The 144,179-nt window shown below is 41.9% G+C and overlaps 1 protein-coding gene across 1 annotated transcript; it reads left to right on the top strand.

Moving 5' to 3' along the window:
* Positions 1–40,545: 40,545 nt before the first annotated feature.
* On the top strand, positions 40,546–105,600 carry PTCHD1 (patched domain containing 1). The gene is made up of 3 exons (XM_061407846.1): positions 40,546–40,977; positions 79,707–80,367; positions 92,275–105,600. Exons 1-3 carry the CDS (start codon positions 40,627–40,629, stop codon positions 93,927–93,929), a joined length of 2,667 nt encoding a protein of 888 aa, XP_061263830.1. The 5' UTR covers positions 40,546–40,626; the 3' UTR covers positions 93,930–105,600.
* The last annotated feature ends 38,579 nt before the right edge of the window (positions 105,601–144,179 follow it).

The raw sequence follows: 144,179 nt of genomic DNA, 5'->3' as shown, positions 1-144,179 counted from the left end.
TGCTTTTAAACTTTTTTTTTAATTTAGCTTAGTTCAAAAGTCTTGTGTTGAGTCCAGTTGATTTTGCTACTTGGATTTTAAAGTTATGGCAGCTAAAAAAGAAGAGAGAAAGAGAAAGATTCAAAAGAGATACACAGATCCAAAGGGAAGAAATAAGAGTAACTGTATAATAAAACTTGATAATACATGCTGTAAAAATCTAATAACTTTATAATTAAATATGTATAATAATAATACATTTAGAAAACAGATAATATCTGTAAATCCCTTAACAAGGTACATATAAATGTCAGTAAGTGACAACTCCTGAAAAAACACACATGAATCATGGGACCACTCTCAACTCCTCTTTCCTTTCAGGACATATGACAAGTGACCAAGTAACATATAGGCAGAGTGTGGGCATCTATGTCCATTTAGATATTAAATACTAGTAGAGTTGTCATATTTTGACTATAAAATTGTCAGGTGCCTAGCTAAAGTTGAATTTCAGATAAGCAACACAACTATTTTACCCCATTGGGACTTGTTTATACGAAAGAATTATTGTTTGTCTGAAATTAAAATTTAACTGAGCATCCTATTTTATCTGGTAACCCTGTGTGTGTGTGTGTGTGTGTGTGTGCACGCGCGTGCGTGCACATCGCATGCATGTTAGTTGCTCAGTTGTGCCCAACTCTTTGCAATCTCATGGACTATAGCCCACCAGGCTCCTCTGTCCATGGAATTCTCGAGGCAAGAATACTGGAGTGGATAGCCATTCCTTTCTCCAGGAGATCTTCCCGACCCAGGGATCAAACTCAGGTCTCCTGCATTGCAGTTGGATTCTTTACCATCAGAGCCACTGAGGAAGCCCATCTGGAAACCCTAAATACTAGGAAAGCTTAATTTGTTTCTTCTTTTTTTTTTCTTTTTTACCAGAAGTAAATAGAAATAGGAGTTCTAGCAATGGAGATCACTTCTAAGAAGCAATACCACCAGAACAAACCAGTTACCTTCCTCAAATAGCTAATACAGCCAAGTGCTAATAAGAAAAACATACCCTCCTTTCATTTAAGTTTCTAAAACTACTCCTTTCTCAATCCCTTCACTATATTTTAATAAAATCCCAGGTCAGTGGTATCACAGAAGCTTGAGCCACATGTGAGGGTACATGTGTCCTCCCTGATCCCTGACCTACATCTGGTTTACAAGAGTAGCAGCAGGCACACTCTGTCCTCTCCACCCCCACCACTGACATCCAAGATGTTATCAACATTGATAGAGATCACTCTAGGAATGCAGTGATTATGGCCTGGAAAGTTAAATAGAACACATGGTTGGACAATGTGTCTTTGTGCCCTTGTACTATAAAATTCTGAAAAGTAAATTTGACATGAGTGACTTATTCACTTTCCTGCATAGTTTGAATAAGTCTGTTCAGCATCAACAAATATGGTACACAACATCTGACAGAGTCACTGGAAGCCAATATTTATGGCAGCATGACAGCTGATGCAGCATCATGGGTAAGGAAATAGCCAGCATTAAGGAAAGGGTTCTAGGGAGGGAACTACAGGCCAATAAGATCTAAGTTGTTCCAGTATAAACAGGTTCCAAAGAGTCATGGCACTCAGAGTCTCTCTTTCTCGTGAAGGGAGGAGGAGGATGGGAAGGTGATATTATCCAGACATGGTGTATCTGACAATAAAACACACTAATAGATGGTACCTAGACCTGAGCAAGTGGAGATTATAGCTGGACATGAAAAAGAATCTTCATGCGTATTGATTTGACAATAAGCAAATATGTATATACTCCATTTCTACTAATTATCCTAGGTCTTCACCAATAAACTGCTATAGCTCACATGGGCCTATGAATTTTTTAAAGGCTTTACTCTTTTTAAAATTTTTTACTTATTTATTTATGGCTGCACTGGGTCTTTGTTGGCACACGCAAGCTTTCTCTAGTTGTGGCGAGCAGGGTCTACTCTTTAGTTGCAGTGAACAGGCTTCTCATTGCTGTGCATTCTCTTGTTGAGGAGCACGGGCTCTACAGTGCTCAGTAGTTGTGGTGCACGGACTTAGCTGCCTCACAGCACGTGGAATCTTCCCAAACCAGGGATTGAACCTGAGTCCCCTGCATTGGCAGGTAGATTCTCACCGGCTGGACCACCAGGGAAGTCTGGGTCTGTGAATTTTTATAATACATTTTACACTGAATCACTTACATAAATAGAGGTCCCCCACAAAATATCTGTCAGGGCCCCACACACTTTATGGGGGACCCTAGTGCCAGGTAGTCTCGAAATTCTCCTGTGTTGCTCCACTGTGTAACCTGGAAATGGCACACAGCCTCAGGACATTCTCATGGGCACACAGCCTCAGGACATTCTCATCTTCCACATTCTAAGGGTTAATACTTATTGAGTGCCAACTTTGTGCCTGGATTTGGGCTCGGGGCTATGCATACGTTAACTCATTTTATAATCTCATTAAATCATGGGAAAGAATAAGTTGCTTTCTTTTAAGCTACTACATCTCAGAATAGTGTTAAGCAAGCAATATATCATTGAAATAGGTTAATTTGAGTTTTTTGTTTGATTCATCTACCCCAACTGCCATGGAGCAGGCAGATCTCAGACCTTTTCATCTCCCTTTTACAACTGCAATAAGTGAGTCCTAAGAAGGAACAGGCAGAGAAGGCAATGGCACCCCACTCCAGTACTCTTGCCTGGAAAATTCCATGGACAGAGGAGCCTGGTAGACTGCAGTCCATGGGGTCGCTAGGAGTCGGACACGACTGAGCGACTTCACTTTCACTTTTCACTTTCATGCATTGGAGAAGGAAATGGCAACCCACTCCAGTGTTCTTGCCTGGAGAATCCCAGGGACAGGGGAGCCTGGTGGGCTGCCGTCTATGGGGTCACACAGAGTCGGACATGACTGAAGTGACTTAGCAGTAGCAGCAGCAGCAGCAGCTATAAGCAAACCTGCCAATGTATTTTAGCCAGAATGTGAATTCTCATAATAAGACTAAGCTTTTTTTAACCAACTTAAAAGAATGGCAATTAGCCATATGGCTCAGGAAAGAAGGAGGGTAAGGTGGAAGGAGTGTTCCAGTCTACTAAATGGGCACTTTCTGTTTAAATAAGGTGATTCATAGATCAGTAGCACAACTGTGGAGCCCCTGGTACCTATGGGAGCCTATGGTTAAAGCTTTATAGGACAGTGCCTCCAAGAGCAAGGTCACCTTCTCCCCATCACTTGGATCAATGCCCCACCCAGTTCCTATTTTGTCTTTCATCACGTCACTGACTCTGAATTTTTAAGGAACCCTAAAGTTCCCCATCCAACACTTGAATCCCCCATCAACATTCCAAAAAGATTTCCATCCAGGAGTTCACACTAAAAACCTAGGAGTAATATGGATTCCTCTTTCTCTAATAACACCCAACCTCCAAAAAGCATTCACAAAACATCATTTCTTTTCCTCCTGGTATATAGCTGGATTACCATTAGGAGGGACTGGATCATTAAGTTCTTGATAATGAAATGATAGTGAAATGTTGTGGTTAGTCTATACCACAAGACAGAAGGGAACTAGATCCCTGAACGACTGAGTGGAGAACAGTCACCAACACTCCTTACCTGAGTTGGAATGTGACATGAGTGAGAAATAAACTCTCACAGTAAGCCACTGAGATTTTCTAAATGGTTTGTTTTGACACTTATCCTATCTTGATTTATACCGAGAATAAAATAAAGACCTTGTGATACTAATACTGTTAAATTTTCAAAGACAGACAATTCAACTTTCGGCAATCTCAGCCATTTTGGGCTGTTACAAATTATGTAGTTTTAACATCAGTGGGTGACAAGCAAAAAGCTAGCGGCTTCTTAGATGACATAAACATACTGTATTTGCTTTTCAAGTGCTGGAAATGTTTCTAACTAAAACATGAAAGAAATTTCTTAACAGGCTGACTTGGGGAAAATGTTCAACATGAAGAGACCAAAATGTTTTCTAAAAAGGGAAACAACTCAATATGGTCCCAAAGCCCTGCTCGGGCTTTAATAGAGGGGCATCCAAAGTAAAGTAAAATAGCTGAAACTTAAGGGAAATTTTCTCATGAGGGTAGGATGTTATTATCATTTAATTTAATATTTATTTTTCTAAAGTGATTTTTTTTTTAAATTAAGGGAACTCTCCAAAGTCTCTATCGTGACCTCCTGGGGATTCATAGGATGAAACTGAATCACTCTTCTACACCACCACCCTTCAGCTATTTCTTGCTAACACTGTGTATTCAGGCCATTACATCTTCCTAATAATCAGGAGACATTTTTTTCTGTGTAATTTTAGTTTTTCCTATCTTGGATTCCTCTCTATATATTAAGAAAAATAGTAATTAACAGTAATACTAATGGCATCTGCAGTGGACATTATACTTGACAGAAAGCTTTCACCTCCATTATCAACTTATAATACTTGGTAATTCTCAAAATAATCCATTTCTTTTTATAGTCTACATGTGGCATTTATAAAATTGTAATTTCCCGCTTCCTAATGTTCCCTGAACTACCACAGTCCTACCAATTATATACAGTAGTTAGAGGCATTATAATGTATTTTATTTGTAAAATATGGATATGTTTTACCAGAAAAACAAAAGGATCAATTATCTCTAACAAAACTGAACTTGGACTATTTTCTAAACACACTCATCACAATCCTACAGATCCATTTCTTTAAATCTTTTGTTTCTCTTATCATTTTCATTATGCCCCATTCTCTCATGCAATAGTCTCAAGTTTCCAGCTTCATGGATTTCTGGTTTGAAATCCATGGCCTGTAAATGTTTTAACTAAAGCAGAACTATAGAAAAATATACTAAATGGATACAGATGAGAAGATTGTCTTTGGGTAGTGTGATGGCTTTCTGATAAGTTTTCATCTGGGCTTTCTAAGTTTTTGGCATGGAGCATATAATTCATTTTGTAATTAGAGAAAAAGTGAAAAATTAACAGACATAAAGTATTTCTTTCAGTCACTTAGTTTTTGATACATAATTATATATAAAAATGGGTTTTGGTTCATAGTGGTTTTAGGAGTCTCTTGTCCTCAACTTCATATTGAAAACAGTGATACAGCAAAATGCACTATATCAAGTGGAATTCTTCCCCTCTAAAGAAGACTGTTTAGAAATGAACATCTTTTTGAGGCACCTGTTCCCTTTCAACGGGGATGACAGATAAAGTTTGATAGAGAGAAATGCCAATTGTGTTATGAGGCAGATGGATTAACTTTCTAATGTTTCTTTCCTGACAGTAAATCTCCAGTTTTACTCCTATGCTTAGCAAAATATTTTTAGAAATATCATTTGTTCAATAGAGATGATGCATTTTACTACTTCTTAGAGCAAATCATTGATCCCTATCACCATGGCATTAGGTGGGCCTCACAAATCACCCAAGCATCTGCTCTTAGCCTCAAATAAATCACTGACAGAGCAGTAAAGAAAAAGGAAATGCTAGTCAGAACTAGGTCCGAGTCAAGAGGAAAAGATTTTATGCTATCTCTATTTATGACATTTCCTTTCTCTTAAAGACTTCGCTTATTCTAATTTTTTTTTTTTTTTGCAATTTCCTCTTGAGGATCTCCCTCATGAAGTGTATTTTAGCCTAGGACAAATTTTCCTAGCAGGTATTTTTGAGTTCTTGAAAAATTCTATGTTGAATATCATCCAAGGTGACTTTGAAATTAATAGGTCAAGCAATGATAAAATGTATACAATTTACCCACATACACACACACACACACACACACACACATATATATATATATACCTACACTGGTGGGCTTCCCTGGTGGCTCAGAGGTTAAAGCATTTGCCTGCAAGGCGGGAGACACGGGTTCAGTCCCTGGGTCGGGAAGTTCCCCTGGAGAAGGAAATGGCAACCCACTCCAGTATTCTTGCCTGGAGAATCCCATGGACAGAGGAGCCTGATGGGCTACAGTCCATGGGGTCCCAAACAGTCGGACATGACTGAGCAATTTCACTTTCACTTTCACTTTCATACCTACACACCTCTCAGCATGTAATGATTCAATTTTAAAGTTCCTATTTTGAAAAACTATCAATTCTCCAACCTAAAAATTCTCATCTACTTTGTTTACATTCATTTTATTATCAAGAAGAAGAGATCCAGCTGAAGTTGCAATCTTTCTCACCTCCCACCAGTACCTTGCTGTTGAGACTTCCTTACTAAGCTGGCGGCCCTCTTGGAGGATACCAACAAGAAAGTTTATGTTCTAGCCATCTTCTGTGGTACCCACTCAGGCACAGGGAAAGGCCCACACTCTTGTCATGCCAAAGGGTGGGAATGCTGGCTGCACTTGACACTCTGCCTGTCAGTTCCGACTTTTCACCCTTGCCATTACTGTGTGCCCAGAAACAGCAGCCCAGCACATCATGCACCCTGCTGGGTGGCTCAGCAATCTTGGTACAGCAGATAATCTTATAGTCAGATTTGATGGCAGTTCTGCTACCTTCAATCTTGTAGAAGGAATAGATAAGTTAAATGCCCCACAGGAAGAGGAGGAGGAGGGGATGGTTGTCACTCCATGAATCTCTAATCCTCCCCCACAAGATGGCTTCACATTCTATAGTCACACTGTACTTGAAGGAGGGGGAGGCAAGTACATGGGGAGGAATGGTGGTGCCTGTTATGCTGAAATGGTACCTCTCCGCAGGCAGGCTCAGGAGGGATATGACTGAGCCTACAGATTGGCAATTCTCTGAACTTGAAACGCAGCGGACTTGGCGACTTTTGTTCTCAGATGTGAGTTCTAGTCAAAATTTCATGGAAAGCCTACTTTGCACTTCACACCATGACTCTAAAATTATTTCTTTGTCAACTGAAGCTTTGACATTTTGGAGCATTTTAACTTGATTTCTGGCTGCCTAATCGGTGGGGTATCTCTGAAAGAAAGATAACATTACCTTATCAAAAACACTAACTATTCTGGACATATCATTTCTACTGTCCCATCCAGGAAAATCACAGCAAAAAACAAAATTTAGAGCATTTTTACTCTTGAAGTCTTATCTGGGATAAACGTAGAAACTGCTATGTATTTTCCATGTGCTTAGCACGTGCTCAGAAAATGATATGAAAGAATAGCATTAAAACATGTATATTACCATATGTAAAATAGATGACCAGTGCAAGTTTGATGCATGAAGCAGGGCACTCAAAGCTGGTGCTCTGGGACAACCCAGAGGGATGGGGTGGGGAGGGAGGTGGGAGAGGGGTTCAGGATGGGGGGACACCTGTATACTCGTGGCTGATTCATGTTGATGGTGAAAACCACCACAACACTGTAAAGTAATTAGCCCACAATTAAAGTAAATACATTTTTAAAAAAAGAATGAGTCTCATTTTATAGATAAAGAAAATGCTTAAGGAAATTTATTTGTTTAAGTTTACACAGCAAGTAAATGTAACAATCTGTTTTAAAACTTAAAAAAAAGAAAATGTCATTGAATTGAGCTAAATTATTTTGAAGAAATGAGGCTTTTAATTGCTCTATATAATTTTACTATCAACTCTCCCCGCCGCCAGTCCTTTGGGAAGATACTTGCTTTAAAAATGTGTTAATACTTTGCTCCAAAACAGGGTCTAGAAAACCCCAAGTGGGGTCCAAAATCTGAGGTTCTAATCAGAATTTCTTTGGGAAATGCCCATTTTATAGAATAACATGGAATGGAACAGATAAACACATCCCTCCCACATAGACACACAATATATTGGGTTGTCCAAAAAGTTCATATGTATTTTTCTGTACAATGTTACAGAAAAATCTGAATGAACTTTTTGGCCAAACTAATACATGCATTTATATATTAACAATAGTTCTCTGAGTAGTAGAATTCTGTTATTTTAAGCTTTCTTTATGGCATTTCATATCTTATGAATTTCTATAATTAATATATATTAATAATGAGATAAACATTGGTAACATTTATTAAATTCTTATATTTGTCCATCACTGTGATGCACTTTTTACATATATCTTGTTTAAACCTCAAAACAGGACAAAAAGTAGAAAAAAAGATTCATCTTACTTTACTGATGGGAAAGCTACAACTTGGAGGTTTTTCACTGCACATCTGAAAAGATGGAACAACTAAGAGGGGGAAAAGTCTGTATACGAATCCATGTCTATCTGAATCTACACATGCATTCCTGCCACTACACCATGTGATATAACTGATATGGGAGAACCTTCACTGGACCACACATCAGAAGTGCCTCACTGTGATCAACATGTCCATGCTGATTTTCATGAGTTGGGATGTAAAATGTTGCCCTCCATCTGAAGGCAGAGCAGCAGATAGGCAGAAGGCGTGTTTCGCCTAGCAAGCATATAAAGCAATGTGGAGTGAAGGGAGAGAGATGAATTCAGTACACATTCAAGACTATACGAACGCAGTTATGAATGGGAGGCCAACAATTCAAGAAAACCTCAACCCAGAGGTCCAGCTTGCAGCAGCCTCAACCAGCTGTAACCAAGGAGACCCCAAAATTAAAGGACATTTGGGTTTCACTGATACCTCAAAGAGCTATGAAGGCAATAATATCAGAAATATGTACAGATACTACTGGTCTCATCCAGATAAGCATATGTGTGAAAACAACAACGGACTAACTAGATACAGACCACACTGAGAGCTAAAGAAAGTCTACCAGTGGCAAGGAATAAGAGATTAGCACAGAGGCAGAACAAGCAAGAGTGTCCAAGCAGAGCAGTTGGGTGAAGGTGGACATTTGGTAGAGGGACCATCTGAGTCCTCCAAGCTTCAATAGCCCCTAAAGATACTGCAATATTAGGTAAGAAAGGACACTGGAGGTTATTGACAGTCACCTTAGGACATCCCCCCTCCCCATTATTTGACAATGGAGTTGATAAAGTGACAAAACTACTGCTGCTAAAAATTATAATCTAAGATCATTAGGAAGAAATAAGGATCATGTCAAAATACTATGTATAAGAAGGCTATGGGAGACTTCCTTGGTGGCCCAGTGGCTAAGACTCCCCATTCCCAATGCAGGGGGCCCAAGTTTGATCCCTGGTCAGGAAATTGGATCCTGAGTGCTGCAACAAAGACACAATAAAGCCAAATAAATACGTTTAAAAAAAAAAATTTAAAGAAGGCTACAAAAAGTATAAATAGATGTAATGCCATTTACCGATTCAGTTCAGTTCAGTTCAGTCACTCAGTCGTGTCCGACTCTGTGACCCCATGAACCACAGCATGCCAGGCCTCCCTGTCCATCAACAACTCCCAGAGTTTACCCAAACTCATGTTCATTGAGCCGGTGATGCCATCTCATCTTCTGCTGTCCCCTTCTCCTCCTGCCCTCAATCTTTCCCAGCATCAGGGTCTTTTCAAATGAGTCAGTTCTTCGCATCAGGTGGCCAAAGTACTGGAGTTTCAGCTTCAGCATCAGTCCTTCCAATGAATATTCAGGGCTGATTTCCTTTAGGATGGACTGGTTGGATCTCCTTGAAGTCCAAGGGACTCTCAAGAGTCTTCTCCAACACCACAGTTCAGAAGCATCAGTTCTTCGGCACTCAGCTTCTTCACAGTCCAACTCTCACATCCATACATGACCACTGGAAAAACCATAGCCTTGACTAGACGGACCTTTGTTGGCAAAGTAATGTCTCTGCTTTTTAATATGCTGTCTAGTTTGGTCATAACTTTCCTTCCAAGGAGTAAGCGTCTTTTAATTTCATGGCTGCAATCACCACCTGCAGTGATTTTGGAGCCCAGAAAAATAAAGTCAGCCACTGTTTCCACTGTTTCCCCATCTATTTGCCATGAAGTAATGGAACCAGATGCCATGATCTTAGTTTTCTTTTTTTTTAATTTTATTTTATTTTTAAACTTTACAATATTGTGTTAGTTTTGCCAAATATCGAAATGAATCCGCCACAGGTATACATGTGTTCCCCATCCTGAACCCTCCTCCCTCCTCCCTCCCCATACCATCCCTCTGGGTCGTCCCAGTGCACCAGCCCCAAGCATCCAGCATCATGCATCGAACCTGGACTGGCGACTCGTTTCACACATGATATTATACATGCTTCAATGCCATTCTCCCAAATCTTCCCATCCTCTCCCTCTCCCACAGAGTCCAAAAGACTGTTCTATACATCAGTGTCTCTTTTGCTGTCTCGTATACAGGGTTATTTGTTACCATCTTTCTAAATTCCATATATATGCGTTAGTATACTGTATTGGTGTTTTCCTTTCTGGTTTACTTCACTCTGTATAATAGGCTCCAGTTTCATCCACCTCATTAGAACTGATTCAAATGTATTCTTTTTAATGGCTGAGTAATACTCCATTGTGTATATGTACCACCGCTTTCTTATCCATTCATCTGCTGATGGACATCTAGGTTGCTTCCATGTCCTGGCTATTATAAACAGTGCTGCGATGAACATTGGGGTACACGTGTCTCTTTCCCTTCTGGTTTCCTCAGTGTGTATGCCCAGCAGTGGGATTGCTGGATCATAAGGTAGTTTTATTTCCAGTTTTTTAAGGAATCTCCACACTGTTCTCCATAGTGGCTGTACTAGTTTGCATTCCCACCAGCAATGTAAGAGGGTTCCCTTTTCTCCACACCCTCTCCAGCATTTATTGCTTGTAGACTTTTGGATTTCAGCCATTCTGACTGGTGTGAAATGGTACCTCATAGTGGTTTTGATTTGCATTTCTCTGATAATGAGTGATGTTGAGCATCTTTTCATGTGTTTGTTAGCCATCTGTATGTCTTCTTTGGAGAAATGTCTATTTAGTTCTTTGGCCCATTTTTTGATTGGGTCATTTATTTTTCTGGAGTTGAGCTGTAGGAGTTGCTTGTATATTTTTGAGATTAGTTGTTTGTCAGTTGCTTCATTTGCTATTATTTTCTCCCATTCTGAAGGCTGCCTTTTCACCTTGCTAATAGTTTGAATGTTGAGCTTTAAGCCAAATTTTTCACTCTCCTCTTTCACTTTCATCAAGAGGCTCTTTAGTTCTTTTATTTTCAAAAAATGTTCTTTTGTGAAATATCTTATTCTCTGATGAGGTCAGATATATTTGTCATTATGATAAAACCTAGTAATAATATTAGTGGAGGACATTCAGTTTTTCTTGGTTTACTATCTCTTTTCATACCCTCCCTATGAAATTGTCAAGATAAGTATTTGGTACAATTATCCTCACTTTACACATTTGTCTCAGTGAAGCCATTTAAGGTTGGCAAAGCCACTATTAAAACCTGGAACCTCCTAATTTACAGTTCTGGGCACTTTCTTCCATTTTTCATTGCCTGCAAGCTTCTGAGGAGATATGCTAGAAAAAATAAATATCTAAGAACAGGTGGCTATGTAATATCATTTATATACTTATTTTTTCAACAAATCAATTAGCCATTACCATAAAAATACTAGAAAAAACACCCCAAGCTAAGTGGCTTTAAACCACAGTCATTATACTGTCACAAATTTATGTGCTGGTTTAGGGATAGATAATTTAGGACAGGTTCTGCTGGGCAGTTCTGCTGGTTTCGGGTATGGACTAACTGACCCAGCCAGGGCTTGGCTGTGGTAGTGGTTGATACAGCTCTCCTCCATAATTTTCATCCTCCTTTTGGGGCTGGAGAGCAACCCCAGGCACATATCTCTCATGGCAACAGTAGAGGTACAGGAAGATAAGCCTCATTTCCAAGTTCTTTCCAAGCCTTTGGTCTGCCCTCCAAGCCTTTGACCCACAAATATTCCATTGACCAAAGTAAGTCACATAACCAAAGTCAAAGCTAAGAGGCAGAAAAAAAGTATTCTTTGTCTTTAATGGTACACACTGCAAAGTCAGATGGAAAAGGATATGGATATGGGAGGGAAGAACTGAGCCCATGAATGTCATAGGTAAGTTTACAGTCAACCTGCTCAGTCCAGGCACTGTGCTAGGCACTGGGAAAACAGTGCTGATCATGATGGGAAACTGGCCTCCTGAAGCTTACAGTCAAAAATTCACAATTAAACATCCATCCACAGACTTCACTGAAGTCTGCTACAACTATAATCAAAATTTAACAGGGAAGGTAAATCTGTTACCCTTGTCATATCTTACACTTTCAGGAGGATTAAGTGCTTGAAGAGATTATCCATTATCCTGAAATCCTTTCACCATTGCTCCCCTTCTACTGTCATGCATATATTATATGATATATTCTTTCAAGAAAATCATTGAATTGATTTAGAGAACCAATGGAATAGCCTTTCTATGCTCTTCTAGCTATGGATCTGTATGAGAATTTGTAGGTAGGATGAAAAACTCTCAGTTTAAGAAGCTGAGAGGAGACTTCCCTGGTGATCCAGTGGCCAAGACTCTGCACTCCCAGTCAGAGTGTCTGAGTTCAGTCCCTGGTCAGAGAACTAGATCCCACATGCTGCAACTAAGAAAGATCCTGCATGCCACAATGAAGATAAAAGATCCCGCATGCTGCAACTAAGACTTTGTGTAGCCAAATAAATAAATACTTTAAAAAAAACAAAAGAAGTTGAAGACCTGCATTCTTGGGCTTCATCCCTTACAAGCATCGTATTGAAATCACAAAGTTGTGACTTAATTCCAAAACATTTACTGAGAGCCATCTATGTACCAGGCTCAGTGATCAGGGTTGTTCCATTTAATGACTCATCTAATCCTCAAGATAATGCTGTGAGTAAAACTAGTAGAAAATGCTCCCTATATTCAACAAATGGTTATTAAAGCACCAATTATATGCCAGGCACCCAGCCTGCCACATGAGAAACACATATATTTCTGGCCTTCGGAGAGACAGACGTGTAAATAATACAATTAAAATATAACAAGGTAAGAGCCTTTACAGGAGACAATGCACTTTAAAACATTATGCAAATATACTGTATTATAATTAAGCATAGCTGTAGGTCTCAAAGACCGCATCCCATTTTCAGAAGTGCCTAATTTATAAACAGGGAAATCTGTGGCACTGAGATGATATGAAGTGAATGGAGGAATATCCTGACCCCATGTGCCACCACTGTTTCCATCATCCTGAGAAAATCCAATTAAAAGAGGGGGAAAAGCATGATGTTTGCCAGCCCAGCAGTAAAGTAACAATCTTTGCAGATTCAAAAGAATACTGAAGAAATATATGTGCCCAGGACAGGAGTAAACACTTCAAAATTCATATAGATAGAGGGAACTCAGGGCATAAACGTAAACACTGAGAGTGTGGAGTGATCTTATTTAGGCATTGGTTCCAACTGCCTTGATATGAAATCAATGTCCATGAGTTCCAGACACAAAAAGAGTTTATCAGCTTCAGTACTTCACAAAAACTTGTTTAAGCAGATAATTAACCTAAATATGTATCCATCTCCCTATAAACTTTTTCTCTACTTCCTTCCTTCCCCAAATATTTTCTAAAGTGGAAGGGAAAGTAGCTCAGTCATGTAGCTCTTTGCAGTCCATGGAATTCTCCAGGCCAGAATACTGGAGAGAGTAGCCTTTCCCTTCTCCAGGGAATCTTCCCAACCCAGGGATCGAACCCAGGTCTCCCACATTGCAGTCGGATTCTTTACTAGCTTAGCTACCAGGGAAGCCCATTTCCTAAAGTAAAGCATGCTAAGTTCTGGAAGGCACATGATGACATCAGCCACTGAGTTGGCTTATCTTACCAAAACTTTCACTGACAAATAGAAAATATTTTTCATAAAACATGCACCCTCAGACATAAAAGGAGTTATTTATCACAAATTTAAAAGCCCCATAAAGCCCAATCACTGATGACTAGAAATGTTATTGTACTTAGAATATCAGGACCTCGATCTCAATACTGCTTTCATTAAATGCTTTTGCCAAAGTTATGAAACCTTCATAATTCCATGAAAAATGGGTGTCTCTAACAATACCATATATAATTAAGTATATATTGCTGTGCAGTTGGAAAATTCCATTGTCACCTGCATCAGCCTCAAAGACCAATTTGCATACACAGATCAAAGGGACCCTTACAGCTTGCTGGTTCATTTAAAAGTGAACCAGGACAATTTTAAGACCTTATTAAATCCCTCAAATTAATCAGAATAAGAATGCTTTGACGTGTAAACAGCAAAGTACTTTATGAGGGATTATGAAGGAGTGTACTCATCTATTGCTTGAGTTGAACTTTTCTGATGTGTTCATTTTCATTCCTGGTCTCTCTCAAGCCTCAGTATTCTTGAATCTTCTTTCACATTCATGATGTATTTTAAAGTCAAATCAAATTTGTATTATTCTATTCAATTAAACATCCAAAGCTTGGGCTGGTCCTCCAGCAATGCAGGAGTGGAAAAAATATTGTTGACATAAAGTAGAAACCGAAGCCCATCACATCTTCATGTTGCACAACATCCTTCCATGGGGACCAAGCAAGGGACAAGCCAGGCTGGGGAGTTCTTCATGGCCAGGATAGAGGGAGGGAATGGAAAGCAGAGACCAGGGTCAAGGACAAGGGCCCACTTCTATGGATGATAGAGGGACACTGGGACTGTCCTCTACCTATTGTTCCTGAGCTCTAAGATCACCTTTCTGTGAACCTGGAGCTCTGAAAACCACAGTTTCCCAGATCCCTTGCTAGCTGGCTTCCTGTCCAGTTCTGCCAGTGGGAGATGACGGGACAGGAACTTCTGGAGAAATATAGAACGTGGGAGGAGGAGAAAGGGGACTTCCTACTTCTTCTCCAGTGTCTATCAGCATCACTCCAACAGCAGCCTCACCCTGCACCTTCAGAGGTGGCAGGAGCGGCTGGAGGATCAGTCGTCTGTGCTTTGTCACCCCCTGGGCCATGCTACTCTAGGCTATCAGAACACCCAGAGGACCATCCCCTGCCTGGCCAAGTACCAGAAGCAGTGGGGCACCTGCTCCACAGAGGTCCAGGCACCAGTCCCGACCTGTTTCCTTTTCCATGCCCCTGGCTCTAAGCCACCCCTTCCCCCTCTTGACCTCCCACCCGGGAACTGCTCTTGAAGCTGTTCATCTCAAGCCTTCCAGGCTTCTTCTTTCGCTTAGTAGCCTTCCAAACCCCACGTAACCAATTCCTGTATCAAATCCCTTCCAGTTAAATTCCTAGTGAAGTTTCTCTTTTCTTGCTGCTGCTGCTAAGTCGCTTCAGTCGTGTCCGACTCCGTGCGACCCCATAGACGGCAGCCCACCAGGCTCCCCTGTCCCTGGGATTCTCCAGGCAAGAACAGTGGAGTGGGTTGCCATTTCCTTCTCCAATGCATGCATGCATGCTAAGTCACTTCAGTCGTGTCCAACTCTGTGTGACCCCATGGACAGCAGCCCATCAGGCTCCCCTGTCGACAGGATTCTCCAGGCAAGAATACTGGAGTGGGTGGCCATTTCCTTCTCCATCTCTTTTTTTGACTAGATCCTAATTGATATTCTCACCAAGGCAGCAACTGTCAATGAAGAAAGAAAGTGGATTTTTCCATCGCTGGCGAGGGATTGGGGAAAGGATCGATATGTTATTTTTAGAAGTTGTAGAGGTGATTCTGATAATATCACCATTTCCCACCATTATTCTTCCTGCCTTTCCTCCTCTTTTAACTGTAATGTGATTTCTGAGCCATCTTACAAGGGCATACTGTGTACATCTAAAGGCAGTTGAAGTGGAAGAGATCTATGGGAGTCTTCATGGAGTCTCTTTATCTATTAACCCCATCAGTAAATCCACCTACCACACAGGTGTCAACAGTGATGATTTGTAATGATGCTAGACCATGTACCACCATACTTCTATCACGATTCCTTTCAAAGGCTGCCCTTCATAGCCAGACATGGGAGGGGCACACAAGTCACCAACCTTCACAAGAATTATAGGTCACATATGTAATTGTGTCTGTGCTCCAGGACGAGGACACAGTCAACCCCACAGAAGAGTCAAGTAAACAGAACCTCAGCCCAGGGCTTAGAAAAAGGTTCCCAACCCTTGACATTGAACAACCTCACCAGTGACAGCGTTTTCAAAACCAGACTAAACATCTTCCAGAAATAAATTTAAGCTAAAAAAAATCATTTTGAAAACTGGAAACTCTTTAGCATTGGCTTTTACACATGAATGCTATAATTATGTTCTTATATCTGTAGGGTATCTTTATTTCTCTAATGTTTTGGTTGCATTCTATTTTGATTAAATATTAACCAACAAATATTTCAACAAATGGAAGAGGATGATTCCCTAAATAAATAACTTTGGTTTTCAAAAAGATCACTTCTAGAAATTAATGCAATGAATCAAGGTGCGTGCTTTAAAACCGAGTTCAGGCAGATGTTGACTGCAGCATTCAGCTTCCCTTTCTGAGCATCACTGAGCTCCTCATGCCCAGAGCTAATATGACCTCAAGAAAATGAAACCAGTCTTTGGCTGAGTGATTTAGAAGCAGTGGGGGGAGTTGGGAATAACTGCTAATGGTTTTCAGTCAAACCCAAAGCAAAATACAAGCCAGCCAAAGTAAAATTTTTTTTTCTTATGCTGTCAGCTGACATTGTGTGGCAGGATAAGGCCTTACCCTGATAAATAATTTTTTGAGTTAACAGCCCCTGCTTCAGTTTACCTGTCACTGGGGGAAAAACACAGGAAATCATTGGAAGCAAACAGGATAAGATGGGTGTTTCACAACAGTTCTACTTTATTTACCAAACTCTTAGGCTAGCTGCTAGCTCATCTTAAATTTTGGTCTTTACCTCCACCTAATCTCCACCACACAGGACACACAGCTCCTTCACAAATCAGTATTTTCTCCATTATTTACTAGTATTCTTCCCAATACGTCTTCATTATATGCCTCTTAAGTAGGGCTGGTATCATAAACCCTTGTGTACATTCAGTGTAACAGCTCTTAAACTTGTGTCAAACAGCAGAGAAAAATATTTTTGATAAGTCTATCAGTTTAAATCCACTCATCTTTTCCCCATTCATTGCTGGGAAGTTGTGGGTAAAATATGTCAAGATAAGGATGCACATTCTTCTGACAACTGTTTTGTAATGTCTTTGGTATTTCTTAAATTTGCTCCCTGCCCCCAAATCCCACAAGTTTATCTAAGTGGCAAAATATACCAGTTTGCATTCAGAGTACACTCCTTCTTAATGTATCTAGTTTAATGTTTGTAGTTGCTGAAGATATGCCTATGCCCTGAACATTTACTACATATGATATATCCCTTATATCTGCCTTCCCTGATAGCTCAGTTGGTAAAGAATCCGCCTGCAATGCAGGAGACCCCACTTCGATCCCTGGGTTGGGAAGATCCCCTGGAGAAGGGAAAGGCTACCCACTCCAGTATTCTAGCCTGCAGAATTCCATGGACTGTATAGTCCATGGGGTCACAAAGAGTTGGACATGACTTGCTGAGCAACTTTCCCTTTTACTTTATATCTGCCTGAATTATCATCAATTGGAACCTATGAGCCTTCAGCAAAACATTACTTTCTTTTTGCCACTCCTAGCAACATGGCATAGCAGATATGGCAGAAGCTGGCTGGCACCCTGCCCACATCCTCTTGCCATCCATTATTCTTTGCTTTCAACACAAACCCCTGCTGCCCGCTGCCTGAAAGGCCCCTCTAACCAGGAAGCAGGCTCTGTCCATGCGTGGGGAAGGCCTGAAGGTCCAGGAGTTAACACCACCCCCAGTGGCTGTTGATCAATGAAGGATGAGAGTGGACGGATTCACACCCCAGCTTCCTTGTCTCTCTAGTGGAATGACTCTGAGGCATGTTGCACACAATCTTGCAGAACTGACAGTCAGTCACCTACAACACTAAGGCTCTTGTGAGCTCGTCTCTTTATTGACTTCCTTCCCTTCCCTGTCTCACTTTGCCCCTTTTCTATCAGAGCTTTCTGGGATGGCTCCCAAATAAACTACTTGTATCCATATCTTGTCCTAAGGTCTGCTTAAGAGGCACCCCATGTTAAAACAACTCAGCAGACGTTTTCAGTGATATGTATGGGTCTTTCTGCCCCCAAAACTTGAAAAATCAAAGGTCTCATATTTGGGAATGGAGGAATAAAAATGACTTTAGAGCTTTTTTTCTAAATACAATACTCATTCCCCCGTAGGAGGTATGGACAGACACCAAAATCATACTGTATATTACTCTCAGTATCATCTTGCTTGTGACCTATAGGCTAGTGAAGCCTTTACTAATGAAACACCTTGACTAAATCAGGGCCTGTGCCGGTAGAATTGAGCCAAGACTCTGGTAATACTGGTGGACAAATGGTTCCTGCTCCTCAGCCCATGGATCAATTTACAGCCAGGAATTAACACAGAAGCAGAGGAGTCTCTTGGAAAGAACAATGTAAGATTCCAACCCATTATGTGTGGGTTTCAACGTTATTAAAGCCACTTTATGACCCTGACCAATGGCAACCCACTCCAGTGTTCCTGCCTGGATAATCCCAGGGATGGGGGAGCCTGGTGGGCTGCCGTCTATGAGGTCGCACAGAGTCGGACACAACTGAAGCAACTTAGCAGCAGCAGCATGACCCTGACCATGACCAGATAACAGAAAAGTGTAATGAGGCCATGAGGGTGGCTGAGAGTGACAACTTGACTGGAGTTAGCAGCTAGGACTCATGATTGAAGTTGATGGTCCCTTAGAGTCCTCTCAGAGGCTGGCACTGAAATTTAACTCCACCCATAGTCCACTCCTGCTTGAGTCTAACCCGGGGGAAGACACATTCACCATTGCATCAACAACTACTCTCGTGCTTGGCAAGGCACTGGAGATTCAAAGGCGAGCAAAAGAGACATGTCCCTACCTTTGTAGAGTTTATAGTAGAGAGCAGAAGACAGATATTCAGTGAGCAGGAAAACAGGCAGACACCTACAGAAAGTGTATTTTAACAATATCAGAATTTCAGGGTGAAGGGAGCAGGCTGGAGGAAATAGCATATGTCAAGGTCCTGAGGCAGCAGAGAAGGTGGGACTTTTAAGGAACAGAAAGAATGTCAATGCAGCTAAGGTGAGGGAGAGATAGGGGTAGAGGGAGAGAGAGAGGAATGGAGAGAGAGGAACAGAAAGGGAATTTGGTGAAGGGCAAGGAAGCCTGGCATGCTGCAGTTCATGGGATCGCAAAGAATCAGACACAACTTAATGACTGAACAACCAATTTAACTGGGGATCTCAAACCTAGCTGCTCATAAATAATGATCCTTTTACATCCTCCAATCAATCAAATCAAAATGCTTAGGAGGTATAATGTGAGCCTGAGTATGTTTTAAAGCTCCCCAGTTGCTTTTCTGTGTGGCCAGCTTGAAGAACTAGGCCAACATTTCAATGTGATTTAGTTTATTGCTAAACAGCTAGCCAGTCTGTCCCCAGCCCAAATGGGTTACAAGAGAGTTAGACTGAACTTGAAGTTGGGATGGGTTTGCAGAAAGCCTGCTTTGATATGGGCATTTTTCATACATTGTGCTATTCAGTATCAAAAACTTTAAAAAAAAATTTTAAGGGAATTCCCTGGCAGTCCAGTGGTTAGAACTGTACTCTTTCACCACCAGTATGTATGTATGTGTATGTGTTAGTCGTTCAGTCGTGACTGACTCTGAGACCCCATGGACTGTAGCCTGCCAGGTTCCTTTGTCCATGGGATTCTCCAGGCAAGAGTACTGGAGTGGGTTGCCATTCCACCACCAGGGTCTGGGTTAAATCCCTGGTCAGGGAACTAAAATCCTGTAAGCTATACGGTGTGGCAAAAAAAAAAAAAAAAAAACAACTTTTTTCAAATTCAATGAGATGACTCTTTTCATCCCATTTCATAGAAGAAAAAGAACTGATACTCAGAGAAGCAAGTTGCCCAGGTCACACAACACATAAATGGGGAGGGGGGGAGCTTCAGGATTCAAGCTCCAGCCCCTTCATGTTCCAAACCCTACCATCTGTCTACTACCCCTACCTGCTTTCCAAGACAGAGGTGGATGATTGCAGCCCTTGAGAAGCCAAAAAGGAGTCCAAGGAGGGGGTGGCATTAGAAGGGTCACAGACGGAAGAAGCAGAGGCCACAAGACAGACTTCCCATAAGTCACTCTTTTTCCCAAAGGACTGCAGAGAGTGAAAAGTGGGAGAAGGTTTGAAGAAGACAGAAGGCTCCTACCCTGTTTTGGGGAATGTAAATTGGTAATAGCCAGGATAAAGGACACTATGGAGGTTTATCAAAATACTTTTAAATTGGGCTACCCTGAGACCTGGCAGTCCTCTCAGCAGTCTCCGCTCTCTCAGAAACTTCTCCCCGGGTTACTGAGGAGTCATCCCTGAAGCCACACTTTCTCTCACACCCTCAACTAACTCATCAGTTCAGTCCTACTAGCTACACGTTTAAAAGAGCTCCAGGAATCCATCCATTTCTCACTCTCCATACCGCTACAACCCTGGACACAGTGGGCATGACTAGGAGCCCCTGTGAGCTATGGTCAGAAAGAGAAAGGAAAGCAGAGTGTGCTGATCAAGCAGGTGGCTCCCCTTCAAACCCTCCAGGGCCTTCCTATTTCCACCAGACCACAATCCTGACTCCTCACCGAGATCTGGGGGCCCTCCAAGCTCTGGGCCTGCCTATGTCATTTCTGGATCCACCTCCTGCAGGGCCCCCTGGCCCTCGCCCCAGCCTCCCACCTGTCCCGCAAGGATTGCTGCCCCTTGAGCAGCCCTACACACCATTTCTTCCCTCTGAGAGGCTTCTGCAGGGCTGCCTGCTTCTCCTTGTCTGGCTCTTCAGAGAAGCCTCATCTGGCCACCGGAGCAAAGGAGGGCTCGATCCACCCCCACCTTGCTGCTCACAGGCCAGGAGTTCAACAACCACTAGCTCACTGGCGTCCATGCTTTCAAAAGTGTAACTAACTGTGTCCAGGGCCAGAGGGATTGCAATTCTTTCTGGTCAGAAATTCCATTCATCACACTCTGTCTGACGAGCTTGTCAGCCTTGAACTCATAGCCTGATCTCGTTCTCTATTTGCAAAATGAGAATAATGGTGAATGTGAGTCTTGAGGCGACCTTCTGACTGAGGATTCAACGTGTGTCAGCAATTAGATTCCCAGTGCTGTGTTCCAAAAAGAGGGACAACCCACAGCCAATCCTTATCGCCTACTTCCCTTTGTGGCTGATGTTGGCTTTTCGTTTGCATTTAGCACATTCAGGGAGGAGGCAAATAAACTTTCCACTGGCTGACACTGTGTGAACACACAGCACATTCAGTCATGGCCGGAAGGCTGGGTGCAAACCGTCCCCAGAAACCCTCATGGACTTGGACCAGACTCTAAATCCATTAATCTCCTGCAAGATAACCAAGTCCACTGCCAATAAAGAATTAACAGCACCATTTCCTGGACTTGGTGTTATCTAAGAGTCCACACAGACCCAGAAAATGGAGTGTGGCTTCTACTCCAGGCCGTTCACGAAAGGATGGATAGTGCCTGGAACAGGAACAAAGCTGGCCCCATGATGAGTGTCTGGGCCCCTGCTTACTCTCCCATCAACCTGCTTTTCTCCTTTTTGTGGTCAGAAGTTCTAAACCTGTGGGCCCCCATGAGGTATATGGGTAGATTTCAGGGGGTCCATGATTTGAATGGGGATATTTTTATCTTTTTGTTTTCAACCTCTTAACTGTCATGTTACATTTTGGTTGTAGAAGAGCTCGAAATACTGCGAGCGTTCATCACTACTTCAAAATTACAGCAGTTATTAGACCTAACACTAGATCTTGTTATTTCCCACATTAAGAAGCACATGTACTACTCTAGCAAAATTCTGGGGTTATTTTTAGTATTTTGATAGCAGTATTTCAATATAATTGATTTCCTTTGTTATCCTATATATTTCACGTATTTAAAAATATTTTCTGAGAGGAAGGTTACAAGCTTCACCAGTCTTCCAAAGCCTAGCTCCCACCTTAGATCCTATATTAAAGTAGCCAAATCCTTGCACTGATCCTTAGAGAAGTTTTTGCCTGAGGCAACTCTGCAATGTAGATAAGTTTGTCTTCCTTGTCTCCACAATACGCCGTACTCTACCCCGTGTCACTGTCCCTAGCAGTGTTTCTTAGCTTCTGTGGGCCGTGCCACCTTTTCATAAACATTCATGCCCACCTTTAATGCCCTCTGAAGTGCAGGACAAATTAAACACTGTGATTAGAAACCACTCAGTGGGCAAAGTGCTGCTTTGTTTTAAATCATCACATCTATTTCGCCAGAAATCCAGATTTCTCAATCACAACAACTGTTTAAGAGGATACCCTTGTGAGCGGACACACACTGAGAAGGCACCCTCATCCTTGGCTACCCTCTCCAAGGTATTTGCCTCACTAAGCATCCTTCCCCTACCAGAATCATAGGCTCAGACAGGTTGGCTTCTCCCACTCCGGGCCCAGAACATTATGAACAGGATCTCATTGGTATGATGTGGGCAACTCCTGTTTTCCTTTTGTTTTGAGATGATAACGGTAGGGTTTCTGGAAATGTTTACTAAGACACTAAAGGGAAGGGCAGAAACCATGTAGAAAATGCAGAAGTTCAGAATCGAACTTGTCTTCAGAGAACAGATTTCTTATCCCAGGGTGACTGCAGTCTGGCTTCACACTGACTGGCCTGGCATCGACCATTGGGCACTCAAGCCCCTGTTATTTTCCTCCTTTCTATCTGGCTGGGATGTGAGACTTGGCAACTCTGAACCCTACTCAGAGGGAGCTCATGGTTGGCACAGCTACCAGGCCTGGCAGGAGTCAGGCCTTGCCAATGTCAGCTTCCTGACTTGTCGCCAGGTATGGGCAGAGTGAGAAAAGAAGGGGGCCAATGACAGAATAGAAAAGAAAGCCAACATTTGAGGGACAGGGCGGGGATCTGGATTCAGGGGAGCAGTATAGAAGCAACAATGGTGGAGAGGAGCCACCCCAAACAGTCAAGAAATGAGCAGTGTGGGGCCCAGCAAAGTGTCCTTCTCTTTGGTTCCCCCTTGAGGCTATTACTGGTTCTGCACCTAGTCCTGCACCAGGGCACAGAAAGCTCTGCACAGACCAGCAGGCATGCGCTTGCACACACACACACACACACACACACACACACAGAAACCCTAGTTCCTGCTTGGTCTTCCCAACACATATTTCCTATATCCTCCATTTTCTGACAGACTTAAAACCCTAATCACTTTCCCAACCTCTCTTGATTTTAGGAATAGTCATGTGCTACAGGTCTGACCATTCAGACATAAGGGGAAATTTGCTGGGGTGCTTCTGGAGAAAACATTACCTTCTTTATTAAAGGAACAGACATAACTTTGCCCCTTTTTCCTGTCCAAAATGCATATCTCATATCCAGAATTGGAATAGTCGCATTTCAACCCTAAGGCAACAAATACAAAGGGCAAGCCAAGAGAAGGGCAGAGATGCCATCGCTAATGTTCTTGAACCACTGAACCAACACCCAGCAGCTGCTTCCAGATTTTGGATTATGCAGACAAAATCAGTCCTTTTGTGTGAAAGCCATTTTTAGTTGTTTTTTTTTTACTTGTAAACAAAAGCATTCCTAACTCATAAGGCAGAATAGCCTCCTCCTTTCAATATCTACCCATCAGCTCAAAGTAACAGCCCTGCTCCATTCTCCAACTCATCTGTTATAAGGCCTACTCCTCCCTGGCAAGCCCTGAGACTACTCAAATACTTATGCCACAGATGAGAACCCTTGGATAATACTAACTGGGTTCAGATTCAAGGCCAAATCCTTCTCTTCCGGTTAATCATATCTAGCTCCTACTTAAACTAGATCTCGGGCTTGTCTTATCGCCCAATGCCCTATGCATAGCTGCAGACAGGCGAGGCATGCGCGGTTCTTGACATCAACTTTCGCTTAAACCCCACTCCTTCATGAAGTCCTTCCTCCTCACCCCAGCATGAGTAGCCTCCCCATCTTTGAATGCCACTTACACTCGCATCACTCATTTTGTGCTAAACAGTTATAACACTGTTATGCATTGGTCTTAATCATCTTCCACATCCAGGAAGCCTCCCTAACCCTCTCAGTCTGAGTTAGTCACCTCTAATACCAACTCTTGCAATGGCCTATGAATTCCTTTATTAAAGTCCTCACCAGGCTTTTGTCACCTTCTCTACATCCTCCAGTACACTATGACCTTCTTTAGAAAGGGGTGGTATCTTACTCACAACATTTATTAGTTCTCCAGGTGGACAGAGGACATATTAGGTGCTTAACAAATTGATACTGAATAAATGAAGCATCACATCTCCCCACCAAGATACCAAGTTCACTGAATCTGGATTTGTGCCTCCTTCCATCCCCCTAGTAATACACATGGTGGACTTATAATAGATATTTGTGTAGAGAGACACAAATTGTGTCTATTGTGTCCAAATAGATATTTGGACTTATAATAGATATTTGTGTAGAGAGACAACCATGTTTTACTTCAATAACTTCTACTTGACAACCAAGGAACATGATTTTGTTTGTATATGTACATATATTAACATGTAATTATGAACATGCATCTACACAAATATGCACAAGAGGTATATAGCTAAGAGGTGTTTAGTGAAAGCTTGACCTGACAACTTTTTTCTACCAAATTGGCTTAAATCAACCCTTCAAATGGTCCTCTATCATGTATACATTGCCTCTATTATTTTCTTACTAAAAGCTTTGCAACAAAAACAATCACCAATTAAAAGGAGCTGTTTTGTCTGTAAATGCGGTTGGTTATTGTTCTTTTACCACACTGACTGGATTGACAGGTGGGTTTTGGCATCATAAGGCATAGCCCAGACTCTTTTATGAGTACCAGGAGACCAAGCCAGAGGTTCTCAAATGAAGAGGTTCTCAAAAGAAGCAGAGCAAGAAAAAAGAGTTTATCATAGCTAAGAGCAAACTCTGGGAAATGGTGAGGGACAGGGAGGCCTGGCATGCTGTAGTGCATGGGGTCATAAAGAGCCAGGCACAACTGGACTACTGAACAACAAGAGCAAGTTGCCCTCTAAGGCCAGTTTTACATTGATACAAATATCCTGTGACATTACTTAGAAAAAGTCTACCAGAGCACTGCTAGCGATGTTCTCAGGGAAGAAATAACCTTACAAAGCATAATCCAACACTCACATCAAGGGCTTTCCACTTGATGGTTCTAACCTAGGCATTTCAGATATTTAAAAGGATGACCTCCAACTCCTTTCTTCCAGATGGGAAATGATAGCCAAGTGATTCCCACAAATCCAAACAGAAAGCCACCCAAGGGAGAGGAAGGGGTAGATGATGGCCATGGTGCTGCATGAGGAATGGGGACATTGGCAGGTAAACAGGCAACTAAGGCACATGTTGTCAAGTAAAGTAGAAGGGAAGACTCTGAAAGCATATTTGTTAAAGATATGAAAATTCATGGGGGGAATGCCTCTTGTGGGAAAGATAATTTTATAAAAATAAAAAAAGAAAATATTCATGAGTCATCTGACACAAAACTTCAAGTTGGACTGGAAAATATATAAAATATACAAAGTAGGAATTTTCTTGTGTTATAATTTTGAAGTCAAGGGGAGACCTAAAGCACTTCCAAAAAACATGGGAGAGTCACCAAAGTTTCTCTTGGACTCCAAATATTACAGTAACTTTTAGTCCAGTTCTCTCACATGTGGAGAGGAGGCATCAAGAGGGCAAGAAATGCAAAATGAGTATTTTATGTCCTTAGTGTCTAGTTGACAGCAAATTTCTACTTTGCCCTGATCTTCACCCTGAACCATCCTATCAAAGAGCTCACAGAGACATCTGGGCCTCTGTGGAAGTGGTATTAATCTCTATACCCAAAAAGTAATCTATACCACATGTGACAGGCTGACCAGTCCACCTCCCTCCATATATTAAAGGCCTAACCCCTCAGTACCTTATTTGGAAATAGGGTCACAGCAGATGTCATTAGTTAAGATAAAGGCATACAGAATAGGGCAGGCCTCAAATTCAACATAACTGCTGTCCTTATAAAAAGGGTGGAATCTAGAGACACACACAGCCAGTGGGATGACACTCCCCTCAGGGGTGCCAAAGGTCGCTGTCACGCCACCAGAAGGAAAAGAGCATGGAATAGATTCTGCCGCACAGCTCTCAAAAGGAACCAAACCCTGCCCGAGACACCTTGACCTCAGACTGGCAGCCTCCAGAACTCTGAGAGAGTAAATCTCTGTTGTTACCAGGTCCCCACCTCTGGGATCTAATGCCTGATGAGCTGAGATGGAGCTTATGTAATAATAATAGAAATAATGTGTGCAATCAGTGTACTGTGCTTGAATCATCCTGAAACCATGGTCCTTCTCCCTGGTCTGTGGAACAATCATCTTTCATGAAACTGCTCCCTGCTGCCAAAAAAGTTGGGGACCATGGGTTTAAGTCATGCAGTTTTGGGTGTTTTGTTACAGCGACCCCAGGAATTTAACACAACAGATTCATCACTGCAGGCTCCAATGGGTGAGCTCCCAAGGGTCAGCTCCTCCACATACTATCTTAACCACCGCTAAAGAACTAACACCACCACAGTTTTCAGTTATCTTTAAGTTGCCTTCTGTCTCTGGTCCCTTCTTATATATTTACTTCCTTATCATGGTTAGAAAAATCTGTGTTTACTAATTTCTAAGATGGGACTGATGCAAAGCCATCTGTTAAACGAGAAAAATTTCTGTATATATGAGATAATCAACAAATACGGTTCCAATTAATGATTTTTAAATTACCATTTAAATATTGACTTGGACTGTGCCCATATGATATCAAAATAACTGATTTGCATGTGAATATTTCACTCAAACAATTAACTGTTTCGTCTGTATAATGCCAAGTAAATGTGGTTGGTTGTTGTTCTATTACAATATTGACTGGTGGGTTTTGGCATCATAAAGCAGAGCCCAGATTCTTTTATGAGTACCTAGAGACCAAGCCAGAGATATAAAAAGGTATTTCTTTCCTTTAAACTTCCAAGGACTATTAATAATGAAATATTACAGTGGAGGGAATTTTCACCAAGAAAGCATCACTTATTAACATGAGTTAATAGTCCTTCCTGTGGGATTCTGTCATCACCTTATTTCACCTTTATTGTTCCATAGGGGAGTTCATTACCATGACTTAGGTAATACAACTGCTTTATGGAAACCAAAGTGTTATTGCTTCAGGTGAGGCAAATTAAACAGAATGCCCACCGGGCTGATAATAAATAGGGAGGTGCAGAAGTAGAGGAAGGGTCATGAACACATATGTTCATATTATTCTCTTTTTCACACTCCTTAATTTTCCTCACCACCCACAGGCCAGATTGATGGGGACTGGATGGATAAATGTAGGGTAGAACTGGAAGGAGTAAATTGGGGTAAGTAGTTTCAACTGGAGAAAGGGCAAGAAGTGAATTTGACAAGTTTCCAAGTAGATTCAAACCAGATCCACTATGGTACCTCAGGCACTAACGCCTCTGGCTACCTTCAGAGCTATAAAGGATAGTTGGCACATTAGGTCTTTATGATCTTCCCACAGCTCTCTCTGAGTTTTTTATCTTCTTTTGGTCTCCCCCTCCTTTCTTTCCCCTTCTGATTGTAAAATGAGAGAGCAAAGATAGTGGCCCCAATGGCCCCAACTGCCATCTTTGCTGTTCCATGACTTAAAGGAATGCCCTCAGATTGGGGATTCTGTGGAGGTTTGGGCATCCCTGGTAAGATGTGGCCTGCACAATCTGAAATTCAAAATCCCCAAACAATGAGCTTCCACATGTATCTAAGTAATACAGTAATCCAAGCTAGTGTATTTTCTAGACAATCTCATTATTTGAATTTTTCTTATGATATCATGGGGATTTTCAAGTAACATTTTGAGATGTATAAAAAAAAAAAAAAAAAAAACAACTCTTTCACCAAAAAGGGAGAATTTAAAAGACAGGCAAATCCAGAAAGAAATTGCAAAGGTTTTGTGAAACTACCATCTAATAATGGTCTTCCCTTGTGGCTCAGACGGTAAAGCGTCTGCCTACAGCACAGGAGACCTGGTTTCAATCCCTGGGTCGGCAAGATACCCTGGAGAAGGAAATGGCAACCCACTCCAGTACTCTTGCCTGGAAAATACCATGGACAGAGGAGCCTGGTAGGCTATAGTCCATAGGGTCACAAAGAGTTGGACACGACTGAGCAACTTCACTCACATTCATTCACCATCTAATAAGTAGAGAAAAAACTAGCATAAATAATGATTAAAACAAACAAGCAAAGAAACAAAAAAACATTGCTGGTGCTAATGTAAAATGGTTCAAGCCCTTTGGGAAACAATTCAGTAGTCCCTCAAAGTGTTAAGCATGGAGTTACTACATGACCCAGCTATTACATTTCTATATGTAACCAAAAGAAGAAAGAACACACATCCATACAAAAACTTGTACACAAATGTTGATAGAAGCATAACTCATAATAGGATTAAAAATATTTCATTAATATTTATAGTGCCCCCATACAGACATCAGTAAAAGAATGAAGGTCTAATACTATAAAATATCGGTGTCTATTCTCTTCAATGTGATTGCTAATTGTATAAATTAAAGTACCCACATGTTGCCTACATGTGCATTTCCTAACAAAAATATAAGTTTCCACCAAGGAATGGGGCCTTATATTTAGGGTATGGTCTTTGGTCACCTTCAGGAATGGGTTCTAAAAGGTTTTCAGAGGGGAAATCCTCAGGGGTGCACTACAAAGAAGAGAACTTAGATGAAACAAAGAGGGAGGTTTCTGGGAAATTTCACTCATGAAAGCCATATATTTCACTTTCCTCCCCACCCCCAGCACCTCCTCCTTATTTATCTCCTTTTCCTTCTCCCTGCAATGAAGTTGTCTCATTTAAGCAAACTGGCCTTAGGATACAATTCAATCCACATGAATCACCATATTATGGATTTGACCTAATTGACTTTAGCCTCCACATTGTTGTCTCCTCCAGGTTACTGACCTCTCTTGTTCAACTCTTATGTCCAAACCATTACATTCAATCCCTACTTGGTGTAGCTTAGAGTTTAGCACAGTCCATTTTTCCCTTCTTCCCTTACCCTGGCAAGAAGCTCTGTTCTCCAAAAGAATTTGGCAAAACAAACTAAAAGTTCTAAGGTTGGATATAGTTTAGACTAGCTCTTTGGAATGAAACTGTCTTCAAAACTCATGATGCAGTGACTTAGCTCCATTCTGCAATCACATCAGTCCTATAAATTCTATCTCCCTAAAAACATATCACTCCTTCTCTTACTCTCCATCCCACTAACCTCCACCTTACTTCAGGCATTAATCTCTTCTTGTCCTAATTATTATCATGACCTCCAATCTTGCTGTCCCTTTATCCACCTTCCATGTGGCCACTGGTATAACTTCATAAAGCATGTCGATGCTAAGTCACTTCAGTCATGTCCGACTTTGTGTGACCCCATAGATGGCAGCCCACCAGGCTCCCCCATCCCTGGGATTCTCCTGGCAAGAACTCTGGAGTGGGTTGCCATTTCCTTCTCCAATGCATGAAAGTGAAAAGTGAAAGTGAAGTCGCTCAGTCATGTCCGACTCTTCGGGACCCCTTGGACTGCAGCCTACCAGGCTCCTCCATCCATGAGATTTTCCAGGCAAGAGTACTGGAGTGGGTTGCCATTGCCTTCTCCATAAACCTAGCCATAAACTTTCCTGTTTAAAGCCCTGAAATGACTCCCCAAGACCTTCAGAATCAACACAAAGCTCTTCATCTAGGCTTATAAGTCCTTTTTTAACCCAGCTCCTCTCTACTGTTGCAAACTACTGCCCATCCATCTTGAACTATCTGTAGTTCCCACAACAGGCTATGCTTCAAGGTGAAGGAGACATAAAAACTTTCTTAGACCAAAAAAATGACAATTCACTGCCTGCAGAAGCTAAACTCTCAATGGCCATCCTTATCATTGCAAATGTTATTCTCTCTGCAAGAAATATTCTTTCCCTCCATAGTAGCTTGGCCAATTCCTTTTTTTTTTTTTTCCAAACAGATTTACTAAAGTATAATTTACATACCATAAAATTCACTAGGCTTGACTAACTGCTAACCTTTGAGATTCCATTTGGATGTCATCTCCTGTTCTCAGATGGGTTCCCTCAAAGACAGATCCTGAAACCAAGATGTGGGGGTGGGTGGTTTATTTTGGATGGGATTTTCAGAAAACAGAGTGAGGGAGTGGAAAAGGGAGATAGAGAAGAGAGAAAAGTCAGTAAAGGGTGTGTTCACAATTGGGTTCTTACTGTGGGCAACTGAGGGAGGGGGTCAGTTCACTGCAGTATCTTTGAGAGCCTGTGTGAAACACCTCTCTGAGTTGTCCTACAGAGCCAAAGCCATTGGGGTATTTTTTTTTCCTGTCCCTCATTAACTGAGGGTCACTCCTAGAGGTGTTGGCTCTCTGGTGCTTCCAGTGTGCCTGCCATGGTCAGACAATATCTCAGCCAGAGAGAGGAAGCCATCAGCATATATAGGAACTACCTAGAGTGAACTTCTAGAGCAGGCCGAGAGGGTAAGGATGGAGCACCAGATAGCAGCTCTACACACACTCTTTGTGGCCTTTCCAAATCCTACCTCTGCCTTTCAGATTGGGTTAGAGGAACCTTCTCACTGGTCCCATAGCACCAATATCCTTGCCACACTACACAATTTTCTTGTTTCACTAGTTGGCCTCTGGCCACTGTAATGTAGACATCTCAAAAGCAAGGTCTTTATATGTCTTCATTCTCCATATTTAGCAAGATACCTTGGACTTATCAAGCTCAATAATGGGTATGGTTGTTTCAAAGCATTTCATATTCATTATCATGTTTTATACCCCAAAATCTCCCTGCTCTGGAGACATCATCATCTTTATTATTCTGATTTTTATGTATAGAAATCTGAAATCCAGTGATGAGACAGAGCTAGATGGAAGACCATATTTGCTGATGGCTAGGCCAGTAGCCAAACAACTTCAGTTTCTGCTGAAGGTGGACCACAGGAGGTAATGGCATTCACCCGAGGCTAAACCTTTCAACTTATGGTAGAAAAGGCTTTTCACATCTAGAATAGTCCCCTTTACAATATTCAGAAGATGCCTGAAGGTGGAAACAAAGCAGCCCTAGAAATGCCAAGTCGTGTGCTTTGTCTGAAAAAGGATTCTTTGATTTTTTTTCTTCTCTCATTTACACTCTCCTAGGAGCTGCCTCCTGATGTAACTTTTCTACAATTCTAATATTTGTGAATATGTAAATCAGATTTTACTATTAATTAATTCACCAGCATCATGCCATTCACCAGAAGGAAGTGATCAGCCATGGGGAACAGAATGCCTTGTAGCTCTGTATTTTTAAAAGTCAAAGCAAGAAGTACACAGTTTTAATAACAGAAGGGATGAAGTGCTTTGTTCTTAGGTTATGCTCTGGAGTCCAATTTTTAAAGGGATTAAGTATATAAACATCAAAGAAAGACTGCCCTGAAGCTAAGAACTGTATCAGGAAACCCCCTGCTTTCTTATGTCCCCTATGCTCATACATAAGACAATACATCTGGTGATTATAATGGTCTCTGTTCACTTTATACAGCAAAGCAAAGGAAGAGAATTAAAGAATCTTTCCCTTTGCAGTCTAATGACTAGTGGTGAACCACTAAAAAATGGAAGAATTTCAACAGGCATAAGGTCAGAGTCTTTTTGGTTGCTTTTTCTGCTATGTATTTTGGAAACCACTTGACAGTTTTCCGTTTTAATATTCGAGGGATTTTCCTTGGTAGAATCTAGACAAGGACTGCAGAAGTTTTGCCATCTGCAAAAAGAGTGGGTTGCAAACACTTTGGGTTCCATAACAATATTTTTGTTGGTCCACAGAACTCCACTAAGGAGTACCAACATCAGAAATGAATACAAACACTGAAAAACTGATTAATGGATCAGCCATTGATATTGCCACTTTACAACACTATTAAATGAATGGCAAATACAGAAAGAGCATCAAATTATTTATAATATTCAGGGCACATTATATTATCTGATTACAACATTTCTGACTGACAGTATGATATCAAGTCAAGGTATTTTAGAAAAGGAATGAAGTGATTTTCTGCTTAAAAGAATGATTCAACAGAAAAACATGAATTTTTATATCAGATAGGCCTGAAAAGTGAAGTCACTCAGTCGTGTCTGACTCTTTGCGACCCCATGGACTGTAGCCTACCAGACTCCTCTCTCCATGGGATTCTCCAGGCAAGAGTACTGGGGTGGGGTGCCATTTCCTTCTCCAGGGGATCTTCCCAACCCAGGGATCGAACCTGGGTTTCCCACATTCCAGGCAGACACTTTAACCTCTGAGCCACCAGGAAAGCATTCAGACAGGCCTGGGTTCTATTTATACTTCCATTACAGTACAACACTGCACAAGAGAGTTAATCTCCTTAATCCTCAATTTGCTCTCTTTAAAATGGGTTTGACAATACTTAATAGCTCACAGAGTGATTTTTGCAAATTACATAGGCTAAGATAGGGGAAAGTGCCTAGGGTTAAACTGCACATAAAACACAGGAAAATATTCTTTTCCCAATTTTCTATCATTCCTGTGAGTTTTCAGAATAATCACTCCTAAACTTCAAAAGATTGTATTTTAGAATTAGTTCTAATGTTTTCCTTTAAATGTTGCCCCCGGTACAAACATATCACAAATGAATATATTATTAGGCACAATTTTAAATATGATCATATTGAATTTAGCTGTCTGTTTAAATTTATTTCCATTTTAATTAACCTGGTTTAGAAAAAGTTATCAATTTCCTGATTATGTTAGTTCAAAGAAACTCCTTAGCTCTATAATTTCCTTAAAACCAATATGGAACTGATAGAGTCTTGAAAAGGGAGGAGTAACTCGGTTTGAATGGATCTGTCCGTGGTGCTGAAAATGAATAAAGTACCTAAACTCTCATTTAGATACAGTGGAAGGAAAGCTAGTTTAACTTAAAGAAAAACCTGAGTTGCACTGAGATTTCAACAAAGTGGCATTACTCAGGAATTCCCAGAATGAGAAGTGGTCATCTTCTTTGACCAAGCTCAAAACTTTAGGACCATTCCAAGGGAAGAGAGAAAGGGACGTCTATCAGCCTAGCCCAGCAATCAAAAGCCTATCAAAAACTGACATAATATTTACATCTCATCAACATGTAGATATCTATAACACTAGATAACAAAGAAGCTCAAAACAGCAAGATGTTAACTCTGCTGCTGCTGCTGCTGCTGCTAAGTCGCTTCAGTCGTGTCCGACTCTGTTCGACCCCATAGACGGCAGCCCACCAGGCTCCCCCATCCCTGGGATTCTCCAGGCAAGAACACTGGAGTGGGTTGCCATTTCCTTCTCCAATGCATGAAAGTGAAAAGTGAAAGTGAAGTCGCTCAGTCGTGTCCGACTCTTAGCGACCCCATGGACTGCAGCCTACCAGGCTCCTCCGTCCATGGGATTTTCCAGGCAAGAGTACTGGAGTGGGGTGCCATTGCCTTCTCCATGTTAACTCTAGGCTAAAAGTATTCTAAGACTGGAGACCAACTAGATATCATCTATGTATTTTTGGTTGTGACCTCTCCTCTAAACATTTCCCTTACTCTGGTTCCTATTTTAACACTCAGTATATTTACTCAACCCATTAGACTAAAAATTTCATAACAGCAGGGAATCCCTTGCTCAGTTTCTCCTAGCTGTTGACCACAGTAGAAACTTTCTCACTGAAATAATTCAAATAAAATTGTTCAATTGAGTTAAATTAATCAACATTGTTTTGGCAGTCAGAAAAAGCTTATTAGATATACAAGCTAGGATTTTAAGAGAACCATGAAGGACAGAAGAATTTTGAAAGATAGAGAAAAATGTTAAGGCCATGCTTTCAGCTTTTTAGGAGGAAAAAAAAAGCGAAGCAAAGATCTGGAACCTACTGACGACATAGTGAGCCCAGACACCCAAAGAGTGTCTTCCAAAATGTTTCTTCCTGAATCAGTGCATGAAATATCATTCATTTCCTTAGCCCTGAGTCCTATGTTTATTCAAAAAAATAATTTTGCATGACTTTTTTCTTTCATCATGATTGATCATTTTTCTAAAAGACTCATGATAGGAGAGACTACTGAGTTGGCAGGATATCCTGAAAGACTCAAATATTCAATCAGCACACTTTTGAGAGGGGATCATCTACACACAGCAATGTACCTCTTTATCTTAAGCAACCTATTAGGACATGCCACACACAGGTTTTCTCTTCAGCTGCAAGTTTAAACTCTCTTTAGAAGCCCCCTTTGTGTAAACTTTCTGTGAATACAGTGTTGCTTTACATAAAATTGTTTTTTGGTCAAAACAGGGCTGAGTGCCAGTAGATATTTTATACAGGCATCCTCACACATACACCCACAAAACAACAACAACAACAAAAAAAAACCTGATGTTTGCCAGGGGACCTTCCCCACTCTGAAAAAAAAAGTTACACTTTTTCCTTCCCTGCATGTGTTCCCATTCCCCAGAAATCTTACCTGGATGGCATCTTTTAGGATGGCAGAAGCACCCAACACTTAGAAATCTATCAGGGTTATTGAGATTAGGATAGCATAAAGTGATGATAAACAAACTATGCTAAGAACCACCCTAAATTGCAGCCACCCAAATATCATTTGCATGACCCTGCTATGCACAATGATTTCATGGGTGACAGATATCAGTTTAGGTTTAAGATATATAAATACATGAAAATATTTTGTTGTTTCTCAGGCAGAAAATGGTGGTGTGATTATTGAAAGCTGCTGCTGCTGCTAAGTCACTTCACTCGTGTCCGACTCTGTGCGACCCCATAGACGGCAGCCCACCAGGCTTCCCCATCCCTGGGATTCTCCAGGCAAGAACACTGGAGTGGGTTGCCATTTCCTTCTCCAGTGCATGAAAGTGAAAAGTGAAAGTGAAGTCTCTCAGTCGTGTTCTACCCTCAGCGACCCCATGGACTGCAGCCTTCCAGGCTCCTCCGCCCATGGGATTTTCCAGGCAAGAGTACTGGAGTGGGGTGCCATTGCCTTCTCTGACTGAAAGCTAGTGCTTGACATACTTGTTTCTAACCTTTTCAAACCAAAAAAACTTTTGTTTTGGGTCCACATTCCCTCCACACCATGATCAATCCCTCTAGCATCTCTGAGCAATAGTGAGCCAAGAGACTGATTTCAGAATCTGTAACAGATGACAGAAATTCCCAACCTTGCCCTCCAAGCAGGAATTCTTCGCTTATTTGAGCAAGGAATTTAGCTTCCCAGGTGGTTCATGGTAAAGAATCCACCTGCAAAGAAGGAGACTCGGGTTCGATCCCTGGGTCAAGAAGATTCCCTGAAGCAGGAAATGGCAACCCACTCCAGTATTCTTGCCTGGGAAATCCCATGGACAGAGAAGTCTGGCAGGCTACAGTCCATGGGGTCACAAAGAGTCAGACACAACTTAGCGACTAAACAACACGGTGTTTCCAGTAGTCATGTATGGATGTGAGAGTTGGACCATAAAGAAGGATGAGCACCGAAGAACTGATGCTTTCAAACTGTGATGTTGGAGAACACTCTTGAAAGTCACTTGGACTGCAAGGAGATCAAACCAGTCAATCCTAAAGGAAATAAATCCTGAATATTCATTGGAATGACTGATGCTGAAGTTGAAGCTCCAATACCCTGGCTACCTGATGTGAAGAGCCGACTTATTAGAAAAGACTCTGATGCTGGGAAAGATTGAAGACAGGAGGAGAAGGGGATGACAGAGGACGAGGTGGTTGGATGGCATCACTGACTCAATGGATATGAGTTTGAGCAAGCTCCAGGAGATGACGAAGGACAGGGAAGCCTGGCATGCTGCAGTCCATGGGGTTGCAAAGAGTCAAACACGACTGAGTGACCAAACAACAACAAACATTGCATATGCCTTGGCAAATCTCTCCTGCCAAAGACCACCAGGATCATGCCAGTAATTGCACAAGTTGGTTTCATTTTTCTTTGCAGCCATGGAGAACTTGCACCATGGAGAACTGAACGGCATCTCAAGAAGTAGTTGTTAGAAAGGACTTATTAGCAGATTTGAGCTCATGTTAAAGATTTGGGATAAAGTTTAAGGCAGTGGGGCTTGTTCTGGTTTCAGTGCTCTTGGGAAATTGCATAGTTTTATCACTGGGTATCTTACTGAATCTTTATCTGGAGGGACAGAAGACTAGAGCAAGGCTAAAGCTATAATGTGTTTTTCAACATGCCACAGTAGTCTCTCATATTAGCCAGGGTAGAAACATGTTTGATCATTTCTGTGGCTTGGATAAAGTTCCTGTTTTGTCCATGTTCAGACATGATTATGGAGTGTTTCTAACTTTGCCTAGATCTATCACAGTTACAAAATGACCTTATCTGCCATTAGTGTTTGCAGGAATTGATATTGCTCCACAGAACACCAAAGCTTAGCTGTGAGTATCAGGACAGGTCCTAGTAACCCCAAGTCCCAACAGATTATACCAGGCCAACTTGTGGATGGCAGGGACTGATTTTCTTTTTCCCACACGCACATATTCAGTCAGAAAAGACTAGAATGTAACAAATATCATTTACTGTTTGTGATACTCCAGCACAGTGTTAAGTGCCCTACATCTTTAATCTATTTAATCTTCACAGTGACTCTATCGAGTAAGTACAACCAATATTCCCATTTTCCAGAAGTGAAAAGTGTGGCATAAAGAGGTTAAGTTATTACCCAACATAAGCAATAGAGCAAGAATTCAACTTAGCAGCTATAGACCAACAGCTTTAACCTCTCTACCCATTGTAGAGGTTATTGTCTATGTGTACAATAAATTCTGAGCAGAGATTACCTTTTAAAGATGATGGGAGTACAGGGATACAGGTGCCTTTTTCTCTTCTCTTTCTTGTCCTTATTTTCTATATTATCTACAATTAATATGTATTCATTTTCAATCAGAAAAAGGAATAATTTACGAATGTACTTATGGAAGCTCTGTACCCAAGCCAAGGTCACCGTCCTAATGCAAACCCAAGTCTTGGGTGCTGTCAAAGCTCCCCTGAATGTCTGAATCAAAAGAGAAGACATCAAATGGGGAGGAGGCAACGCCCTCTCTGCACACGCGCTTTCTCTCTCTCTCTTACTCCAACTCAATTACTCCAACTCAATTTAGATCATATTAACTGGATTTCCCGCATTAAAAAGTGGCAGGAAGACCCACTCTGGGGCCATTCCGTGTCTCTGAATTAAAGCCGGGAGAGTGGAAGTCCTCCAACATGCCCCATATACAGAAGAACAATTAGGAATTGAATTGGGAGGACTAGAACCAAATACCTTGGTCTCCAAGGAAAGACCCTTTCTTGGTGGGAGAACAACACTCCCACTCGTCAGGTGAGCTCTGCTGAGTTTGTCCCGCTCTAGGACGCAGCCCAGGCACTGAGAGCGGGACGCCAGCACTGCAGCCTGCGTGAGGGCTTACATGAAAGGGCTGAAAATTCTAGGGAGGGCAGTGAACCGAGGTTAGGCGGGAACCATTGGGAGGGACAAAGACTTCACAATGAAAAGAGCTCTGTGGAAATGTTAAAGGCTCCCGATCAGACCTGTCGGCTGCTTTCCCTTCTCTCACTGCGCTGGCGGCAGAGCACACGAAACATCTTTGTTTGCTCCCCGCGCAGAGACCGACTTTAGGCCTCCTGAGAGGTGCCCACCCACCAGCTGCCGCTGGCTCGGCCGCAAAGAACTGGGCTCGCAGTCATTCCCGCTGCCATCGCACCCCCACCCCCCACCCCACTCCCCCGGCCCTTTCCTTCTTTCCGTCTGCCCCGGCCGAGAGCCACGAGAGGCAGCCTCCCTGCCATTTAGCACCTCGGCTGCGCAGTGGTGGGTGGTTTCCCAAAACGTGTGCCCTCGCAGCCGCTCGCGCTCGAGTCGCCGCTTGCAGGGGCACAAGTCAATGAGGCTTTTCCCTCCGCGATCATCGTGAATCAGCAAAGCGCTGCAGAGCCGCGGCGTCTCCGCGGGCAGAAATTAAGATGATGGGGGAAGGGCACAAGTGGAGTGTTGCAGGGGAATTTCTAGCCCCTCCCGGGAATGGCAGTTCGGGGTTGAAGGGTGCGTGGCGGGGGGAGGGGGGGGCGATGTCAGCTGGAAGCTGCCAGAGGGAACCTTTGGAAATCGAGAGCGGTGAACCGGAGGGAGCCTTTGGAAACAGAGAGCGGTGTGGGGAAGAGTGAGGCTAAGCTGAGAAAGTGGACGGGAGTCTGGCTAGGCAGGAGGACCCCGGGAGCGCAGGCTGAGCTGAGCCGGTGCGCCCCGGGGTAGGCAGCCCTGCCGCTGCAGGTGTTGCTGAGGGAATATAGATTGGAGGGTCTGGAGTGGGGGAAGGGAGGAGAGGAACCAAAAAAAGGAGGATTTCCCGGCCCACGACTTCCTGTTTCTAACGTGCAAGTTCCCAAGTTCAGTTGGAGAAGTGGAGGGCCGCTAGGCATTGGGAAATCTGCGATGGGAACGTTAGGGAAATACCTCCCTCAGTCGCGTTCTCCCATCCGTTCCCCTGTCCCTCTTTTCTTTCTCCTCTCTCTCTCCGGCTTCTTCCTCTTCCTCGTCCTCCTCTCCCTATCCCGTCTTCCTTCAGCTTTGATTAATATGCATGTCCATGCTCAATAGTGCGGGCCACACTCCAGGGACCGCGCCTCCTGTCACCGCCGCCTTTCGCTAGACCCTTGGCACCAAGAGGCCAAGCGGGAAAGACTGGAGGCGTGGGATGAGAAGACCGAGCGCTCAGAGCGCGAAGCCCGGGGACCCCTCTCCGCGCCCCGGTCCCCACCCCCCTAGCTGGACAGAGCGCCTCAGTGGCCCAGACACGCTCGGTCTGCGTGGCAATGGATGGATCCCGCGGCTTGGAGCGCGCAACAAACCGCGCTAAATTGTACCTGTGCGTGGCCGTTCCCGCCGCCGCCGCAGGTCTATCCCGGGCCCGAAGCCGGCGCCCGCCTTCTCGGGGAATTCTCTGGAGGGGGTGTGCGAGGGGAACCACCGTGGCCGCCTGCTAGCTCACGCCTGGCGCGCACAAGCACACGCCCAACTTTGCCGAGCTGTCGGCGGCCCCCCCGCCCCGGGTTCCCCCGCGCCCCCTGCGGCTCAGCACTCTCGGAGACCAGAGCTCTCCATGTCTGAGATAAGGTGTCCCCCACTCCCACACTCTCGCATTTGAGGAGGAGAGGGCAGGGTGGAGGAGAGAAGGGAAGTAACGCTACTGACTCCCTGACCAGCTGTTCACAAACACTCTACGCCCGCAGGGGCGCCCGCTCCAGCCCCGCCAGTTCCCCCAGACCCGCCAGTGACGACAAAGAGAGGAGGAGGAAGCAGTGCGGAGAGGCGGGAGTCCGGTAGCACCAGAGCCCTGGCGACCGGCGGCTCCACGGACTGAACACCATTATCAGCCACTTTTATTACTGGGGTCGGGGTGGGGAGGTTGAGGGGCGCACAGCAGAACTGTCTAACCCACTCTGGAGAGACCCTCATGGAAAACGAGTAGACTCTCTACAGGCGCCTTCGGAGTGGACGTGTCCCAGACGCACAAGCGGACTCTGGTCCCGCGGAAGCTGCAGTGTTGGGGATATTTTAAATGGCTCTTACTTGAGAGGAGGCGTGATTTCCACGTTCGAGCGTCTTCGCTCCCCACCCCCTCTCCGCACCAGCCAGTGCGCGCCACCACCTGAGCCTGGCGAGAGCCGGGGCGCACGCAGTCTTCAGCCTCCTCCTTTCCGCCTCTGGGGGGGATTCGGCTCTGAGCCCGTCCGCCCGACGCCCCCCGGGACAACTCTTTACTTTTTGTTTGGAAAATCAGGGCCATTTCTTTATTCGTCTCTGGGTCTCCCCGGAGGAGGACAGGGGAGGGGAGGGCGCGCGCGGCGGGCCGGGCCAGGGGAGGGGAGTGCTGGGAGGGGAGGGGACTGGGTGTAGCCTGGAATTCTCCGTCCTCGTGTTCCTAGGCTGGCGCGCAGAGTCTCCCCGCGATAGCGCCGCCGCCGCTCCCCGCGCCACCCCGTCGTTGGCTTCGGGGGTCGGGTGAGTGGGGTCATGACGCGCCGCGGGGGCCGCCCCGGGCCCCTCCCGCGCTGAGCCGGGACGCTGCCCCGCCGCGCGGAGCCCCTCGGGCGGGGAGGCGGCGGGGGGTGGGGAGGGCGCACGGGGTAGGGCGGGGTGGGGGCGGCGCGGAGGCCGCCAAGCTGGGGGGCTCTCCGGGCGGGCGCGGCCGCGGGCAGGAGGGCGTGTCTCCGGCCCGAGGGGACCCTCCCGAGGCGCGGCGCGGGACTCCCCGATGGTGGTGCCGCGGCTCCGGGAGAGCACCGGGTCTCGCCTCCGCCGCCGCCGCCGCCGCCGCCGTCGCCGCCGCGGGCGCCACCACCGCCGCCGCCGCCGCCGCCGCCGCCCGAGCCCGCGCCGAGCGTGCGCCTCGCCCTCCTCCCGCGCCCGCTCTGCTCTAGGATGCTGCGGCAGGTTCTACACAGGGGCTTGAGGACGTGTTTCTCCCGGCTCGGCCACTTCATTGCCAGTCACCCTGTCTTCTTCGCCTCGGCGCCGGTGCTCATCTCCATCCTGCTCGGCGCCAGCTTCAGCCGCTACCAGGTCGAGGAGAGCGTGGAGCACCTGCTGGCGCCCCAGCACAGCCTCGCCAAGATCGAGCGCAACCTCGTCAACAGCCTCTTCCCGGTCAACCGCTCCAAGCACCGGCTGTACTCGGACCTGCAGACCCCTGGGCGCTACGGCCGGGTCATCGTCACCTCCTTCCAGAAAGCCAACATGCTGGACCAGCATCACACCGACCTGATCTTAAAGGTGAGAGGGGGCCGGGCGCGGGCAGCCTCTGCCGGCGCCGCTGCCGCGGTGGGGCTGGCTGTGCGCAGGGGTCCGGGCTGAGAGCGCCGCCTCTCCCATCCCAGGCGACTGCCGCAGGGGCTCTGCTGCACCTCGCGCCCCTCGAAGGCCGCCCGGAGCCTCCCAGCCTCCCGGACGGGTAGTGTCCGGGCCCGGCCCGGCCCTGGCCGCCGTCGCCGCCACCCCAGCAGTCGCTGCAACAGTTGGGGCGGCGGCGGCCACCGTGCTGTGATCGGTGCGCTTGTTTTGGATGCAGTGGTCCTGGGGGCGGGGAGGCTGTGGGGTAACTGGGCCAGAAGGAGCCCAACTAGAGAAGACATTCTAGAAAGTCCTGCTACTTGAAAACAAAATACTCTCTGGGAGGGGGGCGGGGGGCGGATTCAGAGAGCCTGCTCCCCTGTCCTCGTTTCTTCTTCCTTGCTCCAGTCGGGGAGTGGAGTGTCTTGGAAAAGGCTGCTCCGAGGGGCTGTGAGTGGGCCGAGGAATGTGAAGCGGGATGGTAAAGAAGAAGTGTGTTCCCAGAAAGCAGGGGCTGCCCTCTTCCCCTCTTCCCCGGGCGAGGTGGCCATCTGTTTTCCCGAGTGGGAAATGATGTTTGTAATTCGCAGTCGGTTCATATTTCACAGTAGCTCCCCTCCTTCAAGATGCAAAAAGTTCTCTGGGAAAGGGGGTAGGTGGTTCACTGGTTCACTTGCATGTGGGTGCGTTTGGGGGTGAGGGTGAGGGTCAGAGCAAAAGAGTAAGGACAGAAGCCAGGGCTGCGTGGCCATGACAAGAGCACAGTAAGCCGAGCAGCTGCTTAAAGGGTGACACTGGAAGAAACAGGTTGTGCCACAGCCCTAGGTGAGAATTTGGTGTAAAAAGTGAGGTCAGTGGTGATAACTTTCAGGAAGTTCCCAAGAAAAGCAGAAGAGTGAGGACTAGAGATGGAAAAGTGAAGACCTTAGGAAAGAAAAGCCAAGATAGGTTAGAATGTTCCATCCCAGTCCTGGTGGGGATTCTGGGTCTTGTTTACTGAAGGTCCTCCTCTGGGGAGGGCACACAGGAACCAGTCCAGCTGGAGCCCTGGGGTGGAGGGGTGGAAGGTGCTGGTCTTGTGTGGGTCCAGATCTAGGATTGGAGGCTGGGTAGATTTCTAATCTACTTCTCCCACCAGGAGTCAGCCAGTGACCCCAGGGAACTCTTTCCTTTCTTCTCTTTCCCTCTGCAGGTAACCCCCTAGAGACAAGCTCTTTTTCCTCTATAGTTTTCCACCGTCTTTTGTTGACATCAATCAGTAATTAGTAGTGAGGGGAATCTGAGTAGAGACTCAAGGGAATTAGGACCTTCCCACATTGGGTGGCTTGTGATATTTTTAACGACACACACATCATCACACACACTCATCACAGAACCTTAGTAGCATCAATCCTGAGTTGTTTGCTTTTCTGATGATTACACTCCCAACATCAAAGTGTTCCCCCCCACCATGCTTCAGTTAATGTATTTTGACACACACATAAATACTGCTACAAATGCTTTTCCCAGAAAATATGTAATAATTTCACCATAGGCTTAAGGAAACTATACTTTAGCCAGTCCTGACAGTTAGAAAACTGCTCCATTTTTTGATATATGATCTATTTAAATGATGTTTCTCTTCGTTTTTATTTTTTGAGGTGATGGTTCCACTGGCTCTTTATTTCCCCTAACAATCCGTCACGCAACTGTGATGGGCAGTCACCAGTTACGTTCACTCTCAAGGTTAATGAGACATCAACAGGCACGTCAGATCTCTTTTCAACTGGATTGTTTCTCTCGGATTTGATTTTGATCTGTTCAGGACAGAAAACCGTATTAGACGAGAAAGTTGGGAGTGGAGAGACAGGGAGGCTGGCTTTGCTTCATACCTAAAGGGCAACTTTAAAGGACTGCGGTCTTGTGAGTGAATTGTTTTAAGAAATTGGGTGTTTTTTCATGCTGTAGGTTTCTGGGGAAGATCAATCCAAGTAGACTAGTGGTGAGAACTCATTTCTAGCTGATGGCTCTCTGGTGAAAGTGAATTCACAGAGCTTATGAAAACCCAGACTCGGGCAACTGAGGGAATTGCCTTCAATTTTATATATCCATTGTTTTCTTCTTATATCCAACCTCTCTGTGTGGTAGGTGTGGAGCCGGGGGCCAGAAAAATGGACCCTTGGTAGTCATGGTAATGTAAAGTGTAGGAACAAGCACTGACTTTCTTCCTCTCTTTTTCTATGAGAGACATGAAAGATTAGTCCTTTACAAAAGGTGTTAGGAGTGAGAGTCACGGTTTTCTACCCTTTCTGGTGTTTCTCTGATACTTTGTTGCTGCCATCAAGGAGACCTGACACTTAACATTGTACACACCACCAGCTGGCCCCTGCCTGTTTTATCACATCACAGGGGAAGTAAAGTGGACAAAGCAGAACCAGGCCTTGAGGCTTTCCCAGGCCCCATGACAAAACTGAAGAAGTAGCTCCCAGGGTTATGTCACGTACTCCTCCTCAGGCTCTGGGCGTGTACCTATGCAATGAAGGCGAGCCTGCTTGGAATATTAGTCCAGCTACTTTCTGATCCAAAACAGACTGAGGAAGGGATGATGACAAACAGTGAACACCCAATTTGATGTTTTTTAAAATATTGGGCTGGCCCAAAAGTTCATTTGGGTTTTCAGCATGCTACTACAAGAAAACCCAAATGAACTTTTTGGCCAACCCAATATAATTGGGAGTATCACAGAAAAAAAAAAATAATCCACATTTGCAAACTCAGCTCATCTGCCTTGGAGGAGCTTTCTCAAATTCGTGCAAGTGACATGACTGCCATACACTGACCACTGACCTCTGCAGTGTAGAATCTGATCACAAACTACAAGAAGAGGGATTCTCCCTAGCAATGGTTTCCTCTGAAGGCTACAAAGCAAGGATGTAATTTGGGGTGAAAGTAGGTGGGGCCTGATAATGCTGGTAAGAGGCCAGCCATTAATTTTTGAACCCTTTTAAATACATGTTGATCTTCAAAAGTCTTCATTTTTGCTAGAAGATTAAATTTAGCTCATTATTATATCTTAACAGAAAATCCAGGATGTTCATCTCAGAGCAAATTTCAGAGTAGTGCCTCACAGGCTTATATGGACATGCTTCTTTCTGATCACCTAAAGTGAAGTGTGAGCAAGACCTAGTTGATAACTGATCTGGCTGTGACTACGACAGTACTTGATTTCTTCCAGGATCATCTGTGTAAAGAACCAGTTCAGCTTACTCCTTCTAATAATGATATCACCTTTATAACAGCTTAGTTATAAACCTGTAATACATTTAAATACAGCAAACACCAAAGGGTAGGCAGGCAGAAAAAATGGTGTGGTTCCATTATACAGTTGAGAAAACTGCTCCTTAGAAATTAACTGACATACTATAGAAAAAATAAAAAACTAAGGACAGAACCAGGACTGTGACCCAGGGTTTTGACTCCCAGCCCACTGCTTTTCTCACTATCATATACTAAACTCCTTGAGTGATTTAAAATGTACATTTCTGGTATCCAAATATATTTGATCAAAATCTCATCCCCATCTAACAGCAACAGTAGAATCATAAGGACATTCTCTTGACTGACACTGCCCCGTGTCAATGGAAATCCACTAATACAAAGTCCACGTGCCCAAAGTAATACATTTATCATTAGCAATATACAAAGAGAATATTTTAGGGGAAAAATCTCTGGATGATTGAACAGCGATTTCCTGTTTGAGTGCTGTCCACAGGCCAGGTCAGGGTGGATTGAACCCCAGTGCTCACTAACACAGTCCCCAGCACATGACAGACCTTCAGTAACTGTCTAAGGGATCTGCCCCCATCTGCTCAGATGTTTACGTGATGGGCAAAGAAAACGCCACCAGAACTACTCTGAAAGGTATTTTCAAAATGACATTTTTATGTTTACAACTTTATAGGCAGCTTCTAAGGCTTTTCTTCTTCCTAGATACCATCCTTCCTTTCTCTTTTTCCAAGATCACCTGTGTAGTCATATCAAAAACCATCTCAATTTTGAGATTGGGTAGGGGCATCTCCTTCACATCTTGTCCTCTTCTTCAGAAGAACCTCATAGGCTGTTTGACTCCAAACCAAGGGGAGGTCACGTACTCACTCTGCAGACATTCTTTCTGTTACAGGGGAATCTCATTTTGTTCAAATATCGAGTGTCTATGTTATGTAAACTTTTTATGTTTAAATATACTAAGGAGAAAAAAAGTTGTGAAATGAGATTAATAGAATTTAACTTGGAACTCTTTAACTCAAGCTTTCCATGAAGGGCAGCACAACTGCTAGCTCAGGGTCACAGAGACCTGGTAGCTGGATCAAGATCTCAGTTTTTCCAAATACTGTCTCAGCACTTTCAATCATTACAGGAAGCGCCATCATTTCTTTCTCTCCAGTCTAAGGATCGGCAAATGCCAGCCTTTTTTTGAGCTTAGGCATTTTTACATTTTTAAAAAATTGTAACAAAAACAAAGAATAATATGAGACAGAGATAGCCCATGTCTCTCAAAGCCTAAAATATTTACTTATAATATTTACATAAAGAAGTTCCTCTACTGTATTCCAAACCTTCTATACTGTATTCCAAATCTCCCTGACTGGAACAATTTCAGAAGTTAATGCTGTTAAATCATCTCTAAGGCAGTGGTTCTGAACCAGGGGGGACTGTGCCCTGCAGGGGACATTTAGCAATGGTTGGAGACATTTTAGCTCACATCTAGGGGTGACTTGCTCCTGGTGTTTAGTGGGTGGAGGTCATGGATGCTGTTAAACATCCTCTGAGTGCAGAATAGCCCCCCACCACTTCCCACAGCAAAGAATGATTTGGTCCCAAGTCCTGCCTGAAAGGGTTCATTTGTATATTTCTTTTGTTCTGTCAGGATTTTTTCATCTGCATTGATTATGTAAAATGAAAAAATGCCAAAGAGACGTTCACATCCAAAAATTTTATAGAAGTTTGACTGGGGACAAATAGTACAACCTCTGAGGACATGCTCGTATGGGTGGTGAGGCAAAGACCAGATTTGCCAACGTTAACATTCCCCAAGAGACAGCTCTCTTGCCATCGTACAGCTCTGTCCTTTATGGTCCAAATTCCACTCCAGAGGAACCCAGGAAACTGAATACAGTCTAACTGCCTGAATGGTAAAGCTGGCCTTGAGACTGGTCAGAGTGTCTATTACTGGCAGGCCTGGCCCCCAGTCCTGGCCATCACCCACTAGGCCCGGCTTCTCCTGATGGTACGTAAGCTCCCACTGTGAGCAGTGACCTGCCGAGGAGGCAGAAGGCGGCACTTTATTGCCTGGCCTAGCTGCTTTGCTTTGCTGAACATTAAGTGACAAAGGAAGGGCTTGTATCCAGAGGACAGAGATGGAAGACCCTTGGGTTTGGAAGGCACCTTAAAGGTCATCTCCATTGACACTGGAATGTGCTCTTAGAATCTCGGGGTGCTTTGTCTGGTGACAGGTACTATGATGCTTTGGGTAGCCCAAGTCCCTTCAATGAGTGACCCAAGTGGCAGGTACTCTTAGAGAAGACTGAGGCCAGGCCTGAAAGAGTGGTGTGTGTGTGTGTCGGCTGCACCAGGAGCAAAGTAAGGGGAGGGTGAGATCTCGTTTCATTCTCTTTGCATTTCATAGAAGGTGCATCCGAAAAATCCAAGTTCAGTGTCATTCTAGGGTTGTCTGATTTCTAAGCACATGTCATGTGTGTGAATAGCATCCTCCAGTGCCCACGCTGTTTGTCTCATTTAGATTTGAGGTGCCATCTTTTACTCTCCTGTGTAGATAAGCACTGGGGCCAAACTTTGGGTAAACTGCTAATTTAAACTGGAATTTAAATATAAAGCTGTCATGTGAGAGGAAGCCCACCTTTTTAATGGCTCAGAGTATCTTGACAGATGCCACATTAGAGTTAGAGAAGGAGGCTTTTTTTTTTTTTTTTTTAACGAACACAAAGACTGAACCTCTCAGGATTCACCAGACTTACAACCCTACTATAGCAGCTGAGCATTTAGCCGGTGACTTCCTGTGATAATAACTAAGAGAAGGAGAAGAAAGCTAACAGAAGTTATTTGCTTCCTGCCTGAGAGGTTGCAGCATCCCTGGCACACGAGCTCGGGGATCTAATCAGCTGTGACTCTGTGGTATACGCCATCTGGTACCTGACTTTGGGGCTCAGTGTGAGCCCCAAGTGATACCTGAGATAGGCTTGAAGCAGACCTTTGAAGTCACCTGCTTGCTAGCACATCACAGCAAGCAGGCCTGTCTGCAGCCCTGCCTGTGCTGCCGCCACATGCCCGGAAGGCCACAGAACTTCCGAGGAATCCTGCCAGACTGATTTAATGACCAGCAGGGGAGGTGAGTAATCTCTAACCTTTAAAAGACAAAAAAAAAAAAAAAAAGGAAATCAACACCAGTTGTTATTTCATATGGGAAGCCCTGAATAATATGTCATACCTTCGACTCCAGAAGTCATATTTTGAACAAAAGAAGGCAGTGAGGGAACAGGGAAGCTATTTTTATCTTCGTGCTCTCTAAGAAGTCCTCCTGAGAATATTGTTTTGGGTATTTTGAATGAGCCTCTTTGTTAGGTCTTCTACTTTAGGTTTACCCTGTGGGCTTCAGATATGGTCAAGGTGAGGACTGGAGTGCTGCCTTGGGATGTGATATCCCAAAACATTGGCAAAGAAGTGAGGACATGAAGTAGAGAGTAGCGGGAAGCCAGTCCAAGGGAGTGTTCTCAAACAAGCATCCACTGTGAGCACCTGGTGCCCAGCCTCACTGGGGAACTCTGGGAGATGCTGGATAACTTCTGTACAACTTATCCCAGCTATGGGTAAAGGACCCGGCTGTTCACCACTGCCCACCCCCCCCCCCATCCCCAGCCACGTCTCCAGCCACCATTAGTTGATCTGGGACATGAAATAGTCTCTAGCGATCCCAGATGCCACATGTGTCCCTGTAATCAGAATTGTTTTTGTGGTTGCTCTTTTATGAAAGTGAAAAGAAAGTGAAAGTGAAGTCGCTCAGTCATGTCTGACTCTTTGTGACCCTGTGGGCTGTAGCCCACCAGGCTCCTCTGTCCATGGGATTCTCCAGGCAAGAATACTGGAGTGGGTTGCCATTTCCTTCCCCAGGGGATCTTCCTGACCCAGGGGTCGAACCCAGATCTCCCGCATTGCAGGCAGACGCTTTAACCAAGGCACAGGCAAAGAGCTGCGGGTGTTCCCGGTGAGTGGCCTTGACCTGTAGAGGTGAGTGAGAGGAGAGAATGTGGGTGGGACTCCGAGAGCACCTCCACCCATCTAGAGACAGACAGCCAGGAGTGTAGGGCCTGCATTGCTAAGGGGTGTTCCTCGCTTCTGGGCAAGAATCATCTAGCATAGCTGTTCACTTATTCCTGAATTTTGATAGGTAACTGCCGTTTTCAGTTTTGCCACTGGATGGTGGTAAAGAGGATTCCAGGCTGGACCTGGACACTACCTGGATGTGTGGTTTTATAAGGCAGGCCCCCACACTTGAGTGGCCGGTGTCCAGCCCCTCTTTCCCTCCCACAGTCCCCTTCTTCACACATGTACCTACCTTGTTCTCTCCCCTAGAAATGCATTCACTCCTTATCATGAGGTCAGACTTACATGCCTACTTTATGAGGCCTTCCCAAATTCAGGGCTCCCTCCCTCCCTTAAATCCATCTGTCTTTCAGTTATATCCACATTCTTTAATGCTTAATTAGATAGTATTATATAATTTGTTTCCCTGATAACTCAGTTGGTAAAGAATCTGTCTGCAATGCAGGAGACCCTGGTTCAATTCCTAGGTCAGGAAGATCCCCTGGAGAAGGGACAGGCTACCCATTCCAGTATTCTTGGGCTTCCCTTGTGGCTCACCTGGTAAAGAATCTGCCTGCAGTGTGGGAGACCTGGGTTCGATCCCTGGGTTGGGAAGATCCCCTAGACAAGGGAAAGGCTACCCACTCCAGTATTCTGGCCTGGAGAATTCCATGGACTGTATAGTCCATGGGGTCACAAAGAGCCAGACATGACTGAGTGACTTTCACTTTCTTTCATATAATTTGCTGTAATGTCATGTGATACTTTCTCTTAAGCAACATCATAAAGCTCTTCAAGGGTACCACCATGTCTTATACACCCAAATCTCTCCTAGAAACCAGTATAACATGGAGTGTGCAGCAGGTGCTTAATAAATTGTTGCTGCTTGACGGCTCAAAGGATATAGAATGTGATATGCCTTCCCTATTCATTTATTTTGCTCAAATATAATTTTGCCAGATAGCATGGCCATGTGATTTTTTCAGATCTGTCTTTATTTCTCATCCTTGATAAATTTTGGTTTCAAACTTGATGATAAGCAATAAGCATACATTCTGCCTCAGGATCTGCGACACTTACTTTATATGAGGAGAAACTCATATAAAGAAAAACCAAGCCCAAATCCTGAACACCTCTTTTGCTTCAAGTAGTTTGGCAAGGTGTAAACTTGACCTTGGTCTCCAGGGGTCCATTCCCATTTGGGAGAGCAGAGCACTCTGCAGTTCCCAACAAACACCCTCAAAGTCAGCTGTCCACTACACACATCCTTACTTGCATAAAGTGAAGTCTCAAAAACCACTGGCCAAACCCATACTGAAATGTAAACATGAAACACATTTTTTTTTAAATCAAGGACAAGTGGTTTTCACAGCTATTAGCATCAGAGTTCAAGAGATCACTGTTGTGATGTCATTCAGCCTTTCATTTTTCAAGAGGGAGCCCAGGGTAAGAGAAAGACTTGTTCTTAGAGATAAACTTAAAAAATGATGCTGGTACAAAATCAGTGTATCTCTGGTGAGTTTAACAGACACACTTGTTGTTCAGTTGCTAAGGCACGTCTGACTCTGCGACACCATGGACTGCAGCACACCAGGCTTCCCTGTCCTTCACTATCTCCCGGAGTTTGCTCAAATTCACATCCATTGAGTCAGTGATACTATCCAACCATCTCACTAGAACTGTTCATTTCTCAGCATTCGAGATTCCTTTGCCCATTCTTCCATGGGCTCCACAAATTTGTTAAATACCATGGCTTTGTCAGTTTCTTATAACTGTCTCAATAAAAAATGCATCTCTACTAAACAGCTAGCATAAATGCTCAAAAATTTTTTTCAGATGCTCAGTACCTTAACTTTTGGGTTCTGCATTGTTGTCTCCTGTTTTTATTCTAGTTGTGGTACAGCATGTAGGCAAGTAGTCATATTGAGTAAAGACTGGCTGCTCTTAGATGCTTTATGCCCACACAGCACCTGGGCATCTCGTGAAAATACAGATTCTGATTCAGCCTGGGGTAGGAGCTGCAGTTCAGCATTTCTGACAAGCTCTCTGATGATGCTGCTGGTCAGTGGAGCACAACATTGAGGAGCAGGGCTCAGATCTGGCTGTTGTGAACAGAGCACTGGAGCTGGAAAGCCAAGCTCAAATCCCATTTCTCCTAAAGATTGTGACTTTGCGGAAGTAGCCTAACATCCGTGAGAAGCAGGTTCCTATCTGCAGTGAGTGTAACAGCATCCTGCACACCCGCTCAAGGTGAAGGGTGTGGCGCAATAACGTATGTGAAGGCACTGCATAACCATTTCCTTCTGTAAGTGTGTTACCATCATTTGTATTTACTTTGAAAATGGCTGTTATTTCTGCATATATGCCAGCTCTTTCAGAGCCATTATTGCCTGTTGAGTAAATTCACATAGGCATTTTTTTCCTTTGATCCAAGAGGCAATAATGGGTGCTCAATCTACATTCTCAATACTCACACTGGCAATTTGTTGGTCTTTAACGACTCCATCTGAGTCATTACACATGATTGGATTCATCGTATGCTGAGCATACAGCTCCTAAGTTCGCTGGTGGGCAGAGCCTGTCAGTGGAGATGGGCAGATTGCATCTCAGCTCATTGAGGTGGTTTCTCAGGGCTCAGAACCTCTTCTTCACGCTTGCCAGGGCTTTGCACAAAAAGGAAGCATTCACTTCCTGTCCAGAAGTACCTTTGGAATGAAAACCTCTGGGAGGCTGAGGGGTCCTGTGTCAAGGTTCTCTTCACTATTTTTCACAGGCCGCATGCTAGAAAGGGATTGTCCCGAAACATAGGTGAGAGAGTCAGTAACTCTCCCCTCTCACTTAATTTACATGACTACAGTGCTTCCCTGGGATCTTGCTCACATAAGTAGATCTGCAAGCACTTCAAAGGGAGGAGTGTGTCAGAATGGCCAGAGACCAGGAGAACCAGGCAAAGTGATAATTCTGAAGCCCTTTGAAACTGTGAAATGGAAAATTTTGCTGACTACGGGTTTTAGCCATTTAGGTCAGTGCATTTCCCCATCTTCCCTTTTCTACAATTTCTTTTCAAAGGGTTAGGAAAGAAATCTACAATTATTTAGGATCAAAATCGAATCCACCAAAGAAAACGTCTCAGCCTTCCTGATTCTCTACACCTAAACTCTTCACATGAAACTAACCTCAGGTTAAGAGAAGATGAGCAATTCTTCTCAAATTTGAATATGCTTTCAAATTTCCTGGGAATTTTATTAATGTTCATATTCTGATTCAATAGGTCTGAGACAATAGGCCTGAGCTCCTGCATTTTGAACACACTCCCAGCTCTGCTGCTGCTGCTGGTCTGAGAGCCATGCTGACTAGATCAGTGAATTGGTGGACCTGAAGAAGAGCCTTTGTGTATCCTGACTAACTAGTACCATTTAACTGCCTCCATACTCTGAAGCAGTGGTTCCTCACCTTGAGTGGACATCCCATGGAGGGCTTGTCCAAACAGATTTCAGATCTCACCCCAGAGTTTCCAATTCTTTGGGTCTGGAGTGGGGCCTGAGAACATGCATTTCAAACAGGTTCACAAGGTGATGCTGTACCTGCTGGTCCAAGGACCACAGTTTGAGAACCACTGATATAAAGCATCCTAGTAATTAGCTGCCAGGACTAAACCTAAAAATGCCATTTCTCTCTCAGTTGAAACCTGGACAACATATACAGCAGGGTGAAAGAGTTATTTGTTCAGCCGTTAATTCTGGGTGATGTTGTCATAGCTAGTATGCAAAGGATACTGTTTAAGCCTGAACCTTGAAGCTGGCAGTTTAACGCATGCGTATTGAACAGAGGGACCTGTCCCTGCTGTCTGTCTCCAGGAGCTGGAGTTTAGGAGAAAGGGGCTGAGTAGAAGAAAAGATGCTCAGAGATGAGGGAGAGAGAGAGCCCCCACTTCACACATATACAGTGTGGATGGTGTTGCTACCATCACTGTATGATTCCCAAAGCTTCCTTCCTTCCAGAAGCTTCCCACACAGGGCCACCTGCCATTTGCTGTTGCAGAAACATAATTTACATCAGACCAGAAGGCAGAGCAGGTACAAATAGGAGCTACATGCTGTGTTTCTGAGACAAGGGCCCAGCTCTGTGGTTGCCAGAGGTGAAGGGTCCATGGGGAGGGCCCTGGAAGCTACTGTTCAGTTTCGACTACTGACTGATGTCAGGTGCAGTTAGAGGTGAAGTCGAGCTGGAGCGAAGGTTAGTGAGTACTGATTTTGGAACGGTGGAATCAGCATTGTTTCAGAGCCCTGAAGTTCTGTGTTTGACGCTATGAACCATCAAAGTGTCCATGATAAAGTCATTTATCCTCTCTGGGGTCTTAATTTCCTCACCCATAAAACTGGATCGGCAATATCATCATCATGGTGTTGGAAGAGAGAAGGAGACACAATGTGTGTAAACAAATTGTAAAGTGCAGCATGCCTAAAGCCACACAAATCTCCCGGCAGCTGCACTGAATGCACACGTGTTTGTCTGGGGCAAGAATACAAGCTCCTGGGGATTCCTAGGGGAGACGACTAACCACCTTAGTCACTCAGCTGACACATTCCACATTACCATCTCCTTTTATAAAAAGTGCCTTTACCATCAGTGACTGCCTTTTACTAACCAGAAGCTTTGTTGACATGGCCTCATGCTCCCAGATGATGTAATATTACATTAGTCTGTGTTGTTACTTTGAATTACCCAAGGAGAATTTTAAAATAGCATATCTGATCATCCATCATCTACACTTCTAAAGCCTTAGACCTACACTGTCCAATTCAGAAGCCACTAGCGATGTGGCGCTATCTGATTTAAATTTAAATTAGCTAAGATGAGAAATTCATTTCCTCACTTGCACTAGCCACTTTTCAAATGCTCAATAGCCCCATGTTTCTGTAATAGAGAGAACAGGTAACATTTTCATCACCAGAGAAGTTCTACTCAACAGTGCTGCTTTTCACCAATGAAAAACTGATACATCACATAATCTAACAAACAAGCAGAGGAGTCCAGCAGACTTCGAAAGAATCATTAAAAAATAACTACCCCAGACTGCCCCCATGAAATAGAGAAACAGACAAGTAAGGCATGGCTCCTTGTGTTGGATGGCCTTGAAATAACATTTCAGTTAGTAGCAGAGTAAGCTGAAGCTTTCAGTTTCAACATGTAAAGAGCTTGGAAGTTGTCATCCCCATCCTTACAAAAGGAAAACTCTAGACAAACTGAAAATAAATGATTTTTCTTGAGCACACCGGAGAACTGAGGTCATGGGGCAAACTGACATCCCAAAATCTGCAGAGGCAGTCACGTCCATAGATACAAAGAAACGATCTGCTTACCTGGAACAGATGTCACTGGTAGAAACACTTAATTGGTAATTTTGACCAAGTGCACGAACCTTAGGGTGGAGTAACAGGAGAGTGGGTTACAGTCTCTGAGGGATGAGGGAGCTTATACTTTCTTAAGCTTCCCCTCCAGAAACCCCACCAGATACCCAAGGAAAAGATCTGGCAAGAAGTGGAAGAGAAGTCATCCTCCTGAAATTCACCCGTCTTCTCCATAACGAAGGGCTACACTCTAGGGAAGAGGACTTTGTCAGAGCACAATTCTAAAACTATCCTAAGTTTCTCCTTCCCACAGAAGCCCCTATAGCTTTTCTGTCTCAGATAAGTTGAAGATGGGGAGTTCACAGGTGTCAGGAATTTAAGGAAATAGATGCTGCAGCCAGGAAAAGGAGTAGAAGGCAAGGGAAGAAAACTATACCACTGGAGAAATATCTGTGAAGGCCATAGCCCCAGGGCAAGGCCCACTTAAAGACCGAGATTTCTTCAAAAGATTACAAAGCATTTCCCTTCCCAACACCCTACCACCACAGCAACAGGACTCCAGTATAATACAGTGAGTTACAGGTGAAGAGCTGCAAGACACAGATTCTCTCTGAGAAGGAGTACTTAGGGAAGACAGAGTTAAGAAAAGAGACAAAAAGAATAACAATAGAGAAATTTGAAGCTCCTGGCACTTAGAGCCACAAGAAACATTAAATACATCCAACCTCATAGATTAGCATAAGTCTTTACTATAAAACTCCATATAACTCTATTTACCTCAGTTCCCACAGACTGATACAACATGTCCAGCTTTGGGAAAAAATTACAAGACATGCAAAAGAGAAAAAAATATAGTCTGAAGAGACGAAGCATCAGAACTATACTCAGATATAATACAGATGTTAGCATTATCAGACAAGAAATTTAACTACAATATATCATGAACTTTAATGGAAAAAGGAGACAGCATCAAGAACAGATAGATGCTGTAAGCAGAGAGATGGAAACTCTCCAAATGAATCAAAAGGAAATGCTAGAAATCAAAAGTGTAACAAAAATGAAGAATGGCTTTGATTGGCTATCATCAGTACACTCAATACAGCCCAAAAAAGAATCATTCTATTTTCATCATATATTAAAACCAGAGAAGGCAAAAAAGTAAAGGGGAAAAAATAATGAACAAATGCAACAAATAGAGAATAGTTACAACTATGGTAGGTATTAATCCAACCATATCAATAATTATTTTAAACATGAATGGTATAAATATACCAATTAAAAGGCAGTGATTATCAGAGTGGATCAAGAGAAAACAAGACCCAATTCAGTGTTGTCTACAAGGAACCTACTTTAAATATAAAGACTCAGGTTAAAAATGAAGGGATAGAGAAATTTGTATGTATCTTGCTAACACTAATCAAAAGAAAGCTAGAGTAGCTGTATTAATTTCAGGTACAGCTGACTTCAGAACAAGGAAAATTATCAGGAATAAAGAGGGGCATTACATAATGATAAAGAGGTTAATTCTCCAAGAAGACATTAACAATTCTAAACACATATACACTTAAAAAACAGTATTAAAGTACATGAGGGAAGAACTAAAAGGAGAAACAGACAAACCCACTGTTATAGCTAGAGACTTCAACATTCCTCTGTTAGTAATTGACAGAGCAAGCAGGCAGAAAATCAGTAAGGATATGGATGACTGTGACAGAAGTAAGGGCCAGGATGTCTAATACTCTGGGGAGAGTCATGACCCAAATTTTATAAGGATAGTTCTTACAGAAGTATAGGGGTTAAGTTGGAGAGGCAAGATGTTAGAGAGGGGGCGATCTGCTCCTCCACCCATGAGAGTTAATGTAAGTTTGTAAGTAAGAGGCTTTGAGTAGAATAACTGCAGAAGGAGAAAAATGGGGCGAGATTAGACCATCATTTTCCAAAATGTGTTTAGTAAAATCTTCTGTGATACTGCAAAAAAAAATTGGGTTCTGTGACCAAATAACTCTGGGAGACAATGCATGTAGTAGCCTATATCAGATGGCCATATTGAATGCATATTAGCATATCAAAAGCTTTTAAAAGTTCCTTTGTAAAGAAATCTATTTAACTCTACCCAGTTCAGCATTTCTGAAATTTGTTTTGATCATGGATACTTTTTGCATTTTTGGTGACCCTTATTAATATCCCAAGGAACTAATGTGCTTCTGAATATAGACTGAAAATACCATCCCAAAAATAGGGAGATGGAATCAATAGGATTTGACATTCACTGGATCTGTGTATTGTTGTTGTTCAGTTGCTAAGTTGTGTCCAGCTCTTTGCACCCCATGGACTGTAGCATGCCAGGCTTCCCTGTCCTTCACTATCTCCTGGAGTCTGCTCAAACTCATGTCCATTGAGTTAATGATGCCATCCAACCATCTCATCCTCTGTTACCCCCTTCTCCTCCTGCCCTCAATCTTTCCCAGCATCAGGGTGTATAAAAAAGGGAAAAGGATAATGTCGGCTTAGAAGTTTCATAACTGGCTAAGGAGAAAGAGGAGAAGGATGTTAACCATAACAGGAAACAGATGAAAAAATTTGCAGGAAAAGATTCAGCTGTTGTATATATGCCAGTTGAAATATTGCCGTAATATGTATTTGCAAATCTTTAGAAGGCAGATGGAAATTCAGATTAGGAGTTTGGAAGAGAGGGGAAGTATTGATGTGAACTAAGGATTGGTCAGCATAAAGATGACAAGCCAAACTGTGAGATGGAACTCACTGCCCAAGAAGAGTTTATGAAGGTGACAAGGATCAGAAGTGCTAGAGATAGAATCTTGAGTAATATTAAATTTACAAAGTATATCTTCAGTTAGGTAGATACTGGAAAGCCAGGTTGAGAGGTAGGAGGAAAGGATACAGTTGTACCATGGAACTCATCATAGGAGAGAGGGAGGGTTTTGGTCAAACCACACATATTGAGCACCTTTGTCTGCCAGATACATAGTCAAGGATATAGCAGTGAGGAAACCAAGCCCATGCCTTAATGGGGCCTACTGGATTCACATGAAAACCTCAAAATGCTTAACCATCTTAAGTATGTTGAAAATACTATTTAGACTCTGCATGATTGACTTCACTGTGTATATCTGCTGAGAGTTTAGGAAAATGAGGACTGAAAAGTTGTCATTGGATTTACCTGCTTTGAAGTCATCGTGGACTTTGGTAGAGTGCTGGGACAGAGTCCAGAATGGAGTGGTTTGAGAAGTGAGTGGGAGGTGAGGAAATGAAGTTAGCGAGCATGAATCACTCTTTCAAGTGCAGTAAGAGACAGCAAGTGTAAAGAGCTTCTTAAAGGAGAGCTATGGCAAGAGTTGGAAGGGGAGTGGGGTCAATGAGGCTTTTTTAATATGGGAAAAGACATAAGCACATTTCAAAGCTCACGGGAAAGAACTAGTAGAAAAAGCTTGAGGACACAGGAGAAGAAGAGATGAGCAATACTAGGAAGAAGGAAAGGAAAGCCAGAACCCAATGTAAGCAACTGCTCTTAGAGGGAGGGTCATGGCCTTGATTTTCACATGAGAGGAGAGAAACGGATGGATGTGGGTATTTTTAGAGACAGTGGCAGCCAGTTGTGGATAATTTCCATTTGATGGCTTGGGATTTTCTCTGCAAGATACTCAAGGTCAGCAGCTGAAAGTCTTGTCAAATGCTGAAGAAAGTGAGCCTCTGCCAATGATAACTATGGGCTTGGAGGCCAGTCGACAAGGGAATGCAGAGACCAAGTGGTAAACTGGAGGCAGTCTGTCTGGAATTTGGGTATGAAAGTAAAGGGACTATCTCTTCCTCCCTTTTTCTTGAGATGGGCAAAAAGTATTGGGTTGGTGAAAAAGTTTGTTCAAGTTTTTCTGTAACATCTCATGGAAAAACTCACACGAAATTTTTGGGCAGGCCAATATAAAGAAGAAATTAAAGTGCAAGTGAGAGGCAAGTTGAAAGAGCGCACACTGTTGGTGGTATTAGTCGCTTAGCCATGTCAGACTCTGTGACCCCATGGACTGTAGCCCGCCAGGCTCCTCAGTCCATGGGATTTCCCAAGCAACAATACTGGACTGGGTAGCCATTCCCTTCTCCAGGGGATCTTCCTGACCCAGGGATGGAACCTGCATCTCCTGCATTGCAGGCAGCTTCTTTACTGTTTGAGCCGCCAGGTAGGTTAGAATTCACACTGAGTACATTTAAATTTCAGAAGAATATGAATCATATAAAAGCAAAGATTTCTTAACTCCAAGAGTTGTCTGGCATTTGAATGGCTCATCAGAGGAGATTGAAATGACCCTGAATGGTTCAAACAGAGATTGGGATGGTGTGATCTCCAAGGGTGATATGGCCTTAGAATTCCATCACATATCTCAGTGGTTTTCAGCACTGACTACATGGTAGAATCCTGGAGGAATTCACACATACCATGCCTAGGTCTCACACCCAGGGACTCTCATTCCACTGGTCTGAAAACAGGGTGGCCTACTCGAAACGTGGTCTACATACTGACAGCAACAGCAGCAGCATCTGGGACTTTGTTAGGTCTGCCAACGCCACCAAGGTTCCACCCAACCTACAAGACCTGAATCTGTTGTTACAAGACCCCAGCTGAGTTATGTACATATTAAACTCTGAGAAACGCTGGATTGAAGCATGGTATAGAGCAGGGCCAGTCATGGGTCCTTTTTAAATTCCCCTAGGAATTTCTAATGTCCAACCAGACTTGAGCACCACTGCTACATACAAAATGAGATTCTTTTGCCACTGTCTTAATTAAGCTCACATGATAAAATGGCATAGTATTATACACACACACACACACACACACACACACACACACACAGAGTATATGTAAAAACTGGTGAAATCCAAACATCTGTAGTTAACAGGCTTGTACCAAATCTGTTTCATGCCTTTTATCGTATACTCTGGTTATGTAAGATGTTTTCATTAGGGGGAAGCTGAGTGATGAATACATAGGAACTCTGAACTGTAACTACAACTTCTTGTGAGTCTTAAATGACTTTAATATAAAAAGTTAAAGAGAAAGCATTTTAAGCTAAGAGAAAGCCTGCCTAGGATAAGAAGCAGCTGTTCTCCATCATCATCTAAGAAATAAACAGGCTCCATCATTCACTCGGAGCGGAGCCATTAGAGGATTTAAAGCGGAGGGATGACAGGTTGGGATTTGTGTTCTAGAAAAATAAATCTGGTGGCAGTTTGGAGGATTGACTAAAAGCAAAAAAGATGAGTTAGGAACCTGTTTCTGTCATTCAGATAGGTGATAAGGGCTAGAACCAAATCAGGAGCAATGGAAATAGAGCACGCGAGGATGGACTGGAGAGACCGGGAGGGAAGATCAGCAGGATTTGATGAATGGTTCTAGGACTGTCAACCTTGGCTACGTTGTACCCGCCCTGGGAAGCTTTTTCAGATAGAGATACCCAAGCCTTTGCCAAGGGGTGCTGATGGAAAGGTGTGAGGGGAGCCCAGGCATGTGAGTTTGTGGACTCCACAGGTGGTTCAGATGGGCAGGGCTGAGAGCAGCTGGCTCCGACTGAGGAGGCGGGAAGTGCAGGGTAAACCTCACAGGTTTTCAATCCAGTCGTGCTGGAACCAACAGAGGATGAGGAGGAGGCAGCAGAGAGACAGCCAGGATAAATTAGGGAGGTAGTCCGTCCTCTCCCGTTTGTTTTGAGTAAAATTTGTAAAACGCTTGAGTTAAAATGTGTAAAGCCATTATCCTTGCAACCTAGCTGTCTTCCCATGGCATATCTAAGCATATGCTTTTAAATGAAAATAAAACCTTAGTTCAGTCGTTTCTGCCATCCAAACATAACTTCGGCTTATTTAAAAACGACAACAGCAGAAATTAACATAGTGTTGTACATCAATTATACTTCGGTTAAAAAGAAAAACCAACGACAACAGCAACATTCTCTGAAGGATTTATACAAACAAATCTTCAGGAAGCTAGGCTCAATGCTTTGAGAACAAGGTGAGAGTCCTTGTCTTGACTGCTAGTGGCCTGTCTACATATTCTGGAATGCCCCTCCCCACCTTTCTCCCAAATCTTTGCAGATACCGCTCTCATTTTCTTCTGAACGAGTCTCTCCTTTGGGGTTGGTGTTTGGGGTTGGTGCGGCTGTTTTTTGGAATTCACCCAAACACTCACTCCTCCTCCCCCCCAATCTCCTGGGCCAACAGGGCAGCAGGTGCATTGAAGCCTCTGCAGTCAGCACTCACTGCTAATAAACCCCAGATTCCAGGTACGGGCTTCAAGAGACACTCACTGTGCCCTCAGAGCTTTGAGTCAGAAGCAGCCAATGGCTAATGGTTTATCTTTTTCAGGGTGACCCCCCCAAAGCCACCAGTCCCCACCTCACATAAACAATCTGGGGTTTCCCCACTGAGAGTCCCTTGCTCCCTACTGGGAGCTCTCTGTCTTCATAAACTTGTGTGAAAAACACCATGAATACGTTTCCATCTCAAAACAGTCTTTTTTTTTTTGTTTTAGCATTTCTACTTTCCCCATTAAGATATTTCTGCCCCTTTTTTTTAACTTAAAAAGTTACAAAGCTCACTACTATCCAAAGCTCACTATTATTCTATAATAATGCAGAAGCACTTCATAACATATAAGACGCACACTGTGGAGTATAACAGTTATTTAAATGGTTAATGTGAGATAGAAAACACTAAGGTGGCATTTACAGGGCTACTACTGTGTTTATGTCTCAGCTTTCTACTAACTATGTTATTTACAAGGTAACAGAGTAATGCCTAAGTTTATGCATTTTTTAAATGAACCCAAACTTAGTTTGAGATCTGAAGGCTATTTTATATTGATTCTGATGCAGCCACTTCAGCTTGAAAAAGGAGAGAGGAAATGATAGACTGAGAATTTAAAATCTCTTTATTCCTAATTCCAATATCCTATTCTTTCTAGAACTGCCTTTATTAATAACTGCCTGGGTATTCCCTTGAGAGCTGGGCTGGCAAGGCATTACAGTGCTGTTTTGTGTTTAAATTGTCACAGCATCTTTTCTTTTAGACATAAAAGTACATATACTCATTGTAACAGTCATCATCTCTCCCCACATGTTCTGGTTCCTCTTGCTGTGTGTTTGCCTTTCTGTTTGTTTTCTTTTTTCCCGCTGAGTATTTGAGAACTAGGTAGTTCTTCTGCTTGATCACTTCTCAATATTTAACTAGGTTTCAGGCCATGCAAATAGAAGCTGTTTAATGCATGCTAGTGATGCCAAGGCGATTGGACACAGTGTGTTGGCTTGTCCGGAACATCTCTGTCTTGAGTACTGTGTGCCTGCACTGTGTGGGGCATGGGGCTGCAACAAAGAATAAAACTCAAAGAGCAGAAAGAAGACAGATGTGTCCACACGCAGGGGGACCAGAGAGGACCTCATCTCATTTCCAAGGCAGGCTTCTTGGAAGAGGTGATGCAGGAGCTAAGCCCATCACCCCTCTGAGAAGGGAGGACTGGGGACCACGACCAGGCTGCTTGCTCACTCTGCAGCCCTTTCCAAATCAGCCTCACTTGCTTATTTATTATTCCTGCTCCGCAGCAACTTCTCCCCCTAAACAGAGTATTGCTCTAAAAAGTGCCCTGCAGATGCTTCCCACCTCACATCAAATTAAAGCACTGTAGAATATTATGTTTAGTAAACCTTGCCATCGTGCCTCCCACAAAAAGAGAAATGCTATTTCTCACGAAGAATTAAACCCTACATCAAGAGACAGGTGGTAGCTCCATGACAGGAACACTACTAGACAGCCAGGAAGAACATGGGATTTCTAGGCATTAAAACCATCACATGCCTCATGAATAGAAGCTCACAGGTTAAGATGCCAGATTCACGTTCTGATTGAGATGTGTTGGACTCTTAGGGGTTCCAACACTAAGAACCTGTGATGTGTATCTCTGCCAGGCACTCTGTCTTCATTGTCCCATTCAGAAATCAACAACACTCTAGATAGTAAGCCCATTTTGATGATGTTGAAACTGAGGCTCAATAAGGAGATATGCTCAGCATTGTCAAGTGGTCACCAATTTGGCTGGATATGAACACATGTCTGTATGACCCCAATGTCAGGCTCTTTTTAGCATGCCAGGCTGCCCCTGGAGCACTTCTTTTTGGCTTTCTTTACAGCTAGCCCCACTTGTCTTGAACTTAGATATTCTCTTACAAATCAATAAAGATACAACAACCCAATAACCAAAGGGACAAACAGCTTGAAGGGACACTTTGGGAAAGCGTATAGCCACATGGCTAGTGAGCATATGCAGAGGTGCTTGGCTTCAGACATCATGGAAACGTACCTTAAACCAAAGTGAGATACCACTACACATACCCACCAGAATGATACAACTTTTAAAGACTGGGAATCCAAGTGTTACTGAGGATATAGGGCAACTGGAACCTATATACATTGATGGTGTGAATGTAAAATCGTACAGTCACTTTGGAAGACTTCAACTAAATATATGCCTACTCTCCCATTCTGAACTTCCACTCCTGGGTCTCTATACCCAGTGGTATGCTCAGGCTGGCTCATAAAAGCTAACTGAGCACTTCTCTTCCTACATCCTACATCCCCCTGACATTGACCATGGTGGGGGTTGTTTACTAATGGTACAAGTCAGAGCTATTTTTGTTAGAGAACTTACTTTTTCACATCTACTAACATGCCACTGTGTATACCTGAGAGAAATGAGTGCAGATGTCCACAAAAGGACTTTACAAGAATGGCCATTACAGTTGTATTGATAACAACCCTAAAGGTCCACTAATGAGAGAATGAAACAAATGCATTTTTTAAATGCAATAAAATACTCTGCAGTAAAAATTAAACTGTAAGCTATAAACACAATATGGATGAATCTTAGGCCACGGTCTGAGTCAAAGAAGGCAGACACAAAAGAGTACAGTTGACCTTTGAACAACACAGGGATTAGGGACACCGACCCTCGGCATGATTGAAAATCCATATATAACTTTACAGTTTGACCTCCCAAAGTCATGGTTCTGCATCCACAGATTCAGCCAACCACAGGTCATGCAGTACTATAGAATGTATTGATATTTCCTGGAAAAAAAAGCCTGAATGTATGTGGATCCATGCAGTTCAAACCTATGTTATTCAGGGGTCAGCTGTACATAATGCCTGATTCCATTTATTGGAAACTCAAGAATAAGCAAAGGTAATCAATGTTGATAGAAGTCAGAATAACTTTCCTCCGGGGGTTTGTGCAGGTACTGACCAGAAGGGGCACAAGGGGGTCTTCTGGGTGCTGTGGATGTTCAGTGTCTTGATCCAAGCAATGTTTATATAGGTAGGCACATATAAAATTCATTGAGCTGTCCACTTAGGATTTGTGCCCATCCCTGTATACAGGTTATGCCTCAATAATGAACAGTGAACACACATACACATTTTATTCAGTGACCCTGTTAATTAAGGCAGACGTGACCACCCTCCCAGCAGTGCGGAGTGTTCCCCAGTGGTGAGGACCGACATGAAGGAAAGCTGTCTGAATCTTGGCAGACCAATCAGCTCAGTTTTACTGACATCCAACATGCCGCCATCATGGAGGCTTTCAACACCTGTCCTGGCAGCGTTGCCGATGCATGAAGAATTTGCCTCCACCAGCACATCCTCCCCAGGCACATCACTGCCTGGGAAGGAATCCAGTGAACACATCAGCTGTCTCTCCCACACACCTACCTCCGTGAGAGCAGAAATCCAGAAATGTAAAGATAGGGACTCTCATCCAACTTGGGCAATATTCCAGCACTTGCTGTCAACAGAGAACACTGAAGCCCAAGACCTTACCTGCTAAGATGTTCTAGAAGGATGCAAAGAGGCTGTTAACTGTGTCTCTGAGTGGTCTTTTTTTTTTTTTCCAAATAAATGCCTGCTTCCTTTATCATCAGCAAGAAGAAAGATGAGAGAGCATGTCATCTCATAGCTCTCCATTCCTGGCAGGATGCAGGCCTTGTCCTTTCTTGAGGAGTTATGGGGCATTCTTGTCATCAATATACCTTGGACTCAACCTTAATGAAAAGACTGGACTATGCCCCAGACAAGGGAGAAGTGCTGTTGGCAGCATCCAGACATTAACATTTATGAACACAGCAGAGCACCTTGAGAAATGTTTGCTGCATACCTACTGCATGCAAGTTGCCAACATCAAAGAAATGTTTCCACCATCAAAAGACAATATGAAAAGAAGCTCAAAAGATCGTAATTTACTCCCTAAGGGTTGAGTTCTGACATAACCAATTCTTGAATACACAAGAAACTGGGGATTGGGTGGTTTTAGAATGGTGCAGTGTTTTGAGGATATTCAGTTCAGTTCAGTCGCTCAGTCGTGTCCGACTCTTTGCGACCCCATGAATCGCAGCACGCCAGGCCTCCCTGTCCATCACCAACTCCCAGAGTTCACTCAGACTCATGGCCATCGAGTCAGTGATGCCATCCAGCCATCTCATCCTCTGTCGTCCCCTTCTCCTCCTGCCCCCAATCCCTCCCAGTAGCAGAGTCTTTTCCAATGAGTCAACTCTTCCCATGAAGTGGCCAAAGTACTGGAGTTTCAGCTTTAGCATCATTCCTTCCAAAGAAATCCCAGGGCTGATCTCCTTCAGAATGGACTGGTTGCATCTCTTTGCAGTCCAAGGGACTCTCAAAAGTCTTCGCCAACACCACAGTTCAAAAGCATCAATTCTTCGGCACTCAGCCTTCTTCACAGTCCAACTCTCACATCCATACATGACCACTTAGAAAAACCATAGCCTTGACTAGACAGACCTTTGTTGGCAAAGTAATGTCTCTGCTTTTGAATATGCTATCTAGGTTGGTCATAACTTTCCTTCCAAGGAGTAAGCATCTTTTAATTTCATGGCTGCAGTCACCATCTGCAGTGATTTTGGAGCCCAAAAAATAAAGTCTGACACTGTTTCCACTGTGTCTCCATCTATTTCCCATGAAGTGATGGGACCGGATGCCATGATCTTTGTTTTCTCAATGTTGAGCTTTAAGCCAACTTTTTCACTCTCCTCTTTCACTTTCATCAAGATGCTTTTTAGTTCCTCTTCACTTTCTGCCATAAGGGTGGTATCATCTGCATATCTGAGGTTTTTGATATTTCTCCCGGCAATCTTGATTCCAGCTTGTGCTTCTTCCAGTCCAGCATTTCTCATGATGTACTCTGCACATAAGTTAAATGAGCAGGGTGACAATATACAGCCTTGACGTACTCCTTTTCCTATTTGGAACCAGTCTGTTGTTCCATGTCCAGTTCTAACTGTTGCTTCCTGACCTGCATATAGGTTTCTCAAGAGGCAGGTCAGGTAGTCTGGTATTCCCATCTCTTTCAGAATTCTCCACAGTTTATTGTGATCCACACAGTCAAAGGCTTTGGCACAGTCAATAAAGCAGAAATAGATGTTTTTCTGGAACTCTCTTGCTTTTTCCATGATCCAGCAGATGTTGGCAATTTGATCTCTGGTTCCTCTGCCTTTTCTAAAACCAGCTTGAACATCTGGAAGTTCACAGTTCACGTATTGCTGAAGCCTGGCTTGAAGAATTTTGAGCATTACTTTACTAGCGTGTGAGATGAGTGCAATTGTGCGGTAGTTTGAGCATTCTTTGGCATTGCCTTTCTTTGGGATTGGAATGAAAACTGACCTTTTCCAGTCCTGTGGCCACTGCTGAGTTTTCCAAATTTGCTGGCATATTGAGTGCAGCACTTTCACAGCATCATCTTTCAGGATTTGAAAGAGCTCAACTGGAATTCCATCATCTCCACTAGCTTTGTTCGTAGTGATGCTTTCTAAGGCCCACTTGACTTCACATTCCAGGATGTCTGGCTCTAGGTCAGTGATCATATCATCATGATTATCTGGGTCGTGAAGATTTTTTTGTACAGTTCTTCTGTGTATTCTTGCCACCTCTTCTTAATATCTTCTGCTTCTGTTAGGTCCATACCATTTCTGTCCTTTATCGAGTCCATCTTTGCATTAAATGTTCCCTTGGTATCTCTAATTTTCTTGAAGAGATCTCTAGTCTTTCCCATTCTGTTGTTTTCCTCTATTTCTTTGCATTGATCGCTGAAGAAGGCTTTCTTATCTCTTCTTGCTATTCTTTGGAACTCTGCATTCAGATGCTTATATCTTTCCTTTTCTCCTTTGCTTTTCACTTCTCTTCTTTTCACAGCTATTTGTAAGGCCTCCCCAGACAGCCATTTTGCTTTTTTGCATTTCTTTTCCATGGGGATGGTCTTGATCCCCGTCTCCTGTACAATGTCATGAACCTCATTCCATAGTTCATCAGGCACTCTATCTATCAGATCTAGCCCCTTAAATCTATTTCTCACTTCCACTGTATAATCATAAGGGATTCGATTTAGGTCATACCTGAATGGTCTAGTGGTTTTCCCTACTTTCTTCAATTTAAGTCTGAATTTGGTATATTAGAAAACATTAATTCCAAAGGCTTTGAGCATTATTAGGATTGCTCTGTCTTCTTGAAGGATTTTGTTTTGTTTTTTGGCAGTGCAATGTGGCATCTGGGACTCCCTCCCCCCAACCAGGGATCGAACCCATACCCCCTACATTGGAAGTGTAGAATTTTAACCACTTGACCACCAGCTAAGTCACTTTGAGCATTATTAGATGTCTTGGTTTGGGGTCCCCCAGAAGCAGACCTTAAAATAAATCAAGTTGTTTTTGTTGTTGTTCTTGTTCAGTCACTCAGTTGTGTCCAGCTTTTTGTGACCCCATGGACTGTAGCACGCCAAGCTTCCCTGTCCTTCACTATCTCCTGGAGTTTGCTCAAACTCATGTCCATTGAGTTGGTGATGCTATCTAACCATCTCATCCTCTTTCATCCCCTTCTCCTCCTGCCTTCAATCTTTCCCAGAATCAGAGTCTTTTCCAGTGAGTCAGATCTTCACATTAGGTGGTCAAAGTATTGGAAATCAAGTAATCAAGTAAAGGTAGTTTATTTGGGAGTTACAGGGCAACCAGAAGGGATGCAGGGTAGTGAGACAAAGGGGAAGGAGATTCAAAGGGCATGTGATCCAGAAGATCATGGCAGGTTCTTTACCACTGAGCCACCTGGGAGAGGTGCCCTTCCCTTAATATCCAGTATTTCCCACATCCTAGAACTCCATGCAGATTTTGTTATTGCCTCACTGCTTGTCTGTATCTCCCATAGGGCGGATGTTCTATGAGGGGAAAGCCATATCTATCTGGTGTCAGCAAGGTTCGTGTAGGTTGTTGTTGTTATTTAGTCACTCAGTCGTGTCTGACTCTTTTTAACCCCATGGACTGTAGCTCACCAAGCTCCTCTGTCCATGGGGATTCTCCAGGCAAGAATACTGGAGTAGGTTGCCATTTCTTTCTCCAAGGTATCTTCCCAACCCAGGGATTGAACCCATGTCTCTTGTGTCTCCTGCATTGGCAGGCATGGATGAAGCCATATCTATCTTGTTCACATAGCTTGATGTAAGATTTACTAACAGTGACTAAAACATATGCATTAAATGGTTGAATGGGAAGATCCTTCATCATCTGGCCCATCTCCTCTCCATATTTGTATTTCATTGACCACCCCCCCACCATGGCTACACACAAACAAATACACACACCCCAACATGTTAGACTCCCTGTACCCCTGTTACATCCTTTGGCTACTCCTATCACAGAATTTTAACACTTCATTCTCCTAACCAATTCTGAGAATCTATCTATAAAGTCCTTCCACTAGACTCTAAGTTTATTGAGGGTAAAACTACATCATAATATTCTTTACCTCCCCAGGGCTTATATTAATGTCCAGCATAGTGTGGAGACTTAGTACCTGTTGAGTAGATGGCCCACTGCTCTAATTGGTGATCAAATGCCTAAGACTTTCTCTCTATGACCTCTAACTCCCAAAAAGCAAAAATTCTCTGGCCTCCCACCTGCCACCTGCCTGAGAGTCATCACAGACTTCACATCTGGGAGCCTTTAAAACTTTATCAGCCAAGTCTGTGAGCCACTGTTGGCATATTACATCAAGATAGAATCACCCAGAGTGACACCTTTGGATGTAAAAGCAACCTCTACTCCTGGCTGGATGAAGCCACATGTCACTGAGACAACCAAGGGGAAGCACTCTGTGGATTCCAGCAAGGTCAGTGTGCTCAGGGCAGGTGGATGGAATGTTCTAAGGGTGCTGTGGATGCACTCTGCCTCTGCAGTAGTGAAAAGAGCTGGGCTACATGAGAGCTGAATCTTGTAAAACATCAGAGCCTTGATGTGCATGGAAGGAAGTTGCAACGCTGGGAAGGGAGGTGTTATTGGAAGTAGTTAAGAGACAGAAGGAGTTTCTCCAGATTCCCAGAGGCCTGTCTGATGACAGGATGGCATCACATGCAACAGTCCAGGTTCCATCAGCAGTGATGGGTCTGCAAACCAAAGGACTGCCATCTCAGTACTTCCCTTGAGGTCCAGTGGTTAAGAATCTGCTTTCCAATGCAGGGAAAATGGGTTCGATCCCTTATCAGGGAACTAAAATCCCACATGCTGCAGGGCAACTCTACCTGCATGCTACACCTCCTGAACCCACGCACTCTAGAGCCTGTGCTCTGCAACAAGAGAAGCCACTGCAATGAGAAGCCTACGTGCTTCAATGAAGGGCTCATGCACCACAATGAAGACCCAACAGAGCCAAAACAAAAAACCAAAGGACTGCCGTTTTACAGCCACTGTGAGGCATAAATAGATGAGGTAACATCAATGCTCACATCCTCTGAGACTGCACAAGTAGGGAGAACATTCTGCTTTGCTTACGATGATCCCACTCTGTGCCTGGTGTTGCTATGAAATTACTGCCCCTGTCTTGCACTCTCAAAAGTGTTCCAGTTTGCATGATAAATTATATGGTCACCCTACCCATGGACAGCATTAACAGCAGGCAGAATCTTCGAACAGATATGACACTAGATATAGGTACATGGGAGTTTTTTATATTAGTCTCTAAACTTTTCTGTGTTTTAAAAAAACTTTTCCCTCCCCAAAAAAAGAAATCCAACAAACAAAAACACTAGAAAAACTTCAAACTACTCTATAATTTAAGCATAACACATAATTATTTCAGAACCCAATCTCTCCTACCTAAATTGTTTCTCTGCGTTTGTATTTTGTAGATTATAGTCTAACCATATCCATTTGTCTAATGAGGTCAGCCATTTGTCTGCAGTGTGTAAGTGACAGGATTAAATTCAATGTCATCTGTTTATTTAAGATGGAAATGATATGCATGTAGCACAGTAGCCTTTGGGTACAAATGAAGTATCATTCAATGTCACCAGAGAAAATATAAATCATCAAGAAGGAACAAACATTGAAGGCTCAGGTGGCATGGCTTTGCTTGGCTTCCTCTATGTGCCAGGGAGACAGGATGGAGAGAAACAGAGTCCCTGCCCTCACGGAGCATTTATATTCTGATGTTAAACTGCCTTTGGGGAGGGATGATACCCAAATCCTGTAGGAACCCCCAGCTGCAACCTGATGTTTTGCAATAAATCCCCAAATTGCCAGCTCTTTCCACAAATATGTCCTGTAATACATTTTTTTTTCTTTTTCCTGTGTGTGTGTGTGTGTGTGTGTGTGTATGGGGTAGGGGTGGGGTCACACAGAAAACATACAGGATGCAAAGGATGCTATCTGGACTGATGAGATGCTTGTTTCATCATACACCTGTGGTGCTCATCTCCAGCTCGGGGCAATGTGCCTGTAACTGGGACCAAGAATGTGGCTTCCCTCTGAGGTCTCTGTCACAGATACCTGGCATTCGCTGGGCCTCACTGGTCAGTAAACATTGGTATCCTGGTGCTCAGTCATGTTTGACCCCTTGACTTTGTTACATCATCACCACTTTTAATTCATAGCTGCTGCTAACCATGTCATCCTGTGGCTTGACTGTGCTTAGGCCTAATACCACCAAACAGGTTTATCAATATTCAAATGGTCAAAGCAGAGATATGAGGGGCAAAGTCTTGACACTGTCAAAAGAACTCCCATGAGGGGACAATCTTCTGAGCCCAGGATTTCAATCTGGGCTGATCCTCTTACTAAATGTGTGCATGTGTGCTCAATCATGTCCAACTCTTTGTGACTCCTGGACTATAGCCTGCCAATCCATGGGTCCTCTGTCCATGGCATTTTCCAGGCAACAATACTGGAGTGGGTTGCCATTCCCTTCACCAGAGGATCTTCCCGATCCTGTGTCTCCTGCATTGGCAGGCGGATTCTTTACCACTAAACCACCTAGGAAGCCTTACTAAATGTGTGACTGTGAGCAAGTTACATAAGTTCCTTGAGGCTCAGTTTCCTCACCTGTAAATGCAGTATAACAGTGACCTCTTACAAAGCCCAACCCTTTGCAGGCAATTAACACCTTTTAGGTTCCTTCTTTTGCCCACCCGCCATAGAGCCTAGTCGGATGCTTATGGTAATCTAACTGGGAGCTAACATGGAAAAGGTTGAGTGGTTTTAGGCTGGGAGCTTATCTGGAATTAGGGAGTGCTAACTTATAAACATGTACCATCCAGGTCTTCTCTTAAGATATTTGTACTGATGTACTATTAACCCTGTGTACTCTTTAGTCTCTCAGTACAGATGTAAGCAAAAATCTGTCACCTATACATTTCATTGACTATATTGGGTTGGCCAAAAAGTTCCTTTGGTTTTAAATAAAAATAAAAGACATTTTTTTGTGTTCACCAAGAACTTAATTGAACAATATATTCAGTAACTGAATGAACGTTTTGGCCAACTTTTCAAGAACAACTGAGAAAGTTCTATGCGTTAAAGAAAAATATTAAGGGAGACAAGTCAAACCAGAGGATAGAAAAGGGGTTTTTCGCTGGCTCATTTTCATTTTTGCTAACAAACCTCTACTGGGTACCACTTGTGTGTCAGAGACCAAATTGAGTAGTTTATATTCAGTTTCTCACTTATCCTCTAGCAACCATAAGGAGATGGGTCCTGTGACTGACCCCATTTTACTGATGAGGAAGCTGAGGCACAGAAAGAGCTACTAACAGCTTAGTGTTCAGGATCCCACATCTAGTAAGAGTCACGGCTGGCAATTGCACCCACACTAGGCCACCAACATTCACACCTCCCAGAAAGGTCAAAGCCCTGGCAAGCTGAATCATAGAAACTGTCATGGCATCAACCATTTGCTCTGTAGGACCTCTTTTCAGATCCCAAAAAGGAAGGTAGCAGCTGAAACACCCCTGTGACTTTTAAGGTCAGTAGCTTTGTAAGGTCAGCAGATTGGAAGGCAGAGAAAAAACATTTCAAGAAGAAAAACTGCTATCAAGTAGCACACTCTTTTATGAACTAAATCAAGTACTCACTCCAGTCCACCATTCAGGAGTGCCATCACCATGTCATAGGTGGAACTTCTTCCTTGCTCCGTGCCCCTTAGAAACAGTGAATCCTTTGAAGGAGAAAAACAATTGTCAAAGATCTCATCTGATGGAGACACTTGCTCATCATTTTGTAGATTTAATGTTGTTATTAATTATCTGCAGTTTCAAATATTTCAAGGGTGTGGGTTATGTGGCATTTTTTCTCTTAAGAAAAATCTGCTAAAAGCATGCATTGCACTTGCATGCAGGGACTCATGGCCACAATATCTGCAAGCATCACTCCCTTGTAAAAGGGAATGAGTTGATATTCTACCCAGAACTGTTGTCTTTTTCCTAAAAGCCTGTCCGCGACCACCAAACTAGCCCTTGGAAACCAAATATAAATCTGTTCCCCCTACCCAACAGGGAGCTCTGGTTCTGACAGGACTTTTGGAAAGGAGGAGGGGCTAGAACAGGGAAAGAACAGACCCTCACTGAAGGTTAGTGAGCCACATAAAATTGCCAACACTGACCCACTCTTTTACCTACAGAAGTGGCAACTTCATATGGTTTAACCCAATATTGAATGCTAGATCAGACACCTTTTATATGTTATCACATTTGATCTTCACAATGATCCTATAAGATCAGGTTTATCCCCCCTTTACAGATAATGAAACTGAATTAAATGCCTGAAGCTTAGTTTGGGTTATCCCTGAAGTTGTCGCAGAGTCAAGAAATTGATGTGAGTAGTATCTTGGAATACAACTTTGTGAAGCTCTGGTCAGAGAATGGCCACGTAAGACAGGGAAGGGAAGAAGTGAGTTATGGGGACACTGTCCAGCTGGTGGCTCTGTGGGCAACTGGAGCCCAATCCCACTGGGAAACTCCAGGAGCCAATGAGGAACATATGCCACAGAGTCAACCCACCTTGGGGACAAGGGAGCTGGGCTATTTATACACAAACTGTTTTTAGTCATCAATCTAGGCCTCTTGGGATTGGGACAGTATGTTAATACCTCATTATTTCCACATCAGGCTGGAAAGAGGGCTGGTGTGCACTGAAGTGGTAAGGAGACAGGGCAGCTATCTGTGTTGGCTATGGTCTCATAGCTAGAACAATAGACAGGGTTTGAACTGGTGGTTTTCTGACCTCATGTCCTTCCCACTAAAGCACAAGATGTCAAATCACAGGAAATATCACAAGCTCCAGGAAAACTGGGAATCAATTTTAGGGTTGTATCTGGACAGCTAGAAGACACTCACCACTCCATGCTTCCCTGCTGAAGAATAACTACATGTGTGTGGCCCTCCAGAGTTTACAGAATGCATGCAGATCTATCACCTCATGGACCCTCATCATGACCATGAGACAGACTAAAATCTACTCACTCACAAGATTATTATAGTCACGTGTATACTATATAACTATTGAGTATACGTTCCAGGAACTATCCTACATAATAGAAAGGTAGAAGTGCACCAAAGAGATAAACACTCCAGCATGGTAAAACACCGATTCTAGTGGGGAGAGCAGAAAAAAGAAACAAAGAGGTGCATCATGGAATGCCATATCATAACAGGTGTCATGAAAAACTTAAGCCAAGATAGTGATGGCCAGGGACATTTTTTTTTTTTAATTCAGGCTGAGGTCAGAGAAGATGATTAAATTTGAGGAGGGAAGTAAAAGAAAGATGTTCCAGGCAGAGTTATGACAAAGGCCATATAACTAGGGCACCATGAGATACGAATCCGGAGAAATCACCCAGGGCAATGCCTCATCTTGCTGGCTACAGTCGGGACTTGGATTTTTGCTCTCAGCATGATGAGGAATCACTGGAGAATTGAGGGCAGCAAAGTGGCACGGTATATGTTTTCAAAAGTTCATTTTTTATTTATCTCTAACTCATGGTCCCCAACCCAGAACGGGGACGAACCCAAATGGAATTCTTCTGATTCCCAATCCAGTGGTTTTTCCACTTAGGTTCACAGTTGTTCTCCATACCTAGACGTCCTTGGTGTTCTTTTTGTTTTCCTGTCCCTTGCATAGTTATTTGTGATCTCCTGACCAAATCCTAATACTGTTGTTGCCAGTTCCCCAGGCATTTGGCTCTTTGGGACTTCTCTTTGCCTCTTAGCCAATCAGCGTTAACATTCTCCGATTTCTGAGAGCGCCCTGTTCTCTTAGAGTTACCTAGCAAAACTCATGACCCACAAACTTGCTCAAGCAGAGTTTAAGCTTGACCATGAAAGTCAAGTAAGAACAGCAGGATTCAAAAATAACCACTCTAATCAGAAAGTTTAACTTTAGAGATTTCCAGGATTCTTCCTATCAAGGAATTTTAATAGTCAAGAACAAATCAAATTTCTTCCCAGGCTATGGGGAAAAAAGAGAGTATTGAACCTGTGGTTCATCATATTCTTTCTCATCCAGAGCAACGTGGAGCCAGGCAAAAGTCACAATGAGATATTGCAGTTGTCTTTTCCTTCATCATGACTATATTTTGTTTTGAAAATCTCAGATTTATTTGCTTCAAATCCAGAGCTACAGTGTCTTTCCAGTCAGAGCTGCAAAGACAAAACAACCTGTTCAGGGAATTATAATGTGGGGCTTTTAAAAGTGTCAGTACCCACAGTACAGTGTTTACCCCCTGGTAAAACAAGGAGAAAAACAGAAACATTCCACTCTTTCAGACCTGCACTGGCTCTGCAGTACTGACAAAGGTGACCATTTGTCTCCTGTCACTGGAGCAGGTCAGCATGACAGCGGGCACACATGGATAGAGGAAGCGTGTGGATAGACAGTCATTTGTTTAGCTATATCCACAGCTTAAATTCGGTATCCTCTGAACATGTTATGTTTCAAAGGCAGAATGATATTTCTGTTCACTTATTAAGGGATGACTAACTTGCTTTTGGCTGCACTACAAATGAATCACAGTAACAATCCCCAACTTGCAACTGATGTTCTGATGTAATGCATTTCTATTAAAAGAAGAGGAAAGAGAGTGGGTGAGAGTGAGATCATGCAGCTACAGAACAGAACACCGAGGGAACTAGCGTAATTGATGAACTGCAGCGACCAGACCCATCCACTTCAAGGTGTTTTCTTGTGTCCTGGGGGAGAACACCTTGCCAGTCTGTTCCTACCCCCTCAACAGGGGCAGAATATCAACCCTGATCAAGGCATGGAATCTGGAGGGGTTCAGTGAATAAAACGCTTCACTTAGGGGTGAAATCCTGATATTCTTTGAAAGCATTCTGAAGCAGTTTTGATCTCGTGTCACTTCGAAGGAAGTATTTGGGGGCAAATAATGTAGGTTAGGTTAGACAAGCAAACCAACAATTTCCCCTTTTCAACTGTTTTCCCGTGAGCAGCTTATTTGGGAGTAGCAAAAGGAGGGAGCGGCAAGGTAAGATAGGGAAAGGAAGGCAGCCCATAAAGGTGGTGTCACCAGACTGATACCCCTGGGGACCTGCACCCTCCTCACAGCCTCAATGCAGCTGAGCTTTCTGGGGGATAGCAGAGGGTGTTAATTGCCCTGCCTGGCAGGATGGCCTTCCACCTTTATCTGTCCCCCCTTTTCAACATGAAACAAATACAAAAAAAGCTGGAAGGTGTTGGAAGAGCTCTTCTGAACCCACAGGTATTTTTCCTATGTTAATTACCACTCAGGAGCAGACACTTCCTCCTGGATCCCTCTGTACTCTCCTCGACAAGGTGCCCCTGCTGTCTTCTGAGGAAGATCTGCCTGTGCCAAGGAGAGGCAGAGAGGAAATGAGACTCTGGCCTGTCGTGCCCAGCAGCCCACACTGGCTTTGTCCCAGGCTCTGGCAGAAGGGGATTATAAGAGTGAGTGCCTCCCCAGCCCGGGAAATCACTCAGAGGAGGGAATCTTTTTGTTTTTTTTCTCTCCAGTAAACCTATTTTTCCCTACCATGTGGTTTTCTTTCTGGGTTTCATCTACTATCAGATCTGTCATTGACCTAAAAAGTACTTCAGTGTGTTGAAAAAGCATACTTCAAGCAGCTGTAATAAATCTCAAATTGATATTTATGGAGTTAACTTTCTCTTGCTGAGGATCTGATTGTATACTTTGTGGATGTCACTCATCTTAGAATTATGTCATGTTAGAACCAAATGGTCTGTCCTCAGAGATTAGTGGGACCAACCTCCGTTTTTTACTGAAAAATCTGAGATATGAAGTAGAGTGACATTCCTAGGGTCTCTGACATTCCTATCTCAGCAGCAAAAGCCAGATTTCAACTCAAAACTTATTACTGAATTCCATTATGCCCCACAGTCTCTTTGCTTGGTAAGTGTGTTTTAAAAGTTTTCTTTGGCAACTGAAGAGGCTGGATGGAGAATAAGCAAAGTCAGTAAGTTCAAACCCATCCTTCGTTACTTGTTCACATCAGCATGTTCCGTTGCTGCCTAAACATGAAGTTGGCTCTTTGGATTATTTCTGGTCTCTCTCAATGGACCCCATAAACCCAGGTGCAGCTGCCCCACAGCTCAGTCACATCAAGGCTGGTCACGTAAACCAGGTGGGCAGACAATTCTTCATTCTTCTCCATATCCTCTTCATCCTTACTGAAGTTCTAAAGCTGTCCTGGTCTAGATTCTCTAGGCCTCAGTTGTTCCAATTATAACATGGAAATAATGATTTAACCATTTCCATAGGGTCTTGTATTGAATAAAATTGAAAACTGTATAGAGAGTACTAAGCAGACTAGTTACTATTACTATCATCATTCTTAACCTGAAGGGTAATGAGAGCAAAGAATATAACAATTTAAACAGAGCCTTAGAATGAATCTCAATTTAACATTCAGTCTGGCCTCTTTGAGGGGCTTCCCAGGTGGCTCAGTGCTAAAGAATCCGCCTGCAAATGCAGTATATATGGGTTTGACCCTGGGTTGGGAAGATCCCCTGAAGAAGAAAATGGCAACCCACTCCACTATTCTTCCCTGGGAAATCCCATGGACAGAGGAGCCCAGTGGGCTACAGTTCATAGGATCACAAGAGTCAGATGCAACTGAGCACACACATGTACAAACACTGGCCTCTTTGGCAGCAAATACAATAAACATATTGTGATCAAGACTGACACTGGATTATGCTTTGCTAGAGTGCTCAGCATTGTCTACTGTTAGGATCATTCCCTTGTTTTGGACACCAGATCTTTTATGTGATTTTCCATATGTAAGTGTGAGCACCCTAAATTCATGGAATTTATCCTATTATTGACAATACAGTAGATTTGATGAGTACTTATTGAATGTGTGTTGAGTGAATAATCTAAAAATCTATAGAGTTATAGAAACATGGATTCTATGTTGAGCCACATGACAGATCCAGACTATATTAAGGGTCAGGACTATTACTTCACGATGTTTCCCTCTCCTTTTCTTTTCCAAGGGTCTGTAACTAATAATAAGCTTGCAGCAATTGAGACTGTCCATTCTGTAGACTGAGGTGTGTTGGTAACCATTTCACTATCACACTTTGATGTTTTCCTATCTTTCTTTCCCCCTTCTGCCCCTAAGAGCAAAAATTTATTTAAAGGCTAAGATGAAGTCACTGTAAACTAACTTGTCATCATTTTCATCTTGCTTTTCTTTTCCAATACAGAAATTTAAAGTAAGTATAGACCAATGACGACAACACATAGCTGTGATCTCTGGTTTCCATTTTCCCCTGTAAATGGACTAAGATCATCTACTAATGTGTCTGCTGTCCTGAGTGGGGCTCCTTTAGGAAAGTAAATCTGGGCATTCTAAAACGCTATACAGGAAGAAGTCCAAGTAGCATGTGCAGTGTGTCTGCCCATGGCTCCCTGAAGAGCCACACCCACTCCAGAAGTCCCAGGAGGGAATCTCCACTCTCCTTTCCCAAGCCACTCACTATCCACTCCCCTTTTACCCCCAGAAGAATCATGCAGACTCCCCCTGCCAGGTGGGTGGCTTCAGCAAATACCCCATCTCTGGCTGCTTTGTCACCCAGCATCTCCCTGCCACTGAGAAGCGAGAGTGACACATGTTCTACCCACCTGACCTTCAGAAATTCAAAGCAGGTGAATCCCGCAGTAGCTCTGGTACTGAGAGTTAAGAAACCTCCCCTCTCTAACTTCACTGAGGTTCTCACTTTCCAAGCCTCCCTCCTATGTGCTGGTGGTACAGGGGTTAACAGCATGTCTGCTTTCTTTGGTCTGTGGTCTCAAGGGTCCCAGCAGTAGATCTACAGGGCTGCCAGATCACTAAATGGTTTACAACTCCCCACCCAGCGTGGCATGGTCGCATCAGAGAATGGATGGAAAATATCCCCTTGCTATAATTGGGTTCAGCCCTGTGGCTTAACACCATCTTATTTGGCAATCTTTTTCTCTTGACATATTTAGTAATCACTCCAAGGGAGATTTATTAGACCGTTCATGGGAACAAACAATGCACTAAATATTACACATATGCATGCTTTCAATACCACTCCTTTTCTAGCCTATTCTGAATCTTTCCCCCAAAGTCTTTCTTTTAACTCTCTCTTGTCACTAAACTCCTCTTGGTTCTTCCCTCCTCCACAGTAACCTTTCATATTTTGGAATTTTCTTTTTTAGTTAGGAGTTCTTTTAATCAAAACTCACTGGACCAAGCTTAGAACACACTCTTGGTGTGTCTAAACACACTCAATGTTTAAAACCATTCGAGTCATTCTGCTCCTCATCAATCCCAAAGCATCAAAACAAAAATTTAGCATATGGTTAGAGTTTGGTGAAAACAGTCTCCTAGGTATCTCTGGGACATCAACTCTGCATGTGTGTGTGAGTGTGTGTGTGTGTAGGAAAGGACTCAGAATATTTCAGCCAAATGTAATACAGTGAAGGGTTTCCTGAACCTCAGGGTTGTGGCCTATGAGGAGATGTGAGGGAGGAGCCACTGAGAATTAGGATTAACAACTCATGCTCTGCACAAACTAAAGGACTTTGACAGCTGGTGCCCCTCAGACATTTTCTAAAACCATAATCAATATCCCATTCATCCTGGCACAGGCATGCACAGCAAAATGTCTTAGCAAATAAACCAGCTACAGCAGATTTCAAAGCAAATCTATCGGGGTCATGGAGACACTCAGAAGGTTATGAATCACAATGGTGCAGCACCAGTATGGCAAGTCTGGGTGTGAGACTTTCATTCCCTTTCTGTGGGGAGTGTTCTCCACTCACCAAGTGTGGAACAGTGGCCAGCTCTACTCAGGAGAGTGCTCTATGCTCTGTACGGTCCTAGGTGTGCTCATGTAATTCATATGGCCACCACTGGCCTCATTTTGGAAACTGGCCTCATTTCACAGGGAGAAGGCCTTACTTTCTCACCTTAGACCACAGAATACACATGTTCTTACATATCTGAACTTGATGGAGCACTTGTAATTTCTTAGGGGTGGGGTGGTGAAAGCCCCAAATCAGGATTTATCCAGCTGTTGGCATTGCCAACCTGGAGGTGTCTGGCGAGGAGCTAGGAGGACAAGTGCTGGAGCCAGACTGCCTGGGACAGCCCAGCTCTGTGTGACTTTGGGCAGGTGACTTGGCCTGTCTGTGCCTTAGTTTCCTCATTTGTAACACAAGGTGGGTACTTGTACCTACTGTAGTTTCTTGTAAGGATTAAATGACATAATCTGTATGAAGGGCATGGAACTGTGTCGGGTATGTAGTAGGTGATGTTACATGAGTGTCTGTATTCCCATGGGCACCTGGATCACAGGCATACAGAACCAGGGCATGGCAAATTTGACTTAGGGCAAGCTTCAGAGAATAAATCCTCCTGCACTTCCTTAGCACAACTGCCCTGTACCCCAGCCAACCTCTGCAGCTACAGCCCCCTTCCTGTAGAAGCAGGACTAAGGATCCTCAAGGTGAACTGCTTGTCTTATATGCCTGAGTGATTGCACCGAATGGGGAAATCACTTCACTGCCCTCCAAATCAGCCACAAGGGATGGGCCTACATAGGACCTCTGTGCTTGGACTTGTGCTTTAGTTCACTTTTGCCATTATATTTTGAAGGAGGAGACTGAATGGTAGACCTGTTGAGATTCTCAGATAGTTACAGACCCAACTGAATCACACTTAAAGAACACAACATCCAACTTTAGCTGTATCGGCCTCCCTTGGAGGGTTTGTGAAAACCCAGATTCCTAGGCCCCACCCCAGAGAGTGTGACTTACCAGGTCTGAGATGGGGCCTGGGAATTTTCATTTCTGACAAGTCCCCAGGTGGTGCTGATGCTGCTGGTCCAGGGACCACGCTAGGAGGCCCTCGAGTCAGATGGGTGTCCTACATCCTTACTACTCAGTTCTGATGTAAGGTCCTAACATTTCATTTGAACTCTTTAGCTTGGAGATGGCATGAGTGACTCCCTTTCCCTTCCCCTACAAAAAAATAGAGACCTTTGGATCCACAGAGCTGTCAGTTAGGAATGTCTTATTTTTGGTCATCAACACTGACTTTCATTTTTTTCCCCATAGTTGCATGCTGCTGTAACCAGGATCCAGGTTCCAAGGCCTGGATTTAATTACACATTTGCTCACATCTGTATCCTGAATAACGATAAGACTTGCATTGTGGACGACATCGTGCATGTCCTAGAGGAGCTAAAGAATGCTCGGGCCACCAACCGGACCAATTTTGCTATCACGTACCCGATCACTCACTTAAAAGATGGGAGGGCAGTTTATAATGGGCACCAGCTGGGAGGCGTCACTGTGCACAGCAAGGATCGAGTGAAATCCGCAGAGGCCGTCCAGCTCACCTACTACCTGCAGTCCATCAACAGTCTCAATGACATGGTGGCGGAGAGGTGGGAGTCCAGCTTCTGTGACACGGTCCGACTGTTCCAGAAATCTAACAGCAAAGTCAAAATGTACCCTTACACATCCTCCTCGCTGAGGGAAGACTTCCAGAAGACCAGCCGTGTATCGGAACGTTACCTGGTCACCAGCCTGATCCTGGTGGTCACCATGGCCATCCTCTGCTGCTCCATGCAAGACTGCGTCCGCAGCAAACCCTGGCTGGGCCTGCTTGGGCTGGTGACCATAAGCCTCGCCACCCTTACCGCGGCTGGGATCATCAATCTGACTGGTGGGAAATACAATTCCACCTTCCTGGGAGTCCCTTTCGTCATGCTAGGTAATTACTGTCCTTTTTTTTCCCTTCTATTTCCTTCTTCTTATGGTGGTGACGGGGTTCCTGAAAGGCCAAGAGCAGCTGTCTAACAATTTTGTTTCATTTATAGCATCTTCTTTTAGTCCAGAAGCCCTGAGACCAATTCTGTAAGGTGGTGCTGGGTCTCAAGAAGTAACCGTATCTGGTTGATATGCTGGAAGCCCAAAGCCCTGACTTCTAGCCCTGGCCCTCCATGAAGTAGCTGTAGATATTAATTTAAATTCAGCAGATATTAATCTCTGTGCACCAGTGTTTTAGGTCGGGCTTCCCCAGGAGCAGACCCTGAGACAAGGATCTGGATACAAATAGTTTATTGGGGAGGTTAGCCTGGGAGACCACAACCTGGAAGGAGGGACATGAGACAGGGAAGGAAGACAATCCGGGGTTATGTTAATCAGCAGGTTACCACTGTGGGCATCTGTGGTTCAGTCTCACCGGGGACCTTCGAGAGACCTCAGAGGTGTCCTTGAGGGGTGATGACTCTTTAAGCTGCAGTATGGACCCAGAAACCCTCTGTATGATTCACTGAGGGTTCTCCCCTGGGTCATTAACTCCCCAGCACTTCCCGGGGAAGACTGATCACATTCATGAAGCTGGAGAAATCTCTCAGGTTACCAGTGTTTGGAGTAAGAAGGCTTCTGTGAGCTCAAGAATGAGGGCTTGGAGGGCCACGAGTGGGGCACCAACAGTGTCCACCAGCCCATGGTTTCCCTATCCAGTGGGCAGGGTGGACGCGAACATCACACGGAAGGATATGGTCAGTAGACAAGAACTCTGAAGGCAACAAGTGAGACATAAATAGGAAGGTAACTTTTTCTTGTCTTTGCTATGAACTCAGGAGAATATTTTAAAATGAATCCTATTATGTAGTCTCTTGGGGGCTGCAGAAATTTCCTCATGGAGATTCTGGTATATGTAAAGCCATAGTGCTCATAATATAACGTCAGTTGCTCTGTCCATCTGATATTGATGATGGCAGAGGTCCAGCAAGCCTGGTACCGAGTTTCTCATGAGCCAAGGACCCAAACACTTAGCTTCTCCCTCTTCTTTGGCAACTTCTCATCAATTCCTTTAGCAAAATTAAAATGTCATTTGGAATCAGATACTGACATGACAAATGAAGTGGCATTTCTCACTGGCTGAGAAATAACTGTGATTGAGTTCATTAGTATGCCTGATGCCCTGTTTAGAGGTAGTAGGAAAAAAAGGAATTTACTCAGGCCATCTTAGCTGCATGATGGTTAAATGATAATATGCAGGGGCTGGTGGGGCCACAGAATTATGTGCTGCCCTCCATGCTCTTCTCTGGTAGCTCAACTGGTAAAGAATTCGCCTGCAATGCAGGAGACCTTGGTTCAATCCCTGGGTCGGGAAGATCTCCTGGAGAAGGGATAGGCTACCCACTCCAGTATTCTTGGGCTTCCCTGGTGGCTCAGCCAGTAAAGAATCAGCCTGCAATGCAGGAAACCTGGGTTTGATCCCTGGGTTGGGAAGATTCCCTCAAGAAGGGAATGGCTACCCATTCCAATATTCTGGCCTGGAGAATTCCATGGATGGAGAAGCCTGGCAGGCTACAGTCCATGGGGTCACAAAGAGTTGGACACAACAAAGAGCGACTTTCACTTTCACTTTTACTCCATGCTCTGCAGGAACTGCAGAGAAGGCAATGGCAACCCACTCCAGTACTCTTGCCTGGAAAATCCCATGGATGGAGGAGCCTGGTAGGCTGCAGTCCATGGGGTCACTAAGAGTCTGACACAACTGAGCGACTCCATTTTCACTTTTCATTTTCATGCATTGGAGAAGGAAATGGCAACCTACTTCAGTGTTCTTTGCCCGGAGAATCCCAAGGATGGCGGAGCCTGGTGGGCTGCCATCTATGGGGTCGCACAGAGTCGGACACGACTGAAGTGACTTAGCAGCAGCAGCAGCAGCTGCAGGATCTGAGACCCAAGCAATAAACATATACTAGTAGCTTTTGTGGAAAAGTGGGGCACTGTGTGGAGACTGAGAGAGCTGTGAATTTACCAGATCGGTTTACTCATCTCTGCTGAACACAGCAGAGGAGGAGGCTGCTATACTTCCTCCTGAACTCAGTCTGCTAAGATGGCAGCATAACTTGCCTCTTTAAAATAACCTCAAGATGATGTGGGTCAATGGTGGAATACAGGGCAGTTCCTTGCAGCCTGAGTAAGGAGTTGCTGTGAGGAGCCTCCACGGAGGGTTGAGTCAAGATTTAAATTAAGATGTTTTGCTCATGATTAGTCACATGCTTGGGGTGTTTTGGTTTTTTTTATTTAGCTTTTCATTTTAAAAATACAATGTTTTTTTGCTGTGATTGTTTCTGTGGGAGGAAGATAAACAGGGATAAGGGTTCACAGGAAACTGAAGGGAGACAGGTTCTTAAGTGAGGAAAAAAGATGTTAGGGCTAGAAAAAGAAATATCATTCCTGGTTTTTGACACTCTTAAGTAATTATCATGAGCTCAAAGAAGGGTACAATATTTAAAACTTCCTAAAAACTAATTGCATTCAGTAAAACTACAATATTTAGAGCTTCTTAAAATTAAATTTTTTTAATTTTATTTTATTTTTAAACTTTACATAATTGTATTAGTTTTGCCAAATATCAAAATGAATCCGCCACAGGCATACTTGTGTTCCCCATCCTGAACCCTCCTCCCTCCTTCCTCCCCACACCATCCCTCTGGGTCGTCCCAGTGCACCACCTTAAAATTAATTTTTAAGCAAAACACAACAGTAACATTCAAAACTTCTTCCCATTAATTTCACTAAAAATATTTCATTGTAAGTAAAAATGAAATTAAATATTCAAAACATCTTGAATTTTATTAAGTAAAAGAAATCACAGTATTTCAAATCTCTTAAAATTGATTTTTGTCCTTTTTAAAGAAGTTTTAAATATTGTAAGCAAAACTCAATGCAAAAAGGAATACACCAGACAGTACTGGTATGGAGAGGGATAGAAGAGATGGAAAGATGCTGTTAGCCAGGGAGCATTTTTAAAAGACAAATTCATAAAGAGTAGTGCCACAACTCCACCAAGACCTAGTATCAGTGAATTTCACATGAATTCAACTCAGAAAAACCTAGCATCTGTAGCGAAAGAGACCAAGCGCTGCAGTGCCCAAAAAACCCTTGTTTGTAATTTGTGAGGAATGTCACATGCATTGATTTGATGGCAGTTTTCCCTGCTGACAGTCAGTAGACAACCTTTCTGTACATTTTCAGCTCAAAGAGATCTCAAATTACTTAGTCACAACATGAAAGGAAGCGACGTGTTTTAGTAGCTGAGGCCCATTTGCAATAAATACTTTGCACCACGTAATGGATGCTTAATACGCTCGTAAAGCCAGCAGCACCTGGATTTAGGATGGCTGCCCTTCTGTATTTCTCAGATAAACTCATCGTTCTCAGATTTGATTGTAAAATGAAATCTAAGCAAGAGCACGTTCATAAATGTTGTGTTCAGGACCAATGTTTAATTCTGTTTTTTTGATAACCAGTCCTAAAATGCCAATAAATATTTCAAATGACCAAGAAGAAATGCAGTGCTAAGGGTTTTGCAGTGTGTGACTCACTAAACTTGTCCAGTTTCTAAATTTGCCCGTCTATAGCATCAAATGGTTATGCTTAAACTAAGAAGATTTAAGCAAAACTTCTTGATTTTCTGTGGTATTAATATGCAGTCAAATAAAACTAAAAAATATATGGCTTCTTTTAGAAGGAAAGGTGTCTTAGAAAAAAATCTCTTAGTCCTTTCCAGATGAAATTTCCTTGGCCGACAATAGGTCTATAATGTGATACACAATTATAGATTTAAAATTCAACAAACTAAACATTCTCAGTGTGATGCCGGTCACTTAAGGCCAGACCCAGCCAAATGCCAAAATGGCAGCAGATTTAGAATGGAAAATTTTAAGACCACGTGTGTCAAACCGTATTAACCTGACAAAATTCCAGAATAGGAAAGGATTTGGATAAACTCTGAGAGTTCACCATAATGGGATGTGACTGTGTGTTTGTAGCCAAGACGATACGTGACATCTCTGGCAATAAGAATATATCCTACACAGATGAATCATTTGGGCAATGATGTAAGCATAGATACATCAGGATTTAGAATGTTTTTAATCAGTGTCAGGCATATTAGACAGCCCTACTTCTGCCAAAACCCCTGTTCATGAGTCAGATCAGTTTATTTAGAGCTGAAATTCTTAAAGGTCTACAGTATCATAAATGCTCATTGACATTTTTTAGTTATTATACTTTGGAGAGGAGCTTATTTCATCCACACCCTTTGTGTGTAAAGTAATATCCTTTCTTTCCAAACCATATTAACACCAGGCATCGAGGTACTTGAACTGCCATTTGTAAACATTTGACACTCATCATGTTAATCCATTATGGAATTTCCTTTAAAGGATGAGGATTTACAACATTGCCCGGCAGTTGGGTATGATTTAAGAAATTGGCACAGGTTTTGTACATGCCAGCTCTCCTTACAGGCTTAATATTTCCACAGCTTTGCTGATCAGACACAAATCAGCAAAGGAATGGAATGTTGGGGAATATAGAAGGGAACAGAAGGAAGGTTTCTTCCTTCTTCATCTGGTAGGTTTGGTGTTTCATGTACATTCTGTACAGCTAAAAGGGGAAAATTGAAGTCGTGGTGAAAGGTATTTTGAATATTAGTTTATATGTGGCAATCTAATTTATAAGGGTAGCTTTGCATTTATTAAGATATAAGAGCTTCAAAGATCAGATGAGATGAAAAATATTCTTCAAGAAAAATGTTCTTCAAGTCCTTTAAAATGTTTGGGATTTTGAGAAGGTCTAATGTCAGATCCAAGGTTCCCTCTTCCTTCTAAATTATCCAGCCAGGCCATTCAAATTCAAGGATAGGAAAGAAGCAAGGATGTGATTAAATGCTAGGAAGAGACCAATAGCAAGGACGTTTGGCTTCCTTCAGGTATACATCCTAAGATTATCTGTATTTAACAGAAACCAGAAGATAAGGTTCAGTTCTCTGAGAAATTGTTTTTATTTGCTGCCAACTGGAATGTGATGAAGTATACGGAGCTCAGGCTTACAAAGAGGTAAAAGGTCCAGTGCAAGAAATTTAGTTCCAAGAAACTGGAACTCTTAATTATCTTGGCTCTAAATTTAAGCAAACTTGCAAAGTTGTGCTTGCCTGATGACTAAAGTCATGAGAAATGTGGGGGAATAAATCAGCCAGATAATAATAAAGTTCAAAGCAAATACAAAATTGTCAATATTCAACCAGTCTTCACCTACGAAATTGGTGCCAATATGTGGCTATTTTTGATCTCCAAAAGCAGTCATTTCTTATGATTCAACCTCCTACATTATGGTATACGTTCATTACTTGCAACAATATGACAGTCTACATGAGGAGTAAAAGTATGTTAAGAATGCTGTGGAAATACTCTGCTTAGGTATAAATTACTAACAGGCTCCACGGTGTCTAGAAAAAAAAAACTGATTTATAGGTGTTTTGTTGTTCCCATTGTTGCTTACATCTGATTTGAAATAAGAGAGTAATTCCATATACTATTTTCAAAGTGTTTTTGTCCCTGAATATCCTTTTTGTAATGCTCTATGATCACTGTGGGACTAATTTAAAAGGATACTGTGTTATTTTGTGTCTAGTTCTCATCTTTTTATTCTTATCTTCCACCAGTCATACTACAATGCAAGGTGGATTGGGAGAAATAGGTCTGAGGGGATGGATCAGACATGTTTTATTGGTCTATCCTTAACCACAAAGGATGGCAAGAATGGGACTAGGGGCACAGGTCCAGGGAGGCAGAGAACAATCAGGCAGAGGAATGCAAAGGTATTCGTCTCTGACCCAGGTCTCCTGGGAATCCTCTGGATGGTTTTGCCAGCTAGTCTAGGGAATAAGGGGTGGCCAATTCCATGAAGGTATGGCAGCTGAAATCAAGGACACTGAGCTGGTTTAAAAAAAAAACAAACAAACAGAAGGAGGGACACCTAGTTGGTTGTTGCATTTGGATTAACATCTCCGAAAGTCATTGCTGGGGCCAGGTAGTGTTGACCAGATGGATTTGCAGTAGTTCATGATGCAAGCAGATTCATAGTCATTGTCAAGGAAACCCTGCATTTCACCAAGACTATTTCACCAGCCATGAATCAAAATGTAGATGGAACCTAAGGGAGGGATTCTAGCCCCTTCTCTGCACTGACTGGTGCAACAACACTAACATTTCTCTTCCTCACCAGTAAAATAAATTGCACATCAACCTACTAGTCATTTTGTGTATATATCTGTGTATGTGTGTGTGTGTGTGTGTGTATAATCTGGGTGTATAATATATATTATATATCACATTACCTATATTATATGTAATGTGATATATTATGTAATAAGTTCATGTTGTATATATATATTTTATGTGTTTATAACATATTATGTATACATATTGTTTGAATGTTTGAAGAGAAATACAGTACATTTCTCTCTGTATTATACAGTATATATTCACACATTTTATATATAAATATATAAAATGTATTTGAATAAGATATGCCACATATATAAATACTACATATGTCTTCTGTATGAAGAGATATCACACAATGACCGTAGCATATATTATGAGCTTCAGTTGTGCACACTGATTTTATATAGTGCGTGTGTGTGCACGCACACATACACACAGAGTATGTAAATACTTTATCTTTAAACACAAAACAGCTATTCATTTCTTGGACTTTTATTTGCAGCTCTTGAGCGAAGGAAATCATTTCTCAGATTAAAACACAATGCTGTGATTAGAATTACCAAAATGTGACAAGCCTCTAGTAGAAGGAGTTTAGCTGTATGTATTCGCCCTGATGTGAGCATCTGTCTTAGCTTAAGCAAAGTACACCTTTACTCTCACTCTTAACTGTGAGACAAAACAGGCTGTGATAAACCAAACAACTCAGCACAGAAAGTAAATGTTTATAACAGGAAAAGTGTAAATGTAACCCAATTAATGAACTTCTCTCTAAAAACAAATGTTACTCAAGCCAGACACATACACACTTTAAATTTCTTTTCAAAAAAAAACCATGAATTTATGTGGATGTCATGGAAGGAAAAGCTTTTTATAAACATGAGCTACTTAGTGGAGCTTGTCTAAGAATAAAATATGTTTTAAGCAGATTTTGCTCATGCATTCATTATACTCTATGGATTTTCTAGAAGAATGTAGTAATTTTATTTTCATATAGGAAATCTGGCACTGCCCAGGCATGCTATAAATGGCTTTATTATCTCCTGATATTAAATGTTTTCACATTGAAACTCAAAGCCATCCCATTTCCCCTCCCCATCTTCGCAGTTATTCCTTACTTGTAGGAACTCAGGATGAGGAAATCCTGCTAGGATTAAAGGATTAAAATACGAGGAGAGCCCAAAGGCATTAGCCTCTGTGCTGTGGCTCTGTGTGCTGGAGAAGGCAGGAGGTTCTGGGCCTCAAGAAAAATCTGCCTTACAAAATCCCAGTGTACCAAGTAGATTGATTTGCCTATGATATTCATTGACAAAAAATAAAAATAAACAAATCACCCAGATTGCCTCTGATAGCAAAACCATTAAATACATTAAAAATATCATTGACTTTATGAATAACTTTCCAGATGTGTATCTACTGGGTAAAGTTAGGTTAACTCTACACTATTCATTTGTCAATTCCTTGGTCAGTGGATTGTAAACAATCCTGAAGGCTTCAGTCAGGTCCCAGAAAAGAGTCTGGGTAAGAGTGAGATTTTATTTAATTTGTGAATATTCCTGAAACTCACTCTAAATGATTGGAGGATTTTCCACCATTAGTATTATTTATCATCTGTGCTGTCTTTTCATTGCCTCCAAAATCTGAAAGGTAACTGCACAAAAAGATAGAAAATTCTTTGGAAAAGAAGAAAACTGATTAGCCTAAACCCTTTAGTATTTGATTTTACTAGATGAAAATCCCAAAGTCTACTGCTAATAAAATTTAAATTGCATTCATAGTACAAACTGTGTCTGAACACCAGTGAAGAGCTCTACTGTCCTTATCCCAGGGCCTGGCTAAAAGCCTGTGCTGCCAGAAAGCAGTCACTCATGAATAATTAGAACTTAGACTGGTATGTTTATGTCTTGACGCACACTGATAGACATGTGTTCATATGCATTTAACTCTACAGACATGCACTGAACGAAAACAGAAACAAACATCTTGAATGTGCCTTTCAAAGACTAACTGAATGCTTTCAAGTCTTCTTTACCTTCAGAATTTGATAGCATCAGTATGTGTGGTTTAACAGTTCCCTCTGGCAACAATTCAGCTTTAAGTAGTGACCAAAAGAGAGGAGGGTCCCTGGGTGCTGGGAGGCAGCTGCTGAGAGAAGAAAGTGGAGAGGAACAGAATCTCCTCAAATCTTTCCTCCCTGCCTTTCCTTGGTTTTCACTGGCCCAGTTTCTGACATGGATATAAAAATGAAGCCCAGGGCTGGCTGCAGGAAACACTGTGAAGGAGTTAAGTCTCTGTGAGATCCTCTTACCTGGATGTCTCTGCCCTCCCTCCCCATCTCCCTTCTTTGTCCCACTCCCCGGAGTGAAGGGAAGTGGCTTCAATCGACAACTATTGCACAGGAGGTTGCATTTAAAAGAATCCCGTGAAGGTCAAACCAAAGGGAATTCAGCTGTGGTGACAGACAGAGCAGGCCTTCTTGGGGAACAGGGCATTCTTCAAGTCCTACAGCTTATGGAACATGTCTCCCTGGAGTCCAGGCCAGAGAACGGGAGCCCCACAGTTGAGCTTTCCATTACAGTAACAGGCTAACCTCTTCAACATAAGTGCCCCAGCTGTGAATCAGGTCTGGTGCTAGCTAGGCACTCCAAGCTATTCTTCCCTGGGAGGCACTGGCAGCCATGTTGGTATGCCCTCCCCCCTTGACTGACTGAGCTTCAGTGAGGAGGCCCAGATAAAGTATTACCAGTTGTCCCTGAAATCCAAAGAGTTCTCTAAAGACAATGCACAACTGGAATTTGGAGTTGAGGGTATAGGCATCTGCTAGTGGGAAGGTGTGCTTGAGAAACAAGAGTCTGGCCTATCAGAAGTAATGGTGCGGGCCTCGGCACGGGGCCAACAACAACTACCAACAAAGGCTGAATGATCAGGTAAAACAGATTCTTTCTCAGGGCCTCCTCTTCTGGCCTCTATAAGTCATGCAGGCACAGCCCTGAGAGGAATGAAGGAGAAGCAGAGTTTCCAAAAGCCCCTATGAGTAAAATCTGAATCTTCTGGAACTGCCCCCAGAACCAAGAACGTGTCATGTGCAATGAAAGGGATCAAACTCAGAAGGACAAGGCATTTAAGATGCAGCAGCCATGTGGCTGAGTCCCCTTGCCGTTCACCTGAAACTATCACAACACTGTTAATCAGTTACACTCCAATATGAAACAAAAAGGTAAAAAAAATAAAGTCAACTGATTAGGAGATTTCCCGATATAAACATCTTTGATATGGTATGATATTCTTTTAATATTGTATTGAATTTTTTGCTATAATATTAAAATTTTGTAGCAATATTCAAAAAAATGCAGCAACAGAACTCAAGAGACACTCTAACAGCCTACTTCCACATTCCTTGAGTTTGATTATTTTCACTCAGGACCCTCAGAGGTCTTACTCTTTTTACCTAATAGCTCTGTTAATTCAAAATCCTTTTCTCAATTAGCTTCTAAGATTATTCAATACCAAGGTAATAAAGGAATTCTTATTGTATTTTCCAACAAGAGTCAGGGTCAGATAATGTCATTATAAAATACACCCATTGTAAAAAGGGCTGCAAAACTGATTTAATTTAAATCCTACCATACCAGTAATTCTAATCCTGCTTTATGCATCTTTATTTTCTTACCATATTTGATGACTCAGCACCAAAGCCTTGTTTTAAAAATTCTTTTTCTTTCTAGAAAGAAAACACTTATACGATTCCATTTGCCTTTTCAGTGAAACTCTAAAGTGTGTTTGCCTATCAGAATTTATTCTCCCTGGCCCCAGATGAAATGGTCAGTACTGTTTCCCCAGGGGGCAGGTGCCTCAGAGGTACTTTCTTTACCCTCATTTCAAGGGATCAGTTATTTTAATCAAAGGTTGGCTGATCCTTCCAGAGAACCCAGTGGAAACAAACTTAATAAATAGTTTTCCCTCTTAAGACTAGATGTTAACTATCTAAAACATAATTAAAAACAGTATGCCAGTCAATGAGTGGACTTTTTACTTCTTGTCAAGGGAGTTTAGGTGTCTTCACTTTAATAGGGGTCATGGTGCCAGTTATCAAATTGACAGTCTTGACCTGACCTCTAAAAGTGGCTGTAAAATGATGCCCAGTAAATTAAGATAAATGCCAAATTCCTCTGAGGAAACAGGCTTATATCACGACTGTGAAATGGGTGTGCGGGTTTGAAGCCAAGACTTCACAATAAGTATATAAATACCAGCCTGGGCACGAGGGCAGACGAGCGCTCAGTTATTGTACACACAAGAGCACAGTGACTCACTTCACTCAGCATTACGCTTGGCTGGAGATTTTAAATTCCTTTTTAAAAACAAGACGATTGTACCACAGGGTAAAGATTTTATTATCCTCAATAATGGGATTGAATATGCCAAGGCAGAGAAGCAGAAAATGAGATCTGCAGATCCCAGTGCCAAGACAGGGCTGAGAGAAAGCCACAACAGGTCACATTGGCGGGGGGGGGGGGCGGTTTCAATGTTACAGTGGCCTAGAAACCCAGGGAAGCCCCTCTGGGAAATGTCTGGCTCCCACCAAGAGAGATTAGAGAAGTTAAACTAGATCCAGTTGCAGGCAGTAAAGTCAAACAGGAGCACTTACTGTAAGTCTGCTGTTGCAGGGTTACTGGAATACTAACCAAGGAGGAAGGGCATTAAGTAGTTCGGGAGAGAGGTTACTGATCCGGCCCTGGCCCTCAGAGGCCGTTGCCAAGTAGTGTAAAAAAGCCAGCAGTCACCACTAGCTTGAGACATCATCCAACCCAAATGGGGCAGACAGGTCCCTGAAGACCAGAGACAAGCCGTAAACCTTCAACCTGAATTCATTTTTATCCACTGCAGGGAGAGTTCCTGTGAATCTCGTTCCTTCTTCCATCCTTCCTATTCACACAAACTTGTCCCTACTTATTTTGTTCCCCTCTGTTTCTCAGATTTATTGCATCCTGCATTGATTCTTGGAGAAGAAGGAAAAAAAAAGAGGCTGTGATTTAGTTCCTGTCAAGGCTCAGATTAAATACAGCACTTCTTTCTCCCTAAAGCTTTCCACTTGGCCAAACTTAAATGAGGTGATGAGACACTAACTCAGACCCCTCTGCCCACTGCCTTCCACTGTGCTAACCTCCAGCCTTGTGGGGATGACAAGCCAAATGCTGAGTGGCCAGGCATCCTCTCTGGAGTGTTCCACCAACGAAATACTCTGAAAACTGCAACCACAGTCCTAAACCATCAGTGTGCATAAGCCCCAAGAGACACAGGTGCAAGTCTACTCAGATCTCTTAGGCTAAAGTCCACCCAGCTTTCTTCAGCCAGAAGGAAGCATGAAGATCTTAGCTCCTCTCTCTGCCCTCTCTCCCTTAACATGTCTGACTCACCAAAACACAAGTCTGGTCTCCACAGGAGAAATCACTGACATTGACCTGTCACCGCTAGGATGGTTTACATTTCCTTTGACCCAGTTGTTCCCCAGAACCAAGTCGGTTCCCCTCTTTAGAGACCTTAGTATTTTAAACTTTTGATCTGGTCTTTTTCTGCCCCCTCAGGTCATGGATTATATGGGACTTTTGAAATGTTATCCTCCTGGAGGAAAACTAGAGAAGACCAACATGTTAAAGAGAGAACTGCAGCAGTCTATGCAGACTCCATGCTCTCCTTTTCTCTCACCACTGCCATGTACCTGGTCACCTTCGGCATAGGGGCCAGCCCTTTCACGAACATTGAGGCAGCCAGGATTTTCTGCTGCAATTCTTGTATCGCAATTTTCTTCAACTACCTCTATGTACTCTCGTTTTATGGTTCCAGCCTGGTATTCACTGGCTACATAGAAAACAATTACCAGCATAGTATCTTCTGTAGGAAAGTCCCAAAGCCGGAGGCATTGCAGGAGAAGCCGGCATGGTACAGGTTTCTCCTGACGGCCAGATTCAGCGAGGACACTGCGGATGGTGAGGAAGCGAACACTTACGAGAGTCACCTATTGGTATGTTTCCTCAAACGCTATTACTGTGACTGGATAACCAACACCTATGTCAAGCCTTTTGTAGTTCTCTTTTACCTTATTTATATTTCCTTTGCCTTAATGGGCTATCTGCAGGTCAGTGAAGGGTCAGACCTTAGTAACATCGTAGCGACGGCGACACAAACCATTGAGTACACTACTGCCCAGCAAAAGTACTTTAGCAACTACAGTCCGGTGATTGGATTTTACATATACGAGTCTATAGAATACTGGAACACTAGTGTCCAAGAAGACGTGCTAGAATACACCAAGGGGTTTGTGCGAATATCCTGGTTTGAGAGCTACTTAAATTACCTTCGGAAACTCAATGTGTCCACTGGCTTGCCTAAGAAAAACTTCACAGACATGTTGAGAAATTCCTTCCTGAAAGCCCCCCAATTTTCCCATTTTCAAGAGGACATAATCTTCTCTAAAAAGTATAATGATGAGGTTGATGTAGTGGCCTCCAGAATGTTCTTGGTGGCCAAGACCATGGAAACGAACAGAGAAGAACTCTATGATCTCCTGGAGACCCTGAGGAGACTTTCCGTCACCTCCAAGGTGAAGTTCATTGTCTTCAACCCGTCCTTCGTGTACATGGATCGATACGCCTCCTCCCTGGGAGCACCCCTGCACAACTCCTGCATCAGTGCTTTGTTCCTGCTCTTCTTCTCGGCATTCCTGGTGGCAGACTCTCTGATTAACGTCTGGCTCACTCTAACGGTTGTGTCCGTGGAGTTTGGAGTTATAGGTTTCATGACATTATGGAAAGTGCAACTGGACTGCATTTCCGTGCTATGCTTAATATATGGAATTAACTACACAATTGACAACTGTGCTCCACTCTTATCCACCTTTGTTCTGGGCAAGGATTTCACAAGAACGAAGTGGGTAAAAAATGCCCTGGAAGTGCATGGGGTAGCGATTTTACAGAGTTACCTATGCTATCTTGTTGGTCTGATTCCTCTTGCAGCTGTGCCTTCAAATCTGACCTGTACACTGTTCAGGTGCTTGTTTTTAATAGCGTTGGTCACCTTCTTTCACTGCTTTGCCATTTTACCTGTGATACTGACTTTCCTGCCACCCTCTAAGAAAAAAAGGAAAGAGAAGAAAAATCCTGAAAATCGAGAGGAAATTGAGTGTGTCGAAATGGTGGATATCGATAGCACCCGAGTGGTTGACCAGATTACAACAGTGTGAGGGCATCTGCTTGTTACAGTTCCACCCTAGGTCTTATCAGGAGCAAAGGGATGATGTTCATGGCAACACATTTAAAGTTGTTTTTTGGTTTTTAAGGATAAGAAACAGACATTGCCAAAAACAGTAAAGGACCAGGGGAAATGGGGAAATTGTCAACCTTTAAAACAAAAGGTTGTCATCAGAGAGAATTTACTTACACACACACACACACACACACCCTAGGAGACTCATAGTCTCTTAAACTAAGATCGAATAAGAGAAAGCTTATTAGCAAGCAGAATCCTATTTTATTCACACTGCAGATGTTGCTGGTATGGTGACAAAACCCTTCTGATTGAAAGGTCAGCTGCCAAGGCAGAAATAGCTTTGAGCACTGTTCAAACAATAAGGCTTCCAGAACTTTTGCAAAGCAGTAGCTCCAAGCAGGGTCTATGGTTTAGGGTCTTCACCATCTCATCTAGCTCCCCAACACCCCAAGGAGATGCTTGTGAAAGTTCTGGCCAGCAAAAGCAGCCAGAACCTCAGAAACTGACACGCAGTGGAATGGCCATCACCCATGGGCTGAAACTGAGTCAACTCTAAAGTCACCCGGGTGAGGCAGTTTTCTTGTCGAGAGTTAATTTATCATACCCCCCCATGCACCCACCATCAATACACTTTTAATGTTTGTATGATTTGGTCAATATACCTTTAAACCAGTGACAGCTTCAGTAATGCAAAGTTAAGGCCAGTCTATTTTGGAATATTTTGTCACTTGTCACCAAATGGATCTGCAATAGTAATTGCAGCTTTTGGCAGGAGGCTCTGAGTACCCGGAACCACAGAGCCAAACCCAAATACCTGGCATGATGGAGAAAAAGCAGGTGTCTAAATGAACCCAGAGACAGTGTTTCCATTTTAACAACAAAAAATGGCCAGCTGGTACAGCTGTTTGTGGTTTGGCCCTACATGCATTTTTTGCATGGATGCCCAGAAACAACATCTGCCCACGCATAGCTGAGGAAGGAAAAGTTATTGGCCACAGCTTGCCACTTGTAGTGCCAGTCCACCTTTGCTCAGGAGACCTGCCTGCTCAGAGACACAGAGAAGAAAAGTCCTGAAACTTTGTAAGTCCTGAAACTGAGAACTTCAGGCAAAGACACAAAGGGCTGAAAATGACATAAATGGAACTGATGGGAAGATGTAATCACCAATATAAATCTATCAATGATGACAGTCAAGCTTTCCTGCTCACCCGGCTGCACTTTAATCCTCCTGGCCCCCCTACACCTTCGTTGGTGCCCCCTCTCCTTCCGTGCACGGCCTTTCTGTACATTATCAAGCCTAGATGTTTATACTGTGGGCTTGCAGTATCTACAGGATCTAAACAGAAATGGTTTGATCTGAAGAGGCTGTGTATGTCACCCCAGATCCCTGCATTTCTTTCAGTCTATAAAAATGAAGCTAAAACCTGGTCAAACTTGAGGCAAATGTCTACAGTATTTTTCCCTTTTAGAGATGTAGCTTATTTAGACATCTGTAGTGATAAGCATTTCCCCAAAGCACCTTGCCTTTCTGGACCTTAGCGGACGTACTGTGCAACTTCCCCATCCCTGCAGAGGAGGAAACTGAGACCTAGGAGAATAAAGCAACTCACCCAGGGTCACACCACTGGAGGGTTTCCATCATTTCAGCATGCCTAAGACAGGGCAGGCCAATTTTAGATCTTCTCATAAGAGGGCTATTACTCCCTTCAAAGTACATTTCCAAGGAAGAAACATAGGACTTATTGGCCACAAGGCAGACTTTTTTTTTTTTAATGTCTGGGTAATGTTTGGGATTTAGGTTTACCATTGTCTTTCCAGACAGCAAAAATGCCCAAATGATTCAGATGTAACTACACCAAGTGCAAACCTGTGCTTTCTATTTCATGTACTGTTGTTCACACAGTTCTAAATATATGTGCAGGGGATCATAGCTAGTGCATTACACACTTGTTCAATCTCTCCTGCAAACACACTAAGTGATCATACCAACGTGTTATGCACTCAACTAGAAGATAATGAGCTTTAATCTAAGGACAAATGCAATCCTCGAAAAAGGGCAAGTTCTCATAATAGATCTGCGATCAATTCTCTCTCCAAGGGGCCTGCAACTAGGTGGTTACTGATAAAACACAGCTGAAGAGGGGATTGGTTTTATTCCTAAATCATATGTTGCTAAATCACTTTCTGAAAAATGTGTTTTAAATCAGCCATTGATTTAGTGTTGGCCACATGGAGTACCTTGGGTTACAGTGACTCCATAAAATTGATACAACACACACACCAATTAAGTGTATTTTGTTGAGAATTTAAGCATTCAATTGGGTCAACCAGAATGACTTACTGTGGAACTTTATTTTATGACAGATAGTAGTTTTCCAACTTGACTGGGTCTCTGTATACCTTGGGATATTGTATTTTTAAATGAAGGGCATTTTAAAACTTGTCAACTTCTCTTTTCAGTGCTTGAAATCAAAGCTTATGGAATTCTGATTGTGGAAAGAATGAATTATTTTTACTGGGGGACTCTGCATGCCAAGATTTACTACTTATTATTTATTGTGAGATCATTATTATTTATTTGTTAATATTGATTATTAATAATTGCTCTAATAACATTGGTTTAGCCCCACCATGGATAAGACATTTTAGAAATAGCTCAGAATCACATCTCCTGCAAATTTAAGTCCTTACTTCATGAAGTTTTACTTTTATAATTGCTATCAAGAGGGAGGGAACAGTCCTAGCAAACACTTGCAAAAGTTTTCTTTTTCAATTAATTCCAACCAAGACATTAATGTTCACTTTACCAAAGAAACTGATTTGGTTGGTTTTGAGTTGCTATTTATTGTTTGTTTACCAAAGAAAACATTCCATCCATCAGAAATATTTCTCCTGCTCAACTAAAAGAAAAAAACTGTGATACTTGGGCTTTCTTGGCCATTCATAAGGAAAAAAAGAAAAATCAGGGTAAGGGTGATATTCTTTCAATGAGTGAAACAGCAGAAGGTGTAAATTCACAAGAAACTTGGGGTTTGCAAGAAAGAAAATGATACTTGAAATAGGGTGTTATTGTTAGTCCTATAGCAATGGCCCAGCAAACAGCATGAGGGCTCCTCAGGCTAAAAAGAGTATGTCTGTTCCACAGGAAAAAAAATAAGATAAATGCCAATGAAACTCCTTCTCCACTGTTCCAGCTCATAAGTTTTGTTCTGGGTTTGGGGGTTTGGGGATTTTAAGATTTGGGGGGGTTGTTTTGCTTTGGCTGTGATGTTTGTGTTAGCTTGTTTTCCTCCTGCCTGTCCTACCATTTTTATTCCCTCAATTTTCAGGCAGAAGTGAGATAATCCCATCTGATGCCATCCTCCATGGCTACAGTTACTTATGCAATATGCTGCTCTGAACAAGGCCCTTGATAACTCTTTTATTTTAACTAACCACCACCCAATTGTTCTAAGTGGCATTCTGGGACCATGACATCACTTTCCTCCAGCCCCAGCAATGAAGCGTGGCTGTGTCTATCTCAAGAACGGGTGGACTGGGCAGCCGCCCTGGGGGGTCTGGTGTGAGGCAGAACCTCTTGGACACAAATGATATCCTCCTCCAAATGGCTTTTTATTCCTTCGGATCCTATTAAAGCAGCCCTGCAGCTTATAGTAGTGTTTGATTTCTGTGAATCTGTTTTCTCATTTGTAAAATGGCGATAATACAGTAACTATCTTTCAATGCGTCAAATACTTACAGAGTGCCTAATATCACCCAGGTACTGTTCTGGAGACTGTGGACAGCAGTGAACTAATGAGACTGTTAAAAAATCTGCCCTCGAGAGTGTACATTTGAGTGATGTTGCGGACTTGCTGAAAGGATTAAATAAGAAGGTGTTCGGAAAGCACTTGTGGCAAGGCCTGGTGTAAAGAAAGAACTCAAGATATTATTATTTGTAATTTGTCCATTCCACACAGTAGCACTTGAGCTCAGGATGTAAAGCTACAGAGATGTGGATTTCTGTAGGCTGGAGCCCAGGATTCAGGCTATATAAAAATGCAATGAATTGTCCTGGTCATTTTAAGACATTCAAAATTTGGCTAGATCATCACTTAGTGGGGCGAGTAGGAAGGGGGCACAGGCTCTAGATGGTGGAGGTGGATGGTAATCCTTGAAAGAAAGAGGCACAGGCAGTCCGGGATGGAGTTGCGGGGGGGCACATATTTCATTACTGTGCCTGGCTTGTCTGAAGACACTCCTTTACGGTAATTTGCTTTTGAGTCTTAGCTACATAAAAAGCATCAGGTATTTGAAGACAAAGTTCCCATTTTCCACACGGAAGGAAAACATTAAATTAGTACTACTGGATTCTCTGGCAAAGAACTGAGAATTGCTTCAGCCAACACATTGCAGAGTTCCTCCCCGTGGTGGTTACAACTGTTTATTTCTGTTTCATGCCAGTCCAGGAGAAAGCAAAGAGGAAAGTGAATGAGCTAAAATCCATTCACCTGAATAGGCAGTGTCAGGATGTCCTCCCCAGCCTGTTTCTCACCTGCCCCACTGCTGCCCAGGTGATGTGTTTGAAGTCCTCTTTGATATCTGTGAGGGCACCATGCAAGGAAGACGAAGTGAGGGAGCAGAGCGCTCCGGCCTGTGTATTGATTTTCAGGTTAGATTAAAATTAGCGTGGCAAAGGTTTGGAGAAGTTGATCTGGAGAAAGAAGGCTTCTTTTCAAAGTACAAAAAAAGCAATATGTACGAAGGAGGCAACCAATGAAGGGTCCTTGGTGGATGGAATGCTGTTGCTGTAGGATGCACCAGCCTCTCCTCCCTCCAAAATGTTGACATGAGATAAACCTTTGAAGAGAATCAAGCTTACTCTCCTGTTTCTCACTTAAGAAAATGGAAAGCTGGAGAACTGAAATGACATGCACAGAGCTAGTTAGAAGCAGATACAGGGCTATGACTGCAGTCTCCTAGTTCCTAGCCTCACTCCTTTCTCTACTCTGCCCCTTTACTGCCAAATTCTGTATGTCTATATCATGGGGTCTTCACCTGGGGGCATAGATGAGTTGGTGGGAGGGTGGACTCTGCACTCCCTAAAATTAAATTATATGCAAAAATGTGTGTATATGTTCCCTATGTGCATTTTCCTAAAGAGTTCATAGTTGTCATCATATTTCAAAAGAGGTCTACGACCCAAAAAGAGTGAAGAACCACTGTCCTAAATTAATAAAGACCTCATTGGGGGTGTCATCCTGGTATCCTCATTTTGGCTAATGGGCAATCAAGAATTTCTCAACCATCTTTTCTCCAAGGAGCCAAAACTGCTTCTAGATATTGGTCTCTTCATGCCCAGTGAAGTGCCTATCACTACTCCTTTTTTCCTCATTCATTCATTCATTTAATCTGCATACATTTTCATTGTCCAATTCATGTTCCAGCACCAGTTAAACACACTCCAGGGCAAGACAGGTAAAGGACCCCTCTGCATCATGCTCTCATTGGCAGAAAGAATACACGTGGATGTGGGAGAAGAAAGAGCTGAGCAACCTATTTCCGAGCTTTCTAGGTCTACGCTTGTGGCAGCAGCATGCCACAGCCTTGAAGGGCTGCTCCCAAGTGATTCTGGTTCAAGATAGGGAGAGAATGTGTCTCATTCATCTTGGAGATATTTGCAGTGAACAAACAGGAAATCATGGCCATGGGCATATGGTTCCACTTAAGGACAGGTGTATGTGCAAATTGAAGCTCAGTTCTCTTGACTGTCAACCATAAGTTAGATGTAGTGGCCATTGATGGAGCAAGCTGAAGAATAAATGACTCTACTCGTACTGTTTGTTGTGCTTCTTCTGGAATGATTTTAGGCACAGCAGAATGCAGCTGGGTTGTCCAAAGGGCCAGGCTGGGGGAACACTGCTTGGCCCTCCCTGAAGCAGAGAGGTGGCACTGGTGACATTTACACAGTCCTCTGTCCAGCCATGACAAGGGAAGTCTTCTGATGAGGGGGAAGAATATGAGCCCCACTTTGTAGCATGTGATTTGAATCCTGAAGGCTTTGCTCACTGAGATCTATAAAATGCTTTGTTTGATTCTTACAAAATGGCAAAGATTCAGCCCATTTCCATTACCTATTCCAGGTTCATCCTGGGGAAAACCCATAGGATTCTCTTTGGCAAAACAATGTATTTAATTTCCAGGGTGAAACTTCAACATGTTTGGCTCAGACTTTGATATCTTTATTCTTCAAATTAACATTCTGCCAAAATTGCCTTTTCCCCCTTATAGAATCACCAAAGCAGATTCCTCCTGCCTCCCAGGACCACAGGTGACTGGCCAAAACTAGTAATGACCCATCAGCGCTGCTACACACACACATACACACACACACAGTGCATGTACATTAGCAGGCCCAGTGCTGTGGTTCTGTGGGATCTGGCAAGCCAAAGGCTTCAGCTATTTTAGGAAACCATAAAAAAATATTATCTTCACCTTTTATATGTTTCCTGTACATGAGCATGTCTGAGACCAGCCAGATAATACAGCTTAAAAAAAAAAAAAAGAAAGAAACCCAAGGAAGTGAATGTTTCTTGGAATTTACAGAGTGCTAACTAACAACTTTCTAGTGGAAAACTGCATTTGATGGAAGTTTTCTAAGTCACAGGTGAGAATAGCAGTAACCCAAAACCATAGAGATCTCTCCCAAAGCCTGGAATTGTGGAACTCTATCTAGAATTTCTCCTTTGCAATTCAGATAAAGACAAAAGGAGTGGAGAGGAAGGGAGAAGGACATATGGGGTGGTCAATCTGTTTTGGCAACTCGTAGTTTTAAGGAGGCATGGGCATTTCCCATTTATCTATAGTATTAGTTTAATGGGAATATCAGTGCCTTTCATCCACCTCAAGGAAAGCAGGTGTCACCCAGGAAAACCTAGTGATAAGAAACCTCAGTTGGGAGAAAAGTCATACAAGTAACAAACTATCCAAGACCAGAAACGTTTAGACCCCCCCCAGCCCCCACAAACACAAACACAGGGAGTGGACATTAACAGAAGTTGGGGAGAGGAGCCCTAGCACAGTTCCTAAGATTTGGACAGAGTGTGGCAGGAAAAACAGGTAATTATTATGAAAGAGAAATGAATCAAATCTGTGTGCAGTGAATAAAATTATGAGCTGAGAATAATGGAGCTGTTCAGGAACCTCTATAACATAAATATATGGAGCCTGAATCTATGCTTTTTAAATAAAAGGACCCCACATTTTCTTTTGAATTCTCGACTTATAATTTCTCCTTAGTAACTTGATGAGAACACACTCAGGTTCTATTTCTATTGTCTATGATTCCATAATTCAACCACCCATGGCTACATATTCACACTCCAGCTTAGCTGCTCTGAGCAGAGTTGTTGAATGCTAGGCCCAAACAAGGAAGATTTCAGCTTCGGTTTAATAATTCCTTGGCCAAATTTATCTCATTCCTCTAAACGCACAAATGTTTCAAAGCTATAAAAAGTGTGTCTAGATAGCCAATGCATTTCACTTTTTTAACATCAAAGATAACTCCTGCCAACAATTATTAACAATGAAATAGTCATAACAGCTGAATGTTCCGTTAGCAGTCCAATTTCAGTGTGTGACAAGAGGGAAGAGTCTGTATCAAACATTAGTGATGCTGGAAAAGATCCTCACCCTAGACATACTATAGTGTAGACAGCAGAAGATGGTCCCTCTCTTATTGTCATCACTAATGAAAGAAGTTCCTGAAACTGCATATATTAGTCTGTAAAGTTTTGGGCTAAATCACAATGACTTTTAAAGTTGGATCCATGGCAACTGATCAAAAGATGACATCTTGTCAGTCAGATTAATCATTCAATGCAGCATTCAGAAGTCCTGTCTATTTCTCCAAGAGACCCCAGTGTTATACTGTTTCCCACTCTTTTAGCTGAGTTTCTTCACAATAGGAAAGTAGGTGATTCTGGAGGTAATAAAATTTTTTAAACTAAAAAGGAATGTTCAAATCCTAAAGCACATAATTAGTTTATATTGGTCAGATCTGAGACAGATAAGCATCAGACCCTACAGAGAAAACTACTACAGTTGCACCCTGCACTTGACAGGGTGTGAGTCACACCACTTTGACCTATGACGGGCAACACCTGCTCAGAATGAATTGAAAACTTGCCCAGAAAAATTTCCCACAAAGAGTTAAAACACTTGTCTACTGAGATTTAATCAACTACACTGTTTACCTAAAGTCAAGACATTTCAAAGATGTTTAAAGAAAATCAGGAATAAAAAATGACTAGCTCCTTCAGGAAAAAAAAATGATGTCCTATATTCTGTACCACTTGAGTTTCTCTGACACCTAAAATATGTATTGATGTCATCCCACACCTACACAAAAACAAAATCAGCAGGGCAAACCATCCCACTGATGATTGGCAACCCCACAGTTCCTCTCCATCTGACCAGCTTTCACCAGAGGGCAATACTTCAGGCTTCCACATGGAATTTCTAGGCTGCAGCAGCCCTGGGAACACTTAGCACACTAGCCCTGGGAAATGCCTCATGCCAAATACTTTGAGTCCTGAGTTGACTGCCCTTTCATATTGAAACCCCATCTTCCCATAAAGCATCCTTCTTTCAATCCTGTTATCAGATTCCCAGACTTCAAACTTCTTGCTTTCACTCAGATTTCTAATCCTCTCACAGACACACCCCAAAGAGTGAAATGGCAATGAACCAGAGATATGTCTTCAGTTTTACTTTTTTTTTTTTTTTTGCCTTTCTTTTCTTAATTTGGATATTTCTGAGCTTTTTAACAGCAGTTAGTATGCATTCTTTTTTGTTATTTTGTTTTTTCCAGATGAGCAATCAAAAAAGTTTCTATGACTTAATGTCTTATAGATACAGGTTTGGGTTTTTTGTTTAGCAGCAGATTTTTTAGAAAACCTTGCATATGGTGCCTTCTTTGGCTTTAATGGTCACCATGTTACATTTCTGTCTCTGGAGAAAGAAAAGAAAAACCCATTTGCTGGCTTCAGTTTAATATATAAATATATATAAAGAGAGGAATAAAATTGTTGCAGGAAGATTCCTATGCACCTACATGTCTGGGCATAAAAGAACTCAATAGAGGCCAAAGCAAACTACAGTTTTGGCTTCTTAATTGCATAGAATCTTGATCTTCCATGGGCATTTAGAGTGGAGGAGGAAATGCTCTCTATGTTAGTTATAGGTAAATAACCTGTATGGAGAGGGAGTAGAAGAGCTTGAGAGGGGAGTGACAAAGCAGTATATAAGCATGCAATGTCCAGTCAATTGTTGGAGGAAGTAAGGGGGCTTTTAGTATATTTCACAGGGCTAACAATGGATGCATGATTTCACTGTCACAAAGAAAGTTTGAATCCAAAATTATATATCACAGGTACCAAATTACAATACTGACCTTGTAAAAAATGTAACGGATTTGGTTGATTTCAAATTTTCTCTCAGTAGTTCTGAGCTGGGAATAGCGAAGAAGTTGCACTCATACTCCTGTCTGTTAAAGTCCTTATTTAGCCCATTTCCATGGAAACTGAAATCAGTTCTCTCTCACTGCCCCTCACCCTCTCTTTCCCTTCCTTCCTCCCTCCCTCTCTCTCTCTCTCTCACACACACACACACACACACACACACACGGGAAAAGCTACCTAGAGTTTGGTGGGTATCGTGTGTGTGTGTGTGTGTGTGTGTGTGTAAGTAAACATTCATAGGCTAATATCTGTGTGGACACTCTCTTATCTGTCTCTCGTCTGTGTTAACTTTCCAACCAATGGAATAAAGGCCAGAATGGCTTCCTTCTTTAGAAGCCAACCTGCGCAGATAAAAATCTTGAGGTTCAGAAAACTAAGCATATCACATCGGGCCTTCACTAGCAAATCCTTGAAGAATTCCATTTCACAACTGCATGTTCAATTAATTTAGTTAAGTAACTTGGAAATATTTTGTGCTAGGAAGACATACATAAGAACTAAATTTAATCCCTTGGATTTCTGCCCACTTTGCTTTTACTCTCAAGTATCGACATTTCCCTAAAATAGCCCAGAAAGTAAGGACCAAGAGAAAAGAGAAAATGAATGAGCTCATTTTAATATTTCAACATATACTCAGTTAAGTTTCCACCCTAATGCAAATAATGTGTGCACATTCCAGGCTTATGGAGATATTTAGTAAACGATTCTTAGTCCAAATCTCCCTTGAAAACAGGCCAACACTCAAGCTGCTGCCTATAAAAGGGCACTGCTGAAACCTACAGAAAGGTTGGAAGAAGAACGAATACTGGCCCTCTCCATACTCCTGCAACGATGTCATCAGGCAAACTGGGTGCCTTCTATACATGGACAATTGTCTGATAGGGGGAGATATTTTACTTTCCATATCTGTCTTTTTCTCCATAGGAAAATATAAAATGGGTTTTATTTTTAAAGAATTTCCCTTAAACATGAGATTTTTGCTTTCAACCTCACTCACCATATTCTCCTTTGTGCTTTATGCTTGAATGAGTAGTCTGAAATAGGGCTGAGGGTGCTGACCATCTGTAATCAAAACCCTGAGGGGAGTGGGCAATGATTTTAAAATGGAAAAGTCATTTTTGTAGGATAAAAAGATACTCAGGAGTAAGGGGTGGAAAACTATAATTTCTTGTCACCAAGGCATGACTCAAGATGCCAGCCCCTCCCCCGGCTTGGGAACCACTGTTATCTTCCCCAGGCTATTATGTAGAGATGATATTTCATCATCTACATGAAAATCTTCATTTCTGCAGAGAGCATCACTGATTCACAAGAATATAAAAACACAAATTCCCTTGAGTCATAGCACTTCAGTCGCCAAAATCAAGAGCATCCAATGAGAGGGAGCCCTAAGAGAATGTGTAATAAATTATTTATCACAACAGCTTGAACAGGATACAAGTGTGGAATAGGTAAGAATGTTGAGTCCCATGAACTGGAGGTCATCAAATGAAAGATCCCAGACTGTAATATTGTCTGCATTTCTGAAAATTAAGAAATGTCAAGTGTTGGCAAATGGGCCCACTTATTCTTTCACTTCAGTTGACCTTGTATTGTAGAAAAATGACCAGAAGAAGAAGAAACCCTGGAAGTAGTGCTGAATGTTCTTAACAGGCCTTGCCAATTGACCTCCCATGGTTAAAATGCAAATTTTAGAGGGAATCAGTACTCTTGAATAATTTTTATAAATATACATACTGAATCCAATGCTTAAACTTGAAATAACTGTAGTGTTGTAGTCTGAGATTTGTACCCCTGCATGCCTCTCATGAATGCAAAAAGAAAATTCTCCCCATTCCTCACTCTTTTACTGTTTTAGATGTTCCAGAAATAGCCCTAGACTTGAGCCAGTGTGGCTCGAATACTCCCCCAACAAACTTTTGCAAGTGTAAGCACTCAGGGGTTCCACTAAAGCTTCTGGATGAATCGTATCCTAAAAGTTATAGAATTATGCATCAACAGCTAAAGGACACAATTATAAGCTGAAATATTGTGACACACTGTGTAATGCCACACGATCAATGCAATGTTCAGTAAATGTATATCTTTTTGTCATTTTGTATTTATTTATACAGAATTAAAAATAAAGCACAGGACTAAAACCAAGGATGTGTGTGCGCCTTTTCCTTTATTTTGATGATAGCAAAGGAAAAACAACAAGCAACACTGCAAAAAGGTTTGGTCCTCACACAGTATTTAAAATAAGGATATGTCAAGCTGAACCATTATTAATATGTGATGTGCCATCCAAGAGTCTTCTTATTCAGGTATGATAACTCAATAACTTTTCAGAATATGGAGCAAAAGTTCCTTCCATTCTGTTGGTGGCATAAAAATGAGGGAGATGAGTGTCTTAGGTTGGTTCTTCCCCAGAATCAGACACAGGGACAAGGATGTGGGTACAAGTGTTTTATTTAGGAGGTGATCCCAGGAGCAACAGCAGGAGGGGGGGTGGAGGGAAAGTGATGCAGAAAACGAAGGTGATGGGGATATGCAGACAAACCACTCACCACTATATGCAACAGGGATCAGTCCCCTGGAGACTTCTGGGATATGGTTGTGGGAAATGTACCAGACTTGTTGCACTGGAGGAATGAGGAAGCTGAAGTATTTAACTGACAACTGCCATCAAACACTGGACTGCAGGTGTTCTGCAGATGCTGTTGGCATATACTAAACTAGTGCATATCACAGGATATGAACAGAGCACCAGCAACATCTGCTATGAGAAGGAATATTCTTCAAGATATACACAGATAATGAACAGAATCTTGTCTAATTCTCTGAGACATCATGGGTGTTAGGGCTTTACAGCCATAAGCCAGGACTCTAGGCAAAATGAGGCCTAGTTAAGGTCTCCAGCAGTTACACCATCAAGGGCAAAATAAAAACTGGTGAAGGATATGGAAGAACAAAGGCCATAGGGATGGTCAATGCAGATAAAGATCATGGCCCAGCAGGTGCCATGGAAGCTGGGTCATCCTGAAGTATGAATAAAGTTAAGAAACTGGATGACTTCAGAGAAACCAGGTCTTCAGTGTTAGGACCAAGAAGAGCCCCAATTCTACCTTTATCTTTGTATACATAAGATGCCTCATATCCAGTAGCATGCTGAGAAATTTTAACAACTGGCTTTCTGGGGAAATGTATGTGGATGATGGTGGAGCAGGCATAGCCAATTTCAAGCTAGTCACAATTTAGTGACTAGCTCAAAAATTCTTAAAAAGTCAATAATTGTCTCACAAGCTGGTATGAGCCCATCCCAGGACACCACTGTTTATTGCTCTCCACCCAACATCCAGCCATTGTTTGAAGTTTGAAAGGCCAACCACTCAAATGGATCCAGATCCTAATGTCAGAGGTTATGCCTGTAACTACCCCAGTACCATTGTGGGTAGATGACACTACTGATTTGGGCCATGGGGTTACTCAGAGGAGACTCTTCTCTGAGGGGTACCCCAGAGAGGGGTGCTGTCTGATTCCCCCTCATTGTTATCTTCCTTAGAGCCTCTGAAACCCTTTGCGGCTGGAATTAAGATGCTGGCAGAAGTGCCTCTGGGTCAGACTGTGGTAGTCCTTTACTCCAACTTGCACATGGGCATCTATTGATATACTGTATCTATTTCATTCCACGTCTATTCCCATAGCTTCTTCCCTAACATTTACACCATGTATTTATAAGAAAAGCAATCTATACTCATATCCAAAGGCAGAAGAACCTGGGACTGGCATGAGTACTTAAGTTAATGAACTCTTACTGCCACAGCCTTGTGCACAGCCCTCTTCTGGATATTGTAGTTGATGCAGATTTTGTCTGCCCCAAACCATGAACAAAATGTTGCACATGCAATTCAACAGAGAGGCATGTTCAGTTCACACAACGTCTAGCTTCTACCTCAAAGAGAGGTCAAGGACTCCTGTCTCTCCCCATCACCAGTCACTGTCAACTTAAATGCTTCTGCACAGCAAAGGAACCCATAAACAAAATGAGAAGACAACCTACAGACTGGGAGAAAATATTTGCAAATGATGGTACCAACAAGGGATTAATTTCCAAAATATACAAACAGCTTATATAGCTTAATATAAAAAAAACAAACAACCCAATCAACAAATGGATAGAAGACCTAAATAGATACTTCTCCAAAGAAGATATACAAATGGCCAACAGGAACATGAAAAGATGCTCAATAGTGGTAATTATCAGAGAAGTGCAAGGCAAAACTACAATGAGGGTATCACCTCACACCATTCAGAATGGCCAACATCAAAAAGTTTACAAATAATAAATACTGGATAAGATGTAGAGAAAAGGGAATCCTCCTACATCATTGGTAGGAATGTAAACTGGTGCAACCACTATGGAGAACAGTATGAGTTTCCTTAAAAAGCTAAGAATAGAGTTACCGTATGATCTAGCAATCCTACTCCCGGGCATACATGCACCCCAGTGTTCATAGCAGAACTATTTACAATGGCCAAGACATGGAAGTAACCTAAACACTCACTGACAGATAAATGGATGAAGAAGATATGGTATGTTTATATACACACACACACACAGAACCATAAAAAAGAATGAAATAATGCCACTTGCAGCAACATAGATAAACCTAGATATTACCATATTAAGTGAAGTAAGCCAAAGACAAGTATCATATGATAGGCCTTAGAAGTGAAATCTAAAAAAAAATGACATGAGTGAACTTATTTACAAAACAGACTCACAGACTTACAAAACAAACTTATGGCTAACAAAGGGAATAGCGGGGTGGGGGTGGGGGTAGACAAATTAGATGTTTGGGATTAATAGATACACAACACTATATATAAAACAGACGACAAGGGCCTACTGTATAGCACAGGGAACAATATTCAGTACAATAACCTATAACAGAAAAGAATCTAAAATATATATATATATATATATATGTGCATAACTGAATCACTTTGCTGTACACCTGAAGCTAATACAATATTGTAAATTAACTATAGTTCAATTTTTAAAATGGTAAAAAAAAAAAAAAAAGACCACTTTTCAAGCAATGGCTTGAACAGCCGCATGCCACTAATTGGCATTGACCATAGCTTTCATACTTTAAAATAATTATTGACTCTCAAGTAATTTATATCACCAAAAACCTATGTTTCTTTAACTATTAAGTTCTACATTTTTATAAACTCCCTGAGAGCCATGGCAGTTCTGCTCTGGATTCATGCTGAACTGTGTTCCAATTTCTTGGTTGTTTCTCCCCCACACTGAAAGATCTATTTCAAAGTAAAACATTCCCCTTCCTCTGTCTGTCTCTGGTCTTACATAAGTTTCAAGTTACTAAGACACCTCTCACAGACTCTTCAGATTTCTTTGCACCTCAGTAAATTCTCCCTATACCTCTCCCCTGCTAAGGTGGCAGACTGGAGTTAAATTCTTCTATTCCCATGTTTTATGACAAAGAACTTTTAAATTATGTCTATTGGAGTATTATATGATAAAAGCGTACAAAGTTCCAATTATTTGTACACTGATGCTTTGCAATTCCTAGCATTCAGAAGGCATCTCAAGAAAGGCCTGGAAAGGAAGGCACCATCTAGTTCACAATTCTTTATCTGTTTAGGGCTTCTCTACATGGTAGCTGCCCCTTGCTTTTGACCAAGGGTATGATTTTAAACTCCTTTGTATCATTTTCTACTCTCATCTGAAGCTGAGTAGCAGAAAATAGCAATGTCAATCACAAGAACTTTTCAATTCAGTTTCAACATTTCCTCAAGATGTATTCAAAGAGAAGTATTTCTTTACTATTACCTGGCAGATTTGCCTTTGGAAAAGCTGTGACCTATAAAACATCTCATTTTCCACTACATATTTCCCATCCTTCTGTCCCCAGCAGCCAGATAGTTCTTATTAGTCAAAGAAATAATCAGATAAGAACAACTGGCCTTTGAACAATGAGAAATATTGCCTGATATATTTTTCTCTAGTACTCATTCTTGGTTTCAGGTAGCAAGAATGTGTCAGCTTAACATTTCCCAGCATCTTAGGTTATGTTTCTAAACCCTCAGCTTCATCTCAAAACTGAACTAAACTCAAATTACATGATAGGATTCAAGTCAGAAAGCTGTCACTTAGGAATCACCCCAGGACTGGAGTGTCTGAATGGGCAAAAGGAGATAAGACAGGGGGGTGGAGCTGGGAAGAGAAGAGTGCCTAATCTGTATTTAAATGAACTTTGTTATTTTCTTAATATGGTATTTTTACAGTATTTTTTCTCATCAGGTGTTTGGCTGTTTGGAGCTCTCATTTCTAGCTATCCTAGAACTCATCAATTGGTGGAAGAATACCTTTGTAAAAAAATACATAATATTATTAAAATATACCTAATTTTTTTAGGTGAAGGGGATTGAGAGGCATAAACTACTAGGTATAAAATAAATAAGTTACAAGAATGTAATACACAGCACAGGGAATATAGTTAATATTTTATAGTAATCTTATAGGGAATATCGGAGAAGGCGATGGCACCCCACTCCAGTGCTCTTGCCTGGAAAATCCCATGGACAGAGGAGCCTGGTAGGCTGCAGTCCATGGGGTCGCTAAGAGTCGGACACGACTGAGCGACTTCACTTTCACTTTTCACTTTCATGCACTGGAGAAGGAAATGGCAACCCACTCCAGTGTTCTTGCCTGGAGAATCCCAGGGACGGGGGAGCCTGATGGGCTGCCTATGGGGTCACACAGAGTTGGACACTACTGAAGTGACTTAGCAGTATAGGGAATATCATCTATAAATAAATACTATGTTGTTCATTGGAACTAATAAAATATTGTAAGTCAACTACACATTAATAAAAAAATATCTAAATGGATTTTTTCTACTGAAACCCTGATGATTAATTTATCATTCCAGAAGGTTTTTTCTTAATTTCAAATTAATTTTCAATTAAGATCCTCTTGGGTTTAAACTGTTCTGCCCACCAGTCTTTTGACTAATGATTGCCAAATAAATTCCTTAATGAACTAGGGCTTCCCAGGTGGTGCTAGTGGTAAAGAATCCAGCTACGAAGGCAGGAACCACAGGAGACACAGGTTCAATCCCTGGGGATGGGAAGATCCCCTGGAATAGAAAATGGGAACCCACTCCAGTATTTTTGCCTGGGAAATCCATTGGACAGAAGGGCCTGGTGGGCTACAGTCCAAGGGGTCACAAAGAGTCAGACACAACTGAGCACACATCATTGTTGTCTTAATGAACTAGGGAGCCTCCTATTTCATAGAACCCCTTGGTTAAATGGAATCACAACATATATCACTATAAAAGTGAAGTTCTAGGGAGTAAGGTTATTTCCCCCAACTGACAGGAAGATTAAAAAAAAAAAAACCACTTTGCTGATTTGACTACAAACTTTATATCTTAATTGATTCATGTGAAAAATATCATCTCTGGCAAAGTGGTCCTCTGTAAGGAATGAATTTGATTATTAGCTGCTGCACACAAATCATAATTTTCTGTTACTATTAATTAATAATTCCTCTTAAACTCCTTGCATCCAATCACCCATCAAACCTTCCAATCTCCTCCACAAGTCACCTAAATTTTGCTCAAATCACCCATCCAAAAACAAAAAAGAAAAACCACAGAAGATACTCAGAATCTATGAGACTTGTGGGAAATTAAGTGCTATTTAAATATTTCTCATGCCCATAGTAGCTTCTAATTTACTACTAATATAATAAGTTGCTTCAGATGATGAAAAGTGAGAAATAATTCTCTGAAATAAAAAAAAATGTTCATATCTCGAGGAAAAGAATATTTGTAAATTTTTGCCACTGCTGGAAAACTCCAAATATATGCTCATTTAATTGCAATAATGTTAGTTTTCATGTCTGCCATCATTTTTGAAACAATTGTATGCATTTATGAATATAATGTCAAAATAAATATTATAACAACTGAATATTTTTAACAATTTTATCTAAATTTTGTGTATAAGCTTTCTGTTATATTTTATAAATTGTTTATTTTATATAGAAGTAAATTTATGAAAAATTCAAACCAAATGTGATTTTTTTGGATACTTCATTTATTAGAAGTCTTAAAATTGTTGCTTGCCTCTAATATAAAATAGATTACATTCTTTGCAGCATTAATTTGGAGGCCTATGATATCATTTGTTTCAAAAACAGATACTAAATAATGTTTAAAGGCCGGTCTACTCGGATCGGCTACTGGCCCTATGTTGTGGTAGGGATGAGCTGTGATGGTACTCATGGCGAGGAAAAGAGAGGAAAGGTAACATGGAACCTCCCTCATCCAACAGAAATACATTTCAGGCATCTTATTGGCAGCAAGTATGTACTGTCAGCATCTTACAGGAGTGAAGAGTGTTTTGTTTGTTCTTGACTGGTTTTACAAAAAATGGAAGTTCCCTGATACACACGCATTCAGGAATAATGAGTATATAGTATAAGTGACACTGAAAGATGTAGGGGTCAATACAGCTCAGAAAAGAATTAAAGAGGGCAAAGGAGTGACAAAACATTTTGGAGGCAACTACAGCAAGAATGAAGGCTTAATTTGTGCTGCCTGGCCTTCCTCTGCTCTGTGGCACTATCTGTTTTCAGTGTCCTATAAAGGGTCATCACCCATAACCCCAACGAACTATTCTTCACTAAAAAGCCCAAATGACTCAGAATCTGGTGGACTGTGGAAATATGACCTCTTTGTGACACTACTAAATAAACTAAGAAGTGAATAGAGGAGGTGTACATGCTTTCTCAGTAGCACAGCAATGGTTTCATTTCACTGTAAATGATAGTCATTGAGTATGCGCTCAATAATAGGCAGCCATGGGAGAAATGCAGACTACAGGGGAACCTACACCTAGACAGAAAAAGAGGATGTGCACACCAATAACAGCATCTAAGAGCCTCACTCATCTCTACAATGCCCTCTACCATCCGCTGCCCTCACCTTGAATTCTTCCACTCCCAAGACATCTCCTCTGCTTATTTGGAAGCATGGTGGAAATTTGTCTTAATTTAACCATAACCCTCAAATCCCATTTCTACTCACTATATTATTAGGATGAATTAGGTTGTCAGTAACCCAAAAGTCAACTCAAAACAATAAAAGGCTTGTGTAATTTGAAAGTCTAGTGTCAGGGCATGCAGGTTTCAGGGCATGTCTGGTTCAATAATTCAACAGTGAAATTGAAGTCCTAGGTTCTTTCCTCCATCTGTCAACTTTATCCTCAGGCTATTTCCCCTTTCTGGTCTCAAGATAACTCTAGAGACTCCTAGGGCTACATCCCCTTCAACACAGGGAGAGAGTCAATCTAGCTCTAAAGGGCCTGAAAGCTTCCTACCCAGGGATACTTAGTACTGTGTCACAATTTCACCTACGAACCAGTATCTATGACCAAGGAATGGGATTATTCTGAGACACACAGGCCTAAGGGACAGATCTCACCCCTAGTGCCAAAGATAGGATCCGTTTCCCCCAAAGAAACTGGGGGAATGGAACCAAACTCTCACAGGTGAGGAACGGCTATGCAGAAATACACTTGAGGTTACCAGGATGAAGAAGGAAGCCCACAGAGGAGCACTCTTTCCCTACAAGGAGAAGCCGCCACCCATGCTCCACCCTTCCTCATTGTTCTTCTCACACCGTAAGCATCAAGGGAGCCCAGACGAGGTGTTTTGTGTTTTGAAAGATAAGAAACAGGTGAGGGCATGGCATGTATAGGCCTGAGTTCAGAAATATTCCTTTCCTGTTGAACAAAATGAGCCACTTTTTTAAGCTAGATGATTTGAGCCAACAGTGGGTCCCAGGCCAGGCAGTGTCAGCAGGGGCTCTGACTACTACAGGCCTATGACTGTCATATCTAACACACCAGGCAAGTCTACACACCAGTGATTTGGGGGACTATTAGCACATAGAAAGGAGCTGCCTGGTAGAATGGTTTTCAAAGAATTCGGGCACATAGGAGCGTTCTAGGGCTTCCCTGGTGGTGATGGTGAAGAGTTCACCTGGTAATGCAGGAGACACAGGTTTGATCCCCAGTCTGGGAAGATTCCACATGCTGTGGGGCAACTGAGCCCATGCACCACAACTACTGAGCCCCTGCTCTAGAATCTGTGCTCAAGAAGAGAAGCCACCAAAATGAGAAGCCTGCGCACCACTGAAGAGTAGTCCCTGCTCACTGCAACTAGAGAAAGCCCACATACAGCAACAAAGACCCAGTGCAATCAAAAATAAATAAATAAATAAAAAAGAACATAGGAGAGTTCTATATCACAGCAAAGGATGGAGGCAGGCACTCTGGAAGAGTAATTCCCAGACACTGCTTGTCTGGGAACCCACTGCTTTCATCTATGGCCACCATCTGCTCTTCACATCCTGCTATCCACACACCTTCCAGAAGTGAGGAGAATAAGAACACCCACATCAATAGAGGGGGCACCACCCTTTTGCTCTCTCATCAGTCATGGCCTCACTTTTGATATTTTAATCCTTGCACTTATTTTTTAAGCAGAAACTGGAGGACCTACAGGTGTCCCATTTCATCAATAGATGAAGTTACTGAGGAGCAAGAAGCTATAAAACCAGTCATAGGAATATGTCACTGGCAAGAAGGGGTTTCTCTTCCCTTTGCCAGACAGTAAAGAATCTGCCTGCAATGCAAGAGACCCAGGTTCAATCCCTGGGTCAAGGAAAATCCCCTGGAGAAGGAAATGGCAACCCACTCCAGTATTCTTGCCTGGGAAATCCCATAGGCAGAGGAGCCTGGCGGGCTACAGTCCATGGAGTTGCAAAGAGTCAGACACGACTAAGGGAAGCCAGCCCCTCTAGTGGTTTCTGCTCCTGACCGAATTTCTCCAGTGCCCATCATGCATACCAGGTCATATTTCCAAAATACTTCCCTCTGAAAGGAGTTGAACTAGCTGTAGTAAATGTCCAAGCCACAATTTCTGCCTGTAACTCCATGCCCTAGCACTGGAAAAACTACTAAAATGACCCATATCCTAGGGCAGTGACAAGGCTCACCGACAGTATCTCTCTATATGGAAGCTGACATGTTACAAGGCCATAAAAAATTTCTTCCTTTAGGGGGATTTTCTCCATGTTCTCTTCTCTGTGTCACTCCAGATTCTTGTTTCTTTCAAACTTGATAAATGGAGGGGCTTATGGTCAGAACAGTTATTTTCTATCAGCAAAATTTAATAGCACTCAGTTAATTTATAGGAAACAACAGGCTTCATTAAATGCCAATGTCTGCTTGAATCACTCACCTCGGCAACAGAGGTGTGCTTGGCAGCTGATGGGTTGTTTTTGTTTTGGCTGCATGACAGCAGGCTGCGTGACTTTACATACTGCACCAAAGGAGTGCAAGCTAATTCAAGAGCATCTGCACTGGGGAGTCCAGCATGCTGTGTGTTTATGTGGTCCTACTCAGACATTTATCATGTCTGGTTTGTGAGGAAATGTTTTTATATTAATACTGTAATTCTGCAGATTACAACTGAGCATGGGTTTACAGTAAAAACAACAGCACAGGCTATGTTTACCTGTACAATTAGTGATATAGCCATAAAATATTCCTGGCTAATTTTGAGGATGATGGTTCTAAAACTTACAAAGTTATGCCATCGTTTTGTTTGTTTAGTTTCCATTGGCTCCATATTCTGCCCCAGAGTGGATTATTTAACTATATTAAAATTAATTTTGTTTTGAGGCTTACTTTTTTGAGAATTCCATAACAATCTTCAAGGTCACTGAAAGCTCCAGGACTGAAATAGAATCTAAAGTGAAGAATCAGTGATTTGGAGTTTCAAGAACTAAACAATACAAGTTTAAACTAGGCCAACATTCCTTAGGTTTTCATGGCTAAAAATAGAATTTGCCTCTTTTTTTAAAGCACTTCTTACAAATCACCCAAATTTGGCAAGATTCTGGATTATTGGCCTTCTCAAACTTTGGCAAAAACATCACCTTGAGGGTTTGTCAAAATACAGATGAGCGTGCCTAATCCCCAGAGATTCTTCAGTAGGTTTGGGTGCAGACAAGAATCTGTGTATCTAGTAACTCCCAGTTGATGCTGTTGCTGCCAGCCCATGGACCACTTATTCTAAAGGAGTCTTCACAAAACTGAAGTCTATATTATGTGTTAAGACGAAGCCCCAAACCCTTACCTTTTCCATGAGGTATAATAAGGACCAAAAAAAGCAACTGCAATATTTGCTCTCACTGTCGCTGTCACGAGAGCTATTAGGAATGCCCCTAGAGACAATGAACACAGCCACTGAGGATGTGGAAATAATGGCAAAAACTAAACTCAGGTTCCAGAATCAGCCATTTAGGTTAATACCAGAGCCCCAAGGAACAGCTGTCCATTTGGTCAGGTCAAGTTTGACTACCTACTTTACTGCCTCCAATTCACAAATTCATATTCTTTCATTTAGGGCAGGAAATTCTGTGGCCACAAGAATATTGCCTGGAAATGTGAATGTTCCCTAGGAAGAAGTAAACAAACCTAGACAATAATGCACGCAATGTGAATCCAGCCGGGTGCAGAGTGAAAAATTCAAGCAGCTGTGTGTTCACTCTCTGAGATGCTGTATACACAGGTTGATTAATTTTTTCCTTTACCAAAGCTCCACTAAATTACCTGATTAGCAGGGGTAAGGAGGTGATGAGGAAATAAGATTTTAGCTTCATTAAAATAAGCAATAGTCATGTTTTTGCTTTTGTTGTGTTAGTGAGGCAGTAAACAAACATTTGTTAGCATCTCTAAGTACCAGCCCTGCATTCGTTCCATAAGCAGATCAGCCCAGAGGCTGGTATATTGATTATTTTCCCCATTTACTACAAGGAAATGAAGGTTCAGAATGCTTAAGTAACATGCCCAAGGTCATTATGCTACCAAATTGCAGATCTGGGTTTCAACAAAATCACGCCTTTTCCTCTACACATACTAGTCTTTCTGATACAGCTTCTCTTACTGTGAATCACTAATATTTAAGAGCTTTCTTAGCATTTGATATATATTCTCTTCCAATACTCACAACAACCCTATTAGATAGGCACTAATAGTATTTGCATTTTACACATGAGAAAGCTGAGATATGGAGAAGTTAAGTAATTTGCCCAAAGTCACTCAAGTAACCAGTGGTAGAAGTCAGACTTAGGATCTAGGCCCAGGGTCTCAACCACTACTATATTACTACACTGGACAACAGAAAAGGAACAGCTTGGAAATGATTAAAAACAACCAGTTATCAATAATACACCATCAACTACAAAGGTGAGACTTTAGACTCTAAGTTTGACAGTGATGGAAGAGAGAGGGAGTTAATCTTAGAAGACTTTCTGAAAGGGTAAGTTTTCAGCCACATTGAGAGAACTGAAGGACATGGTGGGTTGGGGCAAGGCTCAAAGGCAGAGGCAAGAGTGATTCACAATTGGGAAAGACACCATTCAACTTGTCTTTCTAGAGACTCTTTCTTTCTTTTCCTAAGAGGCCACTTAGCTGAGTCTGCATATGTTAAGAATATGCTATGCTCTGTGCCATGATTCAAAAAAAGCAGAATCATGTTCAAAAGCTGTAAAGCAATTTGCCAGAAAGAGCACTAAGTGTCACTATCTATCTTTGGGCCCTGTGCTTTGACTGTTGATGTGCACTGATTTCTCATTTCTCTCAGTCATTTTACTCCATTTACTCTGCCATCAGTTCCCAATACATACCTCAGGAATGCAGTCTCTAATCTCACTGGAGTCCTCATGGGGCAATGATCTTTTTCCCTTCACCTGCAATATTTACAACCCCTCATCTGTAATGTCCAGCTTTTGGAAGTCAGAGACTTGAATACCATAGTTCCAAGTGGTTGGAAGAGAAAATCAATACTCAATATTGATTGGAAGCAGAAGAAAGCATGCAGACATTATATCGATTGAAGGCAGAAGAAAGCATGCAGACATTATGTAATGCATACATGTGGAATAAAGATGGGACAGGAATGGCAAGTCAACTACCAGGGGACATAGCTTGTTCAATGACAAACAATTAACACCAGAATTAGGCCCTACCTCCAGCCTCACTCACACTCACAGTTCTTCCCCCATACTAATTAACTCACCTTGTTTTCTCCTGAGTACCTCATTCGGCTTGTTCTAACACAAGCCTATGCCCTGAAGAAAAGCACATACAGATTTTCAACTGGGGCAAAATGTACCTTTGTTCCAGGATCTCCTTACCATAGTCTACTGCTGTCTTCACACCTTGCCTCCATCTTGGCATCCTGTCCATTCCCCCTGCCCTGATTGCTATCCTAAGCCATTTAAAATTTTTCTTTACTTTTTTGTAAGAACCCTTTATATTTAAAGTTCTGTGTTTCAATTATTTTGCCTTCTTAGTCATAAGTTTTCTATTCTCTTTTCAAACCCCTCTTATGTGATTACTGGTCTATTAATAATCATCTCTAACTTTTTATGGTATTTTTCTAACCCAGTTTTGATCATATTACATAAGTAGTTATGAATTTGACTTTTTCACTCAGAATTACAACATAAGCATTTTGCCATCATGGTGGTTTTAAAATATATCCACAAATTCTTTCATACTTTTCAATTCAAAGAGTAGAGCCTAACTACCTCCTCTCTCTAGACCGCAGGCTGTATTCAGTGACTGGCTTCCAAGGAAAAGAATGTGGCAGCAAAAGGTGTAGACTATGTCAATAAAAGGCACTGTGGCTTCCTCTCTGCTCGTTCTTTCACATCACTCTTTCTGGAAGAAGTCAGCTGTCATGTCATGAGGATACTCAAGCAGCCCAATAAATAAGTCTCTTGACAGAACCAGTACTAACCTGCCATGCATGCAAGTGAGCTGCATTGGAAGTTCATCCTCCACTCAGCTCCTTTCAAGGCTTCAGATGACTATAGTCTGGGATCAACATCTTGACTTCAACCTCAAGTGAAAGTGAAGTCGCTCAGTCGTGTCCAACTCTTTGTGACCCCGTGGACTGTAGCCCACTAGGCTCCTCCGTCCATGGGATTCTCCAGGCAAGAATACTGGAGTGGGTTGCCATTTCCTTCTCCAGGGAAATCTTCCCGACCCAGGGATCAAACCCTGGTCTCCCGCATTGCAGGCAGACGCTTTAACCTCTGAGCCACCAGGGAAGCTCAACCTCAAGAGGGACCCTAAATCAGAAGCACACAGTTAAGCTACTGCCAGATTTCTGACCCACAAAAACCGAGTCCTACAACGTGCACTATTTTAAGCCATTAAGTTTTAGGGCCATTTGTAGATGGACCAACAGTAGATGACGAACACAGCTATGTATGTTATAAAATTTTCACAAATGCTATTTTAATCATTGTTCTTCATATATGTTTTATATATGCATTTAAGTATACATATCTACTTTGACAGGCAGTTATCTATTTTGACAGGAGTAATGTCAGTATGAAAAAGCAAAATAAAGTCTCAGTCTAGTACCTTTTGTTTCTTCTCCAAATCAGAATACTGGAAGGGTATTTCCTAGGTATTATAAAATGCTGACCTAGATCTTCAAAAGTCTCTTTATTCCCATGCTACACTTAGAAATGCAAAGAAAATTATAGTTTTCATATCAGCAAGGAGGACAAAATTAAAACAAAATGAAAAATAATCTCTCTTTTAATATATTTCTTTTATGTCATGATCAGAGAAATGATCTAGTCTTTCTATTCTCTTTCAAGAGCTGAGGAGATATACAGCTTTTTTTTTTTTTTTTGGATAGTTACATTGTAATCTTGACTCATTCTACTTATCCTAAAGAAGAATAAGTATGAATCATGTATACACACCAGTTTTAGAATTGCTATAGAAACATATCTGCCACACTAACTATTGGGATAAAACATTACCTATTCATACAGTATTATCTTTGAACATTTATTTATATGATAAGAATGGGGTACAGTTGTGAATGTGGCAGACACATTGCTGCCATCACAAAGCTTACAGCCCAGTGTGATATGCAAATAAATAGGTTATGAAAGTACAGTGTTGGGACTTCCCTGGTGGTCCAATGGTTAAGAATCCACTTTGCAATGCAAGAGACGCAGGTTCCACCCCTAGTCCAGGAACTAAGATCCCATGTGCCATGGAACAACTAAGTCTATGTGCCACAACTACTGAGCCTGTGCCACAATTATAGAGTCCATGCACTGCAATGAAAGATCTCGCATGATGCAACGAAGATCCTGAATGCTGCAACCAAGATGACACAGCCACATAAATAAACAAATAATTTTAAAATAAATAAATACAGGGTGTTGAGTATTCTAACATAGATGGAGTAGGATGCCATGAGAGAGCACACAGATAATGTACCTTATCCAGGCACAGCAATAAGGTAAGGCTTTCTAGGTGAAATGTCCTTTATTATTTTTTTTATTTTATTTTTTAACTTTACAATATTGTATTGGTTTTGCCATATATCAACATGAATCCACCACAGGTATACACATGTTCCCCATCCTGAACCCTCCTCCCTCCTCCCTCCCCGTACCATCCCTCTGTGTCATCCCAGTGCATCAGCCCCAAGCATCCAGTATTGTGCATCGAACCTGGACCGGCGACTCGTTTCATAAATGATATTATACATGTTTCAATGCCATTCTCCCAAATCATCCCACCCTCTCCCTCTCCCACAGAGTCCAAAAGACTGTTCTATACATCAGTGTCTCTTTTGCTGTCTCGTATACAACCAAGGTAAATGCAGTGATGTCTTGATAAAACGGCTTTCCAGGAAAAAGCCCTGATTTGCAGTGTTTGCCAGTAACTATAGTGTAAATACTCCCATCGTGGTCGATTTTAAGCTATTAATGTGAAGTCACAGATCATGAAATTGAGAAGACAGGTATAGAATCAACTACCACAAATTAGTACAAGCCACTTCTAGCAAACCACTGGAAATGCCTCACGAAGTATTTTATCCTCTCTTCCTTCAGCCCTCCACCCAGCCTGTTTTCAGGCCTGTATCATACCTCATCTAGACTACTGCAATAAACCCAACTGACCCCAACCATGGTTGACTCTTGGCTTTATTCCCAACCTCCTCCCAGCTGTACTCTGACCATGCCTCTTCTGTGCATAAAACATTGAGTGACTTGCTGTCTTGGTCTGTTTAACCTGCTATAACAGAATATCAGAGACTGAGTGGCTTATAAACAATAGAAATTCCTTTCTCACGGTCCTGGGAGCTGGGAGTCTGAAAGCAGAGTGCCAGCATGTTGGGTTCTGATGAAGGCCCTGTTCAGATTGCAGATTGCTGACTTCTCACTGTTTCCTCAAGTGATGAAAATGGGCAAGGCATTTCTATGAGGTCTGTTTTATAAAGAAACTAATCTTTCTTGCCTCCTACTTGCCTCCCATAGGCTTCACCTCCTATTGCCACCACCTTTGGTATTACGTTTTCAATGTATGAATTTTGCACAACAAACATTCAGATAATATGCACCACTGTATATAAATCAAGACTTCATAACAGAGCATGTAAGACTCTTCATAGTCTTGTCCTACCTGCCTGTTTAAGCTCTGCTCCTGTACCTCTTCCATGCCTGCTATGTACTAACCATGCTCAATAGTCATCACTGGCCTGTCAATCCTAAAATATACCATCTGTTCTCCCCTCTTTCTCAAGGATATTAACATAAACTAACATTTATTAAGCACCCACTGAATGCCAGGGGAGGTGCTAAACACTAGTGGTCTAGGGCTTCCCTGGTAGCTCAATCAGTAAACAATCCACCTGCAATGCAGGAGACCAGGGTTCGATAAATAAAACACAATCTGAGAACTCAGTAATCATGGGATAGCCAGACAGACATGTACATTCTTTATTACAATGCTTTGAGATGAGCACAGTACCTACAGGGATGGATACGACACATAATCAGGAACAGTAAATACAAAATGAGCCCTATAATAGAGCCTGGGAGTAGGTGCTAAATAAGTCTGTTAAATACATGAATTATTGATGTAATGCTGGAGTAGGGTACCATTTGAGTCATGTAGTACACACAAGAATTACTATAAACATTCAGAGAAGGGAAAGCTCACTGCTAATTGGAGAGAAGACCAAAAGCACATTTATAAAGAAGTGAGTCCTGAAAGACATCTCTAAGGGCAGCAGCAAGGGCCTAATGAGCCTCCAGGTCTTCAAAGCTTTGCAGATATGCCATAAGCTATGGTTTCCCATGTTTGTCAGTGCTGGCTGACCATGAGAATCACCTAAGGAACATTTTTAAAATGAAATAGACTCCAGCCATCCAGCCAAATCTCTTAGAGGCATTTCCTGAGCATCTTTATTTCTAAAAATCTTCCCAAACTTCTGACACATATCCCTGATTTAGAACCACTGCATAGACCTTACACCTCCAAGCAAACAGCAGCATTTTGATTATTTACTGAGAGGAGAAGTGAAGGGAGATGGAAAGACCTGGCAAGGCCAAGCTTTTGGTGACCTCCTCTCTCTGACAGAAGCTATTGACAAATATTCCCTGCAGTCAAGGCTAATCCGCTGAATGCTTCAGCTCACCAATATTTTAGGTGAGGCTTGCAGTCATTATACCTGCCTTCAACTGAAGTTAGAGTAGATTATTTTTTTTAATTTTTTTTAAACTTTACAATATTGTGTTAGTTTTGCCAAATATCTAAATGAATCCACCACAGGTATACATATGTTCCCCATCCTGAACCCTCCTCCCTCCTCCCTCCCCATACCATCCCTCTGGGTCGTCCCAGTGCACCAGCCCCAAGCATCCAGTATCGTGCATCAAACCTGGATTAGCGACTCGTTTCATACATGATATTATACGTGCTTCAGTGCCATTCTCCCAAATCTTCCCACCCTCTCCCTCTCGCACGTGTACCCCAATGTTCATCGCAGCACTCTTTATAATAGCCAGGACATGGAAGCAACCTAGATGTCCATCAGCAGATGAATGGATAAGAAAGCTGTGGTACATATACACAATGGAGTATTACTCAGCCATTAAAAAGAATACGTTTGAATCAGTTCTAATGAGGTGGATGAAACTGGAGCCTATTATACAGAGTGAAGTAAGCCAGAAAGAAAAACACCAATACAGTATACTAACTCATATATATGGAATTTAGAAAGATGTACGAGACAGCAAAAGAGACACTGAGGTATAGAACAGTCTTATAGAGTAGATTATTTATTCATTTTGATTCTCTGAATATGCAAAACAAGATGTTGTCCAGAGGTCCTTAAGAGGAAGGTCTCAAGTATCTGTTCTTGTCAGAATGCTACTGTTTAACAATGTACAAAAAAAGAAGTGGAAAAATGGGGAAGTGGGAGGGAGTACGGAAGAAAGAATTCAGCTACACCTCTGAGAAATCGCCACTATTGAGGTGTGTGTACAATACTTCAATCCAATCTAGACAAAGCTGAGTGTCCTTCAAAAGGGCTACACTCAGACAATTTTTGGTCCTTCTCCATTTTTATTTCAGTGAAGACTATTCAGGCCAAGGATTTCTGGTCTGCCTAAGTTATTTACAGTGATTAAAACAAAGCCCAAGGGATCTAAGATGACTATGTAAAATGTGCATACTTTATGGAAAAGTTATTCTTAATTTTCAGTTTTACTCAACATGCAAAGCTTCAGTGTCTTTTCATAGTTCAAAGTGATATGAATTCACTGTAAAAAAAAATTATACAACACAAAAATGAAAAACAATGAAAGCAAAACACCATGTATTGCCTCTTCCTAACTTTTATCTGCATGTAAACTAAATATGCTTATTCCATACACACTATTCTGGAGCCTTTCTAAAAAGTACAAAGTAGACTGAGGTATTACTCCCATGTCAATGCCTGTAAGTACAGCCTGGTTTATTTGCTTAAAATAAACACCTATTTTTCTATTGTAAGAATGGACATTGGGGTTCATGCCAATCTTGCTATTCTATACAACACTGAAATAAAACACCTTTGGGACACTTACATGATCACCTCTTTAGACTAATTACCTGGTCTAATATCTGACCGAAGATAACTCTTGAGTCAAAAATGGAAAATATATTTTAATACAAGCTTGCCTTCCAAAAAGGTTAGTCAATTTAGATTGCCTACACAGTGCGGAAGACTGCCTGTTTCCTCAGACTTTCATCCAGTCTGACTATGGTCAAAATTTTCCCATTTTGACAGTATGGTAGCTGAACAAAATACCACCAAATTCTCATTTTAATTCATCTCTAAATATTGTGAAATTAAGCATATTCTCTTGTTTATCAGTCTCTATATGAATTTCTTATTTTCAAAATTGAGTATTTAAATCTTCTGTCCACTTTGCTATTTAAGGGTTTACCTGTTTCATTAATTTCTAAAATATCTTTATATAATATGTTCTTAACCCTGTGACATCTTTGTTATGGGTTTTTAAAATTTGTTTTAGTATTGTCATGTCAATGATTTTATTATTACTACTACTATTACTGTGATTACTACTATATGGTCAAAGTGATTCAACTTTTCTTTAATATGATAAAACCTTGGGGACAAACAAAGAAAATCCTTCACCCTCTCCAAAAATCTTAAATGATTTCTTAATTTTTCCTCTAATAATTATATGATGTTATTTTTCACATTTAAATATGGAATCCTTTTGGACCTTACTATTGTTAATGGTATGAGGTAAAACTTTTTCTCCCAATGGACAGTCAAATGTCCCAACACTATTTTATGAGCTAATCTCATTCTATTTTCAGAGAGGCTCATATGTTTAGCTACATTCATTGTGTAGGTAAAGATTCAACATCAGTAGATTTAGTCTCAGATATTGCTTTTTTTCTAGTTTTAAGCTTATATCCTTTGGGTTATGGGAGGCAGTAGTAAATTTAGTAAACCTATGTATCACACTGGAGAAGGCAATGGTACCCCACTCCAGTACTCTTGCCTGGAAAATCCCATGGATGGAGGAGCCTGGTAGGCTGTAGTCCATGGGGTCGACTAAGAGTCAGACATGACTGAGCGACTTCCCTTTCACTTTTCACTTTCATGCATTGGAGAAGGAAATGGCAACCCGCTCCAGTGTTCTTGCCTGGAGAATCCTAGGGACGGGGGAGCCTGGTGGGATTCCGTCTATGGGATCGCACAGAGTCGGACACAACTGAAGCGAATTAGCAGCAGCAGCAGCACACTGAATTCTACAAAGTAAATGGTCTTATTACATAATCCATTTGCACCAGGTAATGCTCAGTAGAAAGAACACTTAGAAAGGCTACTCAATTGCTTTTCAAACTGCTCAAAATATACCAGACACATAATACTGAGTAATGTAAAAGAAATTACACTGATACTAGATGTAACTGCAACACTAAACTAGCTTAAAATCAGATACTCTAATCTTTAAGTGAAAAACCTAATATTTTCTTTAACTGACTTTTCTAGATAAGACTTCCCATTATCCAATATGAGACATTTTAAAGCAGGATTTGATCAAAACAAGTGTCAAAGTTCAAGTGATATTACATGGTCAGCTAGAGTATTCAGAAAATAATTCCTGGATATAATAAAGAAGAAAGTAATCACAGTACTCATTTCGTAGCTCAATCAGTAAAGAACCTGCCTCCAATGCAGGAGACCCAGGTCTGATCCCTGACAGCGGGGCAGGGGGGCGGTGGTTGAAGATTCCCTGGAGAAGGAAATAGCAACTCACTCCATATTCTTGCCTGGAGAATCCCAGGGACAGAGGAGCCTGGCAGGCTATGGTCCATGGGGTTGCAAAAATCGACTAAACCACCACCACCACTCATTTCTGAACATAATGAAATATATGTGTGAGATATAAATATATATGTATATTTGAGCTTTCCCTGGTGGCTCAGATGGTAAAGAGTCTGCTTGCAATGTGGGAGACCCAGGTTCAAGCCCTGGGTTGGGAAGATCCTCTGGAGAAGGAAATGGCAACCCACTCCAGTATTCTTGCCTGGACAATCCCATGGACAGAGGAGCCTGGCAGGCAACAGTCCATGGCGTCACAAAGAGTCAGACACGACTGAGTGACTTCACTTTCTTTCTGGTTTCTGGTGGTAAAGAATCTGCCTGCAATGTGGGAGACCTGGGTTCGATCCCTGGGTTGGGAAGATCCCCTGGAGAAGAGAAAGGCTCCCCACTCCAGTATTCTGGCTTGGAGAATGGACTGTATAGTTCATGGGGTCACAAGGAGTCGGACACAGTTGAGCAGCTTTCAGTTGTACTTTTCATATACATATATACATTTTTACCCACTGCCTAGATACCAATCTTTTTTCAGTCAATATATGAACTCAGGCCTACAGAGAAAAATCTTTCAAAAATAAATTATCAAAGGGCTTCAAAGGGCTGGCCCACCAGCTCCTGAATCATATCCAATTTTTTTTACATCTATAAAGACACAAAGAATTAGTTTGGTCTCTAAAACTAATGGGCCAGAGAACTTTGGGGTTCGGAGGAATAGGTATGAAGCTTTACAAATCTAAACACTTTCACGTATCTCATGGATAAAGATATTTTTCAGACATATGTAGATATTGTTTGGTTAATAAAACACGTATTCATTTTAAAGCAAATGTGAAATTATAGTAGCTTTGGAGATCAAGTATTTTTCTATTAACAGATTAAGATATTTTTAATGTTAAAGAATTAACAAATTTCACTTTAAAATGAGTTTCACACTTTCTAAGTCTGGGACATGCTATTTCAATCCACTGTTTTGGTATCTATGGTTGTATATCAAATTACCCTAAAATTTAGCACTCTAAAACATAAGACCATAAAACTCCTAGAAACCATAAGGAAAAAAGCTTCCTGACATTGGTCTTGAAAATGATTTCTTGGATAAGACACCAAAAGCACAGGCAACAAAAGCTAAAATAAACAAGTGGGAGTACATCAAACTAAACAACTACACAGAAAAGGAAAAGATTTATAAACTGAAAAGCAACCTATCAAATGGAAGAACATATTTGCAAACCATATACCTAATAAAAGTCTAATATTCAAAATACATAAAGAAATCATACATCAGTTCAGTCGCTCAGTCGTGTCTGACTCTTTGCAACCCCATGAATTGCAGCACACCAGGCCTCCCTGTCCATCACCAACTCCCAGAGTTCACTCAGACTCACGTCCATTGAGTCAGTGATGCCATCCAGCCATCTCATCCTCTGTCATCCCCTTCTCCTCCTGCCCCCAATCCCTCCCAGCATCAGTCTTTTCCAATGAGTCAACTCTTCCCATGAGGTGGCCAAAGTACTGGAGTTTCAGCTTTAGCATCAGTCCTTCCAAAGAAATCCCAGGGCTGATCTGCTTCAGAATGGACTGGTTGGATCTCCTTGCAGTCCAAGGGACTCTCAAGAGTCTTCTCCAACACCACAGTTCAAAAGCATCAATTCTTCGGCATTCAGCCTTCTTCATAGTCCAACTCTCATATCCACACATGACCAGTGGAAAAACCATAGCCTTGACTAGAAGGACCTTTGTTGGCAAAGTAATGTCTCTGCTTTTCAATATGCTATCTAGGTTGGTCATAACTTTTCTTCCAAGAAGTAAGCGTCTTTTAATTTCATGGCTGCAGTCACCATCTGCAGTGATTTTGCAGCCCCAAAAAATAAAGTCTGACACTGTTTCCACTGTTTCCCCATCTATTTCCCATGAAGTGATGGGACCAGATGCCATGATCTTCGTTTTCTGAATGTTGAGCTTTAAGCCAACTTTTTCACTCTCCACTTTCACTTTCATCAAAAGGCTTTTTAGTTCCTCTTCACTAACAGGCCAATTACCAGCAATAAAATTGAATCAATCACTTTTTTTTTTTTTTTAATTTCCAAAAATCAAAAGTCCAGGATCAGATGGCTTCACAGGTAAATTCTACCAAACATTTAGAGAACAGTTAATACCCATCCTTCTCAAACCATTCCAAAAAATTGCAGAGAAAGTAGCACCCTGATCCCACAATCAGACCAGACACCACAAAAAAAAAAAAAGAAAAGAAAAGAAAATCACAGGCCAATATCACTGATGAACATAGATACAAAAAATCCTTAACAAAAATTTAGCAAACTTAATTTAATACATTAAAATGATCATACACCATGATCAAGTGTGATTTATTCCAGGGATACAACTATGGTTCAGTATCCGAAAATAAATCAATGTGATACACTACACTAACAAAATGAAGAAAAAAAATCATATGATCATCTCAATATACGTAGAAAAGTTTTCAGACAAAATTCAACATATATTTACTACAAAACTCTCCATAAAGTGGGTATAATGGGAACATATCTCAACATAATTAAGGCCAGATAGATATTTGCAAATGATTTAGATTTATCTGATAAAGAGTTAATATCCAAAATATACACAGAACTCATACAACTCTATATCAAAAAAAAACTCTTAAAATTAAAGACAATATTTTAAATCAACTATACTCAATTAAAAAAAAAAAAAAAAACAGAAGATCTGAATAGACATTTTTCCAAAGAGGATACACAGATGGCCACAGGTACATGAAAAGATGAAGAATATCACTTATAATCAGAAAAATGCAAATCCAATGCAGGGAGCTTGGGTTTGATTCCTGGTTGTAGAACTAAGATCCCACATGCTATAAAACATGGGTAGCCAAAAAAAATTTTTTTAATAAAATAAAATTTATTTTAAAAACAACTACAGGGATTTCCCTGGTGGTCCTGTGTTTAAAAATCCACCTACCAGTGCAGGGGACATAGATTCAATTCCTGGTCCAGGAATATCCCATATGCTGAAGGGTAACTAAATCCATGCACCACAACTACTGAAGCTGGTGCCCTAGATCCTGTGCCCTCCAACAACAACAAAAAACCACTGCAATGAGAAGCCTACTCACCACAACTACAGAGTAGCCCCCATTCGTTGCAACTAGAGAAACCCATGTGCAACAGTGAAGGCACAGCATAGTAAAAAAAAAAAAAAACAACAAAGATAATTGTTTTTTTAAAAAGAACTATAAAATAGCGTTGGAGATCAACTATACATGAAAAACAAAGTCAAGGAAAAAGAGATTACATTTGAAGTTATTAGAAGGAAGGGGTGGGGGTAAGGAGAAATTGGATGATAGCAGTCAAAAGATACAGACTTCTAATTATAAATAATTATCAGGCATATAATGTACAACATGACAAATACAGGGGCTTCCCCAATGGCTCAGTGGTAAAAGAATCTGCCTGAAATATAAGAGCTGTAGAAGGCACAGGTTTAATATCTGGGTTGGTAAGATCCCCTGGAGGAGGGCATGGCAACCCACTCCAGTATTCTTGCCTGGAGAATCCCATGGACAGAGGAGCCTGGCGGGCTACAGTCCACAGGGTTGCAAAAAGTCGGACATGATTGAAGCAACTTAACATGCATGCATGACAGATATAACTAACATTGCTATATGTTATGTATGAAAGTTGTTAAGAGAGGAAATCCTAAGAGTCCTCATCACAATGAAAAAATATTTTTTCAATTTCTTTGATTTTATATCTATGTGAGATGATGGATGTTCACTAAACTAACTGCAACAATCATTTCATGATGTATGTACATCAAATCATTATGCTGTACACCTTAAACCTACCCAGTGCTGTATGTCAATTATATCTAAATAAAACTTGGGAGGGGAAATTTTTTTAAAAGTCAACTTCACAGAAACAGAGACTAGAACAGTTGTTTCCAGGGACTGGGCAGAGGAAGAAGTGGGGAGATGCAGATCAAAGGGTAAAAACTTTCAGGTATAACAAGAAGTTCTGAGGATCTAAAGTATACCATGGCAACTTTAGTAAATAATACACTATTGCATACTCGATAGTTGCTCAGAATAGATCTTAAGTGTTCTCACCACAAAAAAAGATTAAAAAAAAAAAAAAAAGCAGGGGGTGTGTTCCAGGCCCACAGCTGAACGAGGCTCCAACCTGCAGGCAAGGTTCCAGGCCCGCAGCTGATTGGGTTCTCCATTCAGAACCCATGTGGCCAGAAAACACAGTCAAGCTGTTTCGAGGACCCCAACTCAGCGTCCTGAACTGAGGGAAGCCACTGAGTCGGCATGCCTGGGCATCATCCAGCGCCCTCATGCTGCTGAGTCACTTCAGTTGTGTCCGACTCTGCACGACCCCATAGATGGCAGCCCACCAGGCTCCCCCGTCCCTGGGACTCTCCAGGCAAGAACACTGGAGTGGGTTGCCATTTCCTTCTCCAATGCATGAAAGTGAAAAGTGAAAGTGAAGTTGCTCAGTCATGTCCGACTCTTAGCGACCCCATGGACTGCAGCCTACCAGGCTCCTCTGTCCATGGGATTTTCTAGGCAAGACTAGTGGAGTGGGTCACCATTGCCTTCTCCACAGTGCCCTCATATAACTAGGTAAAAGAGAACATCCTCCCTTATATCAACAGTTACCAAAAGGCAGCTATGTTGAGAACAGCATTGACAGGACACGTCACCCTCAGGAAGAAATAAGCCAAATCATGTAAACCTGTGAGCTGGTTCACCTGTTTCAGGTTGCAAGCATTATTCTGGGGATTTCCACATATAAATCTCCTGTTTAAATGGCTCTTTAAAACTGGATTAAGAAGTATCTCCACTTGGATGTTGTGCTGGTCAGGGTACAGTTAGAACATAGAAAATACACCAGCAATTTATATAACATATTTAATATAAAAAACTGACGATAAAAGACAACAAGATGGTGAAGGAGTAGGTAGACGTGGAGTAAATCTCTCTCCACAGATACATCAGGAATACACCTTCAGACACAGAAGTGCATGCAGAACACCAGATGAGAGTAGACAGGAGTACCTGACCAGTGGAAAGGAATGTATAGAACCATGCAAAATTCAAGATCAAGCTCTGAGCCTTTAGAGTGAAAGCACTGACAACAAGACCTTAGATTACCAGAGAACCCCAGGGAGTATCAAACAGTGAGAACTCACACAAAGGAAACCACCTGAATACAACTCCCAGCATCACCCAACCACCAGTAGCAACCTGTGAAGGACACCTCATCTAAACAACAAACAAAACAAAAATACAGACCCAATCCATCAGCAGACAGAATTAACACCTCATTCAGCCTTGCCCATCAGAGGAAAAACAAATGAACAAACAAAACACTCAGCACAAATCTCACCCTACACACCCTATATGAAGCTTACATAAACCACTGGACCACCCTTAGGAGAGCAGAAACCAAAACGAAAAATAAATTAAACCTTGAAGCTTGGAAAAAGGAGACCTCAAACACAATTAGTTTTAAAAAAATAATGAAAAGGCAGAGAAATGCTACACAAATGAAGGAAAAAACTAGAAACACAGAAATCAAACTAAATGAAGAGGAAATAGGCAAACTACCTAAAAGAGAATTCATAAAAATGATAGTAAAGATGATCAAAACCTTGAAAACAGAATGGAGAAAATGCAAGAATCAATTAACAAAGACATAGAAAAATTAAAGAATAAAGACAGACAACACAATTACTGAAATTAAAAATACTCTAGAAGTCTAGAACAAATAGCAGAATATCTGAAGCATAAGAACGAAATAGGGAGGTGGGAGATAAAATGGTGGAAATAACTTCTGAAGAGCAGAATAAAGTAAAAACAATGAAAGGAAATAAGGACAGTCTCAGAGACATCTGAGACAATATCAAACACAACCAACCACCAGAAGAAGAAGAGAAAAAGAAAGAGTATGAGAAAAATTTTTAAGAGATGATAGTTGAAAATTTCCCCAGCATGGAAAAGGCAATAATCAAGTCCAACAGGCACAAAGAGTCCCATACAGGATAAACCCAAGGAGAAACATGACAAGACAAATATTAATCAAACTAACAAAGACTAAACACAAAGAAAGAATATTACAAGCAGGAGGAAGAAGCAAAAAGTAATATACAAGGGAAAACCCATATGCTTAACAGCTGATCTCTCAGCAGAAGCTCTGCAGGCCAGAAGGGAATGGCAGGATACATTTAAAGTCATGAAAGGAAAAAAATCTACAACCAAGATTACTGTGCCTGGCAAGGATCTCATTCAAAATTGATGGAGAAATAAAAAAAAACTTTTCAGAACAGCAAAAGTTAAGAGAATTCAGTACCACCAAACCAGCTTTACAACAAATGTTAAAGGGACATATATAGTCAAGAAATACAAGAGAATAAAAAACAACTACAAATTAAACCCCAAACAATCAAAAAAATGGCAAAAGGAAGCTATATATCAATAATTACTATAAATATAAATGGACTAAATGTTCCAACCAAAAGACACAGACTGGCTGAAAGGATACAAAAACAAGACCCATATATGCTGTCTACAAGAAATCCACTTCAGACCTAAAGACACATATAGACTGAAAGTGAGAGCATGGAAAAACATATTGCATGCAAATGGGAAGCAAGAGAAAGCTGTAGTGGCAATCCTCATATCAGACAAAATAGACCTTAAAATAAAAAGATTACAAGAAATAAGGAAGGATACTACATGATGATCAAGGATTCAATCCCAGAGGAAGACATAACAATTGTAAATATCTATGCACCCAATATAGGAGCACCTCAATACATAAGACAAACACTAACAGACATAAAAGGAGAAATTGACAGTAACACAATAATAGTGGGAGACTTTAACACCCCACTCACACCAATGGACAGATTATCAAAATAGAAAATTAATAAGGAAACACAAGTCTTAAATGATTCATTAGATAAGATGGATCTCATTGATATCTTCAGGACATTCCATCAACATGCAGCAGAATACACCTTTTCTCAAGTGCACATGGAACATTCTCCAGGATAGACCACATCTTGGGTCACAAATCAAACCTCAGTAAATTTAAGAAAGTTGAAATCCTATCAAGCATCTTCTCCTACCACAACACTGTGAGACTAGATATCAATTACAAGAAAGAAACTGTAAGAAACACACACACATGGAGATTAAACAAAATATTTCTAAATAACCTACAGGTCACTAAAGAAATCAAAAGGGAAATAAAAAAATTTCTAGAAACAAATGACAATGAAAACATGGCAACTCAAAACCTATGGGATGCAGCAAAAGCACTTCTAAGAGGGAAGTTTATAGCAATAAAATCCTACCTCAAGAAACAAGAAAAATTTCGAATAGACAACCTAACTTTACAACTAAAACAACTGGAAAAAGAAGAACAAAAAAAAGCCCCAAAATTAATAGAAGGAAAGAAATCATAAAGATCCGAGCAGAAATAAATGAAAAAGAAATGAAAGAAACAATAGTAAAGACTAATAAAACTAAAAGCTGGTTCTTTGAGAAAATAAACAGAATTGACAAACCTTTGGGCAGACTCATCAAGAAAAAAAGAGAGAAGAATCAAATCAACAAAATTAGAAAGGAGAGGTTACAACAGACAATGCAGAAATATGAAGGAGTATAAGAGACTATTATGAACAATTACATGGCAATAAAATGGATAGCCTAGAAGAAATGGACAGCTTCTTAGAAAAGTGCAATCTTCCAAGACTGAACCAGGAAGAAATAGAAGCTATGAGCAACCCATTTACAAGCACTGAAACTGAAGCTGTGATAAAAAATCTCCCAAAAAACAAAAGCCCAGGACCACATGGCTTCACAGGAGAATTCTATCAAACATTTAGAGAAGAGCTAATGCTTATCCTGCTAAAACTCTTTCAAAAATTGCAGAGGAAGGCACACTTCCAAACTCATTCTACAAGGACACTATCACCCTGATACTGAAATCAGACAAGATAACATGCAAAAAAGAAAACTACAGGCCAATATCACTGATGAACATAGATGCAAACATCCTCAAAAAAATTCTAGCTAACAGAATTCAGCAACACTCATTAAAAACCTCATACATCATGATCAAGTTGGGTTGATCCAGGGATGCAAGGATTCTTCAATATGCACAAATCAATGTGATATAACATATTAACAAATTCAAAGATAAAAACCGTATGATAAGCTCAATAGATGCATAAAAAGCCTTTGACAAAATTCAGAACCCATTTATGATTAAAACTCTTCAAACAATGGGCATCAAAGGAACCTACCTCAACACAGCAAAGGCCATATGTGATAAGACTATGGCAAACATTCTCAAAGGTGAAAAACTGAAAGTACTCCCCCTAAGATTAGGAACAAGACAAGGGTGTCCACTTGCCCCACTATTATTCAATATAGTTATGGAAGTCCTAGATATAGCAATCAGAGAAGAAAAAGAAATAAAAGGAATCCAAATTGGAAAAGAAGAAGTAAAGCTCTCCCTGTTTGCAGATGACATGATACTGTACATAGAAAACGCTAAAGATAGTATCAGAAAACTACTAGAGCTAATAAGCAAATTTAGCAAAGTTGCAGGATACAAAATCAATACACAGAAATCACTTGCATTTCTATACATAACAATGAAAAATCAGAAAGAAAAATGAAGGAAATGATCCTATTCACCATTGCAGCAAAAAGAATAAAATATCTAGGAGTAAACTTACCTAAGGAGACAAAAGAACCATACACAGAAAATTATAAAACACTATCAAAAGAAATCAAAGATGACAAAGAGATGGAGAGATATTCCACGTTTGTGGTAAGGAAGAATCAATACTGTGAAAATGACTATACTACCAAACTCAATCTACAGATTAAATGCAATCCCTATCAAATTACCATTGACATTTTTCATAGAAAGAATAAAGAATTTCATAATTCATATGGAAACACAAAAGACCCCCAACAGCCAAAATAGCCTTGAGAAAGAAGAATGGAGCTGGAGGAATCAACCTTCCAGACTTCAGATTATACTACAAAGCTACAGACATCAAGACAGTATGGTAGTAGCACAAAAACAGAAATATAGACCAATGGGACAAGATAGAAAGCCCAGAAATAAACCTATGCACCTATGGGTACCTTATTTTTGACAAAGGAGGCAAAGATATACAATGGGGCAGAGACAGCCTCTTCAATAAATGATGCTGGGAAAACTGGACAGCTACATGTAAAAGAATGAAATGAGAACACTACCTAACACCATACACAAAGATAAACTCAAAATGTATTAAAGACCTAAATGTAAGACCAGAAACTATAAAACTCTTAGAAGAAAACATAGGCAGAACACTCGATGACATAAATCAAAGCAAGATCCTCTATGATCCACTTCCTAGAGTAATGGAAATAAAAACAAAAATAAACAAGCAGGACCCAATTAAACTTAAAGGCTTTTACACAGCAAAGGAAACTATAAGCAAGGTGAAAAGAAAACCCTCAGAATGGGAGAAAATAATAGCAAATGAAATATTTGATAAAGGATTAATTTCCAAAATATACAAGCAACTCATACAATTTCATACCAGAAAAACAAACAATCCAATCAAAAAGTGGGAGAAAGACCTAAACAAACATTCTCCAAAGAAGACATACAGATGGCTAACAAACACATGAAAAGATGCTCAACACCACTCGTTATTAGAGAAATGCAAATCAAAACTACAATGAGATATTACCTCAGACCAAAAGAATGGCCATCATCAAAAAGTCTACAAATAATAAATGCTGGAGAGGGTGTGGAGAAAAGGGAACGTTCTTGCACTGTTGGTGGGAATGTAAATCCATACAGCGACTATGGAAGACGGTATGGAGATTCCTTAAAAAACTAGGAATAAAACCAGCATCAGATCAGATCACTCACTCAGTCGTGTCCGACTCTTTGTGACCCCATGAATCACAGCACGCCAGGCCTCCCTGTCCATCACCAACTCCCGGAGTTGATTCAGACTCACATTCATCAAGTCAGTGATGCCATTCAGCCATCTCATCCTCTGTCGTCCCCTTCTCCTCTTGCCCCCAATCCCTCCCAGCATCAGGGTCTTTTCCAATGAGTCAACTCTTCGCATGAGGTGGCCAAAGTACTGCAGTTTCAGCTTTAGCATCATTCCTTCCAAAGAAATCCCAGGACTGATCCCCTTCAGAATGGACTGGTTGGATCTCCTTGCAGTCCAAGGGACTCTCAAGAGTCTTCTCCAACACCACAGTTCAGAAGCATCAATTCTTCAGTGCTCAGCCTTCTTCACAGTCCAACTCTCACATCCATACATGACCACAGGAAAAATCAGACTAGATGAACCTTTGTTGGCAAAGTAATGTCTCTGCTTTTGAATATGCTATCTAGGTTGGTCATAACTTTCCTTCCAAGGAGTAAGAGTCTTTTAATTTCATGGCTGCAGTCACCATCTTCAGTGATTTTGGAGCCCAGAAAAATAAAGTCTGACTCTGTTTCCACTGATTCCCCATCTATTTCCCATGAAGTGATGGGACCAGATGCCATGATCTTCATTTTCTCAATGTTGAGCTTTAAGCCAACTTTTTCACTCTCCACTTTCACTGCCATCAAGAGGCTTTTTAGTTCCTCTTCACTTTCTGCCATAAGGGTGGTGTCATCTGCATATCTGAGGTTATTGATATTTCTCCCGGCAATCTTGACTCCAGCTTGTGCTTCTTCCAGTCCAGTGTTCTCATGATGTACTCTGCATATAAGTTAAATAAACAGGGTGACAATATACAGCCGTGACGAACTTCTTTTCCTATTTGGAACCAGTCTGTTGTTCCATGTCCAGTTCTAACTGTTGCTTCCTGACCTGCATACAAATTTCTCAAGAGGCAGATCAGGTGGTCTGGTATTTCCATCTCATTCAGAATTTTCCACAGTTTATTGTGATCCACATAGTCAAAGGCTTTGGCAGAGTCAATAAAGCAGAAATAGATGTTTTTCTGGAACTCTCTTGCTTTTTCCATGATCCAGCAGATGTTGGCAATTTGATCTCTGGTACTTGGATGCAATCTCAAAAACGACAGAATGATCTCTGTTCATTTCCAAGGCAAACCATTCAATATCACAGTAATCCAAGTCTATGCCCCAACCAGTAATGCTGAAGAAGCTGAAGTTGAACGGTTCTATGAAGACCTACAAAACCTTTTAGAACTAACACCCGAAAAAAATGTCCTTTTCATTATAGGGGACTGGAATGCAAAAGTAGGAAGTCAAGAAACACCTGGAGTAACAGGCAATTTTGGCCTTGGAATACGGAATGAAGCAGGGCAAAGGCTAATAGAGTTTTGCCAAGAAAATGAACTGGTCATAACAAACACCCTCTTTCAACAACACAAGAGAAGACTCTATACATGGACATCACAGATGGTCAACACCGAAATCAGATTGATTATATTCTTTGCAGCCAAAGATGGAGAAGCTCTATACAGTCAGCAAAAACAAAACCAGGAGTTGACTGTGGCTCAGACCATGAACTCCTTATTGCCAAATTCAGACTTAAATTGAAGAAAGTAGGGAAAACCACTAGACCATTCAGGTATGACCTAAATCAAATCCCTTATGATTATACAGTGGAAGTGAGAAATAGATTTAAGGGGCTAGATCTGATAGATAGAGTGCCTGATGAACTATGGAATGAGGTTCGTGATATTATACAGGAGACAGGAATCAAGACCATCCCCGTGGAAAAGAAATGCAAAAAAGCAAAATGGCTGTCTGGGAGGCCTTACAAATAGCTGTGAAAAGAAGAGAAGTGAAAAGCAAAGGAGAAAAGGAAAGATATAAGCATCTGAATGCAGAGTTCCAAAGAATAGCAAGAAGAGATAAGAAAGCCTTCTTCAGTGATCAATGCAAAGAAATAGAGGAAAACAACAGAATGGGAAAGACTAGGGATCTCTTCAAAACCACCATATGACCCAGCAATCCCACTCCTTCCCATATACCCTGAGGAAACGAAAACTGAAAAAGACACATGTATCCCATTGTTCATTGCAGCACTATTTACAATAGCTAGAACATGGAAGCAACCTAGCTGTTTATTAAGATGAATGGATAAAGAAGTTGTGGGACATATACCCAATGGAATATTACTCAGCCATAAAAAGGAATGCCTTTGAGTCAGTTCTAATGAGGTGGATGAACTTAGAGCCTATTATACAGAGTGAAGTAAGCCAGAAAGGGAAAGATAAATATTGTATTCCAAAACATATATACAGAATATAGAAAAATGGTAGTGAAGAATTTGTTTACAGGGCAGCAATGGAGAAACAGACATAGAGAACAGACTTTATGTACATGGGGAGAGGGAAGGAGAGGGTAAGATGTATGGAAAGAGTAATATGGAAACTTACAATAGCATAAGTAAAATATATAGCCAATGGGAATTTGCTGTATGGCTAAGGAAAGTCAAACAGGTGCTCTAGCAGAGACAGAAGAAGATGGCAGAGGAGTATGACAGGGAGATTGCCAGCCTCCCCCTCCAAATACATAAAAAACTCATCAAGATATATAACAACTCCTACAAAGCAACCTCTAGGCAATAGCAGATTACCCCAGGCCTCCAGGGGGACAGGCTAAGCTCCTTGAAATGAGAACACAGGCACAAGTCACCCTCAACAAAAAATGAACACAAACCACCACACCAACATTTTCCTCTGAGGGCAAAAATCAAATGAAGAAGTAATACAACCATAAAACCTGGGGAAAGGAGACCTCAAGTGGAACAATTTAGGGGAAAAAAAAGTGAAATACGGCACAAATGAAAAAGGAAGGTAGAAACTCACAAGACCAAATAAATGAAGAGGAAATAAGTAATCTCCCTGAAAGAGAATTCAGAATAATGATGGTACAGATGCTCCAAATAATTGAAAATAGAATGGAGAAAATGCAAGAAGCATTTAACACAGTTAATACAATCACCAAGGACATAGAAGAAATAAAGAATAAGCAAAAAAGAGATGAATAATACAACTGCTGAAATTAAAAATACTCTAGAAGGAACTGATAGCATAATAACTGAGGCAGAGGAACGGATAAATGAGCTGGAGGACAGAATGGTGGAAATAATTGCTGAAGAGCAGAATACAGGGAAAGGAATGAAAAGAATTGAGAAAAGCCTCAGAGACCTTTGGGACAATATTAAATGCACCAACTTTCGACTTATAGAGGTCCCAAAGGAAAAAGAAAAAAAAAAGGCAATGAGAAAATTTTTGAAGAAATTATAGTTGAAAACTTCTCCAACATGGGAAAGGAAATATTCCATCAAGTCCAAGAAGCAGAGAGTCCCCTACAAGTTAAACCCAAGCAGAAACACATTGAGACACATTAATCAAACTAACAGAGATTAAGTACAAAGAAAGAATATTAAAAGAAGCAAGGGAAAAACAAGTAACATACAAGGGAAAACCCATATGATTAACAGCGGATCTTCAGCAGAAACTCTGTAGGCCAAAAGGGAATGTCAGGATATATTTAAAGTTCTGAGAGAGAAAAACCTACAACCACGATTACTATACCCAGCAAAGATCTCATTCAAAATTAACGGAGAAATCAAAAGCTTTGTGGACAAGCAGAAGTTAAGAGAATTCAGAACCACCGAACCAGCCTTGCAACAAATATTAAAGGGACTTACACAGCAAGTAAACACAAAAGAAAGGAAATAGCTGCAAAAACAAACCCAAAACAATCAAGAAAATGTCAACAGGAACATATGTATCAATAATTACCTTAAATGTAAATGGATTAAATGCACCAACCAAAAGATACAGACTGACTGAATGGATACAAAAACAAGATCCATATATATGCTGCCTACAGGAGACCCACTTCAGACCTAAAGACACATACAGAATGAAAGTAAAAGGATGGAAATAGATATTCCATGTGAATGGAAACCAAAATAAAGCTGGAGTGGCAATCCTTGTTTCAGATAAAATAGACTTTAAAATAAAGAATATCATAGGAGACAAAGAAGGACACTACATAATGATTAATGGATCAATCCAAGACGAAGACATAACAATTATAAATGTCTATGTACCCAACATAGGAGCACCTCAATACACAAGGCAAACACTAACAGGCGTTAGAAGAGAAATCGACAGCAACACAATAATAGTAGGGGACTTTAACTCCCCACTTTCACCAATGGACAGATCATCAAAACAGAGAATCAATAAGGAAATACAAACCTTATATGAAACATTAGACTAAATGGATCTAATTGATATTTTCAGGACTTTCCATCCAAATGCAGAAGAATAAACATTCTACTCAAGTTCACATGGAATATTCTCCAGGATAGACCACATCTTGGGCCACAAATCAAGCCTCAGTAAATTTAACAAAATTGAAATTGAATCAAGTATCTTCTCTGACCAGAACACTATGAGACTAGATATTAACTACAGGAAAAAAAAAAAAACAGCAAAAAAACACAAATTCATGGAGATTAAACAATACATTACTAAACAACAAAGAGGGTACTGAAGAAATAAGAAGAGAAATAAAAAGATTCCTAGAAACAAATGACAATGAAAACATGATGACCCAAAATCTTTGGGACTCAGCAAAAGCATTTCTAAGAGGGAGGTTTATAGCAATAAAATCATACCTCAAGAAGCAAGAAAAGCATCAAATACACAGCCTAACTCTACTTCTAAAGCAGCTGGAAAAAGAAAAACAAAAACCCCGCAAAGTCAACAGAAGGAAGGAGATCATAAAAATCGGAGTAGAAATAAGTGAAAAAGAAATGAAGGAAAAAATAGAACAGATTCAGTTCAGTTCAGTCGCTCAGTGGAGTCTGACTCTTTGCCACCCCGTGAATCGCAGCATGCCAGGTCTCCCTGTCCATCACCAACTCCCAGAGTTCACTCAGACTCACATCCATCGAGTCAGTGATGCCTCCAGCCATCTCATCCTCTGTCGTCCCCTTCTCCTCCTGTCCCCAATCCCTCCCAGCATCAGAGTCTTTTCCAATGAGTCAACTCTTCACATGAGGTGGCCAAAGTACTGCAGTTTCAGCTTCAGCATCATTCCTTCCAAAGAAATCCCAGGGCTGATCTGCTTCAGAATGGACTGGTTGGATCTCCTTGCAGTCCAAGGGACTCTCAAGAGTCTTCTCCAACACCACAGTTCAAAGGCATCAATTCTTTGGCGCTCAGCCTTCTTCACAGTTCAACTCTCACATCCATACATGACCACAGGAAAAATCATTGCCTTGATTAGACGGACCTTTGTTGGCAAAGTAATGTCTTTGCTTTTGAATATGCTATCTAGGTTGGTCATAACTTTCCTTCCAAGGAGTAAGCATCTTTTAATTTCATGGCTGCAGTCACCATCTGCAGTGATTTTTGAGCCCATAAAAATAAAGTCTGACACTGTTTCCACTGTTTCCCCATCTATTTCCCATGAAGTGATGGGACCAGATGCCATGATCTTCGTTTTCTGAATGTTGAGCTTTAAGCCAACTTTTTCACTCTCCACTTTCACTTTCATTAAGAGGCTTTAATAAAACTAAAATCTGGTTCTTTGAGAAGATAAACAAAATTGACAAACCACTACCCAGACTCCTCAAGAAAAAAAAGAAGAAAAATCAAGTCAATAAAATTAGAAATGAAAATGTAGAGGTTACAACAGATAACACAGAAATACAAAGGATCATAAGAGAATATTATGAGCAATGATATGCTAATAAAATGGACAACCTAGAGGAAATAGACAGATACATAGAAAAGATCAGGCTCCGAATTGAACCAGGAGGAAATAGAAATTATGAACAACCTATTTACAAACACTGAAACTAAACCAATGATCAAATATCTCCCCAAAAACAAAAGCCCAGGATCATATGGCTTCACAGGGGAATTCTATCAAACATTTAGAGAACAGCTAATGCCTAATTTTCTGAAACTCTTCCAAAAAATTGCAGAGGGAAGAAGACTTCCAAACTCATTCTGCGAGGCCAATATCACCCTGATACCAAAACTAGGAAAAGACAACATGAAAAAAGAAAGCTACAGGCCAATATCACTGATGAACATAGATGCAAAAATCCTCAACAAAATTTTAACAAACAGAATCCAACAACACATTAAAAAGCTCATACACCATGATCAAGTCAGGTTTATTTCAGAGATGCAAGGATTCTCCAGTATACACAAATAAATTAATGTGATACACCAAATCAACAAATTCAAAGATGAAAACCATATGATCATTTCAGTAGATGCAGAAAAAGCCTTTGACAAAATTCAGCTTACAATTATTATAAAAACACATCAAAAAATGGGCATAGAAGGAACCAACCTCAACATCAGATCAGATCAGATCAGTCACTCAGTCGTGTCCGACTCTTTGCGACCCCATGAATCGCAGCACGCCAGGCCTCCCGGTCCATCACCAACTCCGGAGTTCACCCAGACTCACGTCCATCGAGTCAGTGATGCCATCCAGCCATCTCATCCTCTGTCGTCGCCTTTTCCTATTGCCCCCAATCCCTCCCAGCATCAGGGTCTTTTCCAATGAGTCAACTCTTCGCATGAGGTGGCCAAAGTACTGGAGTTTCAACTTTAGCATCATTCCTTCCAAAGAAATCCCAGGGCTGATCCCCTTCAGAATGGACTGGTTGGATCTCCTTGCAGTCCAAGGGACTCTCAAGAGTCTTCTCCAACACCACAGTTCAAAAGCATCAATTCTTCGGCGCTCAGCCTTCGTCACAGTCCAACTCTCACATTCATACATGACCACTGGAAAAATCATACCCTGGACTAGACAAACCTTTGTTGGCAAAGTAATGTCTTTGCTTTTGAATATGCTATCTAGGTTGGTCATAACTTTCCTTCCAAGGAGTAAGCATCTTTTAATTTCATGGCTGCAGTCACCATCTGCAGTGATTTTGCAGCCCCCAAAAATAAAGTCTGACTCTGTTTGCACTGTTTCCCCATCTATTTCCCATGAAGTGATGGGACCGGATGCTGAGAAACGCTGGACTGGAAGAAACACAAGCTGGAATCCAGATTGCCGGGAGAAATATCTGTAACCTCAGACATGCAGATGACACCACCCTTATGGCAGAAAGTGAAGACGAACTAAAAAGCCTCTTGATGAAAGTGAAAGTGGAGAGTGGAAAAAGTTGGCTTAAAGCTCAACATTCAGAAAACGAAGATCATGGCATCCGGTCCCATCACTTCATGGGAAATAGATGGGGAAACAGTGCAAACAGTATCAGACTTTATTTTTCTGGGCTCCAAAATCACTGCAGATGGTGACTGCAGCCATGAAATTAAAAGATGCTTACTCCTTGGAAGGAAAGTTATGACCAACCTAGATAGCATATTCAAAAGCAGAGACATTACTTTGCCAACAAAGGTCTGTCTAGTCAAGGCTATGGTTTTTCCTGTGGTCATGTATGGATGTGAGAGTTGGACTGTGAAGAAGGCTGAGCGCCGAAGAATTGATGCTTCTGAACTGTGGTGTTGGAGAAGACTCTTGAGAGTCCCTTGGACTGCAAGGAGATCCAACCAGTCCATTCTGAAGGAGATCAGCCCTGGGACTTCTTTGGAAGGAATGATGCTAAAGCTGAAACTCCAGTACTTTGGCCACCTCATGCGAAGAGTTGACTCATTGGAAAAGACTATGATGCTGGGAGGGACTGAGGGCAAGAGGAGAAGGGGATGACAGAGGATGAGATGGCTGGATGGCATCACCGACTCGATGGACGTGAGTCTCAGTGAACTCCGGGAGTTGGTGATGGACAGAGAGGCCTGGCGTGCTGCGATTCATGGGGTCGCAAAGAGTCGGACACGACTGAGCGACTGATCTGATCTGATCTGATGGCTGATTCATGTTGAGGTTTGATAGAAAACAACAGAAGTCTGTAAAGCAATTATCCTTCAATTAAAAAAAATTTTTTTTAAAGAGTAACTATGAGAAGTGTCGGAGAAGGCAATGGCACCCCACTCCAGTAATCTTGCCTGGAAAATCCCAGGGATGGAGGAGCCTGGTAGTCTGCAGTCCATGAGGTCGCTAAGAGTCAGACACGACTGAGCGACTTCACTTTCACTTTTCACTTTCATGCATTGGAGAAGGAAATGGCAACCCACTCCAGCGTTCCTGCCTGGAGAATCCCAGGGACAGAGGAGCCTGGTAGGAGGCCATCTATGGGGTCACAGAGTCGGACAAAACTGAAGTGACTTAGCAGCAGCATGTGAAGTGTTGGATGAGTTAATTATCTTGATCTTGGTAATCATTTCACAATGTATGTCAAATAATCACATTATGAACTTCCAAATGTCCAAGCTGGATTCAGAAATAGCAGAGGAACCAGACATCAAATTGCCAACATCTGCTGGATCATCAAAAAAGGAAGAGAGTTCCAAAAAACATCTACTTCTCCTTTATTGACTATGCCAAAGACTTTGACTGTGTGGATCACAACAAACTGTGGAAAATTCTGAAAGAGATGGGAATACCAGGCCACCTAACCTGCCTCCTGGGAAATGTATGCAGGTCAAGAACCAACAGTTAGAACTGGACATGGAAAAATAGACTGGTTCCAAATGGGGAAAGGAGTATGTCAAGGCTGTATTTTGTTACCCTACTTATTTAATTATATGCAGAGTACATCATGAGAAATGCTGGACTGGATGAAGCACAAGCTGGAATCAAGATTGCTAAGAGAAATATCAATAACCTCAGATATGCAGATAACCCCACCTTTATCACAGAAAGCAAAGAAGAACTAAAGAGCCTCTTGATGAAAGAGAAAGAGGAGAGTGAAAAAG

The sequence above is a fragment of the Bos javanicus genome, chromosome X, assembly GCF_032452875.1.
Source record: "Bos javanicus breed banteng chromosome X, ARS-OSU_banteng_1.0, whole genome shotgun sequence".
NCBI lineage: Eukaryota > Metazoa > Chordata > Mammalia > Artiodactyla > Bovidae > Bos > Bos javanicus.
This window is presented reverse-complemented; position numbering and strand designations above follow the sequence as displayed.

Bases quoted from the DNA above. Each gene is read 5' to 3' on its own strand.
- PTCHD1 (XM_061407846.1), top strand. From the start codon at position 40,627: ATGCTGCGGCAGGTTCTACACAGGGGCTTGAGGACGTGTTTCTCCCGG. The intron at 40,978-79,706 runs GTGAGAGGGGGC...TTTTCCCCATAG, and splicing joins ACACCGACCTGATCTTAAAG to TTGCATGCTGCTGTAACCAG. The intron at 80,368-92,274 runs GTAATTACTGTC...CTGCCCCCTCAG, and splicing joins AGTCCCTTTCGTCATGCTAG to GTCATGGATTATATGGGACT.